The sequence below is a fragment of the Pseudorca crassidens genome, chromosome 11 (genome assembly GCF_039906515.1).
Source record: "Pseudorca crassidens isolate mPseCra1 chromosome 11, mPseCra1.hap1, whole genome shotgun sequence".
NCBI classification, from domain to species: domain Eukaryota; kingdom Metazoa; phylum Chordata; class Mammalia; order Artiodactyla; family Delphinidae; genus Pseudorca; species Pseudorca crassidens.
Window position 1 is genome coordinate 27,288,071 of NC_090306.1, and position 144,179 is coordinate 27,432,249.

At 36.0% G+C, this 144,179-nt stretch overlaps 1 protein-coding gene across 1 annotated transcript; it reads right to left on the minus strand.

Moving 5' to 3' along the window:
- Nucleotides 1-11,861: 11,861 nt before the first annotated feature.
- SYT10 (synaptotagmin 10) lies at nucleotides 11,862-88,369 on the minus strand. The gene is made up of 7 exons (XM_067698643.1): nucleotides 88,219-88,369; nucleotides 65,738-66,095; nucleotides 52,504-53,071; nucleotides 21,981-22,101; nucleotides 17,180-17,351; nucleotides 14,582-14,711; nucleotides 11,862-11,933 (listed from the first exon to the last, which is right to left on the minus strand). The coding sequence occupies exons 1-7, from the start codon at nucleotides 88,367-88,369 to the stop codon at nucleotides 11,862-11,864; spliced, it is 1,572 nt and encodes a 523-aa protein (XP_067554744.1).
- Nucleotides 88,370-144,179: the final 55,810 nt, after the last annotated feature.

The following is a 144,179-nucleotide window of genomic DNA, read 5'->3' on the forward strand; positions in this document are numbered from 1 at the left end:
TGTCTGTTCCTGTTCTTAGTGGAAATGATTTGTTTTTCACCATTGAGAACGCTGTTGGCTGTGGGTTTGTCATACATGGCCTTTATTATGTTGAAGTAAGTTCTCTCTATGCCTACTTTCTGGAGGATTTTTATCATAAATCAGTGTTGAATTTGTCAAAAGCTTTTTCATCTTTTGAGATGATCATATGGCTTTTGTCCTTCAGTTTCTTAATATGGTTTATCACATTGATTGATTTGTGTACATTGAAGAGTCCTTGCATCTCTGGTATAAACCCCACTTGATCATAGTGTATGATTCTTTTAATGTGCTGTTGGATTCTGTTTGCTAGTGTTTTGTTGAGGATTTTTCCATCTATGTTCATCAGTGATATTGGCCTGTAGTTTTTTTTTGTGACATCTTTGTCTGGTTTGGGTATCAGGGTGATGGTAGCCTCGTATGATGAGTTTGGGGGTGTTCCTCCCTCTGCTATATTTTGGAAGAGTTTGAGAAGGATATGTGTTAGCTCTCATCTTTATGTTTGATAGAATTCACCTGTTACGCCATCTGGTCCTGAGCTCTTGCTTGTTGGATGAATTTTAATCACAGTCTCAATTTCAGTGCTTGTGATTAGTCTGTTTATATTTTCTATTTCTTCCTGGTTCAGTCTTGGAACATTTGCTTTTCTAAGAATTTTTCCATTTCTTCCAGGTTGTCCATTTTATTGGAATATAGTTACTTTAGTAATCTCTCATGATCGTTTGTATTTCTGCAGTGTCAGTTGTTACGTATCCTTTTTCATTTATAATTTTATTCCTTTGAGTCTTCTCTGTTTTTTTTCTTGATAAGTCCGGCTAATGGTTTGTCAGTTTTGTTTATCTTGTCACAGAACCAGGTTTTAGTTTTATTGATCTTTGGTATTGTTTCCTTCATTTCTTTTTCATTTATTTCTGATCTGATCTTTATGATTTTTTTCCTTCTGCTAACTTTGGGTTTTTTTGTTCTCCTTTGTCTATTTGCTTTAGGTGTAAGGTGTTTACTTGAGATGTTTATTGTTTCTTGAGGTAGGATTGTATTGCTATTAACTCCCCTCTTAGAACTGCTTTTGCTGCAGCCCATAGGTTTTGGGTTGTTGTGTTTTCATTGTCTTTTGTTTCTAGGTATTTTTTGATTTTCTCTTTGATTTCGTCAGTGATCTCTTCATTATTTAGTAGTGTATTGTTTAGTCTCCATGTATTTGTAATTTTTACAGATGTTTTCATGTTAATAATATCTAGTCTCATAGTGTTGTGGTCAGAAAAGATCCTTGATACGAATTCAATTTTCTTAAATTTACCAAGGGGTTAATTTTTGACCCAAGATATGATCTATCCTGGAGAAGGTTCCATGAGCGCTTGAGAAGAAAGTGTATTGTGTTGCTTTTGAATGGAATGTCCTATAAATATCAACTAAATCAATCTTGTTTAATGTATCATTGAAAGGTTGTGTTTCCTTATTTATTTTCATTTGGATCATCTGTCCATTGGTGAAAGTGGGGTGTTAAATTCCCCTACTATGATTGTGTTACTCTCAATTTCTGCTTTTATGGCTGTTAGCATTTGCCTTATGTTTTGGGGTGCTCCTATGTTGGGTGCATAAATGTTTACCATTTTTATATCTTCTTCTTGTATCAATCCCTTGATCATTATGTAGTGTCCTTCTTTGGCTTCTTTCATAGTCTTTATTTTAAAGTCTATTTTGTCTGATATGAATACTGCTACTCCAGCTTTCTTTTGATTTCCATTTTCATGGAATATCTTTTTCCATCCCCTCATCTTCAGTCTGTTTGTGTCCCTAGGTCTGAAGTGGTCTCTTGTAGACAGCATATATACAGGTCTTGTTTTTGTATCCACTCAGGCAGTCTATATCTTTTGGTTGGAGCATTTAATCCATTTACATTTAAAGTAGTTATTGATATGTATGTTCCCATTACCATTTTCTTAATTGTTTTGGGTTTGTTAATGTAGGTCTTTTCCTCCTCTTGTGTTTCCTTCCTAGAAAATTTCCTTTAGCATTTTTTTTAAAGCTGGTTTTGTGGTGCTGAATTCTCTTAGCTTTTGCTTCTCTGTAAAGATTTTAATTTCTCCATCAAATCTGAATGAGTTCCTTGCTGGGTAGAATAATCTTGGTTGTAGGTTTTTCCCTTTTATCACTTAAAATATTTCCTGCCACTCCCTTTTGGCTTGCAGGGTTTCTGCTGAAAGAGTATCTGTTAACCTTATGGGGATTCCTTGTATGTTATTTGTTGTATTCACCTTGCAACTTTTAATATTTGTTCTTTGTATTTAATTTTTAATAGTTTAATATGTGTCTTGGCATGTTTCTCCTTAGATTTACCCTGTGTGGGGCTCTCTGCCCTTCCTGGACTTGATTGACTATTTCCTTTCACATATTAGAGAAGTTTTCAACTATAATCTCTTCAAATATTTTCTCAGTCCCTCTCTTTTTCTCTTCTTCTTCTGGGACCCCTATAATTCGAAAGCTGGGGCATTTAATGTTGTCCAGAGGTCTCTGAGACTGTTCTCTATTCCTTTCATTCTTTATTCTGCTCTGCAGTAGTTATTTCCACTATTTTATATTCCAGGTCACTTATCTGTTCTTCTGCCTCAGTTATTCTTCCATTGATCCCTTCTAGAGAATTTTTAATTTCATTTATTGTGTTGTTCAACTCTGTTTGTTTGCTCTTTAGTTCTTCTAGGTCCTTGTTAAACGTTTCTTGTATTTTCTGCATTCTATTTCCAACATTTTGGGTCATCCTTACTATCATTATTCTGAATTCTTTTTTAGGTAGACTGACTGTTTCCTCTTCATTTGTTAGTTATGATGGGTTTTTGCCTTGCTCCTTCATCTGCTGTGTGTTTCTCTGTCTTCTCATTTTGCTGAACTTACTGTGTTTGGGGTCTCCTTTTCATAGGCTGCAGGTTCGTAGTTCCCATTGGTTTTATCTCTGCCCCAGTGGCTAAGGTTGGTTTAGTGGGTTGTGCAGGCTTCCTGTTGGAGGGGGCTTGTGCCTGTGTTCTGGTGGATGAGGCTGCATCTTGCCTTTCTTGTGTGCAGAACTGCGTCCAGTGGTGTGTTTTAGTGTGTCTGTGACCTTATTATGATTTTAGGCAGTCTCTCTGCTAATGGTTGGCATTGTGTTCCTGTCTTGCTGTTTGGCATAGGGTGTCCAGCACTGTAGCTTGCTGGTCGTTGAGTGGAGCTGGGTCTTAGCGTTGAGATGGAGATCTCTGGGAGAGCTTTCCCTATTTGATATTACATGGAGCCAGGAGGTCTCTGTTGGACCAATGTCCTGAACTTGGCTGTCGCCCCTCAGAGGCACAGGCCTGACACCTGGCCAGAGCACCAAGACCCTGTCAGCCACATGGCCATGCATGTCGAGTGTTGCTTGCCTTTTGGGAAGTCTGAGGTCTTCTGTCAGTGTTCAGTAGGTGTTCTGTAGGAGTTGTTCCACATGTAGATGTATTTCTGTTGTATTTTGGGGGAGGATGGTGATCTTCACCTCTTACTCCTCTGCCATCTTGAAGGTCTCTCCCGAAAACTAATTTTTAAATGAGATATTATTAGCAGGATTCTATACTCCTTCTTTTCCCATCTTTGCTCTTTTTTCATCAGGTCAGGGTAAATTCAGTATCAGAAGAGAGTTCCTTCTTCTTAGCAAATTGATCTGCAGATAATGCTATCTTATGGCACTTGAAAATATTTACCCCATTCATGGGTTTTAGGTATTAATGATGAGAATTATGTTGGTGATAAAACTAGTGCCTACTATTTGCATAGTGGTTTACATGTTATAAAAATGACATATACTTTAACTAATTGGTAGTTCAGGCAGATACAACTGATCTCAATTTAGGGAAGAGTAAAGGTAATAAAGTTTATACATTTTTCATCTTGGTGATTTATCTAAAGAGGCAAAAAATCCAATTAGCTGTCTTTTTTATTTTTAAAGTGTTATACTGAAAAGCATCAAGTTGCTTATGCTTGTAATTTGAGGCCCAAAGATCTAGATTTGAAACCCAGTCTCACCATCTACTTTGTGACCTTGGGCTTTCACTTAATCTTTCTTAACCACAATCACCATCTCTGTAAAATTGGAGTGATACAACCCACATGACTTTGGTAAGAATTAAGAAACAGCAAATGTGAAAATATTTTAAAATTCTATAAATATAAGCTTTTACATTTCATGATATGTAGAGAATAAAAGCCCAGACTTACCATTTGATCAAAGCTGTGCTCTGCAGTTAAAAAAAAATAAATCTCCCCAATTCTTAACTCTAGTTTTTAATTACTGCTTCTGGTTAAGGTACCACTATAGCTTTCAGTATGCTTTTTCCTTGTTATTCACTAATTTAAGGTGGTTAGATTCATGTGTTGTTGCAGGCACCATTTACATAGAGTAGTGTGATCAATGCCTCTAGGAGTTGTGCAGTTTGGTGGCCTGTTTGTATCTTGTGTTCTCAGTATAATTCTTATCTATTAGTTCCTTTACATCCTGGTTTAAGTTCCTGTCACTGACTCAAGCCTACCTTCTCATTTAAGGTACAATTTTCAGTCATATATGTCCTGGAAATTATAAAAAGCAAACAAACACCACCTCCCCTCAAACCTTGCTCATGAAATGCATACAAGCTAAACAATTAGACTCGCTAAGTGCATTCACAGTTGGGGTTGATTCTGTCCACATAATTTATACTTGTATGTAGAATTTTGGATGATTTTATTTTTCATTTGAAGGAAAAATGAGGTTAAAAAAACATGAAAACTGTTTGGCAAGTGTCCTATTGTGGTTACAGTTCACATTTTTTGTTTTATTTTCTGTAGACATTAATGGATATATCTTCCCTTCATTCTGTATTACTTTATGAAAGTGGATAGATTTGAAACTGTTCAAATCTAACATAAAAATTAATTTAAAAAATAGCATAAATAATGGCTTATCCATGAACTGGATGTCCTCAAATTCTTTCAGATACACTGGTAGTGACAGCACAAAATGATCTAGTATACTGTCAAGATAATAACTCCTGCTTTTTAAGATAAAACACGGTAACTTTAGATTGTACTTTGTATCTCACATATATTTTTATTATATAGTTTTCATTTGTATAGATTGTATAAACTGCCTTTACAGATTATAACCTAATATTATATGCCTTCCGCTTTGCAGAATGGAAATCAGTTTGAGATGTCGTCTTATGAAGAATATCTTTGTGTTAAAAAAAAAAGGAATAAAAACCTCTAAAAAATGAATAAAGGGCTTCCCTGGTGGTGCAGTGGTTGAGAGTCCACCTGCCGATGCAGGGGACACAGGCTTGTGCCCCAGTCCGGGAAGATCCCACATGCTGCGGAGCAGCTGGGCCCGTGAGCCATGGCTGCTTAGCCTGCGCATCTGGAGCTTGTGCTCCGCAACGTGAGAGGCCACAACAGTGAGAGGCCTGCACCACAAAAGAAAAAAAAAAAAAGAATAAAGAAGACAATTCCAACAGAAGAATGAGAAAAGTCTTAAGCAATAAAATTCAAATTTCCAATCAAAATATATGAAAAATGTTTAATACCACTGGATAAAAAATAAATAAAATTAAAACACTGATGAAATATCATTTTTGTTGTGTTTAAATTGGCAAAGATTCAAATAATAATAGTGCCAAGTATTGACTAGGGTAACTGGAAACGCTCATATATTGTTAGTGCAAATATAAATATAAACACTTCCTGGGGAGACATTTAGAAATACTAACAAAAAGTCTTTAAGAGTTGCCATTTGACTAATATTTTTAAGAAGCAACTTAAAAAACTAATCTAAACAGCTTAGATTTCATGTTGGCTCCTCAAACATTTTGGATGTAGGAACTTAAGCAAGGCCAGACAAGTCAGATCATTGACTTCTCATTATCCTGCATTCTAAACAGAGGCATAGACTTATTTATTTGCTTCTTCTTAGGAGTTGTATTTTTTTTAAACAGTGACTCTAGGTACAGAGCATCTGTTTTATCAATGATTATGATTTCCTTTGATTCACTGCTGTGTTGATTGCTTAAAACTAGTTGCTGTATGTATAATCCTTATGAAAATATTTTTGAAAATCTGAGGTAAAACAGAACCAAACAAAATAACTGGTATTCCCAACTACTGAATCACCTGCTAAGTTATTTATAGGGAGTTTTTGCAGATGAAAAAAATGTAGCTAAGATGTGTAAATGGCATTTACCTCTCTTAACACTTGACTAATGATTATTATACCTTAATGGAAATAATCCAGGACCTTAAGTTTATAATTTTGTTAAAATAATGATATGTATTAAGTGAGGATTTTAAAGTATATTCAGTTGCTCTAGTTACTGAATTATTGATAAATGAATTACTCTGCTCTCTAATGAGTGCCAAAAATAATGACTATTAAAGAAAGACTTAGCAACATAAATGTCTCAAAATTAAATCTGAAAAAATGTTTTCTTCAAAGGCAAGAAAAAATAATTTATAATCACTTTATTTTTCAAAATACATATGAAACAGTAAAATTATATTTCAAGTGCTTTCCCTTTTTCTTTTACAAAAGTAATCTCATAAACTGTACACTTCACAACAGCTTTGAGGTTTCATTGTTTCATAATTCATCTGAACCTAACAAATATGTTCACACATTTTAAAGAAGACATTGTAAAAATACTGAAATGTGTAACATCTTTTAAAGGTGGTTGCAAAACATTTGTTCTAAGTAATACAATTATATGCTGTCAAATTTCACAAATGGCTGGTTACCATTTACAAAAGCCAGAAACATGAACTTCAAAAGATTAAAAAAATTTTGTTCTATAATACAGAAGTCAAATATTTTGATTTGAACAAAGGCTACATATTATATCACAAACTTCAGTTAAAAAGCCACCTTATGAACAATGACTGAAGGATACAAAAAAACAAATATGATGGATCCAAATTATTCAATGTCATGTATGAAATGAAGAATTTTCATGTATTCTGCCAGTTTAGAATAACTGGCAAATATTTTGGAATATTCATTAGTGGAATCACCATATTTACAGTGTGAGATATTTCTATTTGACTTCTTCATTCTTCATTCTTCAGTGAGGATCTCACTTCATGTGTTCCATAATTTATCTATATTTTGCAGATGCACCCAATAATTTATCTCAATTGGAAGGGTCAATAAAAAGTTAATGACATAAACTTGAGTTGGACTTTTTGTTTATAAAAAAGTATAAATGCAAATATTTTGTATATATAATTGAAATCCACCATCCTGTACAGTAAATAGGGATCCTGTGCATAGCAGACGCAAATCACAACAAAATTTCTGAAGAAAATGATCTATTTTTAACCTTTTGTGACAAAATCAGGCATAGTTTGCTCTTTGGAGAGGGTATTCATGACCCAGTTGAGCTTCAAAGAAATCATCGTCCGTTTGAGATTAAAACATTTCCATATAAATACTATCTGCAGCTTTAGATCCATTAATGGCAAGTCATTTCCAGTGTTTCAGAAGAGATAAAAATAGGACTATTGTAATCAATTCTCCTTATAGAAGTGTATTTAAATCATTTCAAGCATGAAGAAACCTATCTTTTCTCATATATGTCTTCTACTTATTTTTTCAATCACCATTTCTAATATCCAAAATGTTTGCATTCAATAATCTTTAAGTCCCACCTCAGCCCTTAATTTACTGCTTTCTTTTTAAGGTCTCTACAGCATGATATTATCATGCTATTAAGTCAAACCCTGGTTACCGATCTTCATAATGAACAGGGTGGAAATAAAAACAATTTCTTGCTTTGATGAGAAAACCTTTGAACTGAATACTAATTAATTGCCACTGTTCAAATGCACATCCTTTTGGTTAACTGTAATTGCCAGATTACAGGTATTACCAATGCATCTTTAACTAAATTTCTGTTCACTTTAATATAAGATTGAACAAATATAGGAAGTCTTTTAATGAAATAGAAAATTCTTACCTTAAAGAGTATCACTGAATAACATATTGGAAACATTTAGTTTAATTAACTCTCTTTCCCATATAAAATAAAAACTCACTAGTTTCTTTTAAATAATGGGTCTTAGTAGGTTCAGATGAATCACATCCTGAGCCATATCATTGAGTAACTATTAAAATGCTATGTCATGGGTTTTTTGAACAGTGTTAGAGAATTTACTTTCTCCTAAAAGTTAAAATACAAAGCTGGTTTTTGATTTTGCATTCAATATCTTTATTTCCATATGCTTTAACATCTGCATTTAACTGCCATTTAGTTATATAGATTCTTAATTTAAATTATTTTACTTTCCATGCTTTTGTATCATTTCTTTTTGGCAGCCTACAAACTAGAAAAGTTTAAATCAATTAAAGTACATCAGAACAACCAGAGCTACTTCAAGAACAGATTTAGTTGGAAGATGAATGATTTTCTTAAATCCTCATCACCTCTAGTTTTCTTTCTTTCATTTTTTAAAATTATCAGGTAATTAAATTACTTGGTCATAATTGCAACTAAAGTGGCAAAAAAATCATATGGAAATCCATTCCATGAAAATATATCTGAGATGATATCGAATATTGTTTTTAAAGAGGTAAAGAAATAACAATGTTTTCAATGTTAAGATTTTGTGTCCCTTTATTTGCAATAGTCTCTGGCTCTTCTGATAACTCATTCTGAAATGAGTTATATTTTGTTTCATGGATAGTAAAAGTTGAGAAAGAAGTGAAAGTTTGGATTTTTCATTTTTGAAGCAATTAATCATTAAATTAAAGCCTTAAGAGGCTGATAGTTTTTATTGCATTTGCAATTTTAAAATAACAGACATTACAGAAGAATAAAGACAGGTGTCAATTAAATATCACAACCAAGTAGGTTCAAATATATTTTGCTTTTATCTAATACCTGAGTCAGTAGCAATCAGTTGTGAGCTCCCTCCAGTAACTAGAACATGCAATCACTCCCAAAAACTGCATAAGAAAGTGGGTGCTTGGTTCTGTGTTCCCATCTCTAGTTCCCTGGCACTAGTCCTGATGATATTTTTTACTGAACTATGAATGTATTAACATCCTAAGTTTTATATGTAAAATAAAGTACTAGAAACAGAGCTGACCTGACAAAAAAATTAAAATTGTCCATAAAAGTATTAAGAAACCAGGGTAAAAAAAGCATCAGCTGTTCAGATTTTTGTGAGAAGATTATATACTCCACAAACATTAATATTTTTTCAGACTCAATTTCCTCATTCACCTGATTACTTAGTGAATCAGGTAAAATAAATAAACAAAACAAGAAACAAAACCAAAAAGAACATCAGTGTTGTTATGCTAATTAGTCAACACTTGTTCCTTTTTCTTAGATTTATGTTTGGCAAGTCCCTGAATAAGTCCCTGGAATTAGGTATTCATTATATACCTAAATTGTAACTTCATAATGTGTCAGTGCTGTCATTAAAATGTGGTGTTCCACACAAATTAGTGGAGGATATCTGTAACATCAAACCTTATTTTAAATACTGAAATGAAAAACATTCCATCTTCAACCACAGGTAGAAAGAGGATAAGTTATGTTTGTATGGATGCACGACTGTGCAGAGTGATGGTGTATTGTATTGAAAATGGTAGAATTACATTTTTATAATATGAACTACCATTTTAAATGATGCATGAAATCTGAGTTACTAATTTTCTCTCCTTAATCTCTCAAAGATTAACAAATGCTCAGTCATGGTGAGTTTATTCTAATCCCTAGGAAACATTAAAAAAAATTACCTTAAACAGTTAATCTACAATAGCCATATTAACGTCTCCTTTTTGGCTGACTGTTTGCATTTTTCATCATAAACATTGACTTTATCTCCACAGGAGGCAAAGAAAAGCATGAATATAAAGCCCTTAAAATATATTTTCAGGTAAAAATAATTATTATACTAAGGAAATAGAGTTGCGAATTAATTGTAAGTTGCAGCAATACCTATAAACAATTGTCTCCAAATATGTTATTTCATTGAATCTTCCCATTTGACAATTTTATTTTCCAGTAAAACAAAGACTTACAAAATGGAAGTGTCATCCTCATTCTGTCTATAGCAAGTGGTTCTTTTAGGCTTGATAAGGTAACCAGGTATTTCCAACAGGTTTCTTTAGTTATTTTAAATTAGAAAATGTTAACCAGGAATACTTGTTTTCATTAAGATGGCACAAGCATTTTTGAAAAATTTTAGGGAACTGCGTTTGACTTTAAAATGTTAATGTGTAAAATAGTTACATCTTAATTAATAGTAATACCATCATATGAGAGATGCCAACATACAAAATTTCAAGATTTTTGAAACTTTGTATTTTTTAATATTTAAAAATAAAGGATTTTACTAAAATCAAAACTTTGTAATTACTGATAAAATTTTCTCATTCTGATGAATATGTTTTTATAGCCTACCTGCAGATTTTCTTGCTTTTTAGTTTTTTTTGGGGGGTGGGGTTTAACCTTCTCTCTTGGGATAAGCTTGAAATATGCACTATCCATGGTACACATCTCAAAAGTAAGGTTGGGGGTCATTCAATATAGATATATTCCAATAGGGCCCAGAAACAAGACAATAAAAAGTTGACATGATTTAAAGGAAAGTTCTGTCATGTAAAAACATTTGCATAGTTTTTACGACTAGTGACCTGATCCTTGATCCTTATGAAGGCAAATGCCTTTCACAAAAGACTGTGGGTCTGGGCCTTAAGAATTATTTATTTATATTAAATGTTCAAGTTGTATTATTTATGGTATAGTTTTATAATTTGCTGAAAAATGTCATTTTTTTCTTTAAGAAAATACCCACTTCTAAAAATTACTTCTGTTTGAGTTTAAAAGTCCCCATTACTCTGTACAATCCAAACGACAATGAGCACAGACATTTATTGTACCTTTGGTGTCAGTATGCCTATCAGAAATACAGGATCTATGTGATAGCTTTATGTCACAAAATAAACATGTCACAGTACTTGAGAACCTTATGAAGACTCATGAGTTCTGATTCTATTCACTTAGAAATACTAATGCTACATTTGAGATTAAGAGTAATAGAATTTTTAAAATATGAGTTAAATAGTGCTACAGATGTTTGAACTAATGTAACTTTAAGACAATAGAAAATAGTAGCCCAAATAGCTCAATCTCCATTTTCCAGCTACTAAATATTACTTCTTAGTTTATACTCAAAGAGGTTCTTCAAATTATAGTTTTGTTTCTCTATATATTAAAGAACAAGCTTGAAAGAAAAAGTTTTGAGTTTAGCAGAGCCAAACTTCACCAAGAAAAGATTTTGTTGAGAATGAAAGAATATATTATCAGATAAGTAATATTAATTTGATTATTCAAGGATTTAATGCTGTGAGTAAAGTTCAGAATTTCCCTTAAAGTGTATATAGAAACATGTGCACAGCTAGAAATGAACATAGTTTTAATAAAGTCAAAACCATACATATGTGACATGTGTTTCTTTATACAATAGCAGCATTAACTATTTAATTTTAGATAAGTATGGATTATTTTCAAAAAATGTATTCTTTGTTTATGCAAAGAATTCACAACTCAGTGAAAACATTCTTTGTGCTAATTGGCATATGACACAAAGAATAAAAAGCCTTATGTAAGGACCATTTGTATTCAAGTAAAATACATCAAGATGTCCAAAGTTAATAAACAGACAAAAAAGGTAAATAAAAATTGCACATCATTTGTTCATTATCAGGATATATTTTAAATGAGATCAAATCTTCCACTTTTTTTTTTTGATCTGATGAGTACGCGGTCCTGGGTCCTTATTATAATGGTCTTATTTTGAAAGCATTATGGTGTGGAAGGTGCTTTCGGAGATGGACAGGATCCTTGACTATCAAAACTGGTTGCCCGGCCAGGTAACTGAAAGATAATAATTTCATAATATATGATCTAGTGTAAAAAATAATAAAGTGGGTAATTGTTGTTACCTTTTAATAGTGAATATTCACCCCTGATATGCAAGCCTCTGAAGAGAAGACATACATAACTACCCATGCCTTTCAAAACTCACCTTCTCAGGTATCATGAGGGGACACAAACATCTAACAGAGATGTAGGTAGCGCATGGTACATAGATGGCATGCAGAGCAACTGCAGATTCATTTCACATTCTATCACAGGCTTTTAGTTCTTATTGTAAAATAACTAATGGTTTACTACAGTCGGGGGCAATTGCTGGGTAAGAACAAGAAGGTTCAAGACACAAGAGACTGCATTCCATTTGCTCTAAGGCAGGAGGTGATTTTTAATAGGAGCAATTAATGAGATGAGAGGGACTGGGAGAATGGGAGCCACGAGTGATAAAGAATAATTTCTCATGGTCTTTAAATATTATGTGTATTTTAAAAGTTTAATTACAATAGAATAAACTTTTGTATCTAGGTACAAGTAGCCAGATTTTCCAAGTGATGCTTTAGTCTCCTCTTACCAACTTACTCAGCTCTTGAATAATTTTTCCCTTCTCATTTTAATCCCTGCTGTGGCAACAAAACATAATTACACATGTACCACATGTACACTTTCCCACAATGCAAAATCCAGCCAGTTGTTAGGTCTCCAGTCCCTATGTTCTGTTTGATCAGTGAATGTAGGTACAGGAGTTGGAAAAAAAGAAGCTATTTGCTAGAGAAAGTATATTTACATAATCTTTTTGGCCCACTTGTCCTCTGATAGTCAGCTGCTAGAGAAATATATCTGGGATATTCTTCTGAGGCCCATATTGTAGCTTATTCTTCCTATATATTCTACGATGACTGAAAAATATTCACAAGTTCTCAGACACAAACACATGCCTATTTCATAGCTCCTCTTCATCATATAAATGTATAACTTCTTATTAAACAGTCATAAGTATAATATGCCTTGGGTCATACAACATCTGTCCTTTCATTAGTTAAAAGTTGTTGGCCACATTATCTCACTTCTCCCTACATCATTCCTATGAACTCTGTAGGGGTGGGCCTTTCTATTTTCATTAAATATGGGAGAATGTAGCTGCAGACAGAGTACGTGGTCTGCCTAGGATTAGACAGCCAGAGGAGCAAGGGTTAGAATCCATGTCTCCCTTCAGTGTGGTTCTCTGCCCAGAAAAATTTACTCTCATGTCTAGATTCTTAGATTTAATATTCACTTTTCAAACTTTACATGAAAACAAAGATGAGAATCAGGAAATGGATAGTAAAGCAGTAGACTATACTTTAGACAATACACATTGTTGAAATGAAACAACCTTCTCAGGACTCGTTGAGCTATTACTTAGGGGAAAGTGCTGTGTGAATGTGCATTTGCATGTCTGTCTGTCTTTTATGATTTACATTAAATGATGAAGTGAGGTAAAGATTTGGAACATTAATATAATAAAGCAGATATCTTATCTATGGTGACAGTTCACCTCTGTTGTCTGAGCATGTGCTGTTTATACAGTGTTCATCGAATTTTCCCTATAGAGTATTGAGTAACACAGCCAAGGTCACATTTTTGTGACTAAGCTGAGCTTAGAACCAGGGCTCACTGACATTTAATTACACTGCTCTGTCTCTCCTATTCAACCCTGTGCTTAGTGACAGAACAAGAAGCAGAATCTTATCCATGGGAGAGATGGCAATGTATCCTTCACTTACTCTGTGGCTATCATAACTTTTTATTAAATTGCATGAATTCCACCCTCTACCATACAACCTTTTATCAACCTGCATTACCTCTCAGTTAATCAGGTCATATAAATGATTTATTTTGAGACTCTTCTCTATTTATTTATTTTGAGACTCTTCAAGAGACTCCCATAGTCTCTGACAACTGCCTTCATGGCTAAAAATCCTGATAGAAACTGGTATTGATACTTCTTCTGGTTAATATAACTATTAATATTAGTTATAATTAGAGCAAACACTGTGCCATACTCTGTACTAAGCACTTAACATTCAGCATTTTATTTAGTTTTACTCTATGAGTTTACTGCTATTACAGAGTGTAATATGTAGTCACACAGCAGAGCCAGGCTTTCAACTCAGACAAAAAATATTTTTAAAAATCTGTGAGCCCTTTTACTTCCTGACCAGAGTCAGTGGATGTATATCTGTCCCCTTACATAGATGAGCTGTATTAGGTGATAGTACCCCTATTTAGGGATTCTGGAGAAGTTTAGGTGAGGTAGCTGTTTTCACAAAAGAGAAGCAGGAAAATTCAGTTTCCAGTTAGTAATGAATTTACTTGATTGCTCCACCACTCACTGATATAAGTTTTCAGACAATGCAAAGAAAATAATAGGCTTGCAGTTTTTATGGGCTTACTGTAAAGGAATATCAAACTCAGAAAGTTTAGTGGTTTTTAAAAACCAACAAGGCACACAGAACTTTTCATACTGGATGATAGAGTCTGTGGGACAAAAGCAAGAACAATATTTTAAAAAATAGGTGAATATATAAAACATTAGTGAAGTGTTAGCAGATAAATAATATTTAAGCAAGAGATAAAGAAGAGAGTAGATGTGAGAGAGTCCCAGAGCTTACCTCCAGCAAGGGGTGCCAATGTGTTATTGGTTTTCGGTGATAGGCCAGCATTTCATTCCAGTGGTCTCGCCCAAGACCCTCAGCGTCCAGTCCTGTTCTACATACTCCTATGACTTCATTGTGTCCTACCCTATGATTTGGAGAATATTTTGCTTTCATTCCAACATTCAAAGATAAGTTTCACACACCTTAAACCGAATTTTAAACTTATGATTAAAAGAGTAGATTTTGTGGTAAGTTCTAGATAATTTTACATATTAAACTACTTCAGATCAAATGAAAAGTCTTAAGTAGGCTAAAATTTACTAAACAGGATCAGCATTCAAAAATGAATCTGTAAAAGGATCACACACAAACCATTTTAGTGCTCTGTAAATTGAGAACATTTCACAATAATAAGAATAGTGTGAATGAGAAATGCCAGCTGGTCCTTACCTACATGATGAGTTTCTTTCTTGGTAGCAGACCCATTAACTTTAAGTGATGTAATTCTAATCGCCTTCTTTCCAAAAGGTTTAATGTTTTATAATGATGCCTACATTTCTTACCAAGAGCTCAATACCCACTTTCTTGTATAAATGACCATAATTAATTGATTCTAAATGATATGTCAGTGAACATTACTGCTTGTATTACAATTAAATAGGGCAGGGCTACATTTTGAACCATGGCATTTGACTTATTATTGCATAGTACCAGAGCATACTGAACAACATTCTTATTTTCTATTCATACCTTGTTTTCATAGCAACAAATCAAAATAATAATGATATTAATATTTTTAAAGAGCTTGTTATGTGCCAGACACTGTTCTAAGTAATTTAAATGTACTGACTCACTTAATCCTCACACCATGACCATGAATATCATTATCATCATCTCATTTTATAGACAAAGAAATTAAACACCCAGAAGTTAAGGGACCTGCCTGTCTTTGTACACTTAGTAAGAGACAGAGGCAGGACTTGAATCAAGACAGTTGACTCAAGCATACATATGGTAAGCTGCTTTTCAAGAATGGAATGGAATTTAAAGGCATTTTCTTGAGGATTATTTTGACATACATCTATCTATAAGGAAAGTTTTGAGATGATTTTAGGACATTACATTACTTTCTTCCTGTCACTGATGTATTAATAGATATATAGGCTTAGTATCTTTTCTTTTAATATGAAGTTTCCCAAAAAAGCATATTTTAGAAATAACTTTTAATCTTTCTATTTTATATATTGTCAGGGTCCATTTCCCTAAAATTATTTGGGTGACGAATCCTCAGTTGTATTTATCTGCAATCTATGCTGTGAGAAATCAATAGGAGTAATTTTTTGGTAAAGCAGAATAAGGGCTTCTGATGAAAACATTACAACATTTTTAAAGTTTGCCATTTTAACTAATTCAAGATTTCTCTCTCTTTAAATTGTGTCAACTTGTTTTATAAACTGTGATATAAACTAATTTCAAATAGATGGTATAAATCATTGTATTTTTCAGTGCTTCATTTTTCTAGCTCTCATCCAGAGGATACCATTTTTAATGTCTCTATGTTATAGGGTCTTGGTTACTGCCATTTGCATAATGATATAAAATAGACACTCTTTGAATATTTGTGTATGTGTACTCTGTCCCACTTGTGTTATCATTAGAACAAAATAAGACATTGCCTATGTGCTGATAATTTTGTAGGTTAAACATACAGGATTCCTTTCTGAAAGTCTTATAAATATAAAAAGCAAAACAATAAAAAGAAGTATATAGCAAGGATCAAATAAGACATATAAACCTTTAGTGGGACAAAAGTTCAGAGGGAGAAGAGATTGGTTAGCCAAGAGAGACACAGAAGTGGTGCCTTGAGCAGGGCTGTAAAGCATGGGTGACATGAGATACACAGGTATCTCGTGCAAATGAGATATCTCGCATACATGAGATACCTGTATCTGAAATGTTGATACAGGGCAACATTTCAGAAAAGGAAGGAGTGGGTGCTGCAGCAGGAAGAAGCTTCAGAGCTTCACTCGGGAGTTTGCCATTTATTTTGTGAAAGGAGAAGTAATCAAAGTGTGTGAACTGGAAGAACTATCCACAAAGCAATGATTTAAGACTGGTGTGAAAGCCTCAAGGCATAACGCTATGGACACTATTCACCTTCCACTGTTAATACTCACTGCTCACAGCTGCACATTACACTGATGTTTTACAAATGGAAAAGTGAATTTCTAAGAGATAACTTGCCCTTTCACAGTGCTAGTTAATGATAGAGCTCAGTATCATGATATTCATATTCCAGCCCAGCTGGGAAAGCAAAATACATTGATTGTAATTTATGTTGTTACTGTAAAAAGACTTCACAAAAGTGCTTCCTATAATGTACCCCATTCTTTCACCATCTGCAGGTATCCTGTCCTTCAACTTAAGAATGATGTCTTTTGGAAAAGATAAGGATAAATAATAACATAGAATAAAATTAATTTTGAATGAATAATTTTTATCCATTCCAGTTTAAATTAAAATTCTTGTAGCAGTAAATAACCTGAAAAGCTGAATTTGGTCTGCATATGACTAAATGTAGCTGTTATTCAGTGAGTAGAGGGATGAACGTACCTGTCATAATCCATGACTGCAATGGAGAGGCTGACCTGGTCCACATTCTCCGGAGGGATATCAAAAATAATGGCCTCATTGTACACAGGGTTTAGAGTGTTTTTCTTTGTAGTCGTTTTCCTCTTTTTTAATCTTCGACCCTCACACATCAGAGACACTTTGACATAAGGATCTATCACGGGAAGGCAATTTTATTAAAATGAAAGTAATAGTACAAAGCATAAATAAAACTGTGGTTAATTGTTACTAAATAAGAAAAGTAGTATATTAAGCCCTTTAGTGTTACCGGTTTTAAATTCAAATGGCATAATTGGGGGTAATAGACTCTCTAGGACTTCTTACTGAATGGACTAGAAAAGAATTAACTTGATCACTGTGTTTAATACAACAGAGAAAACTCACTAGTTTATCAAGAGCCAGTCTAAACTATAATGTGTCTTTTAGTCACAGCTATTTGAGGACATGTTTTGTCCCAAGTGATTTCTAGGGAATGTAATCCTAACAAGTAAAAATAATTGTATTAAATTTAATTTCCTTCAAAATGATTTAGAATAAGAAGGCTAAAATTTATGAAAGAGCAACATTGTATCTAGATAAGTATATATAATCACAGTGAATTGAAATTAGCAAAAACTATGTGGGAATTGTCTTGAATTGTTGGAAAAAGTACTAATCTTAGTACCTTTTTAGTCATAGTGCTTGATAAAGAGTTTGGATTGAAGAAATGATCACTACAAATCATTTATTAAATGCTCAACAGTATACAATGAAAAGGTGATATTTGGTTTACAGATGTTCTCAGGGAAGTTTCCTCATATGAATTGTCTGTATAATGTCAACTGGAAAGATAAAATTTTAGTCAGGCTATATTTTTATGGGCCAAAGAGGTCAAATAATTGTTAACAAGTTCTGCCCTAGCTGACTGATCTCTACTTTCTTACCCCTGCCACCTTAAGTAGAAAAACTGTTACAGTATTATAGAAAATTATACAATATTTATCAAAAGTTTCTTTAAAAAGTCTTACTTTTTGTATCTTTTTATAAAAAGGAGGCATGGTTTTGGGAGAGGGTATTGGCATTGGGGTGAGTATGCTAGGTGGTCAAAACAATCAGTGTCTGCTCTACCTTCATTTTTTTTTCATTATAGTTACCCTCCAACTGTAGCACCACAACCATCTTTTCTCTCTTTCCATCAATGTAACAAAGTAACAAAACTTATTTCATTAGAATAAGCCAAAAACATGGCAACATTAATTTATTTGAGCAAATGAATGAAATGGTGATTTTTAGGCTCTAGAAAAATGTCTCTGTATATTTCATAAGCATTTGTATCAAGGGGAAAAAACACATTTTATGGCTGGAAATAGGGTATATAGAGGAAAACAAGGTAAAAGGGAAATGTTCAATGGCTGTTTCCTATTTATTTATTTATTTTAACTTTTAATTTTATATTGGAGTACAGTTGATTAACAATGTTGTGTTAGTTTCAGGTGTACAGCAAAGTGATTCAGTTATACGTATACCTGTATCTACTCTCTTACAAATTCTTTTCCCATTTAGGTGTCCCATAATATTGAGCAGAGTTCTCTGTGCTATACAGTAGGTCCTTGTTGGTTATCCATTTTAAATATAGCAGTGTGTACATGTCAACCCCCAAATCCCTAACTATCTGTCCCCCCAACCCTTCCCCTCTGGTAACCATAAGTTCATTCTCTAAGTCTGTGAGTCTGTTTAAATAGAAATATAGATCAATGGAACAGCATAGAAAGCCCAGAAATAAACCCATGCACCTATGGTCAACTGATCTACGACAAAAGAGGCAAGACTATACAATGGAGGAAAGACAGTATCTTCAATAAATGGTGCTGGGAAAATTGGATAGCTACATGTGAAAAAATGAAATTAGAACATTCTTTAGCACCGTACACAGAAATAAATTCAAAATCGATTAAAGACCTAAATGTGAGACTGGAAACTATAAAACTCTTAGAGGAAAACATAGGTTCTCTGACATATCACAGCAATATCATTTTTGATGCATCTCCCAGAGTAATGGAAATAAAAACAAAAATAAACAAATGGGACCTAATTAAATTCAAAAGATTTTGCATAGCAAAGGAAATGATAAATAAAATGAAAATGAAAATACAACCCACAGAATGGGAGAAAATATATGCAAATGATGTGACCGACAAGGGATTAGTCTCCAAAATTTACAAATAGCTTGTGAAGCTTAATATCATCAAAACAAACTGCCTGATCAAAAAATGGGCAGAAGAGCTAAATAGACTTTTCTCCAAAGAAGACATACAGATGGACAAAAGGCACATGAAAAGATGTTCAACATCACTAATTATTAGAGAAATGCAAATCAAAACTACAATGAGATATCACCTCACACCAATCAGAATGGCTAACATCAAAAAGTCCACAAACAATAAATGCTGGAGAGGGTATGGAGAGAAGGGAACCCTCCTACACTGTTGGTGGGAATGTAAATTGGTACAGCCACTATGGAGAACAGTATGGAGGTTCCATAAAAACTAAAAATAGAGCTATCACCTGATCCTCCAATCCCACTCCTGGGCATATATCCAAAGAAAAACATGGTCCAAAAGTATACATGCACCCCAGTGTTCATTACAGCACTATTTACAATAGCCAAGACATGGAAGCAACCTAAACGTCCATCGACAGAGGAATGGATAAAGAAGATGTAGTACATATATACAGTGGAATAATACTCAAAAAAAGAATGAAATAATGTCATTTGCATCAACATAGATTGACCTAGAGATTATCATACTAAGAAGTGAAGTAAATCAGACAGAGAAAGAGAAGTATCACATGATATCGCTTATACGTGGAATCTAAAAAAAATGATACAAATTAACTTATTTATAAAGCAGAAACAGACTCCTATTTACTTTTCAATGTTTTAATAATAGGAAATATGTTCTAAGGAAGAAGCTTATTTTTGTGATATAATTCTATGTATGAGCTTCCAGGCCTAGGCCTCTCATTAACAATGAGAACGAGTCCTAGTTTATTGTTTGCTACCCCCATCATGTCTCTGATGACATTTCTCTACTAGTGACAAGGACAATTTACTGGCTCCTTAGTTGATTCACAAGGCTGTTGTGAGAATTAATGAGGTGATGTTCTCAAAACATGCACTCCCCTGATGAGAAGCTTCATATAAATAAAAAGTAGTCTTGCACTTAATTACAACTTTGATGTTGTTTGCTTGTCTTGAAATTTGGTTCTCTTTTGATACATGGTAGAAAGAGTAAAATAAACAATAATTTGCAGTGTGCTGTTTAAGTTTGTCAGCATTTACTTACCTATGACCTTTTCACCAAAATGATTGTGGAATTTATTTGCTTTTTTTCTATCTTTATATTTCAACTATGCATTGCAAATTTTAAAAAATGAATAGGAAATTCATGACATAGTTCAAAAATGAGATAGAGGAAGATGTGCAGTGAGAAGTCTCCCTCCCATCTGTCCCCATACCTCTCCATCATTCAGTTTTTGTGTATCACTCAAGTATTTCTTCATGCAAATATTAGCAACATGATATATATTCTAAGATTCCTCATTCTTACATAGGAGGGAGCATGATATCCATATTTATGCTGTACCTCTTTTTTTTTTTTTTTTTTTTTGTGGTACACGGGGCTTTCACTGTTGTGGCCTCTCCTGTTGCGGAGCACAGGCTCTGGACGCGCAGGCTCAGTGGTCATAGCTCACGGGCCCAGCCGCTCCGCGGCATGTGGGATCTTCCCGGACCGGGGCACGAACCCGTGTGCCCTGCATCGGCAGGCAGACTCTCAACCACTGCACCACCAGGGAAGCCCTCTTGTACCTCATTTTTTATTCACTTAGTATATCCTGGAGTTCTCTCTACATTAGAACTGAGAGTTTCCTCATACTTTTTGTGATGCAAATTTAGTTTATTTCTTTGTCTGAAGAACCAAAAAGTTATAGATTCTACTCCCCATGTCATCTTTTACTATATCTCCATTACTATTTCTTATTTGTTTAATTCAACAAATGCTACTGAACTCCCTACTCTGTCTTTATCATTTTTTCTTCCACAGAGCTGTGCCAGAGTTCACCTATTAACTTACAAATAACCCTTCAGAATTGTGGTGATCTAAATGAAGGGATTAAAGAGAATGATGTGATTTTACCTCTTTAACAAAGTTAGCACAAGAGAAATTTCTTCAAGAATATCTTTAAGAAATTTTAAGGAGTATTTATTTACTTTATTATTTCTTTCAGTCCCTGTTGTTGTCCAAATTTTTAGTTAGAAAGGTGGTAAGAGAGCAAATGCAAATGATGGTCTTGGAATGTTGTTATTTCTTTGCAGATCAGGTGACGGAGATAAATTCAGTCTAAATATGTCTTCCTAGGACTCTTACTTGTAGAGTAACACAAGTTTAAATTGAATGGCTTAAAGTCCAAGGATATTCCTTTACAAGCAACTGACTAGTTGGAAGCAGGGAAGTGTATAGTAAATAATGCATGTTTGAGAAAGAACTAAATCAGTAGAGAAATAAATAAAAATAAAAACCCAAGTTCAAAGTCTATCTATTTGATAATACTTTTTAAAAATTTCCTAATGATAATGTAAACTAAAGAGGTGTTTGGAGCACTTTATTTGGTAATGTCTTTTTCTACTTTTATAGTGTCCCACAACAGACAAATGAACTCAGTAATTCAAGAGCCATATATAACTTTGTCTATGTGGAATATTTTATTTGGGAATGAACCCACTAGCCAATTGTGTGCATACCTGATGAGCCGGTGATATCCATAGCTTTCAGATTTCTGCACTTGATGACTGTCAATGTCATACGTCCAGCAGTTGGCAAATAACAAAGGGAAAACATGATTTCACCCAGGTCTATACTTTCCTAGAAAGGCAATTGGTAATGTTAGCAACTTCAAATACCAGATATTGAAAACAAAATATAATAGAGTGAAAAATCGCTTTAGTGGAATATTTGAATGCCATTTTAAATTGTTTTATTGAGGCTACAGATTGCATTGCAAAAAAGCTGTAATAGACAGAGTAAGAAAAAAGAGTATATCCCAGTTGCTCATTTGATATATCCACTTGTATTTCTAACAGGAAACTCAAACTTAACACAGTCAAAATCAAACTGCTGATTCTATTCATTCCCAATCATCTTCTGAAACCAATTCCTCTGTCATCTTTCCAAAATCAGGAAATGATATCATAATTCACCCAAAGACTGTAGGCAAAAACCTAGCAGTCACTTGCATTCTTCTTTTTCTCTCACCCTTAACACATTGAACACATGTCTTGTCTACATTATCTACAAAACATATATGAAATTACTGACTTTCTTTTCAGCTCTATTACTATCATTGAAACCAATATCACTTCTTGCCAGGATTACTTCAGTAGTCTCTAAAACTGATCTCAAAAGCAAAGTGATCACTTATGAAATGCAAATCACATTATTTCACTTTCCTGCTTAAAACCATCTAAAGGCTCACAACTATATTGGAATAAAATTCAAATTCTTTACCTAGGCATATAAATGGGGTAATTATAAAACCTGGTAATATAAGAAATTCCAGATTTATACCTACTGCCCTGATATAATTATTAAGAATGTCTATTTCCATTATTAAATATGTGTTTGTTTAGATAATGCATTACAAAGTCATACATATAAGGAGGCCCCATGTGATCTGGACCCACCTATCACTCTATTAATCTCTTGTCTCTCCCTCAGCTCACTCTTATGCAGGCACAAGAGATTTTTTTCTGTTATTCAATCAAATGACATTTGTTCCTGCTTTTGACCTTTGCATTTTCTTTTTGTCTCTCATATCTTTACATGGCTGACTCCTCCTCACCATGTAGGACTCAGCTCAAACAGCATCTCTTCAGTGAGGCCTTCCCTCTTCCTATCCTATACCCACCTTATTCACATATCCTTCACATTTTTTTCATAGCACTTCACATCAACAGAAATTACCTTTTACATTTATTTTTTGTTTCCCCAATTCCAATATATAAGGTCTAGGAGAGCACGGCTCTTATTTATCTTATTTTCACATCTTAATGAAGGTACATAGCTGGCCTTCAGTGCAGTTTTTGAAGAAATGAAAAGATTATTAATTAATCTGGATAAAAGCTGACCTGCTTTGTTTCATTTGTAAAATAAAACTGTCCACAGTACCCAAGTATAGATAAATTTGCTGTGAGTGGCTGCATAGATGGTGGACAAATGAAAATGAGTGTGAACAATGCACATTTAGGATGCTTCTCAAAGAGCTGTTTAAAGGAATTAAATCAAATTATTCCTGGTAAGAGCTGGAGGAACTGGGCTCTGGGACTTCAGACTATACTACAAAGCTACAGTAATCAAGACAGTATGGTACTAGCACAAAAACAGAAATATAGATCAATGAACAGCATTGAAAGCCCCAAGATGAACCCATGCACATATGGTCACCTTATTTTTGATAAAGGAGGCAAGAATATACAATGGAGAAAAGACAGCCTCGTCAATAAGTGGTGCTGCAAAAACTGGACAGATACATGTAGAAGAATGAAATTAGAACACTCCCTAACACTATACACAAAAATAAACTCAAAATGGATTAAAGACCTAAATGTAAGGCCAGACACTATAAAACACTTAGAGGAAATCATAGGCAGAACACTCTATAACATAAATCACAGCAAGATCCTTTCTGACCCACCTCCTAGAGAAATGGAAATAAAAACAAAAATAAACAAATGGGACTTAATGAAACTTAAAAGCTTTTGCACAGCAAAGGAAAACATAAAGAAGATGAAAAGACAACCCTCAGAATGGGAGAAAATATTTGCAAATGAAGCAACTGACAAAGGATTAATCTCCCAAATATACAAGCAGCTCATGCAGCTCAATATCAAAAAAACAAGCAACCCAATCCAAAAATGGGCAGAAGACCTAAACAGACATTACTCCAAAGAAGATATACAGATTGCCAACAAACACGTGAAAGGATGCTCAACATCACTAATCATTAGAGAAATGCATATCAAAACTACAATGAGTTATCACCTCACACCAGTCAGAATGGCCATTATCAAAAAATCTAGAAACAATAAATGCTGGAGAGGGTGTGGAGAAAAGCATACCCTCTCGCACTGTTGGTGAGAATGTAAATTGATACAGCCACTATGGAGAACAGTATGGAGGTTCCTTAAAAAACTAAAAATAGAACTACCATACGACCCAGCAATCGCACTACTGGGCATATACCCTGAGAAAACCATAATTCAAAAGGACACATGTACCACAATGTTCATTGCAGCTCTATTTACAATAGCCACGACATGGAAGCAACCTAAGTGTCCATTGACAGATGAATGGATAAAGAAGATGTGGCACATATATACAATGGAGTATTACTCAACCAAAAGAAGAAACAAAACTGAGTTATTTGTAGTGAGGTGGATGGACCTAAAGTCTGTCAAACAGAGTGAATAAGTCAGAAAGAAAAAAACAAATACCATATGCTAACACATATATATGGAATCTTAAAAAAAATGGTTCTGAAGAATCTAGGGGCAGGACAGGAATAAAGATGCAGACATAGAGAATGGACTTGAGGACACAGGAAGGGGGAAGGGTAAGCTGGAACGAAGTGAGAGAGTGGCATGGACATATATACACTACCAAATGTAAAATAGATAGCTAGTGGGAAGCAGCCACATAGCACAGGGAGATCAGCTCAGTGCTTTGTGACCACCTAGAGGGGTGGGATAGGGAGGGTGGGAGGGAGACACAAGAGGGAGGAGATATGGGGATATATGTATACATATAGCTGATTCACTTTGTTATACAGCAGAAACTAACACAACATTGTAAAGCAATTATACTCCAATAAAGATGTTAAAAAAATAAATAAATAAAATAAAGTGACATCCTTCAGATAAAAAAAATATATATATATTCCTGGTAAGACAAACTGTGGTAGATTTAATATGGGTGGAAATAAGTTTCTATGCATCCAGGTCCATAAAACTGGTTTTTTAAAATTCTTCATGAAGAACTATTAACATTTATTGGACTTATCCTTACAGTTTAGCTTCTGATTTATGTAATTCCCATTTCTTTATTCATGGTCTAGAAGTAGTAGAGCTCAGCAATTAAGAGTATAAATTTTAGAGTCAGTTAAACTTGAGTTGATTCCTGTTTTCTGCTTCTTGGCTGTGAGATCCTAGGAAATTTAATTAAGCTTTGACTCTCTGAAACTTCATTTTCAGATTGAGGAAAATGCTGTCTCCACAGGGGTTTTCAATTGAGATAATGTAAATAAAGTCCAAGGCACATAGTATCTGGCATATGATAAGGCATGCTGTTTTGTTCATTGCTATCACATGGAGCAGGGCCTTACACATATCAGGTGCTCAGTAATACTGGGCAAGTGAAAAACTAATAAAAAGCATTATTTTTTGAGAAAAAATAGTAAGAAAATAATTATTTTAAAACAAAAGTATATCCAAATGGGTCTCTTCTGGGCTGTTTGATTGCTGCAGATCCAAAATAGCGAGAAAGATCCAAAAGGAGAAGAGGCCTGAGAAAAAACAGGAAGAGTACAACCTCCTTCTAGTACTCATTCTTTTCATCACCAAGTAAATACTGAGTATTATTTGTTAAGTGCACTGGTAGGTGCTATAGATACCAAAATAGAAATGGCATGATTCTGCCCTTGAAGATCTCAGTTGAGGAGGAAGAGAGTAGGCTATAAAGAGCTAAGAAAAGAAGTCTGAATTTTAGTTTTATCTGATTCTTTATTTCTCTTTCTCTTTTTCCAAGTGTTTCTTTAGGCTCAGTCAATGGACTGAAGTTCTCTATCTGGTAGCCATCCTTCTTTCCCTTACTGGACATTTCACCTCCCTGGAACTATCAATCATACTTTGTTGAAAGCTGGTAAAATTTAAGGGATCCCTTTATAAATGTAGAACAAGATACCAGTCCCACCAAGAAACATGGTGGGGATGGTGATGGAGAAGCTAGGAAAGAAATAGGAGACATGATCTCAGAGATGAAATACTTAGAAGTCAATAGGAAATGAACTACATATAAGCAGAAAAAAAGTACACAAACAGAGACATCTAAAAGGATTAGTAAATACAACATTTTCACATGTCTGACTGATATGGTTTTATTTTTACACATCACACCATCTGTAGAAGTAATTTTTCTGTTTCTTTAGATGTATCACATGTTTACTGGCTGGAACAAAGAAAGTTTGCTATCTTTAGTCTCATCTCTCAAAGATCCTTTCTATGAATTCAGTTGCCACATAATTTTGACTATTAATGAGTATTGGCAAATATAAAGAGGTTAAACTGGGGAGTGACCAAAGAACTAGCCTAAATAAATTGAAAGCAAAGAGCATGATTAAAGGACATCTCTGAGCAACTTCGTATGACAAGCTAGTTGGCTTTTTGTTACAGCAGTAGTAAGAAATCTACTTAAATATTTAAATTCCATACAGTCAGGAGTTTTAAGGAAACTAGAATGAACTGAGTAGGGAAAATTAATGGATAATATGCATGCATAATAACTGCACAAAAATTTGAATCTTCATTAGAATAATTTTTTTTTCCTTCAGGAAGTATGAATGTGAAAGAACTAAAACTGCCTACATATGGAAAAGGGCAAAATACTCTCTAGGATAAATACCAATATTCTTCAACTTTTTAAATCTGGAAGAAATATAAGAGAAAACTATGAGAAATGAATTTAACGAAGGTAAATGGCTGTATGACCTTTAAAAAGGTCCTATCACAAAAGTAACATCAGAACTCCAGATTTTGGTGACAGTTTTCTGAGCTACAATGTGCACTGATTTCAGTACCCACCACTGAATCTGTCTGTGTGTTTATAGCCCACCTCCAAGGATGAGGTTGAGTTTTATTTGCCTCTGTCTGCCCCAGATCACTGAAGTTTATAAGGAAAGTCTTAGTTTGAACAATCTGAACCCTCTAATGCCCAGCAAAGAACCAGGAAATAAATTGAAAGTTCTCTGAACATACAGCATAAATATAACAAAGTTATGCAATAAAATTCTCTTATATAAGGAGACTACATCTTCTCTTATTCAACACCCATTTACTACTATTTTATACAAAATTCTAAGAAGAATGTTTACTTGGTATATCAGTCTATAGCAGTTCAAAACACACATGTGAAATGTAAAGATGGGGAAACTAACAGCACTAGGTCTAGCAAAGGCAGAGATAAATGATAGCTACAAAGACACAAAGCGTATAAAAAAGAAGCAAATACTGTATTCTAAAAAGGATAGCAATCTAGAATCATTTTGTATCAAGGGTAACTAACACTAATAACTCCTCAGTAACTTAAAAATGATATTTTATTACAGACTTGAAGAGTAATTGATGTTCAAAATGATGACTGAGTCATCAAGCTAGGGAAAATTATCCTATATGTTTTGTTTAAGAAGGTAGAGAAGTGTACACTATTTTTTAGAGTTATTTTTGTCCAAAACCCTTAAAATGTTTGAAGTGATAATTTTGGCTTAAAATGAGAAATGCTTTGAGTTTCTGAAAATTATTATATGGGTAATCTCATTTACTGTAATTCGATATAAAAATGAAATTCCCATATTAACTTTGAACAACTTTTGTGCCTTTGGGCAAATAATTATTTGAAAGCCTACTATAAAGTCTAGAATATCATGTTTCATAAAATTTCTTTCAAGTAGGATGACTTTTATTTCATTCTTATACACACCAATGTAATTGGTGAAACATTCACAGTGACAATCTTCTGAATCCATACTTGGAAAAAGGGCTCATGAAAAAAAGCTAACACTGAGGTTAGGTCAGGCACTATATATTTGATTTCTTCAACCTGGTTCCACAGACATAGAGCTGGGGAGATAAAGATCATTTTCTGATGACTGGCTACAGTCAGCCTCACAAACATATTCACAGTTATAAAGTTTTTACACGTACTGTCTCTCCAAAATTAAAATGAAAATCATTGGAAAGATAAATTGATATGCAAATAGTTGCATTACATATCTTATTTCAGGACTAACTGAACAAATAGTGAGCTCAAGATATGGAGAGGAGGCAGTTTAAAGGCTCAAAAACTAGTTATTATAATAACCAAGGGAAGCACTCCTGGAGGGAAATAATCATTACATTGGGCTTTGAAGGATTAAAGAGATTGGATTTTACAGGGAAAAGAGGAATGAAGCTCTATGTGTGTACTATGATTAATACTCAGAAATAAGAATGGGCAATTTATGTTGAGAAATATGGATTTTGGTGACCTGTTGGGGGAGGTTTAAGGCTAGATGCAGTTGGCTTGGTGACTTCTCTGGGCAACAGGGATCCAAAGATTTTGGTAACATGAAAGACTGGGAGCTTGGCAGAATGGAAAGGGCATAGGTTCCTGAGTCAGAAAAGCCAGAGTTGAAATCCTATATCTTCCATGTACTACTTCCCAAGCACATGGCAAAAATACATGACCTCCTTTAACTTCAGTTTGATCACAAGTAAAATGGGGATAATAACATCTGCCTCGCAAGGTAGGTATCATGCATCTAAAGTGCCTGGCATGAACAGACACTCAAAAAAAATAATGATGCTAATGAAAAGGATAGTTTAAAAAATGTTTCTTTATTTTGAGTAGGCTAGATTAGGATGGAAAAAGACAGAAGAGAGGGACCATTGAAATAAACAGGCATAGGAAGGCGTTGGCTGAAGACAGGTTTGAATTCTGAGATATATTAGGAAGAATCACCAAGACTTATTAAAAAATCTTTAAATGAACAATTGGTTGCCATGGTGACAGCAGTCATCACATCCACCTAGCACCCTAAATGCAGCCTGCCTTCCTCACTTCCTTGTTGGTAAGAAAACAGATAGTTTTTCTCACATCGTTAAATGATACGTTATTGGCTAAAATGAGCTTCTTCATTAAGTTACTAAATTACTTCATGAAATGAAGCTACAGTGAAATGAAGACCCAAAGTGGGTCTTCTGAATTCAAACTACAGTAAAATACTTATTTCTCTCTGACCCACACCTCTCATGCACCTGAGAAAAATCATGGAACTTAACCTCAATCAATCCATTTAACCCCATTTGGCCTCAGTTTCTTTGGTATAAAATGAGGGTTTTCAAAGAGATAAACTAGTTTATTTTCCAGCTCTAAAACTTTGTAGTCTTAAACACCAGTAAAATGAGGACTAAATAGTATACATAGCTCAGATATGTTCAGGAATGTATGGACAGGCCCTTTTAGTCTTTTTGTGCTACAGAGCTGGCAAAGCCTCGTTGGAAAGACCAGAAAGGATCAACTGGTGCTAATAACTTGATTTCAAGTTCAAGAATAAGTGGTCATAAAACATGGCTATCAATTAAATTTCCAGACAATGTGGCTTAGATGAGGAAGGATCCAATCCTTAAGGCAGAGAGCATAGGGTTGAATTTGTTGGAGATTCGTGAGAAAAGACCATACTGGACAATGAATGTGCAGTATCATTTATATTGTCCCCTGGCTCTGCTAAAAATTTCAATCGGATTGTGTTTGACTCTCTGATACGTGTTGGACACACAGGACCTACAATACAGTCCATATTCCTCAATATGACACATTTGGTCCCTAACAATTTTGTCCCTAAGTTTTTTCTACCTTCATTTTACAAATTTCTTGTTATACACAACAAACCCCCAAACTCTGCACTCCAGCTGTATCAAATATCTCGTCAATCTGTAAACATTCATTCATTTATTAGCATGCTTATGTTTATTGAGAACATCCAAAATGGCACACACTCTTCTAGCATTGAGGGAACACTGATGATCAAGACAAAATTTTCCTCCTCATAGGGCTTACATGGGATTTTAGACAAGTCACATAACCTCTCAGAACACCACACAATTAACTAGGGGACAAACTGGAATTTGTCTGCTTGATTTTGAAGTACATTTTTTAAAACCAGTGTTGTAAGCATTTTTAAGAGGGATTCTTAGGTTCTAATTATGAGAATAGAGATGAAAAATACTTCATTCTTCCCATGAGGATCTAGGAGGACTTCAGGGGTGGGTGACTTTTAATCTGAATCTTGAGGAATGACTAATGGTAAAGGGAATTAAAAATAGAGGGAGCAGCATATAAAGAAGCTGTGGGGTGAGGCTTTGAAGTATCTAAGCATGACCAGAAGGTAAACAGAGATCACTGGCTCAGGATCCCTTCTCAGGAATACTTACTCAGATCAACCCAGATTTTCTCTGCAGTCAGGATGAGATCCATTTTCATGGCTAATAATAATTACCTGGAGAGGTTGCATTTAGATTTAAAGGGGATAATAGACAAAGATAATGTATGCCACGGGTCCAGTTTGCAGACTGACACATAGTAGATGTTCAAAAAATACTATTTTTTCTTGTTTATAACAAACTTTCTAGGGTCAGTGACTGGTATAAGGTTGATGCTCAATAAACAAGCATATTGAATGAATAAATCATAAAAATATCAGGCCAGGTCATGACCTCAGGGACAGCAGGGACATCTACTGTTTGAAGAACTGAAGACTACTCAGTAATCAGAGATCAACTGAGCAAAGACACTGTCCATGAATGTTGAGGGCTTTGTGAGTGAAACCCCTAGAAGTGTGCAAGGGCATGTCCATATATGGCTCAAAACACTTTTGAGCCATTTAAAGGTACACTAAGGTTTGGGGGGCTGAAGTTACATGATACTTATCTACTAGTTTTATTGAACTTATTTCTTTGTAGATCCCTCTATGCTAGTGTGATCTGGTATTATGTTTGCTATAATTTTATAGTGCATTGGAATTTCAGAATTAAATGTATCCTAAGGTGGACAAATTGTTTCATTTCTTTGTACATCTGGCCATCTCTTCCACTCAGCCAGCACAAGCAGTCTAGTGACTATGGGAAGCAAACAAGAAGGAGGAAGAAGCTTTTTGAAAGAATAAAATTAGGGAATGTAATTAACATTATAATCCTTTTCCAGTTTCTAGCCCACTTCCCTCATTTTCCTCCAAAGAACCAAAATTTTCACACAGCACTTCCTCCCTGCCCTTTATCTTTCTCCCAGTGATGCTGATTAAACCAAATTTCATCATGTTCAATGAATGTGGGGAAGAAACAGCCAGAGGAGGGTCCTATCACAAAACCTAGTTACATTCCTGGATTTTTCCCATCATCTCCACTTAAAAATAGAGAAAATGCTCACCTGGTGTCCTTTAGCAGGACCTGCTAGTATTTCTGCAAGAAGGAAGGAATGACTTTGTATTAAGCATATAATATTAAGCACTGTGCTTGGCCATGGCACAAAGATAAGGTGAAACATTGCTGATGTCAGGGCAGGAATGGGCAGAGAGCGTGGCAGTGTTAGAGATGGGACCATTAGGAACCCTACTAAGCATTAAGTGCTTAATGGTCACAACCAAGAGCTATTATTGCCGGGGATGCTATTTAATAGTGCTATTGTTTCTTCTCAGTGGGAGAATTCTTTTCAGCCCTCAATCTAAGCAGGAAATAACTCTACCTGACACACTGGTTTAGCTCTTATCCTATCCAACACAGCCATAGACTTAGGTACCAGGAGTCATCAAGTGCTCAGGTTGAAGAGATAGAGCTGAGGCCTTAAAACAACCTTTCCTGGGTTTAACAAATCAATTCTCCTAACCACCTGCATAATAAGGACCCTGAAGCAAACAGGCGGTAGCCTAATATAGACACTGGGACAAGAAGAACTTGGGACACAATAAGAGGATACACATTTGATAAGAACTCCTCATTGTACTTGGTTAAGAGATATCATAAGTTTCTTGCTGAGAGGAACTGGAGACTTATTCTCAAACCTTAATCACCATTTATAGATGGGGCATAGAAACTTGTGTAGTAAACTGTGTACAGCAGTCCTTAGAGTGTTTGATGCTTTTAAATATCATTACAAAATTCCTAATTGAAGAAATTCCTCTCAGTATTGCTCTATGTAGATACTTGAACTGGATGAATTTTAAAGAATAAGAAATTGGTTTACTTGGTTCCTCCCCTCCCCCACAAAGTCTATTCCCCACATAGTAGCCAGAGATCTTATTGATAATAAATGAAGCCATGGCTCACCTCTAATCAAAAGCCATCAATGGTCTCACATGTCACTCAGAATAAAACTCAAAGTTCTTTCCATGACTTGAAGTCTCTAGATGATCTGAGCCTCATCTATCACTCTCATCAGAGAGGCCTGATCTGACCCTCCTATGAAGAGTGGCCGCACCTCACTGCCACTTCTTGTCTTTTACCCTGCCTCATGTTTCATATAGCACTTCCATTCATTGGACATATTAATATTTCTTTCATTATTACCTGTCTCCTTTTTCTACAAAGTAAGCCTTTTTAGATTGGGGACATTTTATGTCCTAAAACATCCAGAAAAGTGCTTGGTAAATAGGAGAACTAAATAGAAATTTGTTGAATTGATAGATTTAAGATCCTTGGTCTACAAATAGGTATAGCAGGTAACCAGCCTGTGTTACAAAAATGTTCTCTTAGTCATTATTTTTCACTGGATGGGCAATATATCATACTTGTTTCTCTATAAATAAATAGATTATAAATGAAAACATTTTCAGTATACTTGGTATGATAACAGCCCGTTTGGACATAATTTTCTGCTTCTGGTTATCTAAGCTCTTCTCTAGACTGTTATTTCATAGGTGCCTACACTTGTAAAGGATCCCTTTACTTACCGTGGAGTTATGCATAGAATATATAAAAATTTAAAAGTACTCCAAAAACATAAATAAAATTGGTATTCAGTCAGTAAGATCCTTGGTTTAGTGAACTAATTAAATTTATAGAAAGACTTAATGCAGTGTATGCCATAGCACAGTCTTTTATAACTTGTCATGTTTTATTCAATTTAAGATTGAGGATAACAGTAAAGAATATCTCATTCATTTAAAAAATTATGATGGTAATACATTTAAGAAAGTTAAATATTAAGGTAAGACATTTAAAACATGGAAGGAATTGGGATATTAGTAACCAAGTGGATAACAAATAGCTGTTTTCTTTGTTTGCAAGATTACAGAATGTTGGGGATAACTGAAAATTAGCAACTTTAAATTTTACAGGAACTGCATACTTATTATCTTATTTTATTTTCAAAATTATTCCTGTGGGGTTGATATTATTATAAGCCTCTTTTTTTTGGTTGTGGAAACAAGTTCAGAAATGTTAAGCAATTTCCCCAAAGTGATATGACTTGATGGTAGCAAATCCAGGATTCTAAAGGGAACTCAAATCCATGATTCTAAAGGGCACTCACTTTGAGTTCCTGTGGTTTTCTGCTTTCCTCTGTGACTTTCCCAAATGGAAATACTGCTTCCCATTTTACTAGCCAGAAGAACAAACTCAAATTTGTTTTCATGGCTTTAGATTTCAAAGCTAGCGAATGAAGTACTATATTTCTTACAAAATTTTGTTAAAAATTAGAAAATCAGTTACCTGAATTTTAGTAAGCTATTTAATGCAGTCTATCATAGAGGAAGAGGAAAATATTTTGAACATTCACATTTAAAAATCAACTGTTTATCCTTTTCACTATGTAAGAGAATGTTAAAAATTGAACTAGTTAAATGCAAGAGAGAAAGGAACAGTTTTAACTCAACACTACCTGTAGAATTACACTAAATTCCTAAAACTTGCAACAGACTCACATATATTGCTAGAACATCATGGGGATAAAAAGCTTCTCTCTATGTCCTATAACCTCCAAGCATTACAATACAGAAAGACACAACTGATCCAATTAAATTATACTTCTATATGGATTTTTCACCAATTACATCTAAGAAGAAAATTAGCCTAGAAATTTCCTGAAATAACACTGATTCTGACTGCTGTTTTGAATAAGGCCAAGAGTCATTGCTTAGTTCTTCATGCATTTTTGATAAAAGTTGTTAATAAGATGGATCTGACAGGATTATAAATTTTAAAGGTTTTATACCTATATTTTGTCATAAATATCTTTTTAAAAATGTCTTCAATTTATGTATTTTGAAATTTTAATTTTGTAAACCAAAAGTGAACTTCCATGTTAAAAAAATTAATTCTTTTCATATCTTTTTAGCATGTTTCAAGCATGGTAAAAATCTAACATAGTTCAGGGCAAACTACACTGAACTAAGAGTTTAAATCTAGTTTTGAACCTTCTATTAATCAGTTGTGTGAATTTAAGTGATTTTATTATCACTGGACCTCCATTTGTTAACTATAAAATGAAAGGATCACTTGAACTCTCTACAAATTCTAAAATAATATGATAATAAGATCTAGACTTTCAAAATCCTACTCAGAACATACTCATGAACTTTTACGTTAATATAAAAAGACTTCTGACTCATGCGGTTTAATATAAAAACACTTCTGACTCATGCGGTTTACTCTGCGGTTTACTCTGAGAACAAAATCTCGGATCATTATTTAACACATATTGATTTTACTTATATATAATTATTCCAACTTAGATATTTTATTATACAACCTAAAAGTAACAAAATTGGAGAAGTAAGGAATGCAGGAAGCACATATACTTATATGGAGAGAAAATAGTGTAATAGAAGAACAATGGACAAAAATTAAAATCTGCTTTTTAAAGTTACTATCATAATTAATGGTCACAAAGATCACCACTAACAAGGAAAGGTTAAATTATATTCAGTAGCTTCTACTTAAAAAATAGGGATGTGTAGAGCATTTTATGTGTTTCTAGGTTATATTTCTAAAGAAACTGGACTCACAAATATATGTTTTGAAACCTATAAAATTATCATAAATTGGGGCAAGTTTTAGACTATTCTAAATAAACGATTATTATTAACACTGAAATATTGATTTTTAAAAGGCAGAAATTCAGTTGCGATGAAATGTGAAATTCCAGTGTAAGGAAGCCCTTGGAAATTCTCTGTGTAAAAAAGATTAGAAAATGTTAGGGTGCCTGCCAGCACCGCCTTCCTCACAGTAGAATCAGATCCTAGGAATGGCCGCTGCTGGTGTCTATGTACCCAGGGTGAACTGCAGCAGTCGCTTTCTTCCCTAGGAGACTCTCCAAGGCCAGCAACCGTGTGGCTGACAGGATCTTTGTGCTCCAGCCTGGTGTCAGGCCTGAGCCTCTAAGGCGGGAGAGCTGAGTTCAGGACACTGGACCACTAGAGACTTCCCAGCCCCACATAATATCAACTGGTGAGAGCTCTCTCAGATATCTCTGTCTCAGCGCTAAGACCCAGCTCCACCCAATGGCCAGCAAGCTCCAGTGCTGGATGGCCCATGCCAAACAACTAGCAAGACAGGAACACAACTCCACCCTTTAGCAGAGAGCCTGCTTAAAATCATACTAAGTTCACAGACACCCCCAAATATACCACAAGATGCAGCCCTGCTCACCAGACAGACAAGATCCAGCCCCACCCACCAGAACACAGGCACCAGTAACCTCTACCAGGAGGCTGACAAAACCCACTGAACCAAAATCACCCACTAGGGGCAGACACCAAAAACAATGGGAACTACGAACCTGCAGCCTGTGAAAAGGGGACCACAAACACAGTAAGTTAAGCAAAATGAGAAGACAGAGAAACACACAGAACATGAAGGAGCAAGGTAAAAACCCACCAGACCAAACAATAGAAGAAATAGGCAGTCTACCTGAAAAAGAATTCAGAGTAATAATAGTAAAGTTGATCCAGAATCTTGGAAACAGAATGAAGAAAATAAAAGAAACATTTAACAAGGACCTAGAAGAACTAAAGAGCAAACAAATGATGATGAACCACACAATAAATGAAATTAAAAATTCTCTAGAAAGAATCCACAGCAAAATAACTGAGCAGAAGAATGGATAAGTGACCTGGAAGATAAAATAGTGGAAATAACTACTGCAGAGCACAATAAAGAAAAAAGAATGAAGAGAATTAAGGACAGTCTCAGAGACCTCTGGGACAACATTAAATGCTCCAACATCAAATTATAGGGGCCCCAGAAGAAGAAGAGAAAAAAAAGCGTCTGAGAAAATATTTAAAGATATTATAGTTGAAAACTTCCCTAATATGGGAGAGGAAATAGACAATCAAGTCCAGGAAAAGCAGAGAGTCCTAAACAGGATAAATACAAGGAAAAACATGCCAAGACATATATTAATGAAAGTATCAAAACCTATAAACAAAGAAAAAATATTAAAACCAGCAAGGGAGAAGCAACAAATAACATACAAGGGAATCCCCCTGAGGTTAACAGCTGATCTTTCAGCAGAAATTTTGCAAGCCAGAAGGGAGTGGCAGGACATGTTTAAAGTGATGAAAGGGTAAAACCTACAACCAAGATTACTTTACAGAGCAAGTATCTCATTCAGATTTGATAGAGAAATTAAAATTTTACAGACAAGCAAAAGTTAAGAGAATTCAGCACCACCAAACGAGCTTTACAAAAAATGCTAAAGGAACTTCTCTAGGCAGGAAAAACAAGAGAAGGAAAAGACCTACAATAAAAAACCCACAACAATTAAGAAAATGGTAATAGGAACATACATATTGATAACTACCTTAAATATAAATGGATTAAATGCTCCAACCAAAAGATATACACTGGCTGAATGGATATAAAAACAAGACCTGTATATATATATATTGTCTACAAGGGACCCACTTCAGAGCTAGGGACACATACAGACTGAAAATGAGGGGATGGAAAAAGATATTCCATGCGAATGGAAATCAAAAGAAAGCTGGAGTAGCAATTCTCATATCGGACAAAATAGACTTTAAAATAAAGGCTATTACAAGAGAAAAAGGACACTACATAATGATCAAGAGATCGATCCAAGAAGAAGATATAACAATTGTAAATATTTATGCACCCAACGTAGGAGCACCTCATTTCATAAGGCAAATATGAACAGCCATAAAAGGGTAAATTGACAGTGACACAATCATAGTAGGGGACTTTAACACCCCACTTTCACCAATGGACAGATCATCCAAAATGAAAATAAATAAGGAAACACAAGCTTTAAATGATACATTAAACAAGATGGACTTCATTGATATTTATAGGACATTCCCTCCAAAAACAGCAGATTACACTTTTTTTTCAAGTGCTCATGGAACACTCTCCAGGACAGACCATATCTTGGGTCACAAATCAAGCCTTGGTAAATTTAAGAAAATTGAAATCATATCAAATATCTTTTCCGACCACAACGCTATGAGACTAGATTTAAATTACAGGGAAAAAATCTGTTAAATACAAACACATAGAGGCTAAACAATACACTACTAAATAACCAAGAAATCACTGAAGAAATCAAAGAGGAAATCAAAAAATACCTAGAAACAAATGACAATGAAAACATGACAACCCAATACCTATGGGATGCAGCAAAAGCTGTTCTAAAAGGGAAGTTTATGGCAATACAATCCTACCTCAAGAAACAAGAAACATCTCAAATAAACAACCTAACCTTACACCTAAAGCAATTAAGGAAAGAACAAAAATAACCCCAAGTTAGCAGAAGGAAAAAAAACACAAAGATCAGATCAGAAATAAATGAAAAAGAAATGAAGGGAATGATAACAAAGATCAATAAAACTAAAATCTGGTTCTTTGAGAAGATAAACAAAACTGATAAACCGTTAGCCACACTCATTAAGAAAAAAAGGGAGAAGACACAAATCAATAAAATTAGAAATGAAAAAGAAGTAACAGCTGACACTACAGAAATACAAAGGATCATGAGAGATTACTACAAGCAAACATATGCCAATAAAATGGACAACGTGGAAGAAATGGACAAATTCTTAGAAAAGCACAATCTTTCAAGACTGAACCAGGAATAAGTAGAAAATACAAACAGACCAAACCCAAGCACTGAAATTGAAACTGTGATGAAAATCGTCCAACAAACAAAAGCTGAGGGCCAGATGGCTTCACGGGTGAATTCTATCAAACATTTAGAGAACAGCAATGACCTATTCTTCTCAAATTCTTCCAAAATATAGCAGAGGGAGGAACACTCCCAAACTCATTCTATGACGCCACCATCAACCTGATGCCAAAACCAGACAAAGATGTCACACACACACACAAAACTATAGCCCAATATTACTCATGAACATAGATGCAAAAATCCTCAACAAAATACTAGCAAACAGCATCCAACAGCACATTAACAGGATCATACACCATGATCAATTGTTTTTTCCCCAGGAATGCAAGGATTCTTCAATATACGCAAATCACTCAATATGGTACACCATATTAACAAACTGAAGGATAGAAACCATATGATAATCTCAATAGATGCAGATAAAACTTTTGACAGAATTCAACACCCATTTATAATAAAAACCCTCCAGAAAGTAGGCATACAGGAAATTTACCTCAACATAATAAAGGCCATATATGACAAACCCACAGCCAACATCATTCTCAATGGTGAAAAATGGCAAACATTTCCTCTAAGATCAGAAACAAGAAAAAGATGCCCACTCTCACCCCTATTATTCAACATAGTTTTGGAAGTTTTAGCCACAGCAATCAGAGAAGAAAAAGAAATAAAAGGAATGCAAATCGGAAAAGAAGTAAAGTTGTCACTGTTTGCAGATGACATGATACTATAAATGGAGAATCCTAAAGATGCTACCAGAAAACTACTAGAGCTAGTCGATGAGTTTGGTAAAAGAGCAGGATACAAAATTAATGCACAGAAATCTCTTGCATTCCTATACACTCATGATGAAAAATCTGAAAGAGAAATGAAGGAAACACTCCCATTTACCATTGCAACAAAAAGAATAAAATACCTAGGAAAAAACATACCTAAGGAGACAAAAGACCTGTATGTAGAAAACTATAAGACACTGATGAAAGAAATTAAAGATTATACAAACAGATGGAGAGATATGCCATGTTCTTGGATTGGAAGAATCAATATTGTGAAAATGTCTATACTACTTAAAGCCAACTACAGATTCAGTGCAATCCATGTCAAACTACCAATGGCATTTTTCCCAGAACTAGAACAAAAAATTTTACAATTTGTATGGAAACACAAAAGACCCCAAATAGCCAAAGCAATCTTGAGAAAGAAGAATGGAGCTGGAGGAATCAGGCTCCCTGACTTCAGACTAACCTTTAAAGCTACAATAATCAAGACAGTATGGTACTAGCACAAAAACAGAAATATAGATCAATGAACAGAATAGAAAACCCAGAGATAAACCCATGCACATACGGCCACTGTACCTTTGATAAAGGAGGCAAGAATATACAATAGAGAAAAGACACCCTCTTCAATAAGTGGTGCTGGGAAAACTGGAGAACTACATATAAAAGAATGAAATTAGAACACTCCCTAACACTATACACAAAAATAAACTCAAAATGGTTTAAAGACCTCAATGTAAGGCCAGACACTATCAAAATCTTAGAGGAAAACATAGGCAGAACACTCTATGACATAAATCACAGCAAGATCCTTTTTGAACCACCTCCTAGAGAAATGGAAATAAAAACAAAAATAAACAAATGGGACCTAATGAAACTTATAAGCTTTTGCACAGCAAAGGAAACCATAAATAAGACCAAAAGACAACCCTCAGAATGGGAGAAAATATTTGCAAATGAAGCAACTGACAAAGGATTAATCTCCAAAATATATAAGGAGCTCATGCAGCTCAATATCAAAAATACCAAGAACCCAATCCAAAAATGGGCAGAAGACCTAAATAGATATTTCTCCAAAGAAGATATACAGATTGCCAACACGGGAAAGGATACTCAACATCACTAATCATTAGAAATGCAAATCAAAACTGTAATGAGGTATCACCTCACACCCATCAGAATGGCCATCAACCAAAAATCTACAAACAATAAATGCTGGAGAGGGTGCGGAGAAAAGGGAACACTCTTGCTCTGTTGGTGGGAATGTAAATTGATACAGCCACTATGGAGGTTCTTTAAAAAACTAAACATAGAACTACCATGTGACCCAGCAATCCCACTACTGGGCATATACCCTGAGAAAACCATAATTCAAAAAGACACATGTACCACAATGTTCATTGCAGCTGTATTTACAATAACCAGGACATGGAAGCAACCTACGTGTCCATTGACAGATGCATGGAAAAAGAAGATGTGGCACATATATACAGTGGAATATTACTCAGCCATAAGAAGAAACAAAACTGAGTTATTTGTAGTGAGGTGGATGGACCTAGAGTCTATCATACAGAGTGAAGTAAGTCAGAAAGAGGAAAACAAATACTGTAGTCTAACACATATATATGGAATCTAAAAAAAAAATAAAATGGTTCTGAAGAACCTAGGGGCAGGACAGGAATAAAGACCCAGACCTAGAGAATGGACTTGATGACATGGGGGTGGGGATGTGTAAGCTGGGACGAAGTGAGAGAGAAGCACTCACATATATACACTACCAAATGTAAAATAGCTAGCTAGTGGGAAGCAGCTGCATTGCACGGGGAGATCAGCTTGATGCTTTGTGACCACCTAGAAAGGTGGCATAAGGAGGGTGGGAGAGAGACACAAGAGGGAGGGGATATGGGGATATATGTATACATATAGCTGATTCACTTTTTTATACAGCAGAAACTAATACAACAGTGTAAAGCAATTATACTCCAATAATGATGTTATAAAAAACAAAAGATTAGAAAATTTCAACAATGTAATGGTTCTTTTTGTGGTTGAAGGCCTTGTCTTATTATCAAGAATTTAATGGACTAATTTAGCTTCCCTAAAGGTAATAAACACACGAAACATCTTAGACACATGGCATGGTCTAAGAACGTTACAGGAAATTAAACTGTTTGTAATCAGGAATCATTTCCTTTCTTTGTGGTATCATTCAAGGATACAAGAAGAAACAAACGACACACACAAATTAGAGTAATTCCAGAGGGCTTAATGATGGGCCCATCTACAGTGATGTGAGCAGGAAGTATGGAAATCACAAGAGATGGTGTGGTGCCCTGGTGCGGGTAAGAGTAGAGGTGGTAATGACCCCTATGTCTGAAAGGGCAAGGGGGTGGGGACATTTACCTGAATTCAGAAAGAAGTGGTAATAAGAATAGCCTAATTTGAGAGGAACGGTACCCTCAGATAAAGGACATAGCCATCCTGAGGCAATCTCTCAGAGAAAGATCTAAAGAGAATACATATCCAAATGTCATTCTCCTTCTGTCCTAACAGCTCTTGCCAGAACTCAGAGAGCAGAGTTTGCGGACAAATAGGCCAGCCACTTAAGGCACCGAACAGGGTGAAGAATATTGGAAAGGAACATACGGAAGATAACCAGTGTCATTAACTCTTGAGGTTTCATAAGATACACTTTATAAGTGCATGCAGAGGTTGGTGAGGGGAACAAGAGGAGGAGACATGCCCAGTGGGAAAGGAAGAGTCAAGTCAGGTGGGAGATGAGGGGCATGCTAGCTATCAGTGTGAGTATATATATCATAAAAGAAGAAATAGTATCTACTCACTGAATCAGAGCATACAGTAACTAAATAGATTTAAATTATCTCTCACACAAAACTTTCCAACCTAAATAGAAAAGCATACCACCTAAAACTATCTTCACTATTGTAATAGGACATAGCCATTTTTAGCACCAAGATCTTCTTTCCTGTTTAATATGTCAACTACAACAACCAAAACCATATTCCAGTGATATCATTCTGTTTATACTTCTTGGCTGCTAATGTATACTGAGCATTTGCAAACGTCTGGCTCTATGCTAGGCACCTATTTAGTCTATTCAACAAACTATGGTTCACCTTCTCATAATCCCCATTTTGCAGATAAGATAATTAAGACTTAGAGAGATCTAGTAACTTGCTCAAAGACATACAGATAAATGACACAGCAAGGATGCAAAGCCATGGTCAGTTTGTTCCAGAGTCCACAACAATGATTATATTAGCCTTTTATTAGCAGTTTAAGTATTACATTCCTGTAATATTCATTACAGCATTCTGCTGCACAAAACAAAAATTCAAAGTTAATGCATATCTAAAAGTTAAATTTTGAATCATAATATTTGAGGTTGTTTAAAAAGCAAGATGATTTTTTTTTGCCTATATTCATAGCATCTACATAATTTCCAATTTAAGTTCCTACATTGTTCTAAATGTAAAGAGTGCAATTGCCATGTAGCTTGTCTACCATTCATGGGCCACTATCTCTCTCTGTCTTTCTCTGTCTCTGTCTCTGCCTGTAGTTAAGAGGAAGTGAAGTCTAGTCACTAAAGAACTTAGGCTTTGGTGATTTATTGAAAATAAAATATTTGTGAGACAAAGTCCCTTTTAACAGTCTGTTGTTAAAAGTTGAGTAGGGGCTTCCCTGGTGGTGCAGTGGTTGGGGGTCCACCTGCCGATGCAGGGGACAGGGGTTCGGGCCGCAGTCCGGGAAGATCCCGCATGCTGCAGAGTGGCTGGGCCTGTGAGTCATGGCCACTGAGCCTGCGGGTCTGGAGCCTGTGCTCTGCAATGGGAGAGGCCACAACAGTGAGAGGCCCGTGTACCGCAAAAAAAAAAAAAAAAAAAAGTTGAGTAGGTGTTGGGGTGAAGGGCAAAATGGCAGGATAAGAAGACCCTAAGCTCACCTTCTCCCACAGACATACTGAATCTACACTTTACATATACTGTATTTCCTCCAGAAGACCTGAGGACTGATTGAACAGCTACTGCACATAGAAAGACCATATAGAAATGGGTAGGAAAGACAGAGACATGGTATCTATGGGAACCACACCCTCATTGCAGTAACCTGCAGTAGGGGGAGATATTGCTGAGGGGCCCAGGCACATACTCACCTGTTCTGGGATACCGTGAAAAAAATGGCAGTTTAAAGAGCATCTAAACTATATGAAAAGAAAATCCATTTACTAATCCTAGAGATTCTGCCAAATGAGCAGGGCACTACTGGCCCCTCTCTGGGGTCAGAGGTACCAGGGACTCACCATTGTTTGAGTCCCTCTGGGACTCCTCCCAGCCCATACCCACTCCAGCACCAGCCCCACCATCCTGCCAAGGTGACATCCAGTGTAGTACTCCCAAAGTACTGCCCTCCAGACTGACCCGAACCAGCTTCAGTGCCCCACCAAAGTGGCCTCAGGCACAGCACTACCCAGAAACCACACTTGGCCTGGACTGCTCCCACTCCAGCCAGCCTACCAAAGCCACTAGGCACAAGCAATATACACAGGAGATTCAGCCACACAGGCAACTCCATCAAGACTGTAGAGAATTAGCTGTTTTGTCTAATTCATAGAAACAAAAACTAAAGTCAAACAAAATGAGGAGACAGAAGAATATGTTCTAAACAAAAGAACAAAATAAAACCCCAGAGAAAACCCTGATGAAATGGGAACAAGTAATTTAACTGAAAGAGTTCATAGAAACAGTCACAAGAATGTCCACCCAACTCAGGAAAAGAATGGGAAAATTCAGTGAGAACTTCACAAAGACTTAGAAAATATAATAATGAATCAATCAGAAATGAAGAGTACAATAAATGAAATAAAAATACACTAGAGGAAATCAACAGCAGATTATATGACAAAGAAAAACAAGCAATATAAAAGATAGAATAGTAAAATCACCCAATAAAAACAGCAAATAGAAGAAAGGATTTTCTTTTTTAAATGAGGAGAGTTTAGGGGACCTTACCTCTAGGATAAAAATCAAGCATTATAACATTTACAGAGTTCCCAGAAAAAGGAGAGAAAGACAAAGAGACGGAAAATGTATTTGAAGAAATAATGGTTGAAAACTTCCCTAACCTGTGCACATCCAGGTATAGGAAGCACTGACAGTCCCAAACAAGATGAACCTAAAGATATCCACACCAAGGCATATTATAATTAAAATGGAAAAAGTTAAAGATAAAGAGAGAATGATCAAGTTGGATTCATTCCAGGGATGCAAGGATGGTACAATACACACAAATTAATCAATGTGATACACCATATTAACAAAACAAAGGATAAAAATCATATGATCATCTCAATAGGTACTGAAAAACCATTTGATAAAATTCAAAATTAATTTATGATAAAAACTCTTATCAAAGTGGGCCTAGAAGGAGTATACCTCAACATACTAAAGGCCATATATGATAAACCCATAGCTAATATCATACTCAATGGTGAAAAGTTGAAAGCATTTGCTTTAAGATCAGGAATAAGACAAAGATGCCCATTCTTGCCACTTTTATGCAACATAGTACTGGAACTTCTAGCCACAATAATTAGTCAAGAAAAAGAAATAAAAGTCATCCAAATTGGAAAGGAAGAAGTAAAACTGTCACTGTTTTCAGATGATCTGACACTATATATAATGTCAAAGACTCCACCAAAAAAGTAGTAGGACTAATAAAAGAATTCAGTAACGTTGAAGGATAAAAATCTAATATACAGGGGCTTCCCTGGTGGCACAGTGGTTGAGAGTCTGCCTGCCAATGCAGGGGACACAGGTTCGTGCCCCGGTCCGGGAAGATCCCACATGCCACGGAGCGGCTGGGCCCATGAGCCATGGCCACTGAGCCTGCACATCCGGAGCCTGTGCTCTGCAATGGGAGAGGCCACAAGAGTGAGAGACCCATGTACTGCAAAAAAAACCCCCTAATATACAGAAATCTGTTGCATTTTATACACTAATAACAAACTGTCAGAAAGAGAACTAAAGAAAAGCATCCTATTTAAAACTGCATCAAAAGGATAAAATATCTAGGAATAAATTTAACCAAGAAGGTGAAAGATCTTTACTCTGAAAACTCCAAGACTTTGAGGAAAGAAATTGAAGACAATACAAATAAATGGAAAAATATACTGTGTTCAAGAATTGGATGAATCAATACAATTAAAATGTCCATACTACCCAAAGCAATCTACAGACTCAGTGCAATACCTATGAAAATACCAATGGCATTTTTTACAGAACTAGGACTAATAACACTAAAATTTTTATGGAACCACAAAAAACCTTGAATAGCCAAAGCAATTTTGGGAAAGAAGAACAAAGCTGGAGGTATCATGCTCCCTGACTTCAAACTATTCTGCAAAGCTACAGTAATCAAAACTGTATGGTGCTGGCACAAAAACAATTAATGGAACAGAATAGAGAGTTCAGAAATGAACTCACACTTAGCTAGGCAATTAATCTACATCAAAGGAGGCAAGAAAATACAATGAGATAAAGCTTCTTCAATAAATGTTGTTGGAAACCTGGACAGCTACATTCAAAAGAATTAAATTGATTCTTTATATGGTGATCACACCATATAAAGAAATAAACTCCAAATGGATTAAAGACCTAAATGTAAGAAATAAAACCATACAATTCCTAGAAGAAAACAGGCAGTAACTTCTTTGATATTGGTTTAGCAATATTTTTTTGGATGTGTCTCCTCAGGCAAGGAAACCAAAAGCATAATTAAACCAATAGGACTAGATCAAACTAAAAAAGCTTTTGCACAGGGAAGGAAACTATCAACAAAACAAAAAGGCTGCCTACTGAGTGGGAGAAGATATCTGCAAATCATATATATGAAAAGGGGTTAATAGCCAAAATATACAAAGAACTCATACAACTCAACATTGAAAAAGCAAACAACGTGATTAAAAATTGGGAAGAGGACATGAATAGACATTTTTCAAACGAAAACATACTGATGGCCAATAAACACATGTAAAGGTGTTCAACATCACTAATCATTAGGGAAATGCAAGTCAAAAACCACAATGAGATACCACCTCACACCTGTCAGAATGGCAATTATCAAAAGACAAGAAAAAATTTTTGGTGAGGACATGGAGAAAAGAGAATACAATGCTGGTGGAAATTGTAACTTGGTGCAACCACTGTAGAAAACAGTGTGGAGGTTCCTTTAAAAAATGAAAAAATAGAACTACCATATGGGCCAGCAATTACACTACTGGGTATTATCTGAAGAAAACAAAAACACTCTTTTGAAAATATATATGCAACTCTATGTTCATTGCAGCATTATTTACAGTAGCCAAGATATGGAAGCCACCTGTTTTCATTGATAGATAAATGGATAAAGAAGATGTGGTATAGATGTATACAATGGAATACTACTCAGTCATAAAAAAAGAATAAAATCTTGTCATTTGCAATAATATGGATAGAACTTGAGGGTATTATGCTAAGTGAAATAAACCAGAAAGAGAAAGACAAATACCATGTAATTTCACTCATATGTGGAATCTAAAAAACAAAACAAACACAACAAAACAGAAATATACTCACAGATACAAAGAACAAACTGGTGGTTGCTGGAAGGGAGGGACAAATAACCGCAAAATTTATATGGAACCACAAAAGACCCAGAATTGCCAAAGCAATGTTGAGGAAAAATAACAAAGCTGGAGGCATAACCCTTCCAGACTTCAGACAATACTACAAAGCTACAGTAATCAGAACAGCATGGTATTGGCACACAAAAAAGACAAAGATCAATGGAACAGAATAGAGAGCCAGAAATAAACCCACATGCCTACAGTCAATCTTCAACAAAGGAGGCAAGAATATACAGTGGAGAAAAGACAGTCTCTTCAGCAAACGGTATTGGGAAAGCTGGACAACCCCACGTAAATCAGTGAAATTAGAACACTCCCCCACATCATACACAAAAATGAACTCAAAATGGCTCAAAGACTTAAATATAAGACATGACACCATAAAACTCCTAGAAAAGAACATAGGCAAAACATTCTCTGACATAAGTTGTAGCAATGTTTTCTTAGGTCAGTCTCCCAACGCAATAGAAATAAAAGCAAAAATAAACAATGGGACCTAAGCAAACTTATAAGCTTTTGCACAGCAAAGGAAACTATAAACAAAATGAAAAGACAACCTACGTACTGGGAGAAAATATTTGCAAAGATGCAACTGACAAGGGTTTAATTTCCAAAATATACAAACAGCTCATACAACTCAAAAACAAAAACAAAAACCCACTCAAAAAATGGACAGGAGACCTAAATAGACATTTCTCCAAAGAAGATATGAAAAGAAGACAATAGGCATGTTCTCCACTATGGAGAACAGTATGGAGGTTCCTTAAAAAACTACAAATAGAACTACCATATGACCCAGCAATCCCACTACTGGACATATACCCTGAGAAAACCATAATTCAAAAAGAGTCATGTACCAAAGTGTTCACTGCAGCTCTATTTACAATAGCCCGGAGATGGAAACAACCTAAGTGTCCATCATTGGATGAATGATAAAGAAGATGTGGCACATATATACAATGGAATATTACTCAGCCATAAAAAGAGATGAAATTGAGCTATTTGTAATGAGGTGGATAGACCTAGAGTCTGTCATACAGAGTGAAGTAAGTCAGAAGGAGAGAGACAAATACCGTATGCTAACACATATATATGGAATTTAAGAAAAAAAAATGTCATGAAGAACGTAGGGGTAAGACAGGAATAAAGACACAGACCTACTAGAGAATGGACTTGAGCATATGGGGAGGGGTAGGGTAAGCTGTGACAAAGAAAGAGAGAGGCATGGACATATATACACTACCAAACGTAAGGTAGATAGGTAGTGGGAAGCAGCCGCATAGCACAGGGAGATCAGCTCGGTGCTTTGTGACCGCCTGGAGGGGTGGGATAGGGAGGGTGGGAAGGAGGGAGAGGCAAGAGGGAAGAGATATGGGAACATATGTATATGTATAACTGATTCATTTTGTTGTAAAGCAGAAACTAACACACCATTTTAAAGCAATTATACTCCAATAAAGATTTTTAAAAAAAGAAGACAATAGGCATGTGAAAAGATGCTCAATATCGCTAATTATCAGAGAAATGCAAATCAAAACTACAATGAGGTATCATGTCACATCAGTCAGAATGGCCATTATTAAAATGTCTACAAACAAATGCTGGCTAAGGTGTGGAGAAAAGGGAATCCTCCTACACTGTTGGTGGGAATGTAAATTGGTGCAGCCACTATGGAAAACAGTATGGAGTTTCCTTAAAAAACTAAAAATAGAGGCACCATATGATCCAGCAATCTCACTCCTGGGCATAAATCCAGAAAAGAGGAAAGCTCTAATTTGAAGAGATACGTGCACCTCAATGTTTGTAGTGGCACTATTTACAATAGCCAAGACACGGAAGCAACCTAAACATCCATCAACAGATAAATGCATAAAGAAGATGTAATATATATATATATAGAGAGAGAGAGAGAGAGAGAGATACACACACACATATATACACATATAGTGAAATAGGAATAATACTTAGCCATAATAAAGAATGAAATAAAGAGACTGTCATACTAAATGAAGTAAGTCACACAGAGAAAGACAAATATTATATGCTTTCACTGATAAGTGGGATCTAAAAAATAGTATAAATGAACTTTACAAAAGAGAAATATTCAAAAAAATAATATTTGATAGACACTTAGTTAGAAGATAATAGATTCAAGCATTTTATAGCTATAAACCAGGTCAATGTGGTTACACACACACACACACACACACAACTTCCTCCCTTGAGAATTCCTAAGTGTCTAGAACATAGTTGGTGCTGAAAAAAATGTTATTTGAATAGATGAGTAAATAAATACGCAAAATGAAGTGGTTCTGTTCTAAAGAAGGAAAGCTTTTCCTTATCTATGTAAACTTTCAATGGATTCTTGAGTGTGTATAAGAAAACTACATTTATATATTCAAAATACATTAGTCGTTATTATACAGGACTTTTTGAAAAAATGTTAACTAAAATCTGAATAATATTATTCTCGCATAGTTTAAGCTTAAAATGTATATAAAGGAATATGTTGCAAATCATTCCTTCTCCATATTCATCCAGCTTCTACTTTTTTTGCCAATAGGTTAGCAACTGTTATTAAATTCTTGTGTCTCCTCATATAGAACTTTTTTTGTATATATAACTGAATATGAATATATATTTCTCTTTCCCATTACAGAAGTAGAGGCATAGGGTACACACTGTCCTCCAATGTGATTTTCCCTATGTTGAAGATATTTATGTTAGTTGAAGAGCTGACTGGCTTGCCATATTTGTAATATACAGCTCTAAAGTGAAAACTAATTTTTTGCACAGAATAAAGACACGCCTTTATTGTTTTCTTTTCATTCAACCTGAAATTTAAAAAAAACCTGCTAATTCCTGATAAAAATATTAACCCCTCTTGCATAGAAATAATTTATTGGTAATAAAATTATAAATACATGATACGTGCCTCTTGTTTCAACCATTTAGGATTTTTTAACAATAAATTTAAAATATTTCTGGTTTATTTTACATATGAAATTGTGCTACACACTGAATAATTTTTGCCTACAGAAAGCAGTTAATGTCAACAAATATAACCAAGCATATCAAAAGGTACATCATTGCACTGTTCTTTTTTTCTTCTGGGAGATTTTTACTAACATACATTCTTTCACTTGGCCTTATATGCAAATATGCTAAGTTATTTATTCAACAAGTATTTAGTGAGGGCATATGACTACATTACTTTCTTTCCTTTCTCCTTCTTTCTAGAACATTCTATAATTTCTGTGTGAAATTACTTAAAATTAAAGACGTGTGAGTAGAAAAAGACAGTTTCTTAAGCAAATTTCAACTCACATTATTTTTTTCATTTTTATTAATCTGAGAATATAAAATTGTTTAATAATTTTTCAAAAGCTTAAGAGAAGTTTTAATTAAATACTACTTTAACCATAAAGATGATGCTAGTGTATATTGTGAACTTTGGTCCCGTAGTCAAGAAATTTAGGTTTCATCACTATCTTCGCAACAAAAAAGTCATAAACAGTATCTAGAACAGTGTGTGGCTCAGTGTTCCAGTTAAAGAGAAACGTCGTTTGACTAGAATAATTTAATAATACATTTTATTATCTGCCTACTTCCTTTCATATCCAGAATACTGAAATGAAAATGTCTATGCTGTGGTAGGCAGAATAAAGGCATCCCTAAAGATGGCTGCTTCCTAATATCCTGACCTGAGTATGCTACCTACATGGCAAAAAGGACTTTGCAGATGTAATTAAGATTATAAACCCTGAGATGGGAAGCTTATCCTAGATTGCTCACATGGGCTAAATCTAAACCAAGGAATGCCCGTGACTGCTAGAATCTGGAAAAGGCAAGGAAATGGACCACCTTAGAGGCTCCAGAAAGGAACAGAGCCCTGCCAATACCTTGATTTTAGTCCAATAAGATCTATGTTGGACTTCTAACCTACAGAAATATGAGGTGATAAACTTGTGTTATTTTAAGACACTACATTTGTGGTAATTTTTACAGCAGAAATAAAAATTTAATACTTCAAGCACATGGGAGAGTTGAAAATAAAATTGAAGAATTCATTAATATTTACCAAAAAACCCAGTTTATGTTCTATTAGCAGTCAAAAATTGAAGCTTCCACAAGGGATTCTTACTGTTTTTTAAGGACCAGTATGGAATACAAAAACTTATGAATGTAAAAAAATAATCCACTGTCAATCACCTATAAAATTATGTAAATTTTTAGACTTCATTTAGGGGTTACTTACCTGTACCCAAATATATGAACAAAACAGTTTTTTATGGTAACGTTTGTTGCATCCCTAGTACTTACAGTACATCAAACACAGAGTAGGCAATCAGCAAATAATTGTTGAATGAATAAAAGAAGGACTAATATAAGATTGGCAAATCAAGAGAAATAACCTAATAATTAATAATTATCTGCATTTGTAGAATTCTACAGAAGGTGTCATATATTTAAAACAGTAAAATTCACTCTTCAACACTTTTATCCCTGTAGGAATATAAGTAATAAAGTGAAAAAAAAATGAAATCAAAAGAGCCCCAATGTGCCTTTGAAATATAATCCAGTTTGTTCCCTAATAGATTATCATAGTGGAGACCATGAAATAAAAACCCAATAATGAAAATTTAATAACCCTAAATACTGGTTGTACTTAGTAAAACATTAATAAAGGGAAAATACAAAAGGAGCTATTTTGCATTTTAAAAAGTTTTCTTATTTTTTAAATAATCCCTGTCACTGTCCAAAACTTCAACATTTCTAGTTTATAATTTGTGGTAAAACTTAGACAAAAGATGTTAAGACAACCTGGTAGTAAAAAATTAAATGCCTTCATTTAAAAACTAATAAATGAAAAAAATTTAGCAATCTAACCTCCAAAGAGACCAGTTCCCTAATTGTGTTTCTCTAATTCTATTCTGGACAAATAATCTTGAATAAAAAAGAGATTTATGTATAGAGAATGCAACAAATTTTTAGTCTAACAAAATTTATGCCTAATTCAAATGTCCAACAAAAAAAGAATGGTTAGGAAAATGGATCATATATTTAAACATCATGTACTAAAACATATATAGCACAAAAAAAGTGAGTGTGAAAAAATTTAAACTTGGTTTGATCTTAATTATTTTAAAACATTCATAGAAAAAAAAGTAGAAAGAAATATGCCAAGTTTTTACATATAATTCATGGCATTATGGATTATTTAATTTTATGTTTTTTACCCTGTTTCTAAAATTTTCAATATTAAATTATTTTATAATCAGAAAAAGCATTTTGTAATGTAAAGGAAAAGTTCTAATGTAAACAATTACTTCTTGATCATTCAGCGTTTCAAATGCTATAATCTTATCAATTCCACAAAATCTCCTGAAGGAATGGGCTGTTTTAGACCAAATCAAGGAGTTTCCAGTGGCATCAAAGTACGTTTTAGGTTTAATCTGAGGAACAAAATCATCTTAAATAATGAAAGTCAATAATAACTATGAGGAAATTGAGTGCTGATAATAGGTTACAGATAAATATTTTACAAGAGAAAAAGCCTATTTTTGGCAAATTACCAGAAATGTCCAATACAGTGAAGTAATGAATTTCCCCAAACAGGAAGTGTAGAAACAAAGGTTAGATGTTGAAGGAAAAGATTATTTTATTTATACAATCACTAATGTTACCTACATAGTGTTAAGTGTCTGAATTATTATGTATGTATGTAATCACATACTCTGTTTGCAGGTATTTAGGACATAAATTCCCTAATTTGTAGAACTAATGTGGGTAAAAATTAGTTTTATATATCACTGCAGGTCAAATAAAAAGGAATACATTGGTGGAATTATAACTTACTGTGGTAGCACAATGAATATCTTTCCATACTGTGGCTTCCCTGGAGAGATCAGAGGCTTCAAACAAATTATCAAAAATCACTTCCCCAATCATGTCATGTCTAGAAAATCTGTCAAAATCATACACACCGAAATGTAGTTTTCGATTGCTTAGTTGATCATATGCTACAGGAAACTGAAAAGTTTCATCAAACACAGGATTTAAAGTTTTTCTGTGCACACGGGTCTGAAATTTCTTTTTCCTATCTGGAAGAAGATACATCTTCACGTAAGGGTCAGAAGTTCCTGTGAAGTCTTTAGCAGGGAGATCTAAGGCTTTGATAATTTTAACAACTAGAAGTTCATTTTCATAATCATACTGGAGGGTGAAGTTAAGCTTCCCACAGGTTTTGACATCTTCTTTCTTGTTGCCCTCAGAGTCAACTGATTTCTGTTTGTAGAGCTCTGGTTTTATTCTCCCAATGCTGGTTGTTGTTTCTCCTCTTTGTAAAATGGGTTCTGTGCCCATGTCAAAATCAACACTGGAAACCTGCATTTGCCTTGGTAGGTGTCTTCTGAAGGAATTGTGTCTGTACACACACACATACACACAAAATCGTTTAAGTAGATCATTTTGATGATAATGTTATATACAGTGGCATATAAACTCTACCCCACACCCAGGATAATGGGAGCATTATATCTACAGCAATAAACAGATGGATACACACACACACACACACACACACACACACAAACACACACACGAGTTACTTTTGAAAAACCAGGAATGCAATATTCAAAGAAAAACTCTCCTAAAATTATAGAAACACCTAAAACACACATATGTACATTTTTATGAGCTTTTGGTATTTTTATGTACCATAATAAGCACAAAACTTTTAAACACAATTGTAAAGAAAGATGATTACCAAAAAAGTTCAATATTCTACAAAATGTTACCTGGGTGTATCTAGATGTAAACATTATGTAAACAAATCATTCGGATGGCTGATTTCTTTTCATCTGGATATTTTGGTCTTATGAATTTCCCATTTTAGTGATGACAATATTAAAAAACATAAGTCCACATATTCTTATGCTGTGTTATTTCTAATACTTAAGATAACTAGATGAATGTGTATTTTTCAAAAGAATATATAGTTATGACAGAAAAAAATGAGTACATTTTCCTTTTTTCAACATGGAGTGGGCTTCAGAAACTCTTAAGGATTAAAAGACTGTAGAATTTTAGAGTTTGGGGCTAAATAATAGTTCTTAAAATTCAAACTGAATGTCCTATACTCACTGTTACTATTTATCTCTCCAACATTTCCAGAACATTAGGTATATCAGCTTACTAATGGCTCATAAATGTGACTTGCATTAAGATTTGCTTCTCATAGTTTCTCCATGATTTCTAGCGTGAGCTATGTCAACTTATGTGTTTCCTCAAGGTCTGGTTCCAGGTCTTTTGTTCTTTTCTCTTCTCAATCACTCCATCAGACTAATAATCAGTTTTGGGGCTATAATTACTACCTTTAATCTGGTGATTCCCTAGATATATCTCAGATAGACAAAATCCTAGTTCCATATCTCTTTGTCTTGAAGGGGGATTTCTAAACAAATGTCCTAATTTTGCCCCAAACTCAAGCAAACTAATTATTTTCTCTATTTTGCTTTCAAACCAGTTCACTCTTCCACAATCTCTGACAATAGCTCTAACATTTTTGTCAGTCACTTATGCTTGGAATCCTGCATTATGCTTGTTTGAATCACTTTTCCTTTATTTCATGGGATTTGCTTAATTTTCTAAGTCCTGTTGATTTTTTGCTTTGAGACATCTCATATAATTGTCCATTCTACTCTATTTCCATTGCTATTTGGTCCATATCCTCATCATCTCATACTTTGCTTTCTACAGTAGCCTTCAGCTTGGCTTTCCTTCTTTCATCTCTCTCTTAAATTCAATGTCTCTCCAGCACTTACTTCAAAATCCTTTATGCTTGTTGTTATACCTTTTTCCACTTGATCATAATTGAAAAATTATTTCTATATAAAGAAACAAACTAGGATAACTTTATCTCAGATGAGGGAATAAGCTCCTAATTAAAACTATACTGAATTTAAGACCCAATATTTTAGTTTCAGTATCTAAGTGAGTATATACGTAAAAGTCTTTACTAAGTTACTTAAAGCTTGAAGTGATCTGTTTCCCCAGATTGATCCTCAGATTGATCCCATTTTAATGCATTGAACATGCTATGAAATGTATTTTGATCCTGAATCTATTCCAGATATACAAGATCAGAGGCTTAAATTAGGGTCAGGGAACCATCAGGGAGCATTTAAGAAATAATAAGAATTTAGAAAGGAATACAGGTAGTATGTGTCGCTGTGAATTATTAAAGAGGTCTAGTATAATCCAGTTAATACATTCAATATTCTTAAGAGATTTAGAATATTTTACTAAACAATCTAATATTTCTGCCAAAATCACTTTCACTTATGCAACAATTTTAAATTTTTTTTTTATTTTTGTGAGCAAAAAGCCCCCAAGAAATTAATTCCTTTTTTAAAATAAATTGATCTATAATTTCACCTCCCTAATGCTTTTCAACATAATATAATTTAAGCTTCTATCCTCTCCCTAAAAATTCAATAATTTATTTCTTATGCCACTGAATCTAAATGGGCAGCTGTAAAGCCCCTTCTAACAAGAATCAAAAAGCAGTAACATTTTTGTTCTAGTAAGCCAGTGCCCTAATTATAGAGTAAATAGTTCATGTTTTAAGTCACAGTTTAGCTAGTCAGTTAAGAGAAGCTTTAATTATTACAATGTTAAACTATTGCCATGACAACACAGATCCTCTTTATCTTCTTGAATTTTTTTTCTCTTTTGGAATGACAGTGGTAAGTGTCTATTTAGTCTCACACAAATACCAACCAATTAAAGTACAGGCCATTTGACTGTTACTGACCGCACTCTTACCCTTCAAACCTAGGAAGGCACCACATAAGTACTTTTCCAGATGGAGAAGGAGAAACTTTTCCCACCCTACCTGAAACATCTGAGAGTAACTACTAGATATAGTCAATATTATCTGATGCCATAGGAATAAAATGTATTAATATGGTAATTTTCAAATATTTTTTTCACCAACAGATCCTTTCTTTCAAACAAAATCAGAGACCAGAAGTTCAACATGTATGGACAGAGCTGCTTTGGTTAATGTGTGAGTAGAGTCCTGGAATCTCACTGGAAACCGTGCCAAGTTTTCCACACTACCCAGGAGAAAGCGCTTGAAGAGCATTACACTGAGATGAGATTAAAAAAATGCTGGACTGAAATCAGACTATAGTTTGGTCCCAGCCTCCCTATGGAGTAACAGCAACTTTGGGCAAGTCACTTCACTTTTTTGATGTGTACTTTCCTCATCCATAAAACCATCCTTTCATAGTTGTGAAGGTCAAATGAGATATTACAGATAACTTTGAAACCTACCATTTTTCATACTGCTAATAATTATCATTAGAGTTTAGGACACATGGAGCTGAAGGGCAAATGCCATAATGAACTCTCTGGTTCTGACAATCTCAAATCTAGGTTTCCTGTTTGGGGATACAGTGTTGGCACAAAGTCATTCTTGTGTGAGCATGTCCTGGTCTACCACCCTGGACAACAGATTCCCTCTGACTCTCACTTCTCAGCTGCAGCAGTTCTTTCTTCCTTAAGTGGGAAACCTATATCCTCCTACTCTTACTTGCAGTGTCTTTACTAACTATTAAATTTATCTTAGGTACTGCTTGAGAAATAAGAGGTGTGTTTTATTTGTTTATTCAATATATTTACAAGGAGTTCATCTCTCTTTGTTTTAATATTAATAATATTTATATAGGAAACTATCACCATATATTAAAAGTTGTAACCCTGTTTTATAGCTAAGGAGGCTCAAATAATAAGACTACATTAATTTTCTGGTAAACAAAGTTTTCATCTTTATTTGTTTCCTATTTTTTCCATTCAATTTGAAACAATGACAAGAGTGACTCATTCAGCACAAAAATATCTGAGCATATACCATGCAGGGCACTACATATATGAAGGCAGACTAAGTTGTATAATATACCACAAGGAATTTTTGAAATTAATTCATTGTCTGATGTCAGCACAATCCTCTATATCTTTAATCTCTTCTTTAAATGTTCTTCTCACATTATTGCTTAGTAGAAGCCTGATTCTTCCCCAAGGACAGTTTGCTCTGTGCCCCTCTCATGTGGTGGTTGATATTTTTGCAATAATCCTTGTTCCATTGGTCCTAGAAGTGAAGTTGTCCATTCCTCTTGTCCTTCATTACCACATTCACATCATTCTCCCTAATACACCACTCCAGGCTCTAAAACTCAAGTCAACAGATCATATCCCCATTACCACTTATTGTTAGTCATGTACTAATACTCAAATCACTCCCTTTAAAGTGATTTTAATCACTTGGTTCACTAACTCTCTTTGACAATGTTTTTGCTTCGATTCCTAGCAGTGAACAAGTTTCTTCCAACTACTTGGCCTCTAGGTTCTTTTAATTTCTCTCCTCTAATAATGTTCTCTATTTACCTCAGTTACTACCATGTGCATAGCCAGATTTCGTCATTATTATTAGCTGCAAACTCTCCACAACCCCAATTTCACACATGCTTCTCTCTGAGCAACACCTCTTTCCAGCTCACACCCTCTTATACTCCAATTCAGATAACTTTTCCAACTCACAAGAACCTCCAATACACTGATTCTATCACTATTTCATAATCCCTAGTTCCTTGATGTCACTTTCCCCTCGTTATCCAGTTTCATTTCCGTTGTTAATCAATAGAGCCACTCTCACACATACATTCCCAATTCTCTTGTTGCTCTCTACCTTCTTAGTTGCAGGGCAAAACCACAGTCCTGGTTGAATTCAACTTTCCATCATTTCTATACCTGTACCTGTGCAAGTGAATACAACTAGAGAAGAACATAAAAGAACTCTCAATGTTCCATTTTAAATTCATGACCACATTCCTCATTAAACCCTAACACTGAACAGCAAACCATTCTCCCTCTCAAACTGCTAGATTCACAAGACTATTTCACACCTTCTCACCTTTCTTCAAACCTCTAACACCTTCCTCATTCCCAATCTCAATTAATGACCTTACTTCCTATTTCACTAATGAGGTTGAAGCAAAGAGCAGAAATCTTCCACCTCATCAACCCTGTTATCAGCATCTGTATCCATATATTTTACCTTTCTGATATGATTAATTACCCATGCTATTATCTAAAGCCAATCCCTCCACTTGTATATTAAATCCCATTTTCTCTCATGTCACCTTCAAGACTGCTCCTCTTTGCTTCCTGCATTATTAAGTCTGCCTCTTTGCTGGATTATTACCATCAGCACAAGAGGATACTGTTATTTCTGCTATCTTATAGGAACCTTCTATTCATTCTACTTCCTCTCTCTGTACTGCTGTTTCTCTAGCACATTTGCAGCAAAACTCCTTGAAAGAGTTGAGGATAGTACATCCACTGTCCAATTTATCTTCTCCCGTTCTATATAAACTCACTCTAACTAGTTTTTCACATACCAATTCTGACATAATAGCTCTTGAAAATGTCAATAATGTCTCCCCGACATTGCTAAACTCAGCGGTCAATCCATGGTCCTCACCCCACTTGACCTTACAATAGTCACCTGACAGTTAATCACTCCTGATTGTTTACATACTCTCTTCACTTGGCTTTCAGGTTATACCCTCCTGGTTTTCCTTCTTCACTAGTCTCGACTTCTCAGTCTACAATGCTGTTCCTGATGTCTTAATATTGGAGTACTTCTGGGATTCATCTCTGGTTTTCTCTTTCTTATCTACACTCACCTCTCTGATGATATCATCTCCTGGCTTTGAACACCATCTCTATGTGGACTCCAAGTTTACGTATGTTTCGCAGATTCTCTCCAGAATTCCAGAGTTATTATCTGGTTGCTTACTCAATTTTTCCACTAAGATTTCTAACAAAATCCTTAAACACAACAGTCCCATATCTCCTGTTTTTGGCTCCCAAACTCACTCCATTCACAGCCTCATGTTTATCAATTTTATCTTTCCAGACGCTCAGGCCAAAACATGCAGTCATTCTTGACTCCTCTTTTCTTACTCATATGCCCAAGCTAATGTGTCATAGTCTGTTTGTTCTATCTTCAAAGTATATCCTGAATCCAGTCAGGGTATAGATATATATATCCATCATTAACTACCATCTCCTTGCTCTGAACCAACATCACTTCTGGCCTGGATTACAGCCTCCATAGTGTTCTTTCTGCTTCTATCCTTTTGCCTCCTTCAATGTATATACCCAAAACAACAGAGTAATCCTTTCAAAACAAGTTAGATCATGACACTCCTCTGATTAAAAACTTTCTGGTGGCTTTGCATGTTACTCAGAGTAAAAGCCAAAAGTGGTTTGGGTCCTACTACCTCTCTGATTTTTCTCCTAGCATTCTCCACCTGGTTCTCTCTGCTACACCTACACTGGCTTCCTTGCTGTGGTTGGGACACAAAAGGCAGATTCCACCTTCAGGACGTCTGCAGTGGTTCCCTTCTCCACAAGGAAAGTTCTCCACAAACACCAGCATGGACCACCCTTCCATCTCCTCATTCAGACCTACCAACCCCTTTATTTTGCACTATTATTTTCTACAGAACTTATTATCTTCTAAAACATCATGTAACTGACTTAGTTATGTTGTTTGGTTCCTCTCCACAAGAATGCAGGTAGGGAATTTTGAGTTTTGTTCCCTAATGTGTATCAAATGTCTAGAAAAATGCCTGGCACATAACAAGTGTTCTATAAATACTGTTGAATAAATAAGTCAAAAATTTTCCCTGAAGAATTTAGCCAAATGACTAACAATCCAATCATAATAAAAGCTGTTTCGAGAAAAAACTGGTTTTCTTCTCAATTATGCAATGTAATGCTTAAAATTAATTTAAGTAACTTATCTTTATTCTATTCAAAGAATTGACAGGAAACTTGTTTTTTAATCGTAATTAAGGAAATGAATGTTCTTATTCTGTAAATACTTGTCCCTTGGCCTTTCACCATGTTAAAAAAAAGGTTTACAAATCATAACAAGAGATGATAAGCAATTGCTTTTGATCCAGCATATATTTAAAGGAATAGAGTATGAAGTAATTAGGTTGGTAGTTTTTGATCTACAAATAAAGTTCTGAGAACATAATATTTTATATTAAAGAAAAGAAGTAATATAAAATGAAGCCTAAATTTAAAAAAACTCAGAATAACTACTTGTCAGAATAATAAATCCAAGAATATTCTGTTTGGTATTGCTAGGTCCCTATAAGGTCTTTTGACCTTAATTATGTATTCTAGCTCTAAATTTCTATGCTCAATTTGTCATTTAGGCCTTCCCTTACTTGGAAGTATGTTGCTGGCTATCATGAGCCTCTCTCCTAGAGAGGTCAGCTAGGATTTGAAGAAAAATGTTGTAGTCCTCCAACTGAGTTGACCTACCACCCTGGATCCCTCCTTCTGTTCCTCCACATCTCCTTGAGCATACTGTAAAGAGTGTATTGAAATCACTTGTTTCAGATGTACCTTCCAATCCCCAACCCTTCTACTAGTAGTCTTTATAATAGCATAACTAAATATTATTAATCTTTTCATGAATTTCATAATAAACACATGCTGGGATTCAAGAAATGTCTGTTGGAGTTTGTATGAAATAATTTACTACAAGATTCTTGTGACTAATAAAAGTCAACTTCCCAAGAATTATTTGTACTATGAAGAAGAAGGTCCTAATCAATTTATAATTAGTGCTTGTAAAGAGGAGATAATATTTATCAGTGCCAGAAAACAAACTCTCCAAGTTTGAATACATTTTATAAGGTTTTATCTCTGACCTTGGATCAAAGAGCCACCCCATTTCAGAAGTTAGTTTATATACCAAATACATATGTTTCATAGCGGAGATTATTTAACCACCTCAAGCACCGGCACAGCATGTTTTATGAACTTTTATTTCAAGGAGTTAGATCTCAGGTTCTCTATTGTTCTGGCCAAGCACTGCTTCTTGATATCCTAGCTGGTTAAATACCATTTAAATTCTTCCTTTGTGTAACATCTTGTCTTCCACTCCTTACAGTATCTTGGAATGAAAATTGCAATTTTTGCTATCTTTTGAGAAGGACTTAACTTTTTAAAAAATCTCAAAGAAAACTATGCACTCTAGTATTACATATTTTTATGTAATTCTTCATTTCTCTTTTAACAATCTACATTGAGTGCTCTTTCTGACTTTATGTGTGATGATATTAAGAATTACTTTTCTAAACAACCATAGCTAATTGTAAATCCATCAGCACATATGAGTCAATGATTTCTTTCCATGTCATGCTTTTGTTCATGTTCAAATGGATCTGTCACTAGGTTTCCAAATTATTTTCAGTAGGTACTTAGAATCCTCTCTAACAGTGGCTAACCTACATGATTTCTCATCCTCAACAAATATTTTGCCACTTACAATTCACCTCATTTCACACTATTAATGAATGCACAGAAAATAGGTCCTCATACTCATCCTTGGGAGTATACTATCATTAACCTTCTTCTAATATTAGCACTGTTTATCTCACCATCTGATACTGTCTTTAAAGAAGCAAAGCAAAGTGGAGAGATCATCAGTCAATCCAAATCACTCACTTGATGCTTATTATGCACCTACCCAGTGAAGAAATTAGGAGCACATTAAAGTGGGTTATACAGACTTGTTCTTTGAGAAATTAACATCTCAGTTCTGGCACACAGCTAGAGCTCAACATTAAGAAAATAAATAATTGCTAGACTGTAGCTATGGCTTTAAAGGACAATAGCTTATAATTGGACAGAAAAAGATGCATTTTCCTTAAAGATCTTATAGTGGATAAAAAAGAGTTTATCATTCTAGACAAGGGAAGCAGCATAAGCAAAAGCACACAGGCAGAGAGTTGAGGTCTACAGGAGGATGATAAAAAGACCAAGCACCCTTCTAACTGGCAACCATGAAAGATCCATTTGGATAGATAAAATGAAGTCATAAAATTCATTTACTGATTTTTTAAAATTCAACAAATATACCCTGAGTTCCTACAGTGCTTTGTCTAGGTATCAAGATCAGTACAGAAATAAAATTGGCAGGTTTTCTGCCTAAGAAGGAAGTGTAGAGCTATATGTGTGGGGCAGTATGGACTCAAAATGTTATAAGATTTTTTATCATGCCTGAACTACTATATTACTTTCAAAATAGATGCCTTTTTCTATGGTCTGTCCTACAAACTGTTGTCAAATTAATTTTCCTAAAACACAGCTCTTTATCCAAGGGACTCTTCTGCTGCAAATATTTTTGACAGGACAGACCTTGAACAATTTTGGCCATGATTCCAAGGCCTCCTCAGACTTTAATTCCAGCTGACTTTATCTTCCATTATTCCTCCACTGACATCTATTTTCTGATCAAGGCAACGTACCTGCTGTTTTCATGATAAGATTTGTTGTTCTGTGTCTTTTCACATAAAATATTTCCATCTGGAATGCATACCCTTTTCCAATTGTCTTTATGTGAATTCCTAGTTTCCTTTGGTCTCAGTTTAATGGGACTTCTCCATGCCTCAGCTAAAAATGATTTTTCTAATTATCTTAATTCCACATTCTCCACCACATAGTTTGCACTTGTAGTTCCTTATATTGAAGTTGGTATCTTATCTCTCTGCATTATGTTGTGGATTTTTTTCCAGTTCACTAGAGTTTGCAGAGTGGACAGAGTATGTAGAATACACTGACTATACCTAAAAGTTATATCTGTTGACTGTATCTACTGAGTAAGGCTATTGGATGAATCAACAGTCAATCAAGACAGATGTGATAATAATGTTAATAATAAGAAAAACACAGACGTCTGTTGGGTTGTTTGGCTGCCAGCAGGCTGATGGGGCCGAATGTCCGGGTATTTGAAAAGGAGGATGAGAACTTGGGAAATGTGGCAGTTTCCAGCAATGCTGTTAACTAATCAAGATGCTGCTTAAGAATAGTGACAAATAAAACTTGAGAGGATATGTCATCTATTGTCTGAGCCAAATAAAATGGAGTCCCAACACCAGACTAGAGCTAGGATATATTAATAAGGTGAGGAAACCAAGCATTAAAGTTAAATTTACTGTGTGTGCGTGTGTGAGTGGTGGGGTGGTGGGCAGGGGGCGGTTCTGATTTGCTAGACCTCAGTGAAAAGTTAGCATTTGAGCAGAATAATCTGATTTATAATGATGTGCCCTGGATCTCTCTGTCTGCATAATAAACTCAGCAATTTCCCCTTCCTCTCTATATAAAGGTAATTTTTAGTATGATGAAGTAATTATATAGATGAGGGGTTTTGAGAACTAGGAATAATCAAGTTTTCTACAAGGAATTCATCCCAAGGCCAAATAGATTAAACTCATGACCCTTGTTATTCGTGATAACCACATATAATTCCACATTTCTAACTGAGCAGAATGAGCAGGAAGTGGCCCTCATTCTCCAACCTCCAAACTAGCTGTCCGCAGCAGACTTTAACAATCTTTGGTTGCAAAAATCCATATTCCCTTGGCTTTAACTCTTAAAACGTGTTCCATCAATCTGGATAAATCTGAATTCTAACTTTCACAAGCTGCATGGCTTTAGGCAATTTTTAAACTCTCTCTGGGCTTCAGTTAACTCACAAGTAATGGGGATAATTAATAATACTTACTTCATACAGGCTGGCAGAGGATTATCAGGAAGGATGCCTGGCACAGTGACTAAATTGCAGGCACTCAAAAACAATACTTTTTTTTCTTCCTTCTTCAGCCACTCATAAACAAGGAAATTCAAAGAGGTCAATGAAATTATATCAAAGTTCTAGCAGAACTATGAATTTGTATTCCACTTTTTCTCTTAAGAAAATATGAGATGTACATGTACAATCCAATTTTTAAGATTGAGAGAAAAGTTTTTTTTTTCTGATTTCTTCAATTTCATGTAATAACTGAGAAATCCAGGGCTAAAATGACCTGTTGTCATTCCCTATTGCATTTCATTTCTAGAAACCAATTCTGCAACCAAAACCAAGTCTTCACACATGTGTTCTCAGTATGTATTCTTTCATTCTCCCCTAGCTAGGGATAATCAGATAAGCTGTATGTTTACATTCAGCAAATAATATTTTGGAGATAGTACTTCATTTTTCTGAGGTTTCCAAAAAAAAATCTGCACAAAGAAAGGCAAGCTATTTTCATAGTTTACCTCAATTTGTCTTCATTAATTGAGTGTCCTTATGTAGGGTGCATTTATCAACTAAAAGAGTTGAATAATTCTGAATACTAAGTTGATATATTGTCATAGCCATTATCAATATTTTAAAAAAATGTTTTGTAGGTTAATTGAACATTTTTACCCTGAAATTTCTGGGTATGTTAAGGCTTTATTAAATACCATAGTTGGCCACAGTTTTCAGTTCTGATAGTAACAACAATGAAGTAACCAACCACATGAGGTAATTTTGAAGCAGTTTTTCCTATAAATATGAAGAAGTAACACATGGGATAACTATTTTATAGTTAAATATCCATAAATAAATTTAAATGAATGTATACTGGATTATAAAAATGAACCCAAATGCACTGCTCAGGAAAACTTGTCAACATAATAACTAAATATGAGGCATACCTTGGTTATAAAATTTAAATAGCTCAGAAAAGTATAAGACCTCCATCCATCCTCCTTACCCCAAAGTTTCTCATCCCCGAAGTAACAATTATTCTTACTCATCCCTCTGGAATTTATTTCAGAAAGAAGACAAGTTATTTATAGATACAATCCTTTTTTATTTTATAAAAGATATATTGAATATTCTTTCAATCCTAGTAGCAAGCATGACCCATGAAGTTTTTCAACTTGATAGATTTCCAAACCCATAAAAAGTATGTCATGTCAGAAAGCTTGGATGCATCTTTGATTTAGAGAAGTAGGAAGGTAAGATTAGGAAGTCAATCAGTTAGCAGAAAACAGCACTCACCCCCATTGCTATTGATTTTTACCCTGTCCTAGTGTAAATTTAGTTGCTACTTCTGGGAATCAGAGGAACACTGCTACTAACATGTTTTTCATGTTAAAGATTGAAGACCATACTTAGTAGAAAAAATGTTTTTTCACAAGAATCTTTTTCCCTTTACAGTTAACACAATTCAATACACACCACAGCAAATTATTTTCCTCCGAGCAAACTTCTGCTGATTTTTCCAGGATGAGTTAAAATGCACTTCCTTAAAATGTATCTCCTTAAGGAGGTCTCCCTCTTCCTTCCTTTCATGTACACGCCTTGCTATGCTCGATATTCACCAAAGCTCTTGTGGAACTTACCATACTTTCACCAGTATAAGAGTTTGGTCTATGTGAGTTCAAATAAGCAATGAAATTTTCCAGCAGTTTATGGGGTAGGTGCTAAACAACTGTAGACGAAACATTAGTCTCTGTTACTCAGTTTTGACTGTGAACTTGTGGATGATTTCATGAAACGCATTGCAAATGGCTGTTTTCTTGATATTTATTTGTTGTTTTAAACTAAATTGAAAGACTGCAAATAGCAATGATCAAACAATGATATTTCAAAGGAAAAAGTCAATAAATAATAATCTCGGGCTTCCCTGGTGGCGCAGTGGTTGAGAGTCCGCCTGCCGATGTAGGGGACACGGGTTCGTGCCCCCGGTCTGGGAGGATCCCACATGCCGCGGAGCGGCTGGGCCCGTGAGCCATGGCCACTGAGCCTGGGCGTCCGGAGCCTGTGCTCTGCAACGTGAGAGGCCACAGCAGTGAGAGGCCCGTGTACCGCAAAAAAAAAAAAACAAAACAAAACTCTAATTAGATGATTTTAATGAAAGCTCAAATTCCAGTAAGCCCCTTTCATGGTACTGCTCTCTGTTTGGCTTCTTTGTCCTTAATTTCTGTCTCTTCATCCCTATTTATTCTGTCCTGCCAATTCCCTCCTTATTCTATTATCTGTTTCCTGTGTCTTTCTCATTCTCCTGTTTGTCTTTTCTTTTCTCCTTTCCCACCTCAGTTTTTCTCTTAGAAAATCACATACAACACACACACACACACACACACACACATCACAAATAGTTTTATATATTTGATCTTTCCTTACCGGGATGAAGATGTAGGCTCAGTAGTTTGTCTTTGCACACGTGCGTGTTTAATTAAATGTTCTGTTAAAGCAGTTTGGACTTCTGCTGGGATATCAGGGGAAGTGTGGCTGATTTTTATTGCAGGCTCAATAGCTTTTAGTGCTGGTTCTCCATTTTCTTTAACCTCTTTTTTCTCTTCAGTCTCAAAAACTTCAGTGGGAGCACTTGACATGCTCTGTGGAAGGGTATTGACATTGGAAGTCACAGGTTTGCTCTTCCAGCAAGGCCAGCACAACTTCCAGAAGACAAAAAGTGAAACAACCAACAAGGCCAGGCCACAAAAGCTGACAACAACTGCTAACAGGCTGACTGAAATATCTGGAAAAAATTACAATGTAAAGAAATATTAAGTCATTGATAGTCTATGTAATAGGGCAGCAACAGTGGGATAATTTGATATTATGGTTATTATTAATAGTTTGCTGATTTAGAGTTTCAAAAATTTACGTTTAAGTATCTTTGTAGGGAGGAAATATTAATAATTATGTTTGGAAATTCTCAAAGGAGACAAAAATTTCTTTCCCAGAAAGTTTCCAATTGTATACAAGAAAAGCATGATATGTACATATCATTTCCAAGTATAGTACAAACGTTCCAAGAGTTTGCAAAATGAAGGTTAGCTACATGCAACCTGCCTTGAAGTCATGAAGCTTAAGATGCTCTGAAACTGTATACAACTAGAAAGGCTTCTGTTTGCTTCATGTTGGATCTAAAGATGCAACCTTCTTACTCTCTAAGCAGGTAATGTTAAATATTTGTATAAACTGCTTTCTATGGTGTAAATGAGAATAACACATTACTAATAGAGAATGGGTGCACAATTATTTGTATTTTCAAACTCCATAGGTCCTTTCTAATAAGCTTTCATGCTCCTAATTTCTAAAGTCCAAAATTGGTTGATGATTTCTTATCTAAATATCTTTAAAATATTCTTATTTAACAATAATTACAAGGACTTCCCTGGTGGTGCAGTGGTTAAGAATCTGCCTGTCAATGCAGGGGACACGGGTTCAAGCCCTTGTCTGGGAAGATCCCACATGCCACGGAGCAACTAAGCTTGTGTGCTACAACTACTGAGACTGTGCTCTACAGCCCATGAGCCACAACTGCTGAGCCTGAGTGCCACAACTACTGAAGCTCTTGTTACTAGAGCCCATGCTCTGCAAGAAGAGAAGCCACCGCAATGAGAAGCCCATGCACTGCAATGAAGAGTAGCCCCCTCTCCCTGCAACTAGAGAAAGCCCATGCGCAATAATGAAGACCCCAATGCAGCCAAAAATAAGTAATTAATTTTTAAAATTAAAATAATTACAAAATTAATATATGCTTACTATGTAAAATAATTAAAAGGGATATAGTAAAAAAAAAAGTTAATGATTGTATAAATAAACAAATGGCAGAGAAGAAACAAATCTCTCATACAAAAGCATGCCAAAAAATTTATGTGGATATTCTGCCCTCAAGGAAGTGGAGCATAGCTCTCCACTCCTTAACTGTGGGATGCACAAAGTGACTTTCTCCTAAAGAGTACTTGTATGGAAAGGGGCAAAAACGATGTCACTTTACACAGAAGAAATCTGAAAAATACTAACCTCACCCAGGTGATCAAAGGGAACATCAACAGTGACAAATCGTGTTAATACCCTTGATAGGATGTGATGAATATGGCACTTTATCTTTGTGGTCTTCCTCCCCAAACCAACAACCTGAATCTAATCATGAGAAAAACAGAAGACAAATTCCAATAGAGGGACATTCTACAAAAAAACACCAATGTTGTCCAAAAAAAAGGAAGTCTGAGAAACTGTCATAACCCAGAGACTAAGGAGACATTACAACTAAATGCAATGTGGTATCCTAGATGGAATCCTGGAGTTAAAAAAAAAAAAAAAAAGGACATTAGGTAAAAACTAAGGAAATCTGAATAAAATATGGACTTTAGTTAACAGTGTATCAATATTAGTTCATCAACTGTAACAAATGTACCATACTGATGTAAAATGTTAATAATAGGAGAAACTGGGTGTGGGAAATATGGGAACTCTGTAGTATTTTCCTAAATTTTTCTGCACATCTACAATTGTTTTAAAAAGTAAAAGCATTAAAAAATGTTAAGAATATCCCCCTACCCACTTCCATTTTCACCTTCCTAAAATAACCAATGTTAGCAACCTGGTGTTATAGCACTCTTAAAGTTTGGAAGACCAAATAGATTTCCCATGAGGGAAATTTTTCTAGATTTAGATAACCTTATACTTTTCTTTTACAACTTTGTTTAGCATCAGTGCCAAATATGAAACCAATTTCTTTTGTTGCTTTGTTTTAAATAAAGATGTTAGAAATATGTTATATGCTTAATTGTGTCTGTCCCTCCATCCCCTCCAAATTCATAAGTTAAAGTCCTAAACCCCAGTACCTCACAATGTGTATTTGGAGACAGAGGCTTTTAAGTTAGTAATTAAGGCAAAATTAGGTCATATGGATTAGCCCTAACCCAATATAACTGGTGTCCTTATAAGAAGAGCAGATAAAGACAAAGACAGTCACAGAAGGAAGACCATGTGAAGACCCAGGGAGAAGGCAGCCATCAACAAGACAAAGAGAAGAGGACTCAGAAGAAATCAACCCTCCTGACACCTTTATCTCAGACTTCTAGCTTCCAAAACTCTGAGGAATAAGGTTCTGTTGTTTAAGCCACCCAGTCTGTAGTACTTGATTATGGCAGCCCTAGAAAACTAAAGAATAAATCCAATTTCCTTTAACCACCATTGTAAATCCAGGAGGTCCCACCCCTCCTACAAAGCAACCACTAACCCCAGTTTGGTGTGTGTCTGTCCAGCCCAAGCACTAATAAAAACAAATATCTCTTAAGTAACTATAAAATATAGAATTATTTAATACAATTTTTTAATATAAATGGCTACTGCATATTTCTTTATTCAGTTTGCTTTCTTTAAATTCAACAATACTTGAGGTCTAACTTCATGTCACAGCATTCCATAATACTTCATCATGATGGATATTTGGATTATGCCCACTGTTTGCTATTACAACATAGCTACAATGAGCATCCTTGTACTCTTGTCCCTGTGCATATTTGTGAATATTTATCTAAAGTAAATATCTAGAAATAGAACCACAGGGTCACATGTTACGCACATTATTTAGCTTTACTAGGTATTTCCAAAAAGAACCCCAGACTGACTAACAAAAAACATCATATAAGTTTACTAGTTCCTACAATTTCAGAGAAATATTGTTGTATTTTAATTTTCACTGACCTGATGGGGAAATGATAGGTTGTTTATTTCTCTGATTAGTGAGATAAAATGGTTCTGGTTAAACTCTCAATTTGTAGCTGATGGAAATCCATTAAGAAATTGAAATAATTCCAAGTTTTTATTGCTACTTAATTATAAGAATAAAAATTAATTTTGACATGCTATGATACATAGACACTAATATTTTCCTTTATTTTTCAATTGCTAGCTAAAGCTACATTGAATATATTTTCCATTTATATTCCATTGGTGAGGAATGTGTGATCATATTTTATATTTTGTAGTTTATTTTTACATTTTAAAATTATCCATTAGCACCATACCTTGAGGGAAAGAGAAAAATTATAAAATGAATGTGCTTCCTGATTATTAACTACAGTTTTAAAATGGAGGAAGCCAATGATGGCTTCATAACTTTCGTGTGTTTTCAGCTCCACTTACATTATATTTTTCTGGATATTTTAACTCAATTAACTTCTTCAGTGGTTAACTTCAACTCAGTTGGAGCCAAAGCCAAGATATAAGGAAACTGCAGGACAATGTGGAATAGAGGAAAGGACAGAAAGAGTTTTCAGTCTATAACTGAAAATGCCCCCTGTTTTTAGGTTCTTTGACCCAGTTTCAACTTGTGTGTGTGTGGGGGGTGGAATTCCCATACCACTAACAATTCTCTGGATACCAACTGGGTGTTCTTACAGTTCAACTCAATTCTGACACCTGCCTACCAGAGGTAGCATTAGATTCCATAGGTTAAGGGTTCAGTCCTGCATAACTGCCCCCCTCCCTTCCGATGCCAGTAGCAAATCCAAGTTGTTATCTGTAGTTTTCTGACCAACCGGCAAAAAATTGGAGGTTCCCACGACCCCTCCTTGGGTTTGATCAATTTGCCAGAGCAGCTTACAGAACTCAGGAAACTAATTTCTTTACCAGTTTACTATAAAAAGATATAAGGATATATTATAAAAGGATTACCAGTTTATTATAAAAGGATATAACTCAAAAATAGCCAGATGGAAGAGATCATAGGGCAAAGTATGGGGAAAGGGCATGGAAGCTCAGAGCACAATATTCTCAAATTTCTGCATGTACAATCCAGAAGCTCTCAAACCCCATCCTTCTTGGTTTTTATAGAGGCTTCATTACATTGGCATGATTGAGTAAATAATTGGCCACTGGTGACTGATTCAACCTCCAGCCCCTTTCCCTTCTCAGGAGGTCAGCAGGGGTGGGACTGAAAGTTCCAACCCTCTAATCACATGGTTGATTCTTCTGGAAAACAGCCCTCATCCTTAGGTGGGGTCCAAAAATCACCTCATTAACCTAAAAGACATGGCTCTCGTCACTAAGGAAATTCTAAGGGTTTTGGGAGCTGTGAGCCAGGAACTGTGGAAGAAGACTAAATATATATGCACAATATCACATCTCCCTTCTCACTAATGTGGTTCATAAAATACTTCATCCAAACCAAGTCACTTTTGAAAGTGAAAGGCTGTACTATCAACTGTACCAGAGTAGCGGGAATCAAGTCATATTCTGGAAACTTAGTAAATGGTCATCTTACCTCTTTTAGCCTAACATCCTTCCAAATTACCCAATCTGGTCAAATCTAAACTTTGCATGGCATTCCACAGTGTCTTTGTGATTTGACCCCTGGCTATTGACCCAACTTCATTCTTCTGCCACTCTACTACCTATTCTCCTTCTCCTGACCACAAGTTACTCTCTCACGATTTTTGTTCGGGCTGTTTCAAATAGTTCCAGGGCGTTTTTTCCTCCTGTCTGGGTGCCTGGCAAATTTGTATTCATGCTTCAAAAACTAGATCCAGTAGTACCTCTTCCCTGAAGCTCTCTCTGCCTCCTCTGTCCCTAAGGGCCTTTAAAGCACACCCACTACCATAGCACTAGTAATAATTTATTGGCCTATAATCTTTTATCCCAAACACTTAGGACATGATGGTTTCAAAAATTATTTTCTTTTGGATATTGGAAAGGTAGTATGGTATACATTATCTGGGATAACATCTAGTAACCAAACACATTAATATATATGTAATGAAATATATGGATCAGTCACACTGAGTGGGATCACTGAAGACTGTAAGCAACTTAATGCCAATTTAGGTAACGTGTTGGTGCCAAATTGGACAATTTTTTAAAATTTTTATTTATTTTTGGCTGCTTTGGGTCTTCCTTGCTGCACACAGCCTTTTTCTAGTTGCGGTGAGGGGGGGCTACTCTTCGCAGCAGTGTGTGGGCTTCTCATTGCGGTGGCTTCTCTTGTTGCAGAGCTTGGGCTCTAGGCCCGTGGACTTCAGTAGTTGCAGCATGTGGGCTCAGTTGTTGTGGTGCACGGGCTCTGGGGTGCGCAAGCTTCAGTAATTGTGGCTTGTGAGCTCTAGAGCGCAGGCTCAGTAGTTGTGATGCACGGGCTTAGTTGGTCTGTGGCATGTGGGATCTTCCCTGACCAGGGATCGAACCTGTGTCCCCTGCATTGGCAGGCGGATTCTTAACCACCACGCCACCAGGGAAGTCCCCAGATTGGACAATTTGCAAAATAATTTTCAGGTTTCAGAGGTTTGGAGGTTTCATAATTGTGGACAAGGAATTGTGGATGTCTATTTATTTTGCTTCTCCAAATGCTCCCATCCTACCAATACACTTACTCCTTTTATTTACCTTTTTATTTTTAGTGTCTAGTATATATCACAAGGTCAAAAAATATTTATGGAGCTACTGAATACACATTTGGGGAATTATCTGAAAAGACACTCAAATGTCTGTGAACTTTAAGATGGCTAAAAGTTGAGTGATATGCAGGGAATATGTAGAAATTCTTATACTAGGAAAATAGTATAATATAACTTATACTGTGAAACCACTTAGACCTGGGTTAAAATGTCAACTCCACCACTGTGTGACTTTGGGCAAATTGTTTAGACATTAAGAGTCTCAGTAAAATGGGGGAGTTTATAGTTATTTCATAGGAATGTTGTGAGTTTTATATAAGGAAATGTATGTAAATTATTTAGCATCATAATTTGCATAAGTGCAACAATAGGTTGCTACTATTGTCAACTATTTTTTTTCTTTAAACAAGAGTACCTAGGGGAAAAGAGGCATAGGTATGGATTGAGTATGGATTGAATGGTGAGTCACAGATTAGTTAGAAGAGAAACACATCTTCTAATGCTATTTAGTACTGAAAGGAGTGAATTTGCTTATAATGGAGACCAAAATTTCTAAGTAAATATTAATGTTTCAGGAAGTTAATAAATAACATTCTATTTTCCTACTCAGTTGTGCTCAGAGAAACAGTTCAAGCAGGTAGCAATTAAAAAAAAAAGTGAATATCAGCTTAGGTCCATTAGAAAGTGGATTTGCTAATATATCACCTTGAATTAACTAGACTAGCCCATACAGTCACAGTCCTGGCTGGACAACCACATGTGTTCCCCATGGGTACTTGACCCTATAAAATTTACTACACAAAGGAGTAGAGAATATTTGTTTCCTGAGGATATCAAGGTTATAACTCAAAGAAAAGGGGGAAACATGTAAGTCATTTCTTAGGGATGGGGTAGGCCAAGATTCCATGATTATCCTATTTGTAGCTCCTTCCATCCAGAAATGTAAAGCAAGGGGGGAAGAGATTTCCCCACAACAGCAAGAAGTGAAAGAAGTTGCATCAGTTAGAATTTTATTGAGAAAAATAAAACTAAAATTATAAAAAGAAGCTTATTGTATTATACACTTTTTACGTTGCTTATTATTGAAATTATGACTAATTATTAAAAGTATTTAAAAACAAAACCAATAGTTTAATTCTTAGGTCTTTATGACTTTTTTTTCAACAAAATTTGTTTAACAAGATAAAAAAAGAATCTGACTCTCAAAAGATTAAGGGAGGATCTGTGAGAATTTATAAAGTCATCAAAACATTTAAAATGAGTTTTTATGATTCAGTATTTGGCTATGACATGAAGGATGTTATGAGTTTGGACTTAGTTCAAATTCAAATAAGTAGTCCCAGGAACATTTTTTAAGTCAAGGTATGAAATGGTTGAATATATATATCAGAAATTACCTTCTGGCTAGGGAGAAGATAAGAGTGGAGGCCAGCTAGAAGATGAAAAAATAGTTAACAGATTATAGTAGTCATCCACATGAGAGATTATAGTGGTTCTGAACAAGGGTGGCTGAAATGGGAAACAGAGCACATTGGGAAATCAAGGCTCTAGTGAAAGAGTGTGAAGATTGAAGGACAAGAATGTGATTCACTGGGAGACAAACAGGTTGTTGAAGTGAGGAAGACAATGACTTCAGCTTCGGCTGTGCTGGGTTTGGAGTACATACCCAACATGCAAATAGAAATTTTGAGTAAGCTGTTGGTCACTGCAACTCAAGATAAAATTGAAGGACTTTCTTAAATAGTAGAATCTGAATCCATGAAAGAGAAGATAAAAGCCCCTTAACAGATTCCTGACGACACCGATAATAAAAGAAAGATAACTTTAAAGAAGAAAGAGCCTGCATAGAAGACTGGGAAAGAGTAGAAGTATGAAAAAAAATGAGGCCAATGTGCTTTCATAGAAGTTTAGAGAATATTTTAAGAAGTGGTAAACAGCATAAAAAGTTAAAGTAAGTTCAATTAAAACAAAGGTTGGTAAGTATCCATTAACTTTAACAAGTAGGTCTTTAGTGCATTCAAGGAGACTACTGAAGCAGAAACTGTTAAACAGATGAATGTGGTTTAATGAATGAATGAGAGTGAGGATGTGAATTCTGTGAGTGTAGATAGTTCCTTCAGGACATTGTATTTAGGGAAGAGGGAAACAGTAGCACATGGAATTGATGATGTTTGGATGTGCAATATTTTAGCATATTTTAATTATGGGAAGGAATCAGTAGACAAGAAGAGATAGAAAATTAAGCAGAATGAATAATTAATAGTAAAGTCTCATAAAAGGTGACCATGGGTGGAGTCTGAAGCAAAGGTGAAAAGATTGGATCATGTCTTCCTTTGTAAGAAAACAAGGATGGGCAGGAGACCTTCAAGATGGCAGAGGAATAAGACATGGAGATCACCTTCCTCTCCACAAATACATCAGAAACACATCTATATGTGGAACAACTCCTACAGAACACCTACTGAATGCTGGCAGAAGACCTCAGACTTCCCGAAAGGCAAGAAACTCCCTGCGTACCTGGGTAGGGCAAAAGAAAAAAGAAAAAACAGAGACAAAAGAATAGGGATGAGACCTGCACCTTGGGGAGGGAGCCGAGAAGGAGGAAAAGTTTCCACACACTAGGAAGGCCCTTCACTGGCGGAGACGGGGTGGTTGGTGGGGGGATCTTTGGAGCCACAGAGGAGAGCACAGAAACAGGGGTGCAGAGGGCAAAGCAGAGAGATCACCACACAGAGGATCACTGCCAACCAGTACTCACCAGCCAGAGAGGCTCCTCTGCTCACTTGCCGGGATGGGTGGGGGCTGGGAGATGAGGTTCCAGCTTTGGAGGTCAGATCCCAGGGAGAGGACTGGGGTTGCCTGTGTGAACACAGCCTGAAGGGGGCTAATGCACCACAGCTAGCCAGGAGGGAGTCTGGGAAAAAGTCTGCACCTGACCAAGAGGCAAGACACCATTGTTTCACGGTGCGCGAGGACACGGGACTCAGAGCGCCACCTAAATGAGCTCCAGAGAAGGGCACGAGCTGCGGCTATCAGCGCAGACCCCAGAGATGGGCATGAAGATCTAAGGCTGCTGCAGCAGCCACCAAGAAGCCTGTGTGCAAGCACAGGTCACTATCTGCACCTCCCGTCCTGGGAGCCTGTGCAGCCCACCACTGCCAGGGTCCCATGATCCAGCGACAACTTCCCCGGGAGAACACACAGTGCACCTCAGGTTGTTGCAATATCACACTGGCCTCTGTCACCACAGGATTGCCCCGCATACTGTACCCCTCCTTCCCCCCAGCCTGAGTGAGCCAGAGCTCCCTAATCAGCTGCTCCTTTAACCCTGTCCTGTCTGGGCGGGAACAGATGCCCTCAGTCGACCTATACGCAGAGGCAGGGCCAGTACAAAGCTGAACCCCAGGAGCTGTGCGAACAAAGAAGACAAAGGGAAATTTCTCGCAGCAGCCTCAGGAGCAGCGGATTAAATCTCCACAATCAACTTGATGTACCTTGCATCTGTGGAATACCTGAATAGACAATGAACCATCCCAAAATTGAGGCGGTAGACTTTGGAAGCAACTGTAGACTTGGGGTTTGCTGTATGTGACTGACTGGTTCCCAGTTTTATGTTTATCTTAGTTTAGTATTTAGAGTTTATTATCATTGGTAGATTTGTTTAGTGATTTGGTTGCTCTCTTCCTTTTTAAAATTTATTTATTTTTTTAAAATATAGATATATATATTTAAAAATTTTTTTCTCTGTAAGTGTGTATGTGTATTCTTCTTTGTGTGATTTTGTCTGTATAGCTTTGCTTTTACCATTTGTCCTAGGGTTCTGTCTGTCAGTTTTTTCTTTTTTCTTTATTTTGTTTTTACTATTCTTTTTAGTGCTTGTTATCATTGGTGGATTTGTTTTTGGTTTGGTTTCTCTCTTCTTTCTTTCTCCCTTTATTTCCCTCTTTCATTCTCCCTTTTCTCCTCCCTTTCTTCCTCCCTTCCTTTCCCTTCCCTTCCCTTCCCTTCCCTTCCCTTCCCTTCCCTTCCCTTCCCTTCCCTCCTTTCTTTCTTGCTTTCTTTCCCCCTTTTCTTCTGAGCTGCATAGCTGACAGAGTCTTGGTGCTCTGGCAGGGTGTCAGGCCTGTGCCTCTGAGGTGGGACAGCTGAGTTCAAGACATTGGTCCACCAGAGACCTCCCAGATCCACATAATATCAAATAGCGAAAGCTCTCCCAGAGATAGCCATCTCAATGCTAAGGCTCCATTCAACAACCAGAAAGCTACAGTGCTAGACATTCTATGCCAAACAACTAGCAAGACAGGAACACAAAACCACCCATTAGCAGAGAGGTTGCCTTAAATCATAATAAGGTCACAAACACACCAAAACACACCAACAGACATGGTCCTGCCTATCAGAAACATAAGACACAGCCTCATCCACGAGAACACAGGCACTAGTCCCCTTCCCCAGGAAGCCTACACAGCCCACTGAAAAAACCTTAGCCACTAGGGGCAGACACCAAAAACAACGGGAACTACAAACCTGCAGGCTGCAATAAGGGGACCCCAAACACAGTAAGGTAAGCACATGAGAAGACAGAGAAACACACAGCAGAAAAGGAGCAAGGTAAAAACCCACCAGACCAAACAAATGAAGAGGAAATGGGCAGTCTACCTGAAAAAGTATTGAGAGTAATTAGTAAAGAGGATCCAAAATCTTGGAAATGGAATGAAGAAAATACAAGAAACATTTAACAAGGACCTAGAAGAACTAAAGAGTAAACAAACAATGATGAACAACACAATAAATGAAATTAAAAATTCTCTAGAAGGAAACAATAGCAGAATAACTGAGGCAGAAGAATGGATAAGTGACCTGGAAGATAAAATAGTGGAAATAATTACTGCAGAGCAGAATAAAGAAAATCAGAATGAAAAGAATTGGAGAGAGCCTCAGAGACCTCTGGGACAACACTAAATGCATCAACATTCCAATTATAGGGGTCCCAGAAGAAGAATAGAAAAAGAAAGGGACTGAGAAAATATTTAAAGAGATTATAGTTGAAAGCTTCCCTAATATGGGAAAGGAAATAGCCAATCAAGTGCAGGAAGCACAGAGAGTCCCATACATGATAAATGCAAGAAGAAATATGTCAAGACACATATTAATCAAACTATCAAAAAATAAATACGAAGAAAAAATATTAAAAGCCGCAAGGGAAATACAACAAATAACATACAAGGGTATCCCCATAAGGTTAATGGCTGATTTTTCAGCAGAAAATCTGCAGGCCAGAAGGGAGTGGCAAGACATATTTAAAGTGATAAAAGGGAAGAAATTACAACCAGGATTACTCTACCCAGCAAGATCTCATTCAGATTCGATGGACAAATTAAAAAACTTAGAGAAAAGCAAGATCTAATAGAATTCTGCATGACCATACCAGCTTTACAGCAAATGCTAAAGGAACTTCTCCAGGCAGGAAACACAAGAGAAGGAAAAGATCTACAATAACAAACCCAAAACAATTATGAAAATGGTAATAGGAACATACATATCGGTAACTACATTAAATGTAAGTGGATTAAATGCTCCCACCAATAGACATAGTCTGGCTGAATGGATACAAAAACAAGACCCATATATATGCTGTCTGTAGGAGACCCACTTCAGACCTAGGGATACATACAGACTGAAAGTGAGGGGATGGAAAAAGATATTCCATGAAAATGGAAATCAAAAGAAAGCTGGAGTAGCAGTATTCATATCAGACAAAATAGAACCTAAAATAAAGACTACTACAAGAGACAAAGAAGGACACTAACTAATGATCAAGGGATCAATCCAAGAAGAAGATATAACAATGGTAAATATTTATGCAACCAACATAGGAGCACTTCAATACATAAGACAAATGCTAAGAGGCATTAAATGGGAAATCAACAGTAACACAATCATAGTAGGGGACTTTATCACCCCACTTTCACCAATGGACAGATCAACTAAAGTAAAAATAAATAAGGAAGCACAAACTTTAAAGGATACATTAAACAAGGCAAATCTAATTGATATTTATAGGATATTCCATCCAAAAACAACAGAATACAATTTCTTCTCAAGTGCTCATTGAACATTCTCCAGGATAGATCATATCTTGGGTCACAAATCAAGTCTTGGTGAATTTAAGAAAACTGAAATTGTATCAAGTATCTTTTACGACCACAATGCTATGAGACTAGATATCAATTACAGGAAAAAAAATGGAAAAAATACAAACACATGGAGGCTAAACAATACACTACTTAATAACCAAGAGATCACTGAGGAAATCAAAGAGGAAATAAAAAAACCTAGAAACAAATGACTATGAAAACACAATGACACAAAACCTATGGAATTCAGCAAAAGCAGTTCTAAGAGGGAAGTTCATAGCAATACAATCCTACCTCAAGAAACAAGAAACATCTCAAACAAACAACCTAACCTTACACCTAAAGCAATTAGAGAAAGAAGAACAAAAAAACCCCCAAAATTAGCAGAAGGAAAGAAATCATAAAGATTAGATCAGAAATAAATGAAAAAGAAATGAAGGAAACAAGAGCAAAGATGAATAAAACTAAAAGCTGGTTCTGTGACAAGATAAACAAAACTGACAAACCATTAGCCAGACTCATCAAGAAAAAAAGGGAGAAGACTCAAAGCAATAGAATTAGAAATGAAAAAGGAGAAGTAACAATGGACACTACAGAAATACAAAGAAGCATGAGAGATTACTACAAGCAACTATATGTTAATGAAATGGACAACCTGGAAGAAATGGACAAATTCTTTAAACAGCACAACCTTCCGAGACTGAACCAGGAAGAAATAGAAAATATAAACAGACCAATCAGAAGCACTGAAATTGAAACTGTGATTAAAAATCTTCCAACAAACAAAAGCCCAAGACCGGATGACTTCACAGGTGAATTCTATCAAACGTTTAGAGAAGAGCTAACACCTGTCCTCAAACTCTTCCAAAATATAACAGAGGGAGGAACACTCCCAAACTCATTCTACGAGGCCACCATCACACTGATACCAAAAGCAGACAAAGATGTCACAGAAAAAGAAAACTACACAACAATATCACTGATGAACATAGATGCAAAACTCCTCAACAAAATACTAGCAATCAGAATCCAACAGCACATTAAAAGGATCATACACCATGATCAATTGGGATTTATCCCAGGAATGCAAGGATTCTTCAATATGTGCAAATCAATCAATGTGATAAACCATATTAACAAGTTGAAGGAGAAAAATCATATGATCATCTCAATAGACACAGAAAAAGGTTTAGACAAAATTTAACCCCATTTATGATAAAAAATCCTCCAGAAAGTAGGCATAGAGGAAACTTACCTCAACATAATAAAGGCCATATATGACAAACCCAAAGCCAACATCGTTCTCAATGGTGAAAAACTGAAACCATTTCCTCTAAGATCAGGAACAAGACAAGGTTGTCCACCCTCACCACTATTATTCAACATAGTTTTGGAAGTTTTAGCTATAGCAATCAGAGAAGAAAAAGAAAGAAAAGGAATCCAAATCGGAAAAGAAGAGGTAAAGCTCTCACTTTTTGCAGGTGACATGATACTATACATAAAGTATTCGAAAGATGTCACCAGAAAACTATTAGAGCTAATCAATGAATTTGGTAAAGTAGTAGGATACAAAATTAATGCAAGGAAATCTCCTGCATTCCTATACACTAATAATGAAAAATCTGAAAGAGAAATTATGGAAACACTCCCATTTATCATTTCAACAGAAAGAACAAAATACCTAGGAATAAACCTACCTAAGGAGACAAAAGACCTGTATGCAGAAAACTATAAGACACTGCTGAAAGAAATTAAAGATGATACAAACAGATGGAGAGATATACCATGTTCTTGGAAGAATCAACATTGTGAAAATGACTATACTACCCAAAGCAATCTTCAGATTCAATGCAATCCCTATCAAACTACAAATGGCATTTTTCACAGAAGTGGAACAAAAAATTTCACAATTTGTATGGAAACACAAAAGGCCCCACATAGCCAAAGCAATCTTGAGAAAGAAGAATGGAGCTAGAGCAATCAGGCTCTCAGACTTCAGACTATACTACAATGCTACAGTAATCAAGACAGTATGGTACTGGCACAAAAACAGAAATATAGATCAATGGAACAGGATAGAAAGCCCAGAGATAAACCTACGGCCATATGGTCACCTTATCTTTGATAAAGGAGGCAAGAATATACAATGGAGAAAAGACAACCTCTTCAATAAATGGTGCTGGAAAAACTGGGCAGCTACATGTAAAAGAATGAAATTAGAACACTCCCTAACATCATACACAAAAATAAACTCCAAATGGATTAAAAACCTAAATGTAAGGCCAGAAAGTCTTAGCAGAAACATAGGCAGAACACTCTATGACATAAATCACAGGAAGATCATTTTTGACCCACCTCCTAGAGAAATGGAAATAAAAACAAAAATAAACAAATGGGACCTAATGAAACTTCAAAGCTTCTGCACAGCAAAGGAAACCATAAACAAGATGAAAAGACAACCCTCAGAATGGGAGAAAATATTTGCAAATGAAGCAACTGACAAAGGATGAATCTACAAAATTTATAAGCCGCTCATGCAGCTCAATATCAAAAACACAAACAACCCAACCCAAAAATGTGCAGAAGACCTAAACAGACATTTCTCCAAAGAAGATATACAGATTGCCAACAAACATATGAAAGAATGTTCAACATCATTAATCATTAGAGAAATGCAAATCAAAACTACAATGAGGTATCACCTCACACCAGTCAGTAAGGCCATCATCAAAAAATCTACAGACAGTAAATGCTGGAGAGGGTGTGGAGAAAAGTGCACTGTTGGTGGGAATGTAATTTGATACAGCCACTATGGAGAACATTATGGAGGTTCCTTAAAAATCTAATAATAGAACTACCACATGACCCAGCAATCCCACTACTGGGCATATACCCTGAAAAAACCATAATTCAAAAAGAGTCATGTACCACAATGTTCATTGCAGCTCTATTTACAATAGCCAGGACATGGAAGCAACCTAAGTGTCCATCGACAGATGAATGGATAAAGTGGATGTGGCACATATATACAATGGAATTTTACTCAGCCATAAAAAGAAACAAAATTGAGTTATTTGTAGTGAGGTGGATGAACCCAGAGACTGTCATACAGAATGAAGTAAGTCAGAAAGACAAAAATAAATACTGTATGCTAACACATAAATATGGACTCTAAAAAAAAAAAAAGGTTCTGAAGAACCTAGGGGCAGGGCAGGAATAAAGATGCAGAGGTAGAGAATCGATTTGAGGATACGGGGATGGGGAAGGGTAAGCTGTGATGAAGTGAGAGGGTGGCATGGACTTATATAAAGTAACAAATCTAAAATAGATAGCTAGTGGGAAGCAGCCTTATAGCACAGGGAGATCAGCTCGGTGCTTTGTGACCACCTAGAGGGGTGCGATAAGAAATGTGAGAGGGAGACGCAAGAGGGAGGAGATATGGGGATATATGTATATGTATAGCTGATTCACTTTGTTATAAAGCAGAAACTAACACACCATTGTAAAGCGATTATACTCCAATAGAGATGTTAAAAAAAGAAAAGAAAAGGAGGATGGTTCTGGAATCAGGTAAGTTTATAGGTATAGGCAGGAAGACAAGGGAATTCTTTTTTGTAAGTACAATTTTCTCTGCAAAATAGGAGTTAGGGTCAACTGCCAGTTATTTTGGGATACTGGGGAATAATTTGGAATATTTAAACAGAGTGCAGAAAATCTGATATATGAACTTTAGAGAACAGGAGAAAATTGAATAGGAAAACAAAGGATGTCTGGTCAGAATTGAGGGTTCTTTTGAAATTGGAGACTAAGAGTGATACTCGTCTGCCTGGTTTTAAAACCTCCTAAATATTGTTTCTTTGGTGTAGGAATAGAGAAGCAGATGAATTTATCCATGAATGAGCACCCCCTACCCTCCCAGGAGAATGTGATAAACCTCAAAGGAGAAAATGATTGCGATGATGAAATGATGTATCGTAAGTATGATGCAATATTTGTTGACAGGGAATTCACACAGAGGTAGAAAACTGAATGGAGTTTCCAAATGAGAAAGATAAAAGCATAGGAGCTCTTCATTGGGGCTCAGAATATTTGAATTTATAATTCTAAAATAGTATTGTTTAACATAATGACTAGTGTTTGAGCATGATCATAAAAGAAATGAGGTAAGGTGGAGAGGAGGAGAAGATCACTGGAGCAAAGGGGCCAACCATTCTGAGGCCAGGGTGATGAATATGAATGGTTTGCCTTCACACAGACTTTGAAATTGCCCATTTTAATGAGCAAGCTTGATGAGTAGGATCTCTCTAGCTCAAAATTTTAATGTCTCTGGATAATTGAAAAGAATCCATTATATGCCATTCACCCAAATAGATCTTGGTAAAATTAGAGTAAATGAAATTTCAAAAATTAGATTAGACTCAAAGATAATTAGGTTTAAAATTGCTCAAACTCTGATTTGACTACATACATATGCATAACTATTGCTTCCACCGATATGTATCTACTTATCTATCTGTCTGGTTGGCTGACTCTATATCTCTGACTGATTTGTAAAGATCAAAGATCTTACTGTTTTATCATGTCTTAATATCTCAAAATAAAGTGACATTGTTATGAAAAAAACAGGAAAGACCACCCTCATCAGAAAATAGAATAAGCCAAAAAATGCTAATTCCTCAGAATCTTTTAGTAAAACAGAACTTTGCTAAAGTCTAACATTTGCATGGTCTTAATTACTATGGATTGTAAATACTGTTAGGTCTAATTACCTATTAACCATGCAGATGGCTAGGATGCAGAAAAGCATAGGCCAATTTGTATGCTCTCAATTCCAATTACTACTGCCTTAGTTGATAATCTTATCTGTGTCTTTCTGCATCATTTTTTTAAATTTTAAAATTCTAGTTTTTTAATTTCTCAAAATGTACAAAGAAGTAATTTCTCAATTAATCAGAAATTATAATTTCTTGTATATTCCAAGTCTTTTGTTTCTTTGGTTGTCCTCATTTTTGCCTGATGACAGACCATGTTTATGGCAACATTCTGCAGAGAACAAGAGGTAATAAAACTCAAACCAACAACTCTTATTCAGAGAAAGCTGAGGAAAGCTGCCTCTAAAATGAAAATTTGGAATTATCTTTGAAGTTAACTTATTTATACTCTTCATATGGTGTTATTATTATAATGGGGCATAATTCTGATTTCTACAATAAGGGACCAAAAAAACACTGACTTAAACAAGATAGAAGTTTATTTCTCTCTCATTTAATTAATTGGCTCAGCATAAGAAAGCAGGGCAAATACATCAGCTTCAGGTGTTTGGAATCCTGGTTTCTTCCATATTTTTGCTTTTCTATTCACAGGTTTTTGCTTTCTCGTTAAAGTCCAAGATGGCAAGCTTAATGTCTACGTTCCACGCAGCTGGATGAAGAATAACAAGCTTGTTACAATTGCTAAGAGCCATTAAGTAAGTGTGTCATAGTTTTCTCTGTGTATGTGCTAAAGCAAATACATCAGCATTGGAAGTTGCAGAATGAGTCTAAATTGGCTTGGAAGAAAATACTGGAGAAAATAGTGAAACAGACCCGTAACCCTCATAAGCCAAACTTTTGTTGGGTCAGATGAGTTTGGCAACATTGCCAACATTCGACATAACTGTACAGCTAGCTTTAGAGCACAACAACACTAGATTTTATATCTTATGAATTCCTGCGTGGAAAAAAGTGCATCATTACTAGTCTTGACAGCATTCTTGATGGCAAAGAGTCCAATGATGAGAGGATAAACAAAGGTATCACCAATTCTCAATCAAAAAGCCATTCAGAAAAATCAGACTCAAAACTTTAATTTTTAAATTATTTTAACCTATATGTCTTTTATACTTTCCTTTTTATATTTGTACAAGAGTGATATATGATATTAAAAATTCATGTCTAACTTTTAGAAGTTTTTCCATAAGTATAAAATAAAAAATTCTATGTGATAAGAAAGCATAATTTAATTTGCATCCTTCTTTTTCCTTTTTTGGTATCATATAAAATAATGTTGTGTCTTGTAATCAATAGCATCTTAGATTCAATAAAATATGGTATCAAGTATAGTACCAAATATCGTATTAAATTAGCCAAATTTATTGGCTAATTTGTTGACAGGGAATTCACACAGAGGTAGAAAATTGAATGGAGTTTCCAAATGAGAAATCTTTACATATATTTGTAATTGAGTAAATGATTTATAAATGATTTATAATCTGTGATTGTATATTAATTCTACATTTACATTAACTTGAACAACTGTGCACAACATTTAATTAATGGTACCAGTACCATTCTTATTAGTCAAGTAACTTCAGTGAAAGTGTTTGCCATATAAATACCTACTTGCTCCCACATCTAAGAAACTGAAGAACACACATATGAATTTAGAATAATTTGTTTAAATGTTTATTTTAGAATTTTTACTACTAAATTGAAAGTGTAAAAGTGAAAATTTATAACATTAATGAATTAAATGTTTATTTAAAATATTTAAATTATGGTTAGGTCTATACAGTTGTGATGCAACTATGAGCTTAAGTGGGTTTGATTAGCTGCATTTATGAGGTCTGCTTTTCAAGCAACAAAGTTTCCTAAAACCTCATAGGGATTTGGATATGGAGAAGCAATTAAAGACTGACCAGAAATGAACTCAAATGAAGTTCAAAAACTCTTATGTATATTCAATCACAGTATGTATGAAAAATCACATTTAAGGCCAATATATTGTTTTGTATTTTCCCTAAGCATTATAGCATTAAGTCCTATTATATCAATAAATTAATGAATTTAGTGGGTGATCTATCTATTTAGGGGGACAGGGAGAATCAGTGGCAAGAAGACTGCAAAAATCTGATTTTCTAAAAAAATAGCACATGATGAACTTTCCAGTGTACTAGTAATGTTGGCATCAATAATGTCTCTAAAAAAACTATTCCAAAAGAGTAAATTAACTAGTGTTGCCATCTGCAGTTAAGTTTTTGTAACGTTTACTAAAATATGGGATCTGTCAACTTAATTGCTTGATCCTCAAGTCAATAACACTGCTGCTGCTTCTGCTACTGCTGTAGTAGTAAATGGTAAAGAGAAGAATGGTGAAGAAATGGTGAAGCTGCTCCTTACTGGCATTAAAGAAAACATTAGGAGAATATCTTATTTATATATATGATTCATGACTTCTTTAAGGTAGAATAACTTTAGGATTACAGTCAACCCTCTGTATCCATGTTCCATATCCATGGGATCAAGCAACCACAGGTTGAAAATATTTTTTAAAAAAAGAAAAATTCAAGGAAGTTCAAAAAACCAAAACTTGAATTTGTTACACAGGCTACTATTTACATTATGTTTACATTGTATTTACAACTATTTACATAATCATTTACATTGATTTAGGTATTAAAAGTAATCTAGAGATGATATAAAGTATATGGGAGGAAGCGCTGTAGGTTACATGCAAATACTACATCATTTTATATAAGGAACTTGAGCATCACAAATTTTGTTATCTGTGGGGGCTCCTAGAACAAATCCCCCATGGCGGCCAAAGGAGGACTACACCTGCACTTCTCTGCCTTTACACTTATATGAAGGAATCTAAAAATATACACAATCTGGAAGCTTGCAATTGTCACTGCAACCTTAGAATACCTGACACCATCTGGGCAGTGCTGAAAGTAAAAAACCACTGTACCATTCAATGTCCATGTCCTCCTACCAATAATGTGTTTCTCTTTAAACAAACAGTGAGTAGAAGGCTCGCCTACTGTAAGTGTGTTTACGTAGGGATCTTTAATAAAGGACACAAGTACGTAAGTTATAAGAAAGTTTACTTTAAAGAACAAAGTGAAGCTGAGTGGCTAATTAATATAATTAAAGACTTGGTAAATAATCTTTGATCCGTTTCATAGATATATATTGGTATTGGGAGTATATTTGCAGATTAAAGTATTGTACTTCTAATTGTTGCATAGATTTACAAATGGAAAATGTAAAGCAATCTTGTGCATCTTTATATCTCATACACAACCTAGTAGGATGTCTTTTCTAGTGACAGCCATTGAACAAATATTCATATATTAAATTGAATACCCCATTTGAATAGTACATATTTTCCCCTAAGGGCAGAAAAATATCCATGTAATTGTTTTAGACTATGTTTTGTCCACTTTTTGTTCCCAGGGGAAAGTCCAAAAGGAATTAGGATTACAACTACTTCTTGTAGTGCTTAGGACGGGCTCAGAACCCTTTCTACAATTCATATACTGTGCTTTACCTTAAGCTGATAATTGTGTATTTATAAAGATTTAAGAGCTAGTGTTTGTTTTCCAACCTTCAAATTTTCCTCATTATCAATCAATTTGAGACCCAGGAAACCACTATTTTGTGTATGATCACAAGGGGTAGTGGTGGGGTGGTGGTGGAAATCAGTAGTTTTATCCACAGTATCAAATGTTAAATGACCAAAGTACAGATCTTTAAACTTAAATACCCTTATTTCTTTCACTTCACCTCCTTCTCTTAGTCTTATCTTTAGCAAGTGTATCATCAAAGACATTTCAGAGCAACTTATCCATTCACCACACAGGATTTTAAGTTCACTCTATTTTGAGTGTTTATCTCATGCTTAGCTACCATACACAAGACAAGCATATACACAATGTTCACCCAGTGCCTTCCAATAGTAGTTGAGTTTCATACATTCCTAGCAATTTAACACCTGATGAACAAATGGAAGACTCTGTTGTGTTTATAAAAATTCACAAAATGTCTACGTTTCCAGAATATGTACAGAAGCAATTAAGTATCATTCCGCTCCAGGGTCCAAATAGCAACAACTCCTCAGGTTCTGCCAAGTGCATACAGAAGCCTCTCGTGGTTCCTATTGCCAAGATCAGAGAATTTTAAGAGTGCAAATATTCCACTTAAATAATGGTACGCGAAGACTAAACCACATCTCTCCTCCACCTCCATCCCCTCTCCCTTTGTCTTTGGTGGTAGTGGATGAGGGGATCACTAACCGTGCCCTCTTTGCCTCCTCCCCAGCACAGAGCTCTCCACCGTCACGTTCCACACTGAGCTACGGTCCAGCTCTTACCTGTTGCCTTGGTTACCCTCAACCCACGAAGCCCTGTCAGGTGACTAAAATGACGGGAAAGTAAGGGGAAAGAAACAAGACCCTACAGAAGGAATGATAACCTTCCAGCCCGATGACGAAAATCCCCAACCAGTGTTCTTCTCCCAAAGCAACAAGTGACCCTCTCACAAGGGACTCTTAAAGCCACGCGGCCAGCAACTCCCGGAATCCATCTCGCCCGCGTCAACAGCACAACAGGCTGCACATAGCGCAGGTCGTAAAAAACCCTTTCCCCCAAGCATGACCAAAACAGTGGCTCTGATACGCTCCCCACACCCCTTTGAGAAAAATCTGTCACCTGAGACTTCTTTCCACCTCCAGATTTCTGAAGGTCGATGTGTTTCCTCCACCCCACCCCGTTTTTCCCCCCAAGTTTCTTGAAGGAGCAGAGAGGGTGCCTGTGTTGGGGGGTATATGAGCACGTGTGTAGAAAGGATTTATAACCCTTTGCCTCTGTTCCACGTAAATCTGTATGTGCGCTGAGCCTTACCTGTCGCGTCAAAAATGGGATCCATAATCCCTGCTGTTGGGCCAACGTTGTCATGAAGCCCTATAAAGTCATATGTATTAAAGGGCTTTGCACACTGTCAAATGCTAGACAGCTTGCGGCCGCGGGTTATCCCTGCAGGGATCCTTTCTGCTCTCGGGGGCCAAGGCAGCCCCATTTCCAACGCGGCTCTTTGCGTCCACGCCCGGATTCTTCCGCCTGGCCCCCTCCCCAAGCCGCGACCCACCACCCACGGGACAAGCTAGGGCAACCAGAGTCCGGGTGGCGAATGGCCCCCGAGGGCAGCGCTCGGCTAATGGTCGGACGCCGCCGCTCGCGCTCGCCCCTCCACTCCGGGAGGGAGATCGGAGGCGTGGGAAAGCTCAGAGAGAGGGGGTGCAGGCGCCTGGGAGCGAGAGACGGCGCCGGCGGGTATGGAGTGGACCAGAGAAGTGGAAGAAGCCGGGCAGATGGAGGCGAGGAGACAAAACCCGAAGAGTCCACGCTGGAAGTCACCAGGAGCTGACCAGAAGGAAGGAGCGAGGTAGGATAGGAAAGCGCGGCGTCCCAAAGATGCGCCGGCGCCGCACTGAAGGCTCAGGACCCGGGAGCTTAGAGCCGAGAGGACGCGGGTCCCAGACGACTGGGAGGTCGCGAGCGGAGCCCTCCCCCAATTACCTGTGCTACTTCCGCCCTGGCTGCCCCTGTCCGTGGGGAAGATGCTCGAGCATTTCTCCCACTCCACCTGGCCCGCGAAGCACAGCTCGGTGACGATATGCAGCGCCTTCTGGCACAGGCTGCTCACTCCGTCCTCCTTTTGGAAACTCATCGTTTGGCCTTGTTTCCCCCAATTAGCCGTCCTTTCCCCTTCCCGTTACCTCTGTGCTGGCCCCTCTAGCGCCGTAAACCATAACCGGCCCTCGAGGACTTTGGCCGGAGAGCACGCAGCTAAAAGGCGGCAATTTAGGAGCCCCATGTTGGCCCCATGGCGGGAGCGGAGGGCTCGGGAGAAGGGGGAGAGGCTGGGGCGGTAATCGGGGCGAGGCGGAGGCGGCAGCGGCGGCTGCGAGGTTTTTGCCAACTCTCACGCGGCGCGAACGAGCCCAAGCGAGCTGGAGAGAGACCCAGCATGGAGTGCGGAGGGGAGGGGGCGGGGGACGTAAAAAAACTAAAGCCCTCGACTGCTGCAGCGCTTGTGTTTCTGGCGGGTGCCTGACGGGGGCGCTTCCAATCGCAGCCTGGCGCCGGCCCGGTGACCCCCAATAGAACGCGCCGTCCCCCTTCTTTAGTCCCCGGGGGAAGGGGGAGACCATGGGGGAGGGGCGGCCCTGCTCCCCTGCTGGGTCGTCCTGCGGAGGCTGGGGATGCTCTTCTAGGGGCACAGGAGGGCGAGAAATCTTGGTTTTCTCTGTACCTTTTTCAGCCTCCGTACCCCAATCCCCTCTTCTCTCCAACGTGACTACGGATGTGTTCTATCCGGTTCTACTTTTCTGAAAAGTCATTACAACTGAAAACAAACTGAAAAAGTTAAATTGAAAAAACGAGTAGATGAGTAATAAAACTAGATGTCTATAGAAAGAAGACATACCAGGAAAGCATTTTAAAAATGATTTCTAACTATGATTGTTTAGAGGCAGAATATTCAACCCAAGAGGTCTTTTTATTACTAGTAGTGAAATTCACCATGAGATGCATTTACTGATTACCCAGTTCAGTTTTTCTTTATGCATAAACAAACTGAATAGTCAAATTTTAATTTATTGCCTTTTTGATTTTTTTCTTTATTAAACTTAGGAGATCACAAAACAAAATATGTTATTTCTATTAATATTCAGTTAGGATTCTGTCCACTAATCAATTGGCAATTGAGACTGCATAACCTGAACCCGTTTATCACCCTTTCAAGTGACTTAAATACTGAAAAAGACAAGCCACAGTTGTTAAAGGGGAGGAGGGTTAATTTCAAATCTGTCACACACGCAACTGCTTAACCTGAGGAAATGTTTTCAGGTGTTTATCTCAGTCGAGAAGATGACTGGGGGGCTTGGACTCATAATTCTCGAATGCAAATGAGTGATAATCACTAATGGAGCTAAAGCTACAAAATAATGCTAATAAACACGTGCCACAAGTTTACAGGAAATGCATTTACATTGCTTTTAAATTGTTTTCAGGCAGAGTTTGATCCCATATTATAACCTGAAGATTGATTTAACCTTTGTTGGGTAAGGATTCTTTACTTTAGAAGTGGAATATCCTGAATTTGTTCTTGTTGAGGAGGAAGAAATTTCCCCCTACCCATCTTGATTCTTCAGGCTGGTCTAAGAATTAAATTGATTTGAAACAAATCAACAGGAGAAAAAAATATATATATAACATGTATACAGTGGGAGAGACTCAGGAAAAATGAGTAACTCACCAAAATGGCTGCAGCCCTCACCTTAAAAGCCCTCTTCAGCTAAAGGCAAAAAACAGTGTTGGGGGTAGTGGTTTGGTACCTGGAAGGGGAGGAAGGCAATTCACATGGAGATGGGAAAGCAAATGCTTGGTAAACAACTGTGTTCTCGGCAACATGGAGACAAGAGAAATTTTAACAAAGATACCTTGCTAGGTTCCTCCCAGTCTACACATCTAGTTCATACAATAGTTACCTATGATGATAGCTCCCTTCCTGGACAGCTCTATCTACATATTTTTAGGCAGCTAGGAGGAAGGTTGAAGTTTTCTTCCTGAGTCTTTTTGGTACTGTTGTTTTCAGCTCAAAATAATCTACATGCCAAAGAGACATTTTGGGGCAGCAGGTTTTGCTCCTGTAGAATAGATTGTTTTATTTTAAACTGTTTGACAGTTTGTGATAAATTATTTCCTCTGTAAGAACACTGGTAAAGCTTACTATAAATATTCAGCATAACATCCCAGGAGGGAGCATTTATTAGTTGAATCATTTTGACCTGATTCATAGGACAATTGGTATAACTAGGACTATTTTTATCATGAATTAAGAGAAAGTAAAATCTGCAGGCTTCATTTCCTTTTTTTTTTTTTTAATGCACATCGATTTGGGGATTTTTTTAGATCAGATTGACTAAAGAAATAATTTCACTGTCATTTAAAAAAATCTTGAATATCCACTATGTTTAAAGATAAGTGTTACTGAACAAGGGCTCCTGTGCCCATGTTACAGAAAGCCAAACTCTAACAGTGGGTGTTTGCAGCAAAGTAAGGATTTATTTGCAGGGCACCAAGCAAGAAGAACAGGCAGCTTATGCTCAAGTGGCTTTCAGGCAAGGGTTTTTAAAGACAGTGTTAGGAAAGAAGGTCATATGTTTTGTGATCAGCTTGTGGACATTCTTCTGATTGGTTGATGGTGAGGTAATAGGCTGATGTTTTGGAAACCTCAACCTTCTGGTTCCAACCAGTCTGGGGCCTACATGCTTGTGGTGAGCATGTAGTCACCATCCTCCACCTTGGTGGGGGGGGGTGTCTTAGTTTCTACAGAATAACTCAAAGATACACATCAGATTGTATATCTATCTTCAGGAGGAACTAGCAGTCCTGTGACTCTATTGTCCTAATCATTAACTGCTTGAGCCTTCTCTTTGGAACTCAGTGAAGACCTTGAAGACTAATGCCTTTTTTTTTACAATCAAGAAATTGGGGGCAGAGAGGAGATTCTGTACTCAGGAAGGCCCCTCAGGGTCCTGCTGTAACAGATTTTAGTAAGGCCCTTTCCAATTGTCCTTGCCCTCCAGTCCTCCACACTCTAGACAGACCCATATGAAACAACTTGTAATGTAATGCTGTGTTTTCATATTTACTATATGAGCTCTTGTGTGGGATGACCAAATCAGTGATTTTATACTACTTACTTGCTTATGTGGGGTAAGGCAGAATGTCTCTCTAATGACCCTCTTATGTTTGATTTCAGTGTTAAATATTATTAAGTAAGCAAATTCTGAAAATAACTTTCCTGGTATTTGTTTATGCTGTTCCTACTATTTGGTTGTTTATTACTATTCCTACTGCTGTGTTTCCACAACAAGCAGAGTTAATTTCACTTGGATATTCATTTTTCTGAAATATTTTTGCTTTCTTCTAAAATTATTACCATAAGGATTTGATTTATTTTAGGCCATCTAGAGATGGCATCTTTAGGTCATCTCACAGTTCATTAACAGGTGGGTCAAGTCAGGATTTTATGTCACTTATTAAAGCTCAGGTAAGAGTTTTGGGAAAGTAGAAACTGCAGTGAAAGTCATTTTTTTTTCAATGATTAAGGATAAGATGACAAGAATTTAAACTCACAGTCTTTAAATTTCTTTGCCAACTATTTTAATAAGAGCCTAATAAACCATGCAATACAGATTTTCATATACTTCCTCACCAACACTCTGAAGGAGTTGCCAAAGTAGTAAGGAACAGGAGAACAGGTTAGGCTGACACTGAACACCATTTGCTGTGCTAATGTGAGACATTGATAGTCAAAAAGTACAGGCTGTAAGGGTCTTTGTCACAGTTTCATTCTGAGTGACCTTTGCATTAAGTAGAGGAGGAATTGGTTTGGGGGGGAAGATCCTATGAGAATTCCTGTGTAAGCTAAACTAGCCTCTTGAGTGGTAATTTTGGACATTCAGTACTCCCTGATATCCCTGCTTGCTCAATGCTTTTCCAATTCTTTCTTTTTCCTCTTCCCATACCCCTTTCAAAATATGGAGGAGAGGGAGTTAACTTCTTAGGTAGAGATCTACCTGAGGTAAGGGGAACTTGTGAATCATTCCTGAAACTATCGTCGACTGAAAAAAAAAAGCACAACCTAGAAGTTGAGAGTTACGTTTTATTTGGTGGATTTTCTGAGGAATTCAAGCCCAAGCCTGGGAGACAGGACTCTTAGATCACTCTGAGGGACCACTCCAAAAAGGTAAGGGAGGATTCAGGATATATGGGAGTTTTTGCAACAAAAACCAGGTAGTCTGAACATAAAAAGATTACTGTTAAAGAAAACCAGATAGCTTAAGTTAAGGAATTTAGCACTTTTCTATATATGGGAAGATGCAAGAGTCTGGGCTCATTGAAATCATTCCTTTGATATGCACCTTAACTATGTGGGTCCAATATCCTGTGCTTTCCCATCCTGAGTCTCCTCAGGGTGCACCTTTGCAAGGATTGCTGCAGTGATTGACTGCTTAATGGCAGGCATTCTGTTTCTATCCTGAGTTCCCTCAAAGGCTCACTTTTGGGGTGGCTGCAGTGTGATGGCTTGATGGCTGCAACACCCTTTGTTTACTGATATGGCAGTCAACATTTTTTTTCATTCAAATAATTTCAAATATTACTTGACCCCAAAGACAGGAAGTAAGAGAGTGAGCAAATATCAAAACAGCTGAGCTCACTCTGAAAATGAAGATCAGAGGCAAATATTACATTTTAATTTACTTAAATCTTTACCACATTCCTTTTCTGTGTTCTATAGTAGCTCAGGTTCATAAGGGCCCAATTCTAACTTCCTGTACATGCTTGAGCCTTTTCTATATTTCTTAATTTGGAGAATGGCATTGTCATTCACACCCAAGTGGTGATGATGATGACCAGATTTCTGGCTTGCAGGCATGGGTATTGCTGTTGAGAAGTCCTATTCTATTCTGGCTCCTATTCTATTTTAATCAATCTGATTCATCACTCTGGAAGATTTGGTGTCTTCTCTTTTCCATTGTGTTCACGTTTTCATTTATCCTGACAGATATTCAGTGAACATTTCAGAGACTCAATTTTGAGAAATTCTATTGATTTATTCCTTTGATAATCCTTTGCTTTCTATTTTTCTATTTCTTTCTATTTCTTGCATCTGTCTAGAACTCCTTTATGTTGGATTTCGGACCACCAGGATTGAATCTTTTATTTTGTTATTCTTCTGCTTTCCATCTCTACCACCCCCTACTCTTTGCAGTTGAAATTTTGGGAAATTTCCTTGACTTTCTTTTCTTTCTTTTTTTTTTTTGCGATACGCAGGCCTCTCACTGTTGTGGCCTCTCCCATTGCGGAGCACAGGCTCCGGACACACAGGCTCAGCGGCCATGGCTCACGGGACCAGCCGCTCTGCAGCATGTGGGATCTTCCCGGACCGGGGCACAAACCCGTGTCCCCTGCATCAGCAGGCGGACTCTCAACCACTGCGCCACCAGGGAAGCCCTATTTTCTTTTTTTTAAAAGAAAATTGAAGTATAGTTGATTTACAATGTTATGTTAGTTTCCGGTGTACAACAAAGTGATTCAGATATATGTATGTGTATATATATATTCTTTTTCATATTCTTTTCTATTATAGGTTATTACAAGTTATTAAATGTAGTTCCCTGTAGTATATAGTAGGACCTTGTTGTTTATATATTTTATATACAGTAGTTCATATCTGCAAATCCCAAACTCCTAATTTATCCTCCCCCTTTCCTGTTTGGTAACCATAAATTTGTTTTCTATATCTGTGAGTCTGATTCTGTTTTTTTTTTTTTTTTTTTTTTTTTTTGTGGTACACGGGTCTCTCACCGCTGTGGCCTCTCCCATTGCGGAGCACAGGCTCCGGACGCGCAGGCTCAGCGGCCATGGCTCACGGGCCCAGCCGCTCCGCGGCATGTGGATCCTCCCAGACCGGGGCACGAACCCGTGTCCGCCGCATCGGCAGGCAGACTCTCAATCACTGTGCCACCAGGGAAGCCCTGATTCTGTTTTATAAATAAGTTCATTTGTATCATACTTTAGATTCCACATATAAGTGATATCATATGAAGTTTGTCTTTCTCTGTCTGATTTACTTCATTTAGTATGATAATCTCTAGGTCCACCCATGTGGCTGAAAATGGCATTATCTGATTCTTTTTTTATCGCTGGGTAGTAGTCTATTGTAGACATGTACCACATCTTCTTTATCCATTCATCTGTTGATGGACATTTGGGTTACTTCCATGTCCTGGCTATTGTAAATAGTGCTGCTATGAACATTGCGGTGCTTGTAGTTTTTGAATTAGAGATTTATCTGGATATATGCCCAGGATTGGGATTGCTTGATCATATGGTAACTATTTTTAATTTTTTAAGGAACCTTCATACTGTTCTCCATAGAGGCTGCACCAATTTACATTCCCACCAACAGTGTAGGAGGGTTTTTTTTTCTTCACACCCTCTCCAGCATTTATTATTTGTAGACTTTTTGATGATGGACATTCTTAACTATGTGGGGTGATAACTCATTGTAATTTTGATTTGCATTTCTCTGGTAATTAGTGATATTGAGCATCTTTTCATGTGCCTATTGGCTATCTGTACGCTTGACTTTCTTTTATGAACTTTCTATTAAATTTCTACAATTTCAGCTATTATAGTTTTAAGATATGCATACTTTTTTTTTTTTACACAAACCTCCAACATTCAGTGGAAGGGCGATTTGGGAAACACGTATCTTTATTTTATTTATTTATTTGGTTGTGTTGGGTCTTCGTTGTTGCGCGTGGGCTTTCTCTAGCTGCATCGAGCGGGGGCTACTCCTCGTTGCCATGCGCAGGTTTCTCATTGCAGTGGTTTCTCTTGTTGTGGAGCTTGGGCTTTAGGCGCGCAGGCTTCAGTAGTTGTGGCATACGTGCTCAGTAATTGTGGCTTGCGGGCTCTGGCATGCAGGCTCCGTAGTTGTGGTGCGTGGGCTTAGTTGCTCCGTGGCATGTGGGATCCTCCTGGACCAGGGATTGAACCCATGTCCCCTGCATTGGCAGGTGGATTCTTAACCACTGTGCCACCAGGGAAGGCCCCATACTTTTTATTGATTGTTTTTGTTTCTTATTTCATGGACATATAGTCTGTACTTTTCTTCGGACCATGTTAACTGTTATATTTAACTTTCTTTCACTGCTTCTGTCTTGTGTCTTTTCCCTCTGAATAACTTCTTTTTGCTCTAGTTTTATTGAGATATAATTGATATATAACATTGAATAAGTTTAAGATGTACAACATAATGATTTACGTGTACATTGTGAAATGATCACCACATTTTAGTGTATCATGAACTATAGCAATTTAAGTATTAAAATACCAAAAGTGTGGATTAAAGAATACCATTCCCTCAATAGAAAAGAGAAAAAAGAAAATTACAAATAGGGATTTGGACTTCGAGCTGTGCTTTCATTTTGTGAAACTGGTATGTCAATAAACCAAAATTCATGCAGATCAAATGAGAGACCTAGAATTATCCATTAATTATTTGCAAAACAATGGCTTGTCATCTATTACACTCTCATTTTAGTAAATGATCATCCAGGGGTTCTTCCATCCAAAAATTTTACTACCTCTGAAATTTATTTGTTCTGTCACTAGAGAACTCTGACTAACGCACTCTCTTAATCTCATCTCAGGTGGTCTGTCTCCTAATCTTGATGAGCTACTCTGGTCCCTTTAATCTTGCCTAAGGTGGTTTCTTGGCTGCTCCTCTCTTGATTAGCATCTGCTTGAATCTGCCCTTTGGAACTCAGGGAAAGTCATGGAGGCTGGAGTCTTGCCTACAAAGAAATGGGGAACAAAAAGGCCTCCATGCCGAGGAGCCCCACAGGGCCCCACTTGGTTTCATTACCCCCTTTTCTTTGATACTCCTCAATCTTGAGGAGAACAGATGTTGGACAAGAAAGGAAACAGTCATTTTGGATAATAGAGATGTTAATCATAAACTCGGCAGAGGAAGTTGGTTTTAGGGGGACTTGATTTTAATCCCCATTTCAGTTTTATCTTTCCCAAATCTTTGAGGGAATGGGGTGATGACTGCTGTGACTACTTCCTGCTGAGATGCGGTGTAGTCCTGCCTAAATTTGGAGGAATAGATACTGAATTAGAAATATTTGAGTTCCAAGTCCCAGATCTAAGTCTTAGATGATTAAGATCTCAGTCCCTTAGGAATAAGCCTGAAACCTAGTCCAGGCTTGGCACTTTGGAGAGACTTAGAGCCAGTTGTTTTCAAACCATTCCTTGTATGGGGAAAACCCATTAAGGCAATCCTGAAGACCTGGAAATAGGAAGCTGACCACATATCTAGCAGTTAAAATTATTGAAAGAATCAGTATATGAATCTATAGTTTTGTAGTAAAAGGTATGAGAAAGGATAAGAAAACAGAACTTTCATTCCATTTGTCAAAACAAACAATTTCACAAAGGGTGAGATGTCTGCTTCTTGGGAGTCTGCTCACTGGCTGTAGGCAGGCTTGGCTGGTTCGTCTCTGGTAATCTTCTTACTCCAGTGTGATGTACCCACAGTTTTACTCCATGCAATTTTAGAGAAGCTTGACTAGTAATAAGAACATCATAGAGTCCCTTCCATTTTTCTTCAAGCTGCTGCTCAGGTCATTGCTCTTTTTCACACTTTCAGCAGCATCTTTTCTGCCAGCTTTGGAGGGATGTAAGGAAGTTTCCAGGTGAGGGGAGACCCAGATTCTGGCAGAGGTCACAACATAAGATGCTATCTTTTCTGCTTCCCCAAAATAATTTCTTGGAGGAGGAAGTCTAGGGTGGTCCAGGCAGGAGGAAGAGAGGAACATCCTCAAGGCAAAAGTGCAGCTGCTAGGGCTGTCCCTCTTCCATCATCTATTCCAACCTCAGAGTCCAGCTGCTGGAGTGTTGGACAGGGTATGATTGGGGCTCAGCCTTTCCAGGCAAGGGTCCAAGGTGATCTGGCCTTCAGGGATACCCCTGGAACCATCCCCAAGTTGGTCCCTTCATGGTTGCCAAAACCGTTACCCAAAGCTCAGCCTCTCTGTACACTGGTGCCAAATCAAATCTTGGAGACAGAGTTTTGGGTGAAGTAGAAAAAGATAGCTTTATTGTTTTGCCAGGCAAAGGGAGACACACAGGGCTTCTGCCTGTAAAACTATGTGTCCCTGAATAACTTTTGTTTGTTTGTTTGTTTATTTGTTGTTTTTCATGTTGTGGGATTTTCTCAGGTGTCTGCTGATAAAAATGACTAGATGTAAATGCTCTCTATTTCTATTTAAGAACACTATAATATGGAGTTGAAATGCATTAATAAGGCTTACAACCAGTGAGCTTCACTGAAGGATGATTCAGCGTACTTTTGAAGTGGAGCATCCCAAAATATCAGAGAAGGACTATCTAATCTTTCATTAGAGATGTGGGATAATAATTAAAGTCTGTCTGCTTTTACTTAACCCTCCTTTTTCTCGTGCCTCAATCTGCCCTCTTGAAATCCTATTGTCTTGTTTCTGGAGCCTTTCTATCTCCAGGGAAAAACACTTTTATTTGCAAGATTGGAGAAGTGTAATCACCTGACCATAAGAATTTTATGGGTGCAGACTTGAGCCTCAAGACACTTAGAGAATTACACTAACTCCTAACCCCACCTTTTTTAGCCTTTCACCCTACCCCCAACTTCTGCAGAATCAGTACAATTATCTTCATATTTGCATTTGTCTGAGGCTCTGTGAGGTGGTGCACTAACTTCTCATTTTTTATCTGCCTCTAGAGGTTTAATCTCCCTCTACTCAGGAAGGCAGTTACTACTCCACCTTCTTCTATCTTGTAAAGCTATTGACATTTTTTGTCAACTCCTGTGTCCTCTCCTATTCTTTTTGTCCTATTGGATTTATAACCTTTCATTGCTGTATTGTCATTTCAGTGTCATTTCAAGAGGGGCAGGAAAACACATCTTCAATCCATCATGTTTAACTGTTTAAAAGGAAAGTTCTGATTATGTCATCCCATTGCCTTCCCATTGTGCTTTAGATATATAGAATACCTTGCATATGGCCTGTAAAGCCCTACCTGACTTGACCTCTGCCTATTTTCTTTGTTCTCTACTGAATTCTTTGACTTTGTGCTTTCTTTTTATTCTCTATGTCATAATTTAAATTGAATAATTAATTTGATATAAACTCTAGTACATAGAGAACTTTTCTTCATTCATTACTGCTCTTTTCCAATTGCCTTGTGCTGTGCCAGCAGTAACAGTCATTTGATAAATATGAATGAATGAATAACTTAATGTATGTCATTTGTTAGCCCTATTGCCTTCTTTCTAGTTATCAGAAATAAAAGTCTTTAATTACCTGTTTCAGAAATACCACAGTAGAAAAGGTATTCCATGCAAATGGAAACAACAAGAAAGGTGGGGTAGCAATACTTATATCAGACAAAATAGACTTTAAAATAAGACTTTAACCAGCGACAAAGAATGACATTACATAGTGATAATGGGATTGAACCAATAAGAAGATTTGATAATTGTAAATATATATGCACCCAACAGAGGAACACCTAAATATACAAAGCAAATATTAACAGACATAGGGAGAAAATGACAGTAACACAATAGGAGACGTCAACACCCCACTTACATCAATACAGATCATCCAAACAAAAAATCAATAAGGAAACACTGGCCTTAAACAATACATTACACAAGATGGAATATATATATAGAGAGAGAGACAGAGAGAGACAGAGACAGAAGACACAGAGAGACAGAGACAGAGAGAGGAGAATATTCCATCCAAAAGCAGCAGAATACACATTCTTTTCAAGTGCACATGGAGCATTCTCCAGGATACACGACATGGTAGGCCATAAAACAAGTCTCAGTAAACTTAAGAAGACTGAAATCATATCAAGCATCCTTTCTGATCAAAACACTATGAGACTAGAAATAAACTACAAAAAAAAAACAACTGCACAAAACACAAACGTGGAGGCTAAACAATATGCTACTAAACAACCAATGGATCACTGAAGAAAACAAAGAGGAAATAAAAAAATACTTGGAGACAAATGAAAAAGAAAACATAATGATCCAAAATCTATGGGACCCAGCAAAACAGTTCTAAGAGGGAAGTTTATAGTAATAAAAACCTATATCAGGAAACTAGAAAAATCTCAAATAAATAACCTGACCTTAAACCTAAAGGGACTAGAAAAAGAGGAACAAACATAACCCAAAATTAGTAGAAGGAAAGAAATTATAAAGATGACAGAAGAAATAAATGAAGTAGAGACTAAAAAAAAAAAAAAGAATAAAAAAAGATCAGTGAAACTGAGAGTTGGTTCTTTGAAAAAAAATAAACAAAATTGATAGACCTTTATCAGGACTCATCAATAAAAAAGAGAGAGCGCAAATCAATAAAATCATAAATGAAAAAGAAGTTATAACCATGACCACAAAAATACAAAGATCATAAGAGATTACTGTGATCAATTATACACCAATAAAATGGACAACCAAAAAGAAATGGACAAATTTCAAGAAATGTACAATAGCCCAAAACTGAATCAGGAGAAATAGAAAATATGAACTGACCAATGGCCAGTAATGAAATTGAATTGGTAATCAAAAAAAACTTCCAACTAATAAAAGTCCAGGACCTGATGGCCACACAGATGAATTCTACCAAACATTTAGAGAAAAGTTAACACCTAACCTCAAACTATTTCAAAAAATTGCAGAGGAAAGAATGCTTCCACACTCATTTTATGAGGACAGCACCATCCCAATATCAAAACCAGACAAGGATGTCACACAAAAAAGAAAATTACAGGCAAATATCACTGGTTAACCTAAATGCAACAATCCTCAACAAAATATAAGCAAACCAAATTCATCAATACATTAAAAGGATGATACAACATGATCAAATGGGATTTATCCCAGGGATGCAAGAATGGTTTCATATATGCAAATCATTCGATGTGATATACACTATTGACAAACTGAAGAATAAGAATTGTATGATAATCTCAATAGTTGCAGAAAAAGCTTTTGACAAAATTAAACATTTGTGATAATAACTCTCAACAAAGTGGATATAGAGTGAACATACCTCAACATAATAAAGGCCATATACAATAAGCCCACAGTTAACATTATATCTGATGGTAAAAAGTTGAAAGCATTTCCTCTAAGATAGGAAGAACACAAGAATGCTCACGCTTTTATTCAACATAGTATTGGAAATCCTAGCCACAGCAGTCAGACAATAAAATGAAATTAAAAGAATCCAAATGAAAGGAAAAAGTAAAACTCTCAGTGTTTGCAGGTGACGTGATACTATGCATAGAAATCCTAAAGAAATCATTAAAAAAAACTACTAGCACTCATCAATGAATTCAGTGAAGTTGCAGGATACAAATTTAATATAGAGAAATCTACACACTAACAATGAACTATCAGAAAGAGAAATTAAGAAAATAATCCCATTTACAATCTTATTAAAAAGAATAAATCTAAGTAGGGAGGTAAAATACCTGTACTTGGAAAACTATAAGAAACTGATGAAAGAAATGAAAGGTGATGCAGGTGGAAGGATATGTCGTGCTCATGGATTAGAAAAAATGTTGTTAAAATGACCATGCTACCCAAAGCAATCTACAGATTCAGTGCAATCCATATCAAAATACCAAGGACATTTTTCACAGAACTAGAAAAAATAATCTAAAATTTGTGTGGAAACACAAAAGACCCCAGGTAATCAAAACAATCTTAAGAAAGGAGAACAAAACAGGAAGTATAATGCTCCCTGAGTTCAAAATATACTACAAAGCTGTAGCCATCAAAACAGTACTGGCACAAAAACAGCCACATAGATCAATGGAACTGAATAGAGAGCTCAGAAATGAACCCAAAATTATATGGGCAACTAATCTATGACAAAGTAGTCAAGAATATACAGTGGGGAAAAGACAGGCTCTTCGATACATGATATTGGGAAAACTGGACAGCTACTTGTGAAAGAATCAAACTTTTGCACACCATATACAAACATAAACTCAAAATGGATTAAAGATTTAAATGTAAGACCTGAAATGTAGGCAGTATGCTCTTTAACATTGGTCTTAGCAATATTTGTATGGCTGTGTCTCCTCAGGCAAGGGAAACAATAGGGAAAATAAGCAAATCGGACTACATCAAACTTAAAAGCTCTTGCACAATGAAGAAAACAATCAACAAAATGGAAAGACCACCTGCTGAGTGGGAGAAGATGCTTGCAAATGATATATCCAACAAGGGTTTAATATCCAAGATATACAAAGAAGTCATACAACTTAACGTCAAAAAAAAAAAAAAACAATTTAAAAAATGGGTAGAATATCCGCATAGACATTTTTCCAAAGAGGACAGACAGATGGCCAATAAACGCATAAAAACTGCTCAACATCACTAATCAGAGAAATTCAAATCAAAACCACAGTAAGATATCCCCTCACACCTGTTAGAATGGTATTATAAATAAATAAACAAACAAATGAATAAATAAGTTGGTGAGGATGTAGAGGAAAGGAAACCCTGTGCACTGCTGGTAGGAATGTAAATTGGTGCAGCCACTATGGAAAACAGTGTGGAGGTTTCACAAAAAAATTAAAAATAGAGCTAAAGAAAATTAAATAGAACTATTTTTATGATCTAGCAAATCCTCTCCTGGGTATTTATCTAAAGAAAATGAAAATACTAATTAGAAAAGATATATACACCCCTGCGCATTGCACATTATTTACAATAGCCAAGATATGGGAGCAACCTAAGTGCACATCAATAAATGAATATATATATATAGTTATGTTACTTAGCCATGAAAAGTAATGAAATCTTGCCATTTGCAACAACATAGATGGACCTAGATGGTAGTATACTAAGTATAATAAAGTCAGACTCAGAAAGACAAATACTGTATGATTTCACTTATATGTGGAATCTAAAAAACAAAACCAATGAACAAGCATAACTAAACAGAAACAGAACTACAGTTAGAGAGAAGAAACATTGGTTGCCAGAGGGGAGGGGTATGGAGAAAGGAGAGAAATAGGTGAGGGAGATCAAGAGGTACAAACTTTCAGTTACCAGAAAAATGAGTGACAGGTATGAAATGTACAGTGTGGGGAATATAATCAATAATTATGTAATATCTTTGTATGGTGACATATGACAACTAGACTTATTATGTTGATCATTTAAAAATGTACAGAAATATTGAATCACTACGTTATGGGCTAGGAACAAACAGTGTTGAAGGTCAATTACAATTCAGAAACAAAGTGTAACCAACTAACTAACTAACTCATAGAAAAAAAGCAGATTTGTGGCTAGCAGAGGCAGAGGGTGAGGGGAAGAGGTGTTGGAGGAAGGCAGTCGGAAAGTGCAAACTTCCAGTTACAAGATAAATAAGTACTAAGGATGTACTGTATGATAAAGATAATTAATACTGCTGTAAGTTATAAATGAAAGCTATTTAGAGAGTAAATCCTAGGGTTCTCAACATAAGGAAAAACATACATGTTTTTCTATTTCTTTAATTCTGTATCTATATGAGATGATGGAAGTTCACTAAACCAATTGTGGTGATTATTTCATCATGTATGTAAGTCAAATCATTATGTCATACACTTTAAACTTACACAATGCTGTATGGCAATTACATATCAATAAAACTGGAAGAAAAAAGAAATGAAACACCAGAGTATAGCAGAAACTAATAAACTGTTATATTCCCAGGGAAGTTGAGAGAATAGGTGTTAGAAGAAAGAGCATGTGATAGTAGTGGAATATGTCCTTTGAGAAGAAAGAAGGTGGTCACTTGCATTTTAGGAACAATTCTAACTTTTGAGCACCTGCTTTGTGTCAAGACTTTTATACATTTTATTTTTTAATTTAATAGTAATGTTAATTAAATAAATTAATAATTTATAAATAAATAAAACGAAACACTTTGTAAGCAAATAGTAACTCATATATTAACTCATTTAGAACAGTGACAGGCATAGTTTAATCTTTTCACATATATTAACTTAATTCTCACAACAAACTTATGAGATAGGTGCTATTTCCCACTTTACAGATGAGAAAGCTGAGCCACAGAGAGTTAAAGTTGCCTTCCTTAAGCGATATAGCCATTAGTAGTTGAACCTAGATTTGGAGTAAGTCCTTAAGTTTGCAGAATTTGGGTTCTTAACTACTGCGGTATGCTGCTGCTTCTCACCTATCCTCATGAGATGCTTATGGGGTAGGAAAATGAGATTAAAAGACTATTAAACGAGGCAGGTGTATTGATAAAAGCATATAATGATAAAAGTATGACCTTTCTCTACCTCTCCATTCACATTAGCAACCAATACTACCCCCAATAGTTATACAATTTAAGAACTTAGTATACATCTTGTCACATTCTTCTCCTCTCTCATATGATTTAATAAGTATATGGATTGACATGTATAAACAGATGTTCTAGCATTGTCTATTACCCAGAAAGGTAGAGTTCTTACCCAACTGTAATTAATGAAAATTCCTTCACTTCAACTGGGTAGCTTTAATTTTAAGTGACAATAAATTTTTCAATGTGATGATATACCATAATTTATTCAGCAATTTCCCTACTGATGGAAATTCACTTTACTTTTAGTTATTCGTCACTATGGATCCCTCTATAATGCAGTGACACATATTGTAGCAGTGCGTGATGTATGTTGCAGTGAACTTCCTAGATCCTTACATACTGAAAATTTCATTTATATTAGCTAGGTTCCCAAAGAAGAGAATTCTGCTATATGAAATCACATTTAAAATCACATTTCTACCAGAAACATATAAGAATATAATTTTCTTTGCATCTCTTGCTTACAAAAATAGAGGTTACTACTTTAAAATTCTTGCCATTAATTTGAGTGTATTTCAAAGACTTCACTAAAAAAAAGACTGATATGGTCATTTTTGTAAATTTTTATATCATGTGTGTATAAATGAATTTAAATTTAAGTGTAAAACATTTTTATTTAAAAAAGGGATGTAGGAGTAGCCATTAATTATCTTTTAAATTAGTGATCTCAAAGCTTAGCATGAATCAGAATCATCTGCAGTGTTCGTTAAAACACAAACCCTGGCCCACACTCTCAGAGTTTCTGAATCAGTAGGTCTGAGGTGGGGGTATAAAAATTTGCATTTCTAAGTTCCTGCTGGTCCAGGGACCACATTTGGAAAACCGTTGTTCTTTGTGCCCTCTTTAAAACCAAGAATTATTTCTAAGACTTTATACCAGAAGTAAGCCCCCGAATAGTCCCACCTAATTAATAGTCAAGTAACTACAAAATTTAGTAATATGATAATCTTTTTTAAAAAGTGATAAGACCCAATGTAGGCCAGATTTGGGGGGGGAATGGGTAATTGTGTACACTGCTAGTAAGAAGATAAATTGATATATATTTCTCTAAAATTAGTATTGCATACTTTACTTAGAAATTCACTTCTAAAGGTTTATCCTAAGGAAAATATTATAAATGTGTTCACTGATTTAGCAACAAAAATATTTATTGAAACATTGTTTGTAATATTAAAAATGTTGGAACTGTCTGCATTTCTAAATAGGGGATTTATTAGATCAATTGTGGTATATCCATAAAATTGAATATGACTCAGCTATTCAATAAAAAATAATCAGATTATAGAGATGCACAAACTTACTGATTTATAAATATTAAGAAAAAGCAACAAATGCTCACAGTGGTTATGTCAGATGGGCTTAGCAGCTATGATGGCTGGTGCTCAACACCTCTTCCAACCTCTTCTCAGATGCTTTCCTATTCTGTAGAGACTAGAAAGTTAGAAATTCCATTCCTTAGGCTCCATTGCAGCTTGGGCTCTGTATCTGTTTAACACCCACAAACCCCATGTTATTGCAGGAAACTTGGAAGGTGCAAGTGAGGCAGTAGATATACTTTTGTTACTTCCATTTCTTCTCACAAGCATAGTCATAGAATCATTTGATTTTTTGCTACATCATCAAAGGGGTCCCAATGTTGAGTCACTTGTAATGTGATTGTCAAGAAGCTGACCATGGGACATCCATTTTGCCGTTGTGTAGTATAGAATGCACAGAGTAGATTGTGGAACAGTTTCCCAGTCCTGGTAGTGATGGCATTATTTTGAATTCTAACTTCTAATCATTTAAGAATCAGTAATTCCCTGTGGTATGGCTCCGGCATTCTTTCTGACAGCACAACCTAGAATCTGTCTCTTTACTCTTTACAATAATTCTGTAAGCCATTTAGTATTTAGTAAAGTCTCTTTTGGTTTAGAGTGGTGGAAAAGATTCTGTTCTCAAAAAAAAAAAAAAAGATTCTGTTCTCTGTAATTGAACACTGAGCACTGATAAGATTAGATAGTTTCATTCTGTATTATCTAATTATTTAACAACCATGTATTACTATTGAATATGAAAAGGCTATTTATATAATAATAATAATATTGTTTAGAATGAACCTAAAGTTTACAAAGGGGCTTATTTTAAAATTACAATAATAGGGGCTTCCCTGGTGGTGCAGTGTTTAAAGGTCCGTCTGCCGATGCAGGGGACGTGGGTTCGTGCCTCGGTCCGGGAGGATCCCACATGCCGCGGAGCGGCTGGGCCCATGGGCCATGGCCTCTGGGCCTGCGTGTCCGGAGCCTGTGCTCCGCAACGGGGGAGGCCACAGCAGTGAGAGGCCCGCGATCCGCAGGGAAAAAGAGAAGAAAACACCAAAACATAAAGTTACAGTAATATTTTGAACAAAGTATGATAGTTGAGTAGTTAAGAGTTTGGGCTTTAGAGGCAACCTAAATTTAAATCCCAGCACTGCCACTTCCTCCTTTAGCATTCTTGATCAATAAAGCTTCTAAAATCTCAGAATCATTTGCTATAAACCTGAGAATTATAATACTTTATCTATGATGTGACGATTAAATGAGATAATGTATGTAAAGCTGAGCTCCCAATGCTTAATATTTTACAGGAATTAAATAAATGGTGGCAGTCTTGCTGTCTCCCTTAAACTTTCATAGAGTTCACATTTTTCCATCCTGATTGTAAGAACATCCAAGCATCTCTTTTTATCAATGCTTTGCTTTGAACTGCATCTTATTATACAGCATCAAAATAAATTTAGATAAATATCCTACTATCATTTAAATTAGATGCAAGAAACATGAAAATATTAAATGAAAATGATTTCTCCATGTGAGCCTATATTTCATTATCATTGACATTATTTAAGAAAACAAATTCTACTTTATAGTTAAGTGGTTTTAGAATTCTTTCAGCTCACCGATTGTTTCAAGGTGAAACAAGTGCTGACCTGGTGTTCAAAATACAGCAACACATCAATATCTGATAATTAAGAAATTATTGTTTCCTTGCATTCACATGCATAACCCTTAGTAGCATTAATAGTGAATGAGAACACAATGAATTTCTTAGGAATTTAAAATAGGAACAGCTTCCAAGTTGTTTTTACTCAAGTATCTGGAGTACATAGGGCAAATATTACCTTTAAATATACACCCAAATATTGTGTGATTACAGATAGAACTCTGAAACTGTCAACAAGCTTGAAGCACCTTGTCTAGTAGAGCTATTTGTTTCTGCTAATGTAGTTGCAATCACTTTATTCTTTTACAGTGTTCAGTTGCCTAGAGAGAGGAATGTAATATGTGCCCACTGCATAAACAAATAGAAAACCACCTTTTATGAGGTTCAATCTTATCACCTTGTTTTTTTTTCTTTTCTTTTCTTTATTATTATTATTGTTCTTATTATTATTTGGCTGTGTTGGGTCTTTGTTGCTGTGCACAGGCTTTCTCTCACTGCGGCAAGTGGGGGCTACTCTTCCTTGAGGTGCACAGGCTTCTCATTGAGGTGGTTTCTCTTGTTGCAGAGCATGGGTTCTAGCATGTGGGCTTCAGTAGTTGCAGCTCATGGGCTCAGTAGTTGTGGCACACAGGCTCAGTAGTTGCAGTGCATGGGCTTAATGGCACACAGGCTTAGTTGCCCCATGGCATGTGGGATCTTCCTGGACCAGGGATTGAACCTGTGTCCCCTGAATTGGCAGGCAGATTCTTAACCACTGCACCACCAGGGAAGTCCCTCACCTTGTTTTTATTAGTATATACACTAACAAACTGAGATGATATTAGTAAGTTTTAATTATGAATAAATGATAATATATATTATATATATACTTTTGTTACTCCCACCATTTCTTCTCATGTTACTTTGAATGTGTAATTCCTGTATTCTTAAGTGATGCTCATGAGGATTATTTCTTGAGAAAACATGTGCTCCTGAGTTGTAGGTAACTATCTAAGATTCTTTTCTGCTTTAACTAAAGAGAATGAGATTAGGAATGCCTCCTTAAAACCTCTTCTTTTAAATAAGAGCTTGTCACTAATTTGAGAGAAAACTTGTTAATAAGTACAAGAACTATGTTCGTTCATTTCTTCACTCATTCAGTATCTATTTATTGAGACCTACTATGCAATAGTCTGAGTGCTGGAGATACAGCAGTGAACAAAATAAACAACAGATATAAATGATGCAGCCCCTTTGGAAAACATTTTGAAAGCTCCTAAAAGTGTTTAACATTGGGTTACCATATGACCATAAATTCCATTCCTAGGAATACACCACCAAAGAACTGAAAACATATGTTCACACACAAAAATTGTATATTGATATTCATAGCATCATTATTCCTAGTAGCCAAAAAGTGGTAACATCCATCAACTGATGAATGGATAAACAAATGTGGTATATCCTTATAGCATAAACAAAACTGGAATTGACTCTAAAAATTTATTACAAAATAAGTTCTCTTCTTCAGTTAATTTCTCATTTTTAACTGAAATGAAATGTAGAGGGGAAAAATTATCTGGTATGTTAGTCTGTGCAGTGTAACAACACTGTTCCTCAGGTGGGTTTCTTACATCTTCTGGGGAGAAGTATGATTCTTTAGGGGAGAATTTAGTTGTTTACAATCACTTGTAGCCTAAAAAATTTAAGATGTTCAGTCTTGGTTTAACCCATTCATGATTATATTAAAAGAAAATGATAAATCCCTTTAAAATTTTTTATAATTTTTATATAATTAAAAATTTCTTAGATACTATAATACTATATGCTTGACTTCCAATAAAATGTACTAGAATACATAGAATAAGATCCCTTTAAAAGACATTTGCTTAAGAAATTTTACTACTTTTTAAATTCTACTAAGTAGATTTTGAGGAAACATAAAGACAATTGTTAAAAGGACAAGCTTGGGAAATAATTTGATTATATTATAGAATTCAAAGGTTTAGCAAAGCTTGTCAATAGTCTAGATCCCATAGAGAATATCTTCATAAGTAAGTTGTAAATACAAGTAAGAGAATTATTTCCATTTGTAATTCATGTATTTTGTCTTAATAGTCTGTTATTTGTTTTGTATAAATCATATAAAAAATACATTACAAGAGTGACAACATGGAAAATGGCAAAGCAGGGAGCTCACTCTGCTGGAACAATCATTAAGCTGGCAAAACTGACAAAGAGAATTGGAGCAAGGTGGCATAATAGAAGTATATGGAGCTCACTGCCCCCCTTAAAAACATCAAAAATACATCTATGTGTGGAAAAGTTCTCACAGGGAACGAACTGGAAACTGGCAGAAGCATACCTATGCAAACAAAGCTCAAAAAAGACTTCCACATAACCAGGTAGGATGGAAAAGAGATATAGCATCAGAACCTCCACCCCCAGAAAAGATCTGAAAGGAAAAGATGGTCTATATGGGTGGACCCTCATTCTGGGGAGTGAGCAGGTCAAGCCACAGACTGAGCATCCCATTTGCCACATGGTGTTCCAGAGATCTACACAGAGGAGACATGGCTACTAGGAGAACTACTGGGACAGATTCAAGGGCTGGAGAAGCCTAGACCCCACTTACAAAGAGGGTGCAAGTGCTGGCTTGCCAACAAATAGGATGGAGAGAGCTCCGCACTAGTGGCTGCTGCCTTGCCACACTCTGCAATCCAAGTGGGGCAAACACCTCAGACTGCTCATTCCACAACACAGCCTGGCACGGGATCTGGACCAATTGGGCTCAGGAAAAGATTTGGTTTAGCTTTGCAGAACCAGCCCGGGTGCCTGGGGTGTGGTCTGGGTGGGGCAGCAGCAGCAGACATTTTTGACATTTACTGGAGGCACTCTGACCAGTAAGCTGTGGTCCCCACTCCCAGTCAAGTAAATGCTCCAGTATCACCCACTCAATGCCATACAGCACGAGGTCTGGAGCAGACAAGTTCTGGAAGACTATCTAGGGACACAGATTGGGAGCATGGGGTGTGTGTGGTCTGTGTGGGACAGTGGTGGCCATTGTTGGCTCTTACTCAAACCACATCTTGGGAACCACCCCAATCAGCACCACATTGCTGTTCTGTTCCCAGCTGAGTGAATGCTCTGCTCCTGCCCACTTCATGCTACAGCTTGGTGCTGCATCTGGGGCAGAAAGGATCTGGGAGAAGACCTGATTTAAGGATTCAGAGGAGGCTCAGGGACGTGGTATGTGGTTCAGGTGGGGCAGTGGCAGCCAGTATTGGTGCTAGCTCAATCAGCATCCCAGAAACAGCCCAGATCCCTGACAGCAGTGCAGCCAATTCAGTTCCTACTGCCACAACACCCTGATCCCCAGCCCTAGCCTGGTGAACACTGTGGCCCCACCCACTCCATGCCATAGCATTTGCAGTAGCTCTGGGACAACCAAAACAGGTGAAAGTATGTGACCTTGGGCTGTGTTTCAGCAGAGCTCTGGATGTCTACATACATGGTGCATCAGACCTCTGTGAGCACATGAACCTCACTTACTTCAGCACTCCCCTGCTTTGGGGCAAAACACAAACTCAAAAGGAACAAAGCCTGCTCAAACCTGACCCTCAGGGCTTCTGCTATAGCAAGTAGGGAGCAGGCCTCACCCCTAAGAGGGTAGCAATAACCATGGAGCAAAAAGCAAGTCCCACTTCACACACTGTGCAAGCTTCAGGTCTTCTGACACCAACCACATCCACTGTCAAAGTGATAGAGGCCAGCATACCCTGAGGAAAGATATGGCTGGTGTCTACATCAAAACCAGCCCTGATACCAAAGACATTCAGCACATGCTGTCTACACAGGGGTGCTCCCACATAAAAATACCTCTTCAAGACCACAATAGATAACTGTTACTCTTAAAATCATAGAGATAGAGAAATATAGGTAAAATAAAAAAGCAGAGGAAATACTCCCAATCAAAAGGCCAAGAGAAATCCCCTGAAAAAATAAAGAGATAATTAGTCTACCAGACACTGAATTAAAAAGGTGGTAGTAAAAATGTTAACTAAATTAAGAGAGATTATTGACATAAAAGCAGATCTTTTTAACAAGGAAATAGAAAATATAAAGATAACTCAAACAAAAATTGATAGTTAAATCATTCAAGAAGCAATGAATAGCCAACTAGATGACACAGAACCATGAATAAGTGATCTGGAAGACAGAATAATGGAAATCACCCAATCAGAACAGCAGACAGAAGACATATCAAAGAAAATGAAAGTAGCACAGGTGATCTATGGAATAATAAAAAAACATGCCCACGTACATGTAATAGGGATTCTAGAAGGAGAAGATACAGAAAAGGGGGCTGAAAATGTATTTTAAGAAATATGACTGAAAACTTCGCAAACCTAAAGAAGGAAACAGATATCCAGGTACCAGAAGCACAGAGGGTCCCACATCAAGACATATCATAATTAAAATGGCAAAAAAAAAAAAACAGATAAAGAGAGAATTATAAAGGTAGCAAGAGAAAAACAGAGTCAATTTTAAGGGAAGCCCCATAAGCTTATCAGCTGATTTCTCTGCTGAAAATTTGCAGGCCAGAAAAGAATGACATAATCAAAGACCTGAAAGGGGAAAACTGGCAATCTAGGTTACTTTACCCAGCAATTTTATCCTTTAGAATAGAAAGAGAGATAAAGAATTTCTCAGACATACAAAAACTAAAAGAATTCAGCAATACTAAACCTACTCTAAAAGAAAAGTTGATGGGTCTTCTCTAAATGGAAAAGAAGCAAGAATCTACAGGAAAGGGAAAATCCCAAGAGAAAAGGAAAATATATAGTAAGGATTGAGGATCACTTAAATAAGTCAGCAAATAGATTAAAAATTGAAAAAAAAATGTAAAAACAACTATAGTTACAATAAAGAGTAAAGTGATACACATGAAGATATAACATAGGACATCTAAAACACAAAATGTGGAGAAGGGGAGTAAAAAATGTAGATCTTTTAGAATGTGTTTTTGAAATTATGACTATCAGTTTAAAGCAAGTAGATATAATTATGGGTCAACATATATGAACCCCACATAACCACAAATCAGAGACCTACAATAGATACACAAAAATGAAAAAGAAAGTAATTCAAGCAGACTACACAAGTAGTACAAAAGCATAGTACAAAAGTGTGGTTTGAAAATACTCAAACCACAAAGGGAAAAACAAAAAGAAGAGCAAAAGAACAAACAAAAAACATCTGGAAAACAGGAATAAAATGGTAATAAGTACATACCTATCAATAATTACTTTAAATGTCAATAGACTTAGTGCTCCAATCAAAAGACATAGGGTGGCTGATTGGATTTAAAAAAAATCAATAACTTGCAATATGCTTCCTACAAGAGACCCACTTCAGGGCGAAAGGCACACACTGAAAGTGGGGAGATGGAAATGACATATGGAAATAACAAGAAAGTGGGGATAGCCATACTTGCATTGGACAAAATAGACCTTAAAAAAAAAGGCTATAATGAAAGACAAAGAAGGGCAGTATATTGCCATTTGCAGCAACATGAATGGATCTAGAGATTTTTATACTAAATGAAGTAAGTCGGAAAGAGAAAGACAAATACCATATGATATCACTTATATGTGAAATCTAAAATATGACACAAATGAACTTATCTACAGAACAGAATCACAGACATAAAGAACAGATTTGTGTTTGCCAAGGGGGAGAGGCAATGGGGGAGGGACGGATTGGGAGTTGGGAATTGACAGATGCAAACTATTATAGATAGAATGGATAAACAACAAGGTCCTACTGTAAAGCACAGGGAACTATATTCAATATCCTGTGATAAACCATAATGGAAAAGAATATGAAAAAGAATGTATATATATGTATAACTGAATCACTTTGCTGTACAGTGGAAATTAACACAACATTGTAAATCAACTATACTTGAATAAAATAAATTTTTTAGAAAAGATATTATATAATGATAAAGAGATCAATACAAGAAGAGGATATAACACTCATTAATATATAAGCACCCAATACACAAGAACCTAAATATGTAAAGCAAATACTAAAAAACATAAAGAGAGAAATTAACAAAAATACAATAAGAGTAGGAGACTTTTAACGCTGACATAAACTGACAGATCATGCAGACAAAAAATCAACAAGGCAACAGAAGTCCTAAATAACACAATAAGCCAGTTGGACTTAACTGATACCTACAGTCACTACATCCAAAAAACCAGAATACACATTCTCATCAAGCATGCATGGAATGTTCACTAGGACAGACCACATGCTAGGTCACAAACAAAGCATCAACAAATTTAAGAGGATAGAAATTTATATTAAGCATCTTTTCTGACCCTAGCTGTATTAAACTGGAAATCAACTACAAAAACAAAAAAGGGAAACAAAAGAACATATGGAGAATTAACACATGCTACTAAAAAAACAATAGGTCAATGATAAAATCAAAAGAGAAATCAGAAAATAATTAGAAACAAACAACAATGAAGACACAAATTTACAAAATCTATGGGATGCAACAAAAAGTGTTAAGAGAGAACTACATTACAATACAGGCCTTCCTCAAGAAACAAGAAAAATATCAAATAAATATCCTACCCTGCCACTTAAAAGAATTAGGAAAAGAAAACAAAATCAAAAGTCAGCAGAGGGAAGGAAATGATAATGATGAGAGAGATAAGAAATAGAAGAGAGGTAGAAAATAAGCAAAGATCAATAAAACCAAGAGCTTTTATTTTTCAAACGTAAAAAAAAAATTATCACACCTCTAACCAGGCTCACCAAGAAGCAAAGAAAGAGGACCTACATAAACAAATTAAGACATGAATGAGGAGAAATAACAACTGATACCACAGAAATACAAAAAAAAATCATAAAAGAATACTATAAACTGTTATGCCAACAAATTGGTCAACCTGGAAGAAATGGACAAATTTCAAGGAACACACAGCTTCCCAAGACTGAGTGAAGAAGAAAAAGATAAATTGGACAGACTGATCACTAGAAGTGAAATAGAATCTGTAATTTGAAAAAAAAAAATCCCTGCAAACAGATGTCCAGGACTGGATGGCTTCACTGGGGAATTCTACCAAATATACAAAGAACTTATACCTACCTTTCTCAATCTATTCCAAAAAATTGAAGAGGAGGGAACACTTGCAAATTCATTCTATGAGGCCACCATCAACTTGATACCAAAGACAGATATAGACACTACAAAAGAAGAAAATTACAGGCCTACATCTTTGATGAATATAGATGCAACAATTCTCAACAAAATATTAGCAAACTTAATCTAACAATACATAAAATTATCATACACGATGGTCAAGTTGGATTTATTCCAGGGTCACAAGAATAGTTCAACATATGCAAATCAATCAATATGATACACTATATTACAAAAGGAAAGACAAAAATACATGATCATCTCAAAAGACCTAGGAAAACATTTGATGAAATCCAACATCCATTAATGAATGATAAAGACTTTCATCAATGTGGGTATAGAGGAAATATAATAAAGGCCATTTATGACAAACCCACAACCAACAAGATACTCAACAGTGAAAAGCTGAAAGTCTTCCTGTGAAATTCAGGAACAAAACAAGGATTCCCACTCTCACTACTTCTATATAACATAGTATTAGGAGTCCTAGTGACAGCAATCAAACAAGAAAAAGAAATAAAAGTTATCCAAAGGGATGTGAAGAGGTAAAACTGTCAGTATTTGAGGATGATGTGATACTCTATATAGAGAATCCTAAAGTCTCCACTCAAAAACTATTAGAATCATTAAGTTAATTCAGCAAGGTTGCAGGATACATAATTAATATACAGAAATCTGTTACATTTATGTTAAATACTCTAATAATGAAATATCAGAAAGAGAAAGTTAAAAAAAAATCCTGGTTAAAATCACATCCAAAAACAAATGAACAAAAACAAACAAAAAAAACCTAGAAATAAACTTAAGCAAGGAGATGAAAGACATACAAGTGGAAAAGTATAAAATATTGATAAAGGAAATTGAAGATGATTCAAAGAAATGGAAGATACCCTGTGCTCTTGGATTCAAAGTATCAATGCTATTAAAATAGACTGTACTACAAAAAGCAATCTACAGATTTAATGCAATGCTTATTAAAATACTGAGGACATTTTCTCTGAACTAGAATAAATAATCCTAAAATTTATATAGAATCACAAAATACTCTGAATTGCCAAAGCAATCCTGATAAAAAAAAAAGAACAAAGCTGGAGATATAACTATCCCATACCTCTGAGAAAGTTATGCTTTTGTATTCTATACTACAAAGACATAGTAATCAAAGCAACATGGTATTGGCACAAAATCAGATATATAGATCAGTGAAACAGAATAGTGCCCTGAGATATAAACCTACACATCTACAGTTAATTTATCCAGACATAGGTGGCAAGAATATACATGGAGAAAAGATAGTGGTGCTGGGAAAACTGGACAGACACATGTAAAACAATGAGTTTAGAACATTATCTCACAACACATACAAAAATAAACTCAAAATATTTTAAAGACCTAAACATAAGACATGAGACCTTAAAACTCCTAGAAAAGAACATAGGCAAAACACTCTTTTACATAAATTGTAACCATATATTCTTAGGTCAGTGTCCCGAGGCAAAAGAAATAAAAGCAAAAATAAACAAATGGGACCTAATCAAACTTAAAAGCTTTTGCACAGCAAAGTAAACCATCAACAAACAAAAAGACAACTTATAGAATGGGAGAAAATATTTGTAAATAATGTAACCAATAAAGGATTAATATCCAAAATATATGAACAGTTCATAGTCAATACTGAAAAACCAAACAATACAATTAAAAAATGGACAGAAGACTTGAAAAGATATTTTTCCAAAGAAGGCATACAGATCACTGACAAGCACATGAAGAGGTGCTCAGCATTGCAAATTATTAGAGAAATGCAAATCAAAACCACAAGTTATCATCTCATATCTGTCAGAATGGCTATCATCAAAGTCTACAAATAATATGTTGGAGTGGATATGGAGAAAAGGGAACACTCCTACACTGTTGGTGTGAATGTAAATTTGTGCAGTCACTGTGGAAAACAGTATGGAGGTTCCTTTAAAAATTAAAATAGAACTACCATATGATTCAGCAATTCCACTCCTGAATATATATCTGGAAATAATGCAAACACTCATTTGAAAATATACATGCACACAATGCAACAGATGATTGGATTAAGAATATATATATATATATATCTTCTTAATATATATGTATTAATATACATATATGTATATATATACACATATATATTATTCAGTGATTAAAAAGAGAAATATTGCATTTTCAGCAATGTGGATGTACCTAGTGAATATTATGCTTAGTGAAATAATTCATACCAAGAAAGACAGTTACTGTATGATATCACTTATATGTGGAATCTACAAAATAATACAAATGAATTGCAATACAAAACATAAACAGACTCACAGACATAGAAATTAAACTCATGGCTATCAAATGGGAGAAGGAGAAGGGTGAGGGACAAACTAGCATTATGATATTAACAGATTCAAACTACTATAGATAAAATAGATAAGCCACAAGGATTTACTGTATAGCACTATACCCAATACCTTATAATAACCTATAATGGAATATAATCTTCAAAAACTGAATCACTATGCTGTATACCTGAAACTAATACAATCTTGTTAATCAACTACACTTCAACTAAAAAAAAAAAAATCCTTGACAGAATAAACATTTTTAGAACCCTAGAAACTAATGAAAATTTTATAGCAACTAGAGAAATGCTTAGTGGAGGAAAACTTTGCTAAATTTCAACATTTAAGGAAACCTTTGTCAGGTCACTAGCTGAATGTTGAGCTAATGGAACAGAGAATTCAGTGACTATATACAACAAGGAAAACAAGTTTTTGCTAAAGTAGCTTCAAGAAGTCACAAAACAAATGGACAACTGCACCCCTCAACAGGCAACAGCAGAAAACCTTAGGGAGGGAGAAAATCTGACTTCCAGAGTTTCCACATTGTAATATTCAAAATATTGTTTTTAACAAAAAAATTACAAGGCATATAAATAAACAGGAAAATATGGCCCATTCATAGGAAAAAAAATGATATAAACCATCACTGAAGAAGCCCAGACATTAGACTTACTAGATAAAACTTTAAATTTACTGTTTTAAATTTGCTCAAATATCTAAAAGAAACCACTGACAAAAAACTAAATGAGGGCTTCCCTGGTGGCACAGTGGTTGAGAGTCCACCTGCTGATGCAGGGGACACGGGTTCGTGCCCCAGTCCGGAAGGATCCCACATGCCATTTAGTGGCTGAGCCCATGAGCCATGGCCACTGAGCCTGCGCGTCCGGAGCCTGTGCTCTGCAACGGGAGAGGCCACAACAGTGAGAGGCCTGTGTATCGCAAAAACAAACAAACAAACAAACAAAAAAACTGAAACCAGGAGACTGTTGCCTTATGAAATAGAGAATATCTATAAAGACATAGAACTACCATATGATTCAGCAGTTCCACTCCTGGAATTTTAATTATAAAAAGGAATTCAAAATTTGGAGTTAAAAAAATACAACAACTGTAATAAGAGATTCACTTGAGGGATAAACAGTATACTTGAATAGGCAGAAGAAAGAATCAATTAACTTAAAGATAGAATAGTTGAAATTATTCACTCTAGGGAAAAAGGAAGTAAAGTGAACAGAGCCTAAGGAACCTTCTGGGCACTATGAAGTATACTAACATGACATAATGGGATCCCAAGAAGAAGAGAGAGTTAAAGAGAATGAAAGAATATATGGAGAAATAATGGCTGAAAAGCTAACACAATTTGGTAAAATACATGAATCTACAAATCCAAAAATTTCATCAAACTCCAGTAGGATGAACTGAAAGAGATTCACATTGAGACATTTTATAATCAAACCGTCAAAAGCCAAAGATAGAGAACCTTGAAAGTAGCAAGAGAGAAGTGACTCATAACCTGCAAGTAATCTTCAATAAGACAAATAAGTGATTTACCATTAGAAATTATAAAGGCCATAAGACAATGAATGAGATATTTGTTACTGAAAGAAAAAAAAGCTGTTGACCAAGAAGTTTATATCTTGTGAAATCATTCTTCAAAAATGAAAAAGTTAAGACATTAATAAATAAACAAAAATGATAGACTTGCACTACAATAAATGTTAATGGGAATCCTTTATGGTGAAATAAAAAGATATTAGACAGTGACTTGAAGACATATGCAGAAATAAAGAAATCCAGTGAGGTAATTACATAAATAAATACAAATGTTGTATTATTATATTACTGGTTTATAACACCTCTTTTTAATATATGGTTTGAAAGATAAATACATAAAAAATAATTATAAAACCTTAGCATATACACATGATGTATAAAGATGTAGTTTTTGACAATAATAATACAAAGGGGGAATTGAGCTATATAGAAGCAGACATTTTGAATGCTACTGAAGCTAAGCTGGTATCAATTCAAACTAGACTGCTATAATTTTATGTTGCTTATTGTAATCCTCAGGGAAATCTGTAAGAAAATTACTGAAACTATACAGAAAAGAAAATGAAGAGAAAATCATAATCGTACACTGGAAGTAATTGATTATAAAGAAAAGAAAACAGTATTAGAGAAAATGAAGAGTAATGAAAATTAAGCCATATAAAAAACAGAGCAAAATGGAGAAGTTCTTACTTATTACTAATCACTTTAAACATAAATAGATTAGATTCACCAATTTAAAGACAGAGATTGGCAGAATAGATTTGAAAAACAAAACGAACATTGCTAAGAGACTCACTTTAGATCCAAAGACACAAATAGATTCAAACTGAAATGATGGGAAAAGATGCAAATGGTAACAAGAGATCTGAGGTACATATAATAGTATGAGAAAAGTAGAATTTAAGTCAAAATTGTTAGAAAAATCAAGAAGAGTATTGTATATTGATGAAAGTGTTATTTAATCAAAAATACATAAAAATTAAAAATATATACCATTCAAACAACAGAGCCTTAAAATATATGAAACAAACACTGACAGAATTGAAATGTGACACAGAGTGTTCTAAAATGATAGATGGAGATTTCAATGTGCTACTTTCAATAATGGATAGAACATTTAGACTGAAGACCGATAAAGGAAATACAGGACTTTAACAGCACTATAAAACAATGTCTTAAGATACATATACATATATATATATATATATATACACACATATATATATATATATACCTTAAGTTTTATGCATATATATAAAACTCTATTCAGTGACATCAGAATACACATTCTTTTCAAGTGCACATGGACATTATTCAGGAAAGATAATAGGCTACAAAACATGTTTTAATATATTTAAAAGACTGAAATCATAAAAATATCTCCTCTGACCACTGTGGAATGAAGCTAGAAGTCAATAAGAGAACAAAAAGAAAAACTAGAAAACTCACAAATATTTGTAAATTAAATAACACACTGTTAACAACAAGTTAGTCAAAGAAGAAGTCATGAGAATAATGAGAAAATATTTAAAGATGGGAGAAATAAAAATAACACAATGTTAAAAACTTACTTCATACAATGAAAGCAGTGCTCTGTGGGAATTTTATAAGTTTAAATGAGTACATTATAAAAAAGGAATAAAGATCTAAAATCAATAACAGAACTTTATACCATAAGGAATTAGAAAAGCAAGGCCAACCTAAACACAAAGCTAATGAAGAGAACTAATAAAGTGGAAAAAACAAAGTAGAGAAGAGAAAAACAATAGAATCAGTGAAGCCAAAAACCAATTCTTTAAAATGATCAAACAAAATTGAAAAACCTTTATCTAGATTGACTAAGGGAAAAAAACAGAGACTGTGAAAGTAACGAATCAGAAATGAAAATGTTTTTCATTTTTTCGTTTCATCATTGCTACTAATCTTACAGACATTAAAAGGAGTATAAGAGAATACTACAAACAATTGTACATCAACTAATTAGAAAACCTAGATGAACTAGAAAAATTCCTAGGAATACACAAATAGTCAAAATTGACTGAAAAAATAATAGAAAATCTGGACAGACACATAGCAAATAAAAGGATTGAATCGGTAATCAAAAAGCTCACTAAACTAGGGGCAGGACAGAAATAAAGACGCAGAAGTAGAGAATGGACTTGAGGACATGGGGAATGGGAAGGGTAAGCTGGGACTAAGTGAGACAATGGCATGGACATATATACATTAACAAACGTGAAATAGTTAGTGGGTAGAAGGTGCATAACACAGGGAGATCAGTTCAGTGATTTGTGGCCAACTACAGGGGTGGGATAGGGAGGGTGGGAGGGAGACACAAAAGGGAGGAGATATGGGCATATATGTATATGTAAAAATGTTAAAATAAAATAAAATAAGGGGAAAAAGAAACCTCACTAAAAAAGAGCCAGGCAAGATCCAGCCACATCCAGCAGACCACAGGCACTAGTGCCCTCCACCAGGAAGCCTACACAACCCACTGGACCAACTTTAGCCACTGGGGACAGACAGCAAAAACAACGGGAACTATGAACCTGCAGCCTACAAAAAGGAGACCCCAAACACAGTAAGATAAGCAAAATGAGAAGATAGAAAAACACACAGCAGATGAAGGAGCAAGATAAAACCCACCAAACCTAACAAATGAAGAGGAAATAGGCAGTCTACCAGAAAAAGAATTCAGAATAATGATAGTAAAGATGATCCAAAATCATGGAAATAGAATAGACAAAATGCAAGAAACATTTGACAAGGACCTGGAAGAAGTAAAGATGAAACAAACAACGATGAACGACACAATAAATGAAATGAAAAATACTCTAGATGGGATCAATAGCAGAATAACTGAGGCAGAAGAACAGATAAGTGACCTGGAAGATAACATAGTGGAAGTAACTACTGGAGAGCAGAATAAAGAAAAAAGAATAAAAAGAACTGAGGACAGACTCAGACCTCTGGGACAACATTAAATGCACCAACATTTGAATTATAGGGGTTCCAGAAGAAGAAGAGAAAAAGAAAGGGACTGAGAAAATATTTGAAGAGATTATAGTTGAAAACTTCCCTAATATGGGAAAGGAAATAGTTAATCAAGGCCAGGAAGCACAGAGAGTCCCATACAGGATAAATCCAAGGAGAAATATGCCAAGACACATATTAATCAAACTGTCAAAAATTAAATACAAAGAAAACATATTAAAAGCAGCAAGGGAAAAACCACAAATAACACACAAGGGAATCCCCATAAGGTTAACAGCTGATCTTTCTGCAGAAACTCTGCAAGCCAGAAGGGAGTGGCAGGACATATTTAAAGTGATGAAGGAGAAAAACTGCAACCAAGATTACTCTACCCAGCAAGGATCTCATTCAGACTTCATGGAGAAATTAAAACTTTTACAGACAAGCATGAGATGCGAGAGTTCAGCACTACCAAACCAACTTTACAACAAATGCTAAAGGAACTTCTCTAGGCAAGAAACACAAGAGAAGGAAAGACCTACAACAAGGAGCCCAAAACAATTAAGAAAATGGGAACAGGAACATACATATCGATAATTGCTTTAAATGTAAATAGACTAAATGATCCAACCAAAAGACACAGATTGGCTGAATGGATACAAAACCAAGACCCAAATATATGCAGTATGTACAAGACACCTACTTCAGACCTAGAGACACATACAGCCTGAAAGTAAGGGGATAGAAAAAGTAAGGGGATAAAGATATTCCATGAAAATGGAAACCCAAAGAAAGCTGGAGTAGCAATTTTCATATCAGACGAAATAGACTTTAAAATAAGACTATTAGAAGGGACAAAGAAGGACACTACATAATGATCAAGGAATCGATCCAAGAAGAAGATATAACAATTGGAAATATTTATGCACCCAACATAGGAGCACCTCAATACATAAGGCAAATACTAACAGCCATAAAAGGGGAAATCGACAGTAACACATTCATAGTAGGGGACGTTAACACCCCACTTTCACCAATGCACAGTTCATCCAAAATGAAATTAAATAAGGAAACACAAGCTTTAAAAGATACATTAAACAAGATTTACTTAATTGATATTTATATGACATTCCATACAAAAACCACAGAATACACATTTTTCTCAAGTGCTCATGGAACATTCTCCAGGATAGATCATATCGTGGGTCACAAATCAAGCCTTGGTAAATTTAGGAAAATTGAAATTGTATCAAGTATCTTTTCTGACCACAACACTATGAGACTAGATATCAATTACAAGAAAAGATCTGTAAAAAATACAAACACATGGAGGCTGAACAATACACTAATTAATAATGAAGTGATCAGTGAAGAAATCAAAGAGGAAATCAAAAAAATACCTAGAAACAAATGACAATGGAGACACGACGACCAAAAACCTATGGGATGCAGCAAAAGCAGTTCTAAGAGGGAAGTTTATAGCAATACAATCCTACCTTAAGAAACAGGAAACATCTCGAATAAACAACCTAACCTTGCACCTAAAGCAATTAGAGAAAGAACAAAAAAACCCCAAAGTTAGCAGAAGGAAAGAAATCATAAAATTCAGATCAGAAATAAATGAAAAAGAAATGAAGGAAATGATAGCAAAGATCCATAAACCTAAAAGCTGGTTCTTTGAGAACATAAACAAAATTGATAAACCATTAGCCAGACTCATCAAGAAAAAAAAGAAGGCTCAAATCAATAGAATTAGCAATGAAAAAGGAGAAATAACAAATGACACTGCAGAAATACAAAAGATCATGAGAGATTACTAAAGCAACTCTATGCCAATAAAATGGACAACCTGGAAGAAATGGACAAATTCTTAGAAATGAACAACCTGCCAACACTGAATTAGGAAGAAATTGAAAATATGAACAGACCAATCACAAGCACTGAAATTGAAACTGTGATTAAAAATCTTCCAACAAACAAAAGCCCAGGACCAGATGGCTTCACAGGCGAATTCTATCAAACATCTAGAGAAGACGTACACCTATCCTTCTCAAACTCTTCCAAATTATAGCAGAAAGAGGAACACTCCCAAACTCATTCTACGAGGCCACCATCACCCTGATACCAAAACCACACAAGGATGTCACAAAGAAAGAAAACTAGAGGTCAATATCTCTGATGAACATAGATGTAAAAATCCTCAACAGAATACTAGCAAACAGAATCCAACAGCACATTAAAAGGATCGTACACCATGATTAAGTGGGGTTTATTCCAGGAATGCAAGGATTCTTCAATATATGCAAGTCAATAAATGTGATACACCATATTAACAAATTGAAGGAGAAAAACCATATGGTCATCTCAATAGATGCAGAGAAAGCTTTTGACAAAATTCAACACCGATTTACGATAAAAACCCTGCAGAAAGTAGGCATAGAGGGAACGTTCCTCAACATAATAAAGGCCATATATTACAAACCCACTGCCAACATCGTCCTCAATGGTGAAAAACTGAAAGCATTTCCACTAAGATCAGGAACAAGACAAGGTTGCACACTCTCACCACTCTTATGCAACATAGTTTTGGAAGTTTTAGCCACAGCAATCAGAGAAGAAAAGAAAATAAAAGGAATCCAAATCGGAAAAGAAGAAGTAAAGCTGTCACTGTTTGCAGATGACATGGTACTATGCATAGAGAATCCTAAAGATGCTACCAGAAAACTACTAGAGCTAATCAATGAATTTGGTAAAGTAGCAGGATACAAAATTAATGCACAGAAATCTCTGGCATTCCTATACACTAATGATGAGAAATCTGAAACTGAAATCTAGAAAACACTCCCACTTACCATTGCAACAAAAAGAATATAATATCTAGGAATAAACCTACCTAAGGAGACAAAAGACCTGTATGCAGAAAATTATAAGACACTGATGACAGAAATTATAGATGATACAAATAGATGGAGAGATATACCATGTTCTTAGAGTGGAAGAATCAACATTGTGAAAATGACTCTACTACACAAAGCAATCTTCAGATTCAATGCAATCCCTATCAAACTACCACTGGCATTTTCCACAGAACTAGAACAAAATATTTCACAATTTGTATGGAAACACAAAAGACCCCGAATAGCCAAAACAATCTTGAGAAAGAAAAACGGAGCTGGAGGAATCAGGCTCCCTGACTTCAGACTATACTACAAAGCTGCAGTAATCAAGACAGTATGGTACTGGCACAAAAACAGAAAGATAGATAACTGGAACAGGATAGAAAGCCCAGAGATAAACCCACACACATATGGTCACCTTATCTTTGATAAACGAGGCAGTAATGTACAGTGGAGAAAGGACAGCCTCTTCAATAAGTGGTGCTGGGAAAGCTGGACAGGTACATGTAAAAGTATGAGATTACATCACTCCCTAACACCATACACAAAAGTAAGCTCAAAATGGATTAAAGACCTAAATGTAAGGCCAGAAACTATCAAACTCTTAAAGGAAAACATACGCAGAACACTCTATGACATAAATCACAGCAAGATCCTTTTTGACCCACCTCCTAGAGAAATGGAAATAAAAATAAACAAATGGGACCTTATGAAACTTCAAAGCTTTTGCACAGCAAGGGAAACCATAAACCAGACCAAAAGACAACCCTCAGAATGGGAGAAAATATTTGCAAATGAAGCAACTGACAAAGGATTAATCTCCGAAATTTATAAGCAGCACATACTGCTCAATAACAAAAAAACAAAAAACCCAATCCAAAAATGGGCAGAAGACCTAAATAGACATTTCTCCAAGGAAGATATACAGACTGCCAACAAACACATGAAAGAATTCTCAACATCATTAATCATTGGAGAAATGCAAATCAAAACTACAATGAGATATCATCTCACACCAGTCAGAATGGCTATCATCAAAAAATCTAGAAAAAATAAATGCTGGAGGGGGTGTGGAGAAAACGGAACACTCTTGCACTGCTGGTGGGAATGTGAATTGGTACAACCTCTATGGAGAACAGTATGGAGGTTCCTTATAAAACTACAAATGGAACTACCATATGACCCAGCAATCCCACTACTGAGCATATACCTTGGGAAAACCGTAATTCAAAAAGAGTCATGTACCAAAATGTTCATTGCAGCTCTATTTACAATAGCCTGGAGATGGAAACAACGTAAGTGTCCATCATCGGATGAATGGATAATGAAGATGTGGCACATATGTATGATGGAATATTACTCAGCCATAAAATGAAATGAAATTGAGCTCTTTGTAATGAGGTGGATGGACCTAGAGTCTGTCATACAGAGTGAAGTAAGTCAGAAAGAGAAAGAAAAATACCATATGCTAACACATATGTATGGAATTTAAGAAAAGAAAATGTCATGAAGAACCTAGGGGTAAGACAGGAATAAAGACACAGACCTACTAGATAATGGAGTTGAAGATATGGGGAGGGGGAAGGGTAAGCTGTGAGAAAGTGAGAGAGTGGCATTGACATATATTCACTACCAAAGTTAAAATAGATAGCTAGTGGGAAGCAGCTGCATAGCACAGGGAGATCAGTTAGGTGCTTTGTGACCACCTGAAGGGGTGGGATAGGGAAGGTCGGAGGGAGGGAGATGCAAGAGGGAAGAGATATGGGAACATATGTATATATATAACTGATTCACTTCGTTATAAAGCAGAAACTAACACACCATTGTAAAGCAATTATACTCCTATAAGGATGTAAAAAAAAAAATGTGTCAGGGACCAGATGTCTTTTACAGTGAATTCTACCATACATTTAAGGAAGAATTAACATCAATCCTTCTCAAACGCTTCTGAAAACTAGAATAGGGAGGGAAGGAGGAATATTACGTAGTGTTATATGAGGCCAGCATTACCTTATTTATTATCAAATACAAAGACACCAAAATAAGAGAAAACTATAGATCAATATCCCTTATGAATTAATATGCAAAAACAACAAAATACTAGCAAACCAAATCCAACAGCATATGAAAAGGATAATATACTCTGACCAAGTGGAATTTATACCTGGTATACAAATGTGGTTCAACATAAGAAAATCAATGTAAAAACCACATTAATAGAGCAGAAAGGAAAAAAACCCATGATCATCTCAATTGACTCAGATAAAGCATGTAACAAAATTCAACATCTTTTAATGATAAAAACACCCAGAAAACTAAGATTAGAAGGCAACTCCCTCAACATGATGGAGAGCATTTATGAAAAACCCACACTAATATAATCAATGATGAAAGACTGAAAGCTTTCCTCCTAAGATCAGAATTAAGACAAGTATTCCTGCTTTCATTACTGCTATTCCATATTGTACTGGAAGTTCAAGTCAGGACAATTAGGTAAGAAACAGAAATAAATGGAATTCAAACTAGAAAAGAAGAAGTAAAATTATTTCTATCATAGAAGACATGATCCTATATGGAAAATCTCCCAAACTAATAGAGCTAATAAATTAATTCAGCAAAATTGCAGAGTACAAGATCAACAAACAAAACCAGTTATGTTTCTACACAAGACCAATTAAGAATCTAAAAAGAAAACAGTTCACTTGTAATATTACCTAAAAAATAAGACACCTAAAAATAAATTTAACCAATGAGGTGAAAGACTTTTACACTAATACACTAAAAATACAAAAGACATCCTGTGTTCGTGGATTGGAAGACAATATTGTGAAGATGGCAATATCACTCTAAGTGGTCTATAGATTTGATGCAATCCCTATAAAAATTCTAGCATCATTTTTTTTGTGCAGAATTTAGAAATAACAATTCTCTACAGATGGCCAAGAAGCACAAGAAAAGCTGCTCAACATCACTAATTATTAGAGAAATGCAAATCAAAACTACAATGAGGTTTCACCTCACACCCGTCAGAATGGGCATCATCAGAAAATCTACAAACAACAAATGCTGGAGAGGGTGTGGAGAAAAGGGAACCCTCTTGCACTGTTGGTGGGAATGTAAACTGATACAGCCACTATGGAGAACAGTATAGAGGTTCCTATAAAACTAAAAATAGAATTACCATATAACCCAGCAATCCCACTACTGGGCATATACCCAGAGAAAACCATAATTTTAAAAGACACATGCACCCCAATGTTCATTGCAACACTATTTACAATAGCCAGGTCATGGAAGCAACCTAAATGTCCATTGACAGATGAATGGATAAAGAAGTTGTGGTACATATATACAATGGAATATTACTCAGCCATAAAAAGGAATGAGATTGGGTCATTTGTAGAGACGTGAGTGGATCTAGAGACTGTCATACAGAGTGAAGTTAAGTCAGAAAGAGAAAAACAAATATCGTATATTAACACATATATGTGGAACCTAGAAAAATGGCACAGATGAACTGGTGTGTAGGGCAGAAATAAAGACACAAATGTAGAGAACAAATGTATGGACACCAAGGTGGGGAAAGTTGCCGGGGGCGGGGGCGGATGGTGGTGGTGGGATCAATTGGGAGTTTGGGATTGACATATATGCACTAATATGTGTAAAATAGATAACTAATAAGAACCTGCTGTATATATATAAAAAAAATAGGCTGCTGTATAAAAAAATTAAATAAAATTTAAAAATTTAAAAAAAGAAAGAAATACCAGTTCTCACATTTATATGGAATTGCAAGCCCAAACAATGCAAAAGAAGAAAAAAATTGGAGGACTCACACTTTATGAATTCAATATTTAGTACACAACTGTAGTTAATCAAACAAATGTGTTACCAGCATAAGAATAGATATACCAACAAATGGAATACAATTAAAAGTCCAGATTTTAACTCATACATCTGTGTCCAATTGATTTTTGACACAGGTGCCAAATCCATTCAATGGGAAAATAGTAATCTCTTCAACAAGCAATATTTGGCTTGCACAACTGAATATCCAATGCAAAAGAATAAAGTTGATGCTTACTTCACATAGTATGCAAAAAAAATAACTCAAAATGGGTCCATCATCTAAATTTAAGGGTTAAAGATATAAAACGCTTACAAGGAAACATAGGGATAAATCTTCATGACACTGATCTGACAATGGGTTTATCAATATGACACCAAAGTATGAGCACCACAAGGAAAAGTAGATAAATTGGACCACATGAAAATGTAAAGATTTGTGCATTCAAAGGACATTATCAAGAAACTAAAAAAGACAACCTATGCAATGGGAAAAATATTTGCAAATCATATCTGTTAAAGATCTATTATCCAGAATATATAACAAATTCTTCCAACTCAACAAAATGACATACAACCCAACTTAACAGGCAAAGGACATGAATAAAGATTTCTCCAGAGCAGGTAAACAAATAGACAACAAGCACATATTATGCTCAACGTCATTAGAAAAATGCAAATTAAGATCACAATGAGGTACAACTTCACACCCACTAGGATGGCTATAATCAAAAAAATGAAAAACAACAAATGACCAAAATGTAGAGAAACTGAAACCCTTGTACACTGCTGGTGGGAATATAAAATGATGCAGCCACCATGGTAAAATCTGGTGATTCCTTAAAAAGTTAAACAGAGAATTGCCATATGGCCCAGTATTTGTACTTCTAGGTATATACCCCAAAGAATTAAAAACAGTTACTCATATCAATTCTTGTAGATGACTATTCACTGCAGCTCTTCACAATAGCTAAGATGTACAAATAACCCAATGGATGACTAAATAAGCAAATGAGGTGTATGCATAGAACAGAATGTTACTCAGCTTAAAAAGGAATGAAGTACGGATACGAGTTACAATGTAAATGAGGCTTGAAAACATTATATTATGAGAATGAAGCTAGACACAAAATGTCACCTATTATATGGTTACATTTACATGAAATAGCATAGGTACCCCTATAAAACTAGAAAGCAGATTGATGATTGCCAGAGATGAGGCTACGGGGAAATTGGAGTGACCACTTAATGAGAGCAGAGTTTTCTTATGGGGTGATGAAAGTGTTTTGGAACTAGATAGAGGTAAGAGGTGGTTAAACAACATCGTGAATATATTAAATGCACTGAATTATACACTTTTAAATAGTTAATATTGAATAAGTCTTACCTTAATAAGAAAATAAAGAAGCCACTGCATTCTAGTGACTTAAAAAAAAAAAACAACAAAACACTGAAGGTGTGAATCTGAAAGTAATACTAGTCAGGGCCCAATCAAAGCGCACAGTAATTTTAACAGGGAAGATTTAATATAAAGAATGATTAATTATAATCATAATTACCTAACTAATGGGAAAAGAGAACTCTGAAGAATACAAGAACTGATATAGGGATAAGCCTCCCTTTTGGCTGAGATACAGAAAATATGGAAGAAATTTCCTCCCAAGGCTCAGACCCTTTCTCTGACTCCCTTTCTACACCACTCTCCTTATTGGAGAGGGTGTGGCAGTTGCCCGTAGGATGGTGGAAATGATTGCTGATGCCCTGCACTGTGAAACTTACTGGTAATCTTCTTGCAAGGGTGATGGACTGAGAAGTTGCCTTCTGGGGAAATCTGCTCAAGAAGTGCTGATGCCTGTTGCACACTGTAGGAATTTACCAAGAGGAGCGCCCTGAAACCAAAAACAGAATACATTTCCTTCTGCTGGTTCCCTCCAAAACTCTGCATTAACCAAGCTTAACATATTATTTCTACTGGCAAAGGAGAAATATTTATGAGGTTACATTATTATTTCCATTTTACATAACAGGAAATAAAAGAGGGTTTTCAGCTGAGAAGCAATAAATTGATAACTGGAACAGAAATTATTCTAAAGTAAGTTTAGATAAAATAAATTACACAAATATCTCTAACTCTAGCAATAGCCTGCAAAATTAGTTCAGGAGTCATGTAATAATCCATATATGATTACTTGGCTGTCATCTGGGTTTGTGATATTACCTAAAATCATCTGGAGTTGGGTAGACATATTCCTTAGGAAAAAAATGTAAGATAGTTTTTAAAAATAGGCATATAAAACTATAATGTTCAGTTGAAGGTATTAGATAGAACTGTAACAGTGAATTTTCAAACACTGTCAATAAGACATGCTTATTGATTTAAAAAAGGGTAAAATCTGCCATTTTGTGCCATAATGCCACTCATTATTTTCAAGTAGAGCTCATACAGGGTACCTACATAGGAAGTAAGATGATAACTAGTCATGTAGGAAAATACACTAAAATAAACATTTCTAAATTGTTAAAAAAAGGTAATTTTGATCAAGTTGAATAATCATAACACTGAAGATAACAAATAACTGGTAGGACACAATTATAGCATCTGTATTATAAAAAAAAATTTCTTTTTTTTTTAGAGCAAAGTATAAGTGTCAGAAATAAATTATTGCAATAGAACATTGTTTAAGGGTTATTACTTTATGGGATAAAAATTCCTGTCTCAACTTTGACATTTGTCTTTGAAAAATGGTTCTCACTGCAATATTTATACAACAGCTGGAGACCATTATCTTGTGACAACTTTTTATTACATTGACATTATCTGTTAATTATTTTTGCCACCACTATTTTCAAGCCTGGTGTGCTGTATATCCTGTCTCTTACCAGTTGCATGATTGCTCTTTCCTTCCTCATCGATGAGTCTGAAAGATATATAAACTTTAAAAGTGAAACTCAAACAAAGGTCATACTTTGCACAAAGATTTCTGGAGAAATTCATACAGCATATTTCAAAAATAATCTTCAAGTATTTGAAATTTTTCCTGATATGCACTGTCTCTGTTGGTATGGCCATGATAGCCTCTAAATTTCCTTTCTTCTGGGTATATCTATCCCTTTCAAATGACCTCTGAGTGAAATTCCATATAGCTTTATGTAAATGTTTCCCACTTCATGAATATCCTGTATGAAATTTGCTGAACAATTTATTCTATAAAAGCATAATCAATTGTAGGTTCTTTTGGTGATGACAGAAGGAGTAAGCAGACCACATCAGAAATAGAAAAATGAATGAGAAAGATCCTGTCCTCAGGGAAATTATGGGCTTGTAGGAAAGATATACCTTTTCCAAACTAGTAAAAAACATATATTTTCTTTAGAATTGTCTCCTTGCTTCTGGTGACCTCTCCTTTAATTGCCCTACCTTTGTCTTCCTGTCTTCTTAGGGAGATTTCATAAAGTTCCCCAGCCTGTTAGCTCAGATCTCCTCCTTAGGAGAGGATAAACTACCTCCTTTCACCCGTCATCCTCTCCAAAATAGAATATGTTGTATTGTGCTCCTAAAATTTCCCCTCTTAACCACTGACTTTTCCACTCCTCTCTGCCATAAGGTACCATTCTTGATGCTTTAGTTCCCAAAGAAAAAACAGGGAATGTGGTTCTTAGGAAGCTGTCTTCTTGCCTGACACTGTATCCTATCCCGTATCTTCACATGGTTGTCTCCTTATAATTCCACTCAAATGTCCCTTCATGAAAGAGGCATTACCTAAACATTCTATCTTAAGTACCCTCCTTCCTCAATCCCTAAATTTCAATTACCCTTGATTCAATTATTCTGATTTACACTCTTCATAACATTTACGATTATCTGAAATAATTTTTTTTCAAATGTTTGCTGCTTAATGTCTGTGTTCCTTCATTATGATGTTAGTGTCAGAAAGATGAGTACATTTTTTAGTTGACTTCTCTATTCCTACCACCTAGCATGGTACTTGGTACATGGTAAAAACTCAAAATATATATTTGTTAATTGTATGGATGAATGAACTGCACCCAGTCCTTCTAAATGGAAAGCTTCAAATCTGAGACTAATCTGAAATCCCAAGTCTGAAGGAAGGGCAAATTTTCTCTCTATTTGAGCTGACACATCTGACATCTATCTTTTTCTCCCCTTGGACTTTGGAACTCCTGGTTCTTAGGCCTTTGGACTTGGGCTGAATTACACACTGGCTTTCATGGTTCTCCAGTTTGCAGACAGCAGATTCTCAGCCTCCATAATCACATGAGTCAATTCCTATAATAAGTCTTCCTCTCTCTCTCTCTCTCATATTATATATAATATATATATATTATATATATATATAATTTATAAACAAGTATGCTTATCTACCTCTATATATTTATATACAGTTGAACCTTGAACAACATGGGTTTGAACTGCACAGGTTCACTTATATGTGGAGTTTTTTCAATGAATACATACTACAGTACTACATGGTCCATGATTGGTTGAATACATGGGTATGGAGGACGAACTGTAAAGTTATATTGTCTTCTGCAGGGTGGGGAGTCAGCACCCCTAACCCTTGTGTTGTTTAAGGCTTAACGCTATATATATATATATATATATATATATATATATATATATATATATATATATATATATATATATATATATATATGAGATAAATATATTTGTGTGTGTGTGTATGATGCATGGGGAGAGAGAGAGAGACAGAGAGAGAGAGATCTCCTATTGGTTCTGTTTCCCTGGAGAATCCTGACTAATACAGATTTTGGTACCAAGAGTGGTTTTAGAGAAACAGAATTTTAAGGATGAGTTTTATGGATTCTGGGGTTTCTAAAATTGACTTTTTAATCTGATCATTCTTAAAGATGCTAATGACTCTATTTCCAGTAGTAAAGAGTGCACTGGGGCTTCCCTGGTGGCACAGTGGTTGAGAGTCCGCCTGCCGATGCAGGGGATACGGGTTCGTGCCCCGGTCTGGGAAGATCCCACATGCCGCGGAGTGGCTGGACCCGTGAGCCATGGCCACTGAACCTGTGCGTCCGGAGCCTGTGCTCCACAATGGGAGAGGCCACAACAGTGAGAGGTCCATGTACCGCCAAAAAAAAAAAAAAAAAAAGGGTGCACTGATAGCACATGCCATGAACTGCTTATAGAGATACATATAACATTTGCCTTGGGTACTCCTAATCATTCACTTTGGCAAGGAGCTAAGTGACTCTGTATATGATACTTCAGAACACTTTGGGGAAACTAGGGAATGTAATGAGGTTTGTTGGTTGCTTCTAATGTCACTGGTTAAAATGTGAAAGAACAAAAAATGATCACAGGAATTCAAATTCCCAGGACAGTTGCCATATAAGTGACCTAAAACTTTCTGCATGTGCTCTGAAGGACAGCTTTACCTCCTGTAAAGACAAGGCAAAAATTGTTAAAAATCAAATGCTGAATCTCAGCCTATGATTGGACTAATTACAATGCAGGTTGAACTTCCAGCATAACACAGTGTCTACTGTTAAAGTGAGGCCATTGATTGATTGGAAAAGAATGGGATGGGGTTGTGTGTAGGAAGACCCTAATGAAGTGGAGAACAATGAGTACCTAAGTTCTTTTGAGTTTTCTTTACCAGTAGAAGCAGCCTTTACACCTCCTATGGAATTAGCCACTCTATTCCCAGCAAAAGTTACTTCTCCAACCCCAGTGGAAATGGTCTGTCACATGAAACCCTGTACATGGTTGTTTATAGCAGCTATATTTATAACTGACAAAATTCAGTTGGAAGCAACCAAGATGTCCTTCAGTAGGTGGATGGTAAGTAATCTGTGGTACATCCAGGTGAAGGAATATTACCCAGCACTAAAAAGAAATGACTATAAAGCCATGAAAAAGCATGAAGGATCCTTAAATGCATTTTACTAAGTGAAAGAAGCTAATCTAAAAAGGATATAAACTGTGTGACTCCAACTATATAATATTCTGGAAAAGGCAAAACTGTGGAGAAAGTGAAAAGATCAGTTGTTGCCAAGCATTTTGCAGGATGGAAGGATGAACAGGTAGAACACAGGATTTTTAGGGCAGTGAAAATACTTTGTGTGAGGTCAAAAGGACTCCACTGAGATCAGCATCAAGATGGTGGAGGAGTAGGAAGCAGAGTTCACCTCCCTCCACAGAAACATTGAAAATACATCTACAAGTGGAACAATTTACACAGAACAGCTACTGAGATCCGACAGAAAACCTTAGACATTTGAGAAAACAAGAAAACCTCCACATAACTGTGTAGGAAAAAAAGAAACAGAAGGAATCAGGATAGGGCCTGTGCACTGGGAAGGGAGCTGTGAAGGAGGAAAGGTTCCCACACCTTGGGAAGGCTCCTCACCAGCAGAGAAATTAGACTGGACAGAGGGGGAGTTTTGAAGCCTAAAACAGGAGAGCAGCAACTGGTTTGTGGAAGGCAAAATGGAGACTAACCTGAACAGAGGGTCACACCAGTACACTGCGCTCCCCAACCTGAGATACTCCTGTCAGTGACGGTGGAAGTTGAGTACTGAAGCTCAGACTCTGAAGCTCAGTCTCAGGGAGAGGAACAGGGTTGGTGTAGAAACAGCCTAAAGAGGTTGGGCCATGGCAACTGAGAGTGTACTATGAAGAAGCCTGGACCCACCAGAGAGGCAAGGCATGATTATTGGGAGGTGCACAAGGAAAGGGGTGGGACAGCCATAAGAACTTCTATCCCTGTGAGCACTCCCAGGAAACAGGACACTGTCCACAGGAGCTCCAAATATGAGGCAAGTTGCTGCCGTCATCTTGGGCTCCAGAGGCAGGTACTGGCCACCTCTTCCAGACCTGCGGGCAGACACCAGACCATGCCCTGGCTTACCTGGAAGGGCATGGACAGCCCCCGAAACTAGGAATTCCACCAGTGGGACACAGGACCTGCCCCCACTGACCCAGAAAGGCACAGACCTATCCAGCCACTAGCAATTCTGCCAGAGAGACCCAGGACCTGCCCATGCTGTCCTGGGAGGGCTCTGATAGCTTCCACAACTAGGAAATCCACAAGTGGGTGCTAGGACCTGCCTCTCTGTCCTGGGAGCATGTGGAAACCTCTTGTTACCACCAGTGGGTGCCAGGACATGCCCTGCTGTTCCAGGAGAGTGCAGAAAGCTTCTTTGACTAAGAAATCCATCAGTGGGTGCTGGAACTTGCCCTGCTGTCCCAAGAGGTTGCAGATAGCTCTTGATACTTGGAAATCCACCAGTGGGTGCTGGGACATGTCCCACTGTCCCAGGAGGGTGCAGATGGCTTCCACAACTAGGAAATCCATCAGTGGTGCTGGAACATGCCCTGCTGTCTTGGGAGTGTGTGGATAGCTCTTACTACTAGGAAATCCATGAGTGGGTACTCAGATCTGCCCTGCTGTCCCGGGAGTGCACAGAAACCTCTTGCTACTAGGAAATCCACCAGTGGGTGCTGGGACAAGCCCTGCTGTCCTGGGAGGGCACAGATAGCTCCCCCCACTAGGAAAATCACACAGAGTACTGGCTGAAAACTCAGCTGACCCCAGGGGCTGCATGACTAAGGAAGAAGAGCTGAAGTCTCTCTTCACAGCTGTGCAAACAGTAGAGTAACACCTCTGCTGATGGCTTCCTCAATTCAGCACCTGTGAAACATCCAAAAAGACAACAGGTACTCTTGCAGCTGGGACAGGTCTGGCTTTAGCAACTGTGGGATCTGTGGGGATGTACACCTGGGGGTTGGGCCAGACCAGAGTTCAAGCTGCCTCCATAGCTCCTACAGGGGTCCAGGTGCATAACTACTGCAATCCTGAGACCTAACCTCAGTAGACCTGCACCAGTGGCCAGGTGAAAACAATGCCTGAGAGTGACCAGGGCCAATTGCTGGCATACCCACAGTTGAGGCAGGACTAAGAGCAGTGCCAACAACAGTATACTTTGTGAGCCTGCACAGTGGGCAAAAGGAGACACAAAAGAGCACATTCACAGGTGAACATCTCCAGAGGAGGAAAACACAGTGGCTTCTCTCCCAGTGGGAATGCTCCAATTCCACCTACCTCCCACTGCAGATCAGAATCACAGCTAAAAAACAGATCTTGGGGCCTCTACTACAACAAATAAGGAGCAGACCCTGCCCCTGACAGGGCAGTGACAATCACAGAGCAAAGGGGAGGCCCCACTCAATATCTAGGGCAGGCTCTGATCACCAAAACACCAATCAAAACCCCTATCAAGGGGATAATGGCACAAACCTTTGGACCAACCTCACCCACCAGGGGGCAGACACCAGGGTCAAGAGGAACTATGATCCTGCAGTCTGCAGAAAGGAGAGCACAAAACAGTAAGTTTGACAAAATGAGACAAAAAATAAATATGTGGCAGATGAAGGAGCAAGATAAAAACCTAAAAGAAGAACTGAATGAAGAGGAGATAAGTAATCTATCTGAAAAACAATTCAGAGTAATGATAGTAAAAATGATCCAAAATCTCAGAAACAGAATGGAGGCATGGATTGAGAAGATACAAGGAAAGTTTAACAAAGACCTAGAAGTACAAACAAACAGAGATGAAGAGGACAATAACTGAAATGAAAAATACACTAGAAGGAATCAATAGCAGAATAATGGAGGCAGAAGAACAAATAAGTGACCTGGAAGAAAGAATGGTGGAAATCTCTGCCATAAAACAGAATAAAGAAAAAAAGAGTGAAAAGAAATGTGGATGGTCTCAGAGACCTCTGGGACAACATTAAGCACACCAACATTTGAAGACCACCAAACCAGCTTTACAACAAATGCTAAAGGAACTCCTCTAGGCAAGAAACACAAGAGAGGAGAATAAAAGAGTAAGGGAAGAAAAACGACCTACAGAAACAAACACCAAACAATTAAGAAAATGGCAATAGGAACTTACATATCAATAATTACCTTACATGTAAATGGAATAAATGCTCCAAGCAAAAGACAGAGACTGGCTGAATGGATACAAAAACAAGAAACAGATATATGCTGTCTACAAGAAACCCACTTCAGATCAAGGGACACAAACAAACTTTCTAAAAGTGAGGGGATGGAAAAAGATATACCATGCAATAGAAATCAAAAGAAAGCTGGAGTTGCAATATTCATATCATACAAAATAGACTAAAGCAAAGACTGTTACAAGAGACAAATAGTCACTACATAATGACCAAGGGATCAATCCAAGAAGATTGAACAACTGTAAATATATGTGGACCCAATATAGGAGCACCTCAATACATAAGGCAAATGCTAACAGCCATAAAAGGAGATATCGACAGTAACACAATAATATGGGGGAATTTAACACCTCACTTACACCAATGGGCAGAACCTCCAGACAGAAAATTAATAAGGAAAAATAAGCTTTACATGACACAATAGACAAGATGGACTTAATTGACAATTATAGGACATTCCATCCAAAACCAGCAGATTACACTTTCTTCTCAAGTGCCCACAGAACATTTTGCAGAATAGATGACATTTTGGGTCAAAAATCAAGCCTCAGTAAATTTAAGAAAATTGAAATCATATCAAACATCTTTTCAGACCTCAACGCTATGAGATTAGAAATAAATTACAGGGGAAAAATGTAAAAAACACAAACACATGGAGGCTAAATAATATGTTACTAAATAATCAAGAGATCACTGAAGAAATCAAAGAGGAAATAAAAAAATACCTAGAAACAAATGACAATGAAAACACAATGATCCAAAAGCTATGGGATACAGCAAAAACAGTTCTAAGAGGGAAGTTTATAACAATACAATCCTATCTCAAGAAACAAGAAAAATCTCAAATAAACAATCTAACCTTACACCTAAAGGAACTAGAGAAAGAAGAACAAATAAAACCCAAAGTTAGTAGAAGGAAAGAAATCATAAAAATCTGAGCAAAAATAGATGAAATAGAAACAAAGAAAACAATAGCAAAGATCAATAAAACTAAAAGCTGGTTCTTTGAGAAGATAAACAAAACTGATAAATATTTACCAACATTCATCAAGAAAAAGAGGAAGAGGACACAAATCAATAAAATTAGAAATGAAAATGGAGAAGTTACAATGGACACCACAGAAATACAAAGCATCATGAGAGACTACTACAAACCAACTCTGTGCCAAAAAAATGGTCAACTTGGAAGAAATGGACAAATTCATAGAAAGGTATAATCCTCCAAGACTGAACCAGGAAGAAATAGAAAATATGAACAGATCAGTCACAAGTAATGACATTGAAACGGTGATTAAAATTTTTCCAACAAACAAAAGTCCAGGACCAGATGGCTTCACAAGTGAATTCTATCAAACATTTAGAGGAGAGCTAACATCCATCCTTCTCAAACACTTCCAAAAAACTACAGAAGAAGGAACTCCCAAACTCATTCTACAAGGCCAACATCACCCTGATACGAAAACCAGACAGAGATACTAAAAACAAAAAATTGCAGACCAATATCACTGATGAATATAGATGCAAAAATCCTCAACGAAATACTAACAAACAGATTCCAACAACACATTAACAGGATCATACACCATGATCAAGTGGGATTTATTCCAGGGATGCAAGGATTCTTCAATATATGCAAATCAAACAATGTGATACACCATATTAACAAACTGAAGAATAAAATCCATATGACCATCTCAATAGATGCCGAAAAAGCTTTTGACAAAATTCAACACCGATTTATGATAAAAACTCTCTAGAAAGTGGACATAGAGGGAAACTATCTCAACATAAGAAAGGCCATATATGACAAACCCACAACAAACATCATTCTCCATGGTGGAAAACTGAAAGCACTTCCTCTAAGATTAGGAACAAGACAAGGATGTCCACTCTCACCAGTATTATTCAGCATAGTTTTAGAAGTCCTAGCCATGGCAATCAGAGAAGGAAAAAAAAAAAACAAAGGGAATCCATATTGGAAAAGAAGAAGTAAAACTGTCACTGTTTTCTGATTGCATGATACTCTGAATAGAAAATCCTAAAAAAACCACCAGAAAAATACTAGAGGTAGTCAATGAATTTGGTAAAGTTGCTGGATACAAAATTAATGCACAGAAATCTCTTGCATTTCTATATATTAACAATGAAAGATTAGAAAGAGAAGTAAGGAAATAATCCCATTTACCATTGCAACAAAAAGAATAAAATACCTAGGAATAAACCTACCCAAGGAAGTAAAAAACCTGTACTCAGAAAACTCTAGGACAGGGATGAAAGAAATCAAAGATGACGCAAACAGATGGAGAGATATATTATGTTCTTGGATTGGAAGAATCAATATTGTGAAAGAGACTCTACTACCCAAAGCAACTACAGATTATGTGCAATCCCTATCAAATTACCAATGGCATTTTTTATAGAATTAGGACAAAAAAATCTTAAAATTTTTATAGAGACATAAAATACCCCAAATAGCTAAAGCTATCTTGGGGAAAGAAACGGAGCTGGAGAAATCAGACTCCCTGATTTCAGACAATACTACAAAGCTAGATTAATCAAGACACTATGGTACTGGCACAAAAACAGAAATGTGGAACAGCATAGAAAGCCCAGAGATAAACCCACTCAACCGTGGTCAACTGATCTATGACAAAGGAGGCAAGAATATACAATAGAGAAAAGACAGTCTCTTCTACTGGACTGAATGTCAATATTATGTCATAGTATGAGTGTGTTTCGTGTTTGGTAATTGAAATCATTGTTGCTTTTGTTGTGGTCAACCATTTACAATGCTTGGTGTCACTTTACTTATCTCTTGTAAAAATAAAACACAGTGTGTGTGTGTGAAAAAAAAAAAAAGACAGTCTCTTCAATAAGTGGTGCTGGGAAAACTGGACAGCTACATGTAAAAGAACAAAATTAGAACACTCCCTACCACCATACATGAAAATGAACTCAAAATGGATTAGAAACCTAAATGTAAGACTGGACTCTATAAAACTCTTAGAGGAAAACATAGGAAGAACACACTTGGACATAAATCACAGCAAGATCTTTTTTGACCCACCTCTAGAGTAACGAAAATAAAAACAAAAATAAAAAAATGGGACCTAATGAAACTTAAAGCTATTGCACAACAAAGGAAACTATAAACAAAATGGAATGACATGTAAATGTAATTCTCCTGTCAGAATGGGAGAAAATATTTGCAAATGAAGCAACTGACAAAGAATTAATCTCCAAAATATACAAGCAGCTCGTGCAGCTCAGTATCAAAAAAACAAACAACCCAATCTAAAAATGGTCAGAAGACCTAATAAACACTTCTCCAAAGAAGACATACAGATGGCCAAGAGGCACATGAAAAGTTGCTCAATATCAGTAATTATTAGAGAATTTCAAATCAAAACTACAATGAGGTATCAACTCACAGAATGACCATCATCAAAATATCTACAAACAACAAATGCTGGAGAGGGTGTGGAGAAAAGGCAACCTTCTTGCACTGTTGATGGGAATGTAAATTGATACAGCCACTATGGAGAACAGTATGGGGGTTCCTTACAAAATTAAAAATAGAATTACCATATGACCCAGCAATCTCACTACTGAGAATATACCCAGAGAAAATCATAATTCAAAAAGACACTTGCACACCAATGTTCATTGTAACACTATTTACAATAGCCAGGTCATGGAAGCAATCTAAATGCCCACTGACAGACCAATAGATGAAGGAGATGTGGTACATATATACAGTGGAATATTACTCGGCCATATAAAGGGATGAAAATGGTTCATTTGTAGAGATATGGATGGTCCTAGAGACTGTCCTACAGAGTGAAGTAAGTCAGAAAGAGAAAAACAAACATCGTTTATTAATGCGTATATGTGGAATCTAGAAAAATGGTACAGATTAGCTGGTTTGCAAGCCAGAAATAGAGACAAAGATGTAGAGAACAAATGTATGGACATCAAGGAGGGGAGAGCAGGGAGTGGGTGGTGGTGGTGGGATGAACTGGGACATGGGATTGACATATATACACTATTACGTAAAAAATAGATAAATAATAAGAACCTGCTGTATAATAAAATAAAAAAAAAACTCTGAAACTAAAAGATGGTTCTTTGAGAAGGTAAACAAAATTGATAAACCATTAGCCAATAAAATGGACAACCTGGAAGAAATGGACAACTTCTTAGAAAGGCATAACCTGCCAAGACTGAACCAGGAAAAAACAGAAAATATGAACAGACCAATCACAAGCAATGAAATTGAAAATGGGTAAAAATCTTCCAACAAGCCAAAGTACAGGACCAGATGGCTTCAGAGGTGAAGTCTATCAAACATTTAGAGAAGAGCTAACACCTATCCTTCTCAATCTGCTCCAAAAATTAACAGAGGAAGGAACACTCCCTAGCTCGTTCTACAAGTCCACCATCACCCTGATACCAAAACCAGACAAAGATACAACAGAAAAAGAAGATTATAGACCAATATTACTGATGAGCTTAGATACTAAAATCCTCAACAAAATACTAGCTCACAGAATCCAACAACACATCAAAAGGGTCATGTATCATGATCAAAGAGAATTTCTCTCAGGGATACAAGGATTCTTCAACATACACAAATCATTCAATGTGATACACCATATTAACAAACTGAAGAATAAAACCCATGTGATCATCTAAATAGATGCCGAAAAAGCTTTTGAAAGTTCAACACTCATTTATGATAAAAACTCTCCAGAAGGTGAGCATAGAGGTAACCTGCCTCAACATAATAAAGACCATATATGACAAACCCACAGCAAACATCATTCTCAATGGTGAAAAACGGAAAACATTTCCTCTAAGATCAGAAACAAAACAAGGATGTCCACACTCACCACTATTATTCAACATAGTTTTGGAAGCCCAAGCCACAGTAGTCAGAGAAGAAAAAGATATAAAAGGAAGCCAAATTGGAAAAGAAGAAGTAAAACTGTCACTGTTTGCAGATGGCATGATACTCTACATAGAAAATCCTAAAGATGCTACCAGAAAACTACTAGAGCTCATCAGTGAATTTGCTAAAGTGGCAGGATACAAAATTAATATAAGGTAATCTATTGCATTTCTACACATTAACAACAAAGGGTCATAAAGAGAAATTAAGGAAACAATCCCATTTACCATTGCAATAAAAAGAGTAAAATACCTGGGAATAAACCTACCTAAGGAAGCAAAAGACCTCTACACAGAAAACTATAGGATGCTGATGAAAGTAATCAAAGACGACACAAACAAATGGAGAGGTATACCATGTTCTTGGGTTGGAAGAATCAATATTGTGAAGTGACTATACTAACCAAAGCAATCTATAGATTCAATGCAATACCTATCAAATTACCAATGGCATTTTTCACAGATATAGAACAAAAATATTACATTTTTTATGGAAATGCAAAAGACCCCAAATAGCCAAAGCAATCTTGAGAAAGAAAAATGGAGCTGGAGAAATCAGGATCCCTGACTTCAGACTATACTACAAAGCTACAGTAATCAAAATAATTGGTACTAGCACAAAAACAGAAATAAAGATCAGTGGGATAGGATAGAAAGCCCAGAAATAAACCCACAGACTTATGGTCACCTAATCTATGACAAAGGAGGCAAGAATATACCATGGGGAAAAGATAGTCTCTTCAATAAATGGTGCTGGGAAAACTGGGCAACTACATGTGAAAGAATGAAATTAGAACACTCCCTAACACCACACACAAAATAAACTCAGGGTTAAAGACCTAAATGTAAGGCTGGACACCATAAAACTCTTAGAGGAAAACATAGGCAGAACACACTTTGACATAAAATGCAGCAAGATCTTTTTTCATCCACCTCCTAGGGTAATGAAAATAAAAACAAAAAGAAACAAATGGGATCTAATTAAACTTAAAAGCTTTTTCACAACAAAGGAAACCATAAAGAAAACAAAAAGACAACCCACAGAATGGGAGAAAATATTTGGAAATGAAGCCACCAACGAGGGATTAATCTCCAAAATATATAAACAGCTCATGCAGCTCAATTGAAAAAAACAAATCACCCAATCAAAAAATGGGCAGAAGACATTTCTCCAAAGAGACATACAGATTGTCAAAATGCACATGAAAATATGTTCAACATCATTAATTATCAGAGAAATGCAAAGCAAAACTACAATGAGCTATCACCTCACACCAGTCAGAATTGCTATCATCAAAAAATCTATAAACAACAAATTCTGGAGAGTGTGTGGAGAAAAGGGAACCCTCCTACACTGTTGGTGGGAATGTAAATTGGTACAGCCACTGTGGAGAATAGCATGTACGTTCCTTAAAGAACTAAAAATAAAACTATTATATGACCCAACAATCCCACTCCTGGGCATATACCCAAAGAAAACCATAATTCAAAAAGATACATGCACCTCAATGTTCATTGCACTGTTATTTACAATAGCCAGGACATGGAAGCAACCGAAATGTCCATCAACAGAGGAATGGATAAAGAAAATGTGGTTCATATATACAATGGAATATTAGTCAGCCTTAAAAAAGAACAAAATAATGCCATTTTCAGCAACATGAATGGAACTAGAGATTGTCATACTGAGTGAAGTAAGTCAGACAGCGAAAGACAAATATCAGATGACATTGCTTATATGTGGAATCTGAAAAAGAAAGGGTACAAATGATCTTATTTACAAAACGGAAGTAGTGTCATGGATGTAGAAATCAAACTTATGGTTATCAGGGGGTACAGGGGGAAGATAAATTGGGAGATTGGGACTGACATATACACACAACTATATATAAAGTAGTTAAGTAATAAGAACCTGCTGTACAGCACAGGGAAATCTCAATACTCTGTAACTGCCTATATGGGAAAAAAATCTAAAAAAAAAAAAAGAGTGGATATATGTATGCATATGTATATGCATACATATGTACACTTTGGTGTACACCTGAAACTAACACAACATTGTAAATCAACTATACTCCAATAAAATTGAAAAAAAAATTTTTGTGTGTGATACTCTAGTGATGGATACAGGTCATCATGCATTTGTTCATACCCATATAGTGTACAATACTAGGAGTAAACCCTAAGGTAAACTATAGACTTTGAGTGATTATGATGTGTCAATTTAGGTTCATCCTTAGTAAAAAAGTATATATATATTACTCTGATGGAAGATGTCAATAATGGGGGAAATTGCATAGATTTTGGGAAGGGAGGTATATGGGAAATCTCCATATCTTCCTCTCAGATTTGTTATAAATCTACAACTACTCTAAAAAATGTCTTAAAGCAAAATTGACTAACCTTGAGAGTGGCAATTTCTCTCCAGCCAGCAAGCTTTTTAAGATATTAAAATATCATAAAATATAGAAAATAATAAACAGTATATTTAATAATTAATTACATATTTGATAGGAACTATTTGTTATCTAGTTCTAATATTATAAAGTGTTCTTAAGAGCTACATGGACAGTTTACATCTGGAAACTAAATTATAAAGGAGAACATTTAATTACTGATATACAAAAGTATTTAATAAAGGAGGAAAATTTTGTAATACCATAATAAAACATAAACAGATGAGTAGTGTGAAAGGAG

Bases quoted from the DNA above. Each gene is read 5' to 3' on its own strand.
- SYT10 (XM_067698643.1), bottom strand. From the start codon at position 88,369: ATGAGTTTCCAAAAGGAGGACGGAGTGAGCAGCCTGTGCCAGAAGGCG. The intron at 14,712-17,179 runs GTACGTTCATCC...TCCAAATCATAG, and splicing joins GCAGTCATGGATTATGACAG to GGTAGGACACAATGAAGTCA. The intron at 11,934-14,581 runs GTAAGCTCTGGG...ATTATCTTTCAG, and splicing joins ATTGGCACCCCTTGCTGGAG to TTACCTGGCCGGGCAACCAG.